The following is a 103,813-nucleotide window of genomic DNA, read 5'->3' on the forward strand; positions in this document are numbered from 1 at the left end:
AAATTGTAATTAGTTTAAGCTGTGTTGGTGCCTTTATCAGCTGATCCATACACTGACTTCAAGTACAGAACCTGACTACAGTGGGACCTACCCTCTGCTTTTGAAGCTAGTTATTCTATATAAAAATACATATGTGTATTTCTATATATATTAAAAAATGGTACTTAGATAAGTGAAGCAGCCTTTAACTTTTACCCTGCATAGGGAAGTAGAGTGCAGATGCTTTATACTGGTGAAACTGAGCAATTAAAGTTCTGACCTTTATATTACCGTGGATAACAAGAGGAGAAAATCTTTACTCCCCATCCTCTCTCTTCCCCCCAGCACCTCAGTTTCGTTGAGGGCTGAGGAAGAAGGAAGAGGCTCTTGGCCTAATGCTGGAGAGCCCAGCTTTGCTGCTCAGCTTCCCAGGAGCACTGTAGATCCCATCCTGTTTTGGGGGAAGTAAAACCCTGTGCCTACCAAAGCCCAGAAGCAGCTTGTGTTCTGCTTCACCTGCTCAGGTTTCCCTGATGACTGTGAAGATCAGATAAAGGAGAACTTTTTGCACTTCTCTTCCCTCACCTCCTTCTCCACCCAGAGACTGAGGAAGGCACAGCAGCCTGGTAAGACACTATCAATTTATTAATGGATTCTTTAAAATGGGCTTGACTGGAATATAAATAGTACCACCTGAGCTCTTGGAGATTTTGGGTTCTGTGCAGTTAACAAAGGTAATGTTTATTTGTCAGTGTTTGGAGATGCCAGTTGCCTCTCCTAAATACTCAGCTTGTGTCTTCACCCAAACCATCAGTGGTGCATTGGCTGTGTTGGATTGTGAGCTCCTACATGCTTTCTGATACTTTGTGATGGCAAAGATGGTATTTCAGTAATTCCTCCAATGTTTCAGCCTGGAGGGAATGTAAATATAAGCATAAATGATTTTAAAAATGTGCCTCTTTTTTCTGTGTTTCAATGGCTTGTTCATTAGAGTTGGTATGGCTGACAAATCAGCACTGATTGCTAATTAAAAAGCAGAATATATTAAGGAGTTTCACACTTCCACTTCTCCCTCGGATTGAAACCCTGGCTGTATGAGTGTGTGCTAGTGAAGCTCTAATGGATACAGTCTAATTACTTGCCATTTTTGCTTTGACTTAACAGTTCATGAATTACAGTAACTCTGACTGACAGATCATTGTTGATTACTAATTAAATGGCTTTTATGCACCTCCAGCTTTTACCCCCACAAAAAAGCATACTCCTCATCTTAACAGAAAAAGCTTTATCTCAGCTTGTTTGTTGATGCGTAAAAAATGATTTTCTTATCCCTTTGGAAAACAAAAATTCTTAGGGCACATTTTACAATAGCGGTGGATAAATATATTTCAAAAGTGAAGTTACTGATGTGTTGCTATAAAGGTGGCTTTGGGGAGAGACTGTTCAAGGCAGCTGTGCTGGTTTTGGCTGGGATTTGACTTAATTCTCTTCGCAGTAGCTGGTATGGGGCTGTGCTTTGGATTTGTGCTGGGAACAGCATGGATAGCTCAGGGATGTGTTTGTTATTGCTGAGCAGTGTTTACACAGAGCCAAGGGCTTTTCTGCTCCTCACCCCACCCCACCAGTGAGGGTGCCAGGGGTGCACAAGGAGTTGGGAAGGGACATAGCCAGAACAGCTGACCCCAAGGGATATTCCAGACCATGTGGTGTCATGCTCAGCACGTAAAGCTGGGGGAGAAGAAGAAAGTGGGAAGACAAATGCCATCGCTGAGCATTCCCAAGTCACTGTTACGCGTGATGAAAAGTCACTGTCACGGTTTTCCTGGGTATGACTGAACACCTGCCTGCCCATGGGAAGTGGGGAATCAATTCCTTGTTTGGCTTTGCTTGTGTGCAGGGCTTTTCCTTTCCCTGTTAAACTGTCTTTATCTCATCCCACAAGTTTTCTCACTTTCACTCTCCTGATTCTCTCCCTCCCACCCAGGAGAGCGAGCAAGTGTCTGCGTGGGGCTGAGTTGCTGGCTGGGGTTAAACCATGACAGCAGCACAACAACTCCACATGGTTCCTGGCACCCTCATTCTCTTAGGGGTCACCTCAGCCATCATTTAATGAGCATAAAGAACGAAGATTTTAATCCCTTAGCTGTGGGAGGGGACAATTTCTCTGCTGCCACAGGGACTCCCCAGGTCACCCACACACTCGAACAAATGCAGGAATGGTTTAGCTTCCTTTCTCTTCATTATCCTTTTTTATTCAACATACCCAGAATTTAATCTGATTCTTGACAAGATCAGTACTCTCCTTATTTGTGAAATGTTTTAATTTGTGATAGTGATCTGAAGAAATGAGCTGTTGGGGTTGGGAGTTCTTCTCATGATGGTGTCAGTCTAGTCCTAAACAGCAGTGGGTAGAGTTATGGAGAGCCTTTAAATGCTATAACTTCTATAACTTTTCTTGCTAAATGCCCAGACATATTCAGTTCTATTCCAACCTTTAAATCCAGAATTAGCATTAAAATTGCTACCAATCTTTTCAAATCAACACATTAAAGGTATTGCAGCCTGATAAACTTTATGCTGATTTCACTGAAATTGTTACAAAAACTCAGCAAAACTTTTATCCTAAAAAAAAAGACTGCTCTTCTGAAAGGAAATTGTGCTTTCCTAATCTCTTTCAGTTTGTGAGCAGGCCCCTAAGCAAGTGAATATTTCAATATGCAGTTTATAAAAATCCATCAGAGATAGCACTCAAGAACAAGGGTCAAAAGAAATGGTATGTTACTTGAGATCCCATATATCAAAAAGTACAGTGTAAAAATCCTTGGCATATAGGTGAACTTAATGGTCCCTTCTGGACTTAAAATGTATTACAGAGAGAAACTATCAAGTCATTTTTATAATTTAAAGCTTTATCTTTTCTTCGTTAGTAATTCTTCCTGTCTGAATATCATTGTTCACCTTAAGCAAAATAGAGAATATATTATTACTGTGAGCTAATAAAAAAGACTCCACGTTCTTGCAGTCAATACCCGTAATAAATATAAAATTTGGTGTTCTAGTGGATGGTGAAAAGGTCCCTTTCTCTTTGCTCCCTCTTCTTCCGTCCAAAGTATTTCATATCATTGCTAGTAATAGCAACTCAGAGTAACACATTTCTACAAAGACATTAGTGTGATAGTGTTTGAAAAACAAACTATCCCAGGTCATCACAACTGAACCATCAGAGTGATAGTTTGGAAATCTTTACGAGCAAAAGAAGCTCACGTGAAATTAGGCCTCTTAACTAGAAGGCTTCAGAAAACCTTTTTGGATACTTACCTATAACACTCTGTCATTCAAGATGGTGTGATCTTTCATAAAAAAACCCAGACAAACTGGGAGATTTTAAAGATGTGTGGAAACCCCGGAAAATGGGGCAGCTGCTTTCAGAAGGGCACTTCTGGAACTTCACCGAGACCTCCTGTGCCTCATGTTCTACATGTGCCTGAACATATGAGATGAACCTGCCCTATGAGTCTTGGTGAGTACTGAGATGAAGTTTTCTGCAGCTGACAGCCCACAGGATGTAAATATCCCACCATTTCCTCTGAGTAGGAAATGACTGGAATGGCTCAGCTCACGTAGTCAGCGTAGCAAGAGTGACCTTTGAAAGCACGTTGCCATATGGAGATGCTTCGCCTCTCCTTTCTCCAATTTTCCTTTACTCAAGAATGTCCAGCTTCAAAGAGAAAGTTCACCACTCTAATTGAATATTCTCCATATTGAGAGGAGTAAAAATAAACATTCTTCTCTTTTTATTCACCATACTCTAGAATCATCCAAGTGTGACATCTGAAAGGAACTACATGATTATAATCTGAAATGAGAACAAAGTTCATCTTGTGCTATTTCTTATTTTTTCCCTGAACATTTTGAAAGAGGGAAGAGATTGCAGAATCTTAATACTGATTGAAGCTCAAGAAAGCCGAGGCTGCGAGCTCCTGCGTTAACCTTTTTAGCATTCTGCTGGCTAATTGTCTGTCCGTTCCACCTTCTCATCCCAGGTTAATGGGGTGGTTAACAGGAGAGGACAGGAATGGCTGGCCAATCACACTACAAAGCAAACTGAAAAGGTCAAAGTAATGCACTGTATTATTCATGGACTATGCCTTGCTGAGGTATCTTAGATCTCACGTCTTCTCATGATGAATTGCAACAAGAACAAGAAATGGCCCAACGTGAAATTGGCTCTTGTGACAATAATTGTAGTTCAAATGGAAAAATGTAAAAGTCTGGCCTGCTGTTCTGGTTTTTGAAATTGAAGATGTGGGATCACATCTAGCAACTGAGTAAGCAACAGGTTACATTTATACTTCTCAGCTGGGTTATAAGTTTAATACACTGTATTTGTATGTAGATTCTACTCAGTTTAGTCATGGACTTTGTTTTAGAATTACTGTGTGGTGCCTAATATCCTTCCTGTGTCTTCTGTGTCAATAAACTCATGATTAGCTTATCGATTGGCTAATATGAGATTTTTCTGTGTGTGTGCTTAGACACTGGAACGGGTTGCCCAGGGAGTTTGTGGATGCCCCAAACCTGGCAGTGTTCAAAGCCAGGTTGAATAAGGCCTCGAGGAACCTGGTCTAGTGGGAGGTGTCCCTGCACACGGCAGGGGGGTTGGGACTAGGTGATCTTTAAGGTCCATTCCAACCTCTTAAAATTCTATGATTCTGTGGTTCTATGGCATTTTGTTTAAAAGTATTAATACACTAGTTCCCAAGAGGCCACCATGGTTGGAGTGTTAGACAGTCCTTGTTCTCAGGAGTTTGCAATTCGTAGAGTCAAATTTGAAGAAAAACTTGATGTAACTGTTCTTTTTGCCTTCACCTTGGATATGAAACAGAAGTAGAGGGATACATTTTCAGAGCAGGAGTATGACTGAGTTGCTCCCAATTATTTGAGTACTGTCCCTCTCATTGATTACACAGGGATATCAACCACAAACAGACCACTGCTCTAATCCCTGCCAGTGGATCACACTGATACCTGTCCTCATTAGTCCCTACCACTGGATGTCATGAGTTCATCTCATCTTCTTCCTCTGGGGGCATGTTTAATTCAATACTTCAGGTGTAGACCCATTCTCCATCACTTTGAACCACAACCTTATATTTTCAAATGTTTTTGAAAAAAGAGACTTCACAAATAGTGAAAAATATTTTAAGACCAACCACTGTCTGATCTACCTTATCCAAGTCATAATTAGTGTTGTAACCCAAGAATAAACATATACCTAACACCTGGAAGAGTTGATTCTGCATGTGTCTCTTCCAGGGAGGAGTTATAAGGCAGTCTTAGAGAAGAGGAGTATTTATACTTTTTTTTTTCCTTCCTCTTCTTTGAGTTGGTAATAGTGTTCTGTGCTTTCCATTGAGTGGTTTCAACTGCCATCAGTTGCCTGGGGGCAGTGAACCTGGCTGTCAACAGATAAATCATTTTTGTGACAAAAAAAAATTTCTGTGATGGAGGGAAACAACCCCCCATTATTCATTTGGGAGTTAGTCTTTGAAAGAAAAGCAACCTGAAAGTGGAACTCCTGGGGAGTGGTCTCAGAAGTGTCCTTGTGTATGGAACTAAAATAGCCACCGCAACCATGGCTCAGACTGTTTTTAATGTGCCCTTAACAGAAAGCAGGATGAGGAATGAGGTCTAACTTGTAATAATATTTCCTGAATGAGAGAAATTGTAGTATATGTCTTCACCCCATAGAAATTGCCAGCTAAGAGGCCAGAGGATCATTATAACACAGTCTGCAGTTTCTTTTAAAAAGCAAGTTTATCTGTTCCCCCCAACTTCTTCCTCATTGTCCAGCCAAAATGTAGTATATGCATGGAGTAAATAATTTCCAATTTTTTTTTCCTACAATTTGAAGAGTTCTGAGTAAAATACTATGCACATTTGGGCCTGGGAATCTATGCATTACAGATGTGTATTTTTGGAAAACAGCAATGCCCTGCTCCATGGCAGAGGCTCTTTTCATGTTTGCTTTGTGTTGTTTCCTCGCTGACTTCATCTCCTGACAACTGCTTTAGTCTGTGACTCTCAGGGGGCTAAAGGGCACTGTAGCCAGGCATTGGCCTAGATGTTTCTGACACCTTACAGATTGATTTGGGCTATGGCCTCCCTCTCTCTCTCTCTAAGTGATGTATTGATCTGCAGTGTAAGACAGGTTTTCTACCCTACTTGATATCTGAGAAGTGAAATGTCACATCTTGCCTCGGATCTGGGTTTCTTACAAAGCTCCACGATGAGACTGGTGCATCTCTCTCAGTGCGCTCGGATCAACTTGTTCATGTTGCAAAGACAACTGTTTTTCCCTGGCATTGCTCCTTTGCTGTTCCCAAAGATCACCTGTTTTCAGAGCACTTTATTCTTTTTCATCATTCTAGGTAAAAATACCTGATTTTCATTAAATATTGCAGAATTGCAGGCCAGCTTGCAACAAATTAGGAGTATTTATTTAAGAGTCTCATGATTTACCAAGCTGTGTGCTGTGACTCGATGATCCGTGGAGAGCAGTCTTTCTGATTTAGTGCATGTCTGCTCATCAAAGATGGATGATTGCCACTATGTGTCATAAAACTTCATCTGACAAAACTAACTCCATGGCAAAATAATGCTGTCTCCAAAGGGCAATAACTCTTCGTTTCTCTGTCCTACATCTTTAAGGAGCTCAGATTTTCTCAAAAAGATTTCTTTATTCTGTTAACAATGAACAAAGGACCATCAAAGCTTTTGCCAGCTCTTCCTTATTTTTCAGAACTCTTTCATGAGAGCCTAGGAAGATGGTGTATAGTAGCTAAAAATCTGTAGGATTTAGACTGCTCTCTGTGATAAACAGGTAATGGGAATTAAGTGGCTAAATACCTTTGAGGTCTTGGATTTTTAGTTAAATCTTAGGGCTGGGGGCTGGATTTTTCCTTTCTTTCTATCCTTTTGTTTTAAAATCACCCTTGAATAAGAAAAAGCAATGCTGGTTTTTTAGGGGTGAGGTTATTCTCTTACAAAGTAAACACGGTGCACCAAAAGGCACTGCCAGCCTTAGCAGAGCCTGTGCACATCAGCTGGGGGTGCTGGGCAAGCATCACCTGCTCAGGGGATCTCTGGAGAAATCTAAGTGTGCTGTTTGATCCCTGCTGACAGTTCTGAGGGCTCTGGGAACCTCCCCACCCTTGCAGACCAGAGTGATGTAAGATGTACCTGTGGGACAGACGCTGCTGTGGGAGGGAGAGATGTGGGTCTGATCCCTGAGCCGGAGATCGACACTGGAGGAGGCAGGTGCAGCTCTTCTCTTCCCTGGAGTGTTTGTGCTTTGGGAAAAAAAAAAAAAAACAATTACCCTCTAATGGGGAAAAATCATCCTTAAGGCACAGAGGAGATTGAAGAACTTTGCATTCTTAACCACAGGTCAACAGCTGGGCTCCTTTTTTCTTTCTCTTTTCAGTGTTGTGTTTCTTGCACTTGCACTTGCTGCAGCCATAGGGTGCAGGATGCCAGTTTTCACCTACAGATGGTACCAACATCAGTAGTGTAAGGCACTAACCTGGAGAGAAGGTAATGGGACTCTAAATCCTTCTTAGCTGAGGATAGAGGAATCCCTGTTTTCAGTGCTGCTTGGGTGATAATCAAGCCAGCAGGAACTTATAGTTTGGGTGCAGAATATTCTCAGAGCTGAAAATTTTTGGCTGGGTATTACTTACAGTTTAACATGTAATACAAGTTAATACAATTTAAATTTAATACGAATCAATACAAATTAAATTTAAATTAATACAATTTTAATACAATTTAAATTCAAACTAATACAACTCAAAGTTAATTCAATTTAAAATAAGCCTTTCACAGAAATCTTCTCCAGACAGTTCAGACTAATGAAGTACAGGATGAAGTCTTGCTAAATGAAGTCTTGCTAAAGATAACCTATAGAGAGGGGAAGGAGCATTAAGTAGAAAGGTGACTTTTGTTGACCTATCTATCAAATACCTATAAAATCTATAAATCTTTTTGGCTCTATGGTCAAACTCTCAGGGTCACAAATGTACAGGTTGGAGTCAAATTCATGTTTTCCATCCCAGATATTCTCATCCTTTTGTTTCTTAAGAAATTATCTTCTACTGTATGTAAGTAGTCTTCAATTAGTCCAATATACAATTATAAAGCAGTGATGTCAGAAGCATGCCCCTTCTCTATAAAAATTTTAAAAGCTTTAGCAATTAGTTTATTTCAAAACTAATTGTCATTAGAAAGAAAAACACATGAGGGCACCTCTCATACAGTTGGCTGAAGTAGCAGTACCCGACTTAATAATTTTTTTTTTTCTCCCTTTCTATTTGGATTCAATGACTTTACTGCTGTGGAATAGACTCTTTCATTGAAATCTGTACATTGAAACCAGGAATTTATCAGAACTGTGCCTTTAAATGGCATTGAAAAACAGCCACTTTACAAGGAAGGGATGATGAGGAAATTAATCTCAGGCAAGTTTTTCTTGATAAGGAAAGAGAACAGAGGCTTCTGGCATTTATATGCCAAAAATCAACACACGGAGAAAAATGAGTATTCCACATTGCTGGGGCAAGAACCATTTTTCTATTAAATCAAAATGAAGTTTTGAATAAATATATTTTCCCATGAATATAATACACTAGAGAATACAGTAAAGGAATGGATGACCTCAGTGTCCCCCCAAAATAAAAACATAATTATCCTAATAAAGAGCATATTCAGATAGACACGTCTTCCTTGCAGGGGTGATTTAAGAACAACCAAAAATATAGATTAATAGTACCGTGTACAGGTATTCTGTAAATACCAGGCATTCATAATTTCATGGCTCTCTCTCCTCGTTCCTTACCTTTATTCATACTCTTGTCAGATTTCACAAAACACAGCGTCTCTCTGAGGTGAAGATGAGAATCATCTCCCTTCACACTGAGTTATACTGTAGACCCAGACCCTATATAATGTGAGGATCTAAAGAATCAATCTTCCAGTTGCATTTTAAGCTGAAATAATCTTAAAAAAAAAAAAAAAGAAAAAAAAGTCTAAATCTATCATTCTGACACACATTCAGTGGAGCATTGCTTCCTTAGGCACAACACAGAGCAGCTGACTGGGAATTAATCTGAGCGTGGGTTCCTATTGTAGTTATTCATGTACTGAGCTGCTACCAAAGTGCCCCTCAGCCCTGAACCTGGACCTGTGCCATGTGCTCTGGCCATGGTTTGTGTTGGTGAGGGGGGTGTGTGTGTGAGAGAGATGGAGAAATCAAGGCGAGAAGAAACATTAATGGACAATTCCATCCATCCCTCTGGGCTGCTGAGGGCACGAGGAACAGGTCTGGGAGAGGAGCTGTCAGAGAGGAGCTCTGCCTCCTCCAAGGATCTTGCAGAGGGGTCATTTTCAGGGGATCAGCTGTGCTTAGCACCAGGCACGATGCTACAGAAAAGAGCTTCTACTGTGCTGGTGAACCTTGATGGGCACTTGCACGTGGACTTTTGCTCCTTTGTTGCCAACAGATCCATTGCAAGAGGAGCACAGGAAGGTTGGGGCTCTCTGAGGAGCTTCTCAGGCTGGCTCTGCTGTGATGTGCTCACCACATAAACATGGGGAGGATTAGGGAAAGGAATCATTATGCCAGCCTCATTTTTAAGAAGCTGAAAATAAAAGCTTAGGAAATCATTGATCTGGCCAAAAGCACACGGGAAGCTTCAGAAAGACTAATCACTTAGTGCCAAGCTCCAGTCCAGGGGCTTAGCCATATTAAAAACAAACACTAAGCCCCCAAGACTTTTCTGCAACAGACCAAAATAAAACGTCTACCAAACTTTCTTATGCAGTTAAAAGTAAATGTTCCTATTTTGGGGGTAGTGCTTCTGTTTGGGTGAACATGAAGGGTGGTAAGAGGAAGGAAAATGGGTCCTGGATGATGAGTAGGGTGTGAAGTGAGAGCTAAGGGGACTCCCAGCATTAGGTTTTACAGCAGCTCCTTTAGGAGCATCCAGAAAGTCCCAGTGGAATGATATTCCTACCTGGAACCACAGCTCAGCTGCTGTTGTATGCATTTCATACAGTATAACACCTGTCAGCTCCAGCCCCCAAAATAAGTTCTAATATGGCATATCAGGGGTGGAAATAATAGTCACTTACATAATTGCAATGTTACTGACACAGCTGATGAGCTGATGATGTTATTTGCACAGCAGTGATGGCATTCAAACCCTTGCCGACTCACGATTACACGGTACACGCTGAGCCCGAGCATGATTTAAATTACCGTGCGAGCACAATGAAAATACAGTCTCTTGACAAGATAAAGGAGGGAGGGGGGGTGGGGAATGGCTTAAAAATCTCTTTTCTGTGGCTGCAGCGTTCAGTAGTGCTAATTCATGGCTTTTTAGCTTGCACATTTCATTTTAAGAAAGTAAATTGGAAGCATTATGTTCTGCCTTTTCGCCTTGATTTAAAACCTGCCTGTGCCCGCTCCTCTGCTACCTGGCTGCGGCGAGGCACCTTCGGGGCTCTCGTTGGGAAATGCAAATTTCTTGAATCAATAGCTTCACTTCTTCACCTTTTTCTTTTCTTTTTCTTTCCTTTTTTCTTTTTCCTCCCAGTAACTGTTTAAGTAAGAATCCATGTGGACGGGAGTAGGTAGAAGGACACATTTTGTAGCCAGCCCAAACATGATTAATGTTAGAACAACAGCTACTGTAGGAAAATGGATTTTGGAAAAGATTTGTGACTTATTCCCAAGCAGAGCAATAACTGGCTACAGACTGGTGCTGAGACTGAATCCCAGGGATATATAGCTGAATCCTGCAGCTACCATATGGGCTAAAGCAACACCTGAAGTCCAGGTGAAGAGCTCTGCAGGGCTTGGTTCACAGCAGAGCATTCACTCCTGGTGTTGCTGGTGATTCACCTGAGGCTCATTTTCGGCCCAATCCCAGCCCCCACAGAGATCAACAATGTCAGGTCAGTCCTTTGCACTATTTGTATTTGGATTATTTCCTCACCTATAATCCCCTGATCCACACAGTATCCCTGTGTGCCACAGTCTGTGCTTGAGAGCTGGGCAGCAGCATCACATCCCATCTGCAGGGACTCTGCTCAGCTCTCTGTAGCTGAACTTGCTGACTGACACCCTTGGAGTCAAGGCTCTTAAATAGTGCCCTGAATGTACAAAACCTCACTGCTCCCATCTGTACACCTCTTCATGGTCTTCTTTCTCAAGTGCCTGGTGCCTGGGAAGACAAACTGGTCTTTAAACTATTTTTAAACCTCTGCTGCTGTGACATCTTACTTTCAAGATATTCTGGATATTCCCCTCTCCCGGCAGTTACTCACAGCATTTCTACTTTGGATCAATGTCTGCAGCCCTGGTCTATCTAGAGGCTCCTTGGTGCACGACTGCTCAATCTAGTCAAGTTCCTCCTATTTCTTTCTCATTAGTTCCTGATTTCAGACTGCTGCTGACTCTATTTCTCTCACTGGATTTTTCTCTCTGTCTTTAGTCTGGCCCCTCTGATCAGATCAGCTGGAGGGAGCAGGAAAAGGGAATGAACAGAATGAAGATCAAATGGAAAGAGGGAAGAAACAGAAAAAAAAGATGCCTTTAATGCTACTTATAGGTTCAGTCCACAGCACAGCTTTGTGCTACTTATAGGTGCTTTGGGATCAAGCTATGCAGAGAAATGTAGGGTTCTGGGGACAGAAATCTGAAAATGAACCAGGTACTCAGTGGAGTTTATTTTGTGCTCTTTATGTTAACATTGTATTTATTTAACATTGCCTCAAAATTCTTTGTGCTTCAAATTCTTGCATTGATAATGTCGTGGAAGACATCAGTGGTGGGGATTGTTGTTTTGGGGAGGGGCAGAACAAAGAGCAAGGGAATTAACACTGAGAAAATACGTGGGTTCCTGCAAAAGCACACATGTAGTGCTGATGTTTTCAACAGTCTGCCTTCAGCTTTATGCCCATGAGTTATCTGGGGAGTCAAGCCAGTGGGTTACTCTGGGTCTGTGTACCTAAGGCTTAGGGGAATTAAGTTAGGATAGAGAGAGATCTCTAGGCTGGTGGCTGAATGAAAACATGAAACAGGACAATAAAAGCAAACTTGTTTGGCCCACACAAAGGAAATTACACTATTTTTCAAGCCAGAGAAATGCATGGGAAGGACAAGGCCTCTGTGTGCCCTTGGACCAAGAAGCTCCTGGTCATGATGGCACAGCCTTTGCTGTGTTGCTGAGACACCAGAACAGACCTGCAGCACTGACAAGTCATGTCTCAAAAGTGTTGCTGCTCTTTTATTCTTGGGGAAAATCAGCTGAATGAGTGAGGTTGTGCCTGCCTTTCCTCAGTGCCACAAATCAAAGCATTTCCATTCTGACATGGGAGTGAGAAGGTGAAAAGCATAATTAGTGCACCTGAAGTAGCTGGATGGACTGTAAGTCAATTAGTCTGCTCTGAATTTCACTTCTGAATTTGTTGGGAGAAGGAAATTATCTGTGGTCTATGTGAATACTGAGGTGATCAGCTCTTTCTTAACTGAAATGGTTTTATATTGTTCTCTAAGGTTGGGTGGAATCTGTAAATACTTTCAGTTTTGTTACATGTCTAATGCAGTTATGCCTGCAATGAAAACACTGAGCTCTTTGAGTAACAGACACTGAACAGGATTAGCTAGAGGGATGAACTGCAGAGGGTCTTATCAGGTGAGATCATATGATAACCCTTTGGCTTAGGGTTTGATTCAAACCTACAGGAGTTCTTGAAAACGACATTCTATAGATCCACACAGAGATCCACGGCCTTGTTTGGAGCATATAAAAATATTTCTAATCCTGCCCTTTTGTACATGCTGTCCAGTGATGGATAAAGGGGAGCCACTGGCTGCTGTGAGTGCTGAGCCCTGCTCTCTGGATGCCATCCTGATTGATTCGCTCATGGCATGGAGGGATGTGTAAGCAGCACTTGCTGGCTGCAGCTGAATTACAATCACTGCAAGATTTCAGTGTAAGGGACTCTGGAGGTCATCTGGACCAACCTTCTCTTCAAAACAGGGCTTTGTGGGGAGTTCAATTCTCCTTTTCTTAAAAACTTACTGCATTTCTGGTAACGCCCTGTCAGTCACTTCTGAACTTGCCTGGGTGCATCTGGTTGTGCCCTGAAATACCACAGTTCAAGTATATTTTTGCTCTCATTGGGATAAGACATCCTACATATGGTTCCTAATTCAGTGATATGTACTGACTGTGATGAGGGAGCACTGTGAGACTATCCATCATTCAGCAAGGTTTTGTCCAAGTCCTGATGGGCCACAGATGTCATGGAACTTGTCAACCTTTGCTGCAAGGGGCTGTTCCAAGGAACAGATGTCTGTGTTCACTCACTTACTGACTGTCCAAAGGAAGCTTCACTGCTTATCCAAAAGTGGGGTAGCTGTCCTCATTACAAGCTAAGTTGAAAGCACAAATATCTTTTGAAAGATCGACATGACTTTGAATGCAAATGCAAAATATCACTTGCAGTACCTGCTAAAGAGTTTAGAATAAAATGAGAAAAAGCCAGAATGCCACAAGGACAAACTCCTCTAGGAAAATAATGTTTAGAAAAAATTTAGTTGGATGAGCAGCGAGCAGACTCTGTAAAATCATAAAAGTATGTCTTGCATGGGTGCATGTGTGCATTCTCTGTAATGCCTAAACACCCAAACTTCCTAAATCGCAATACAAATCAGGGGAGTCACGCTCAAAGAAGAAACAGGTGCTTTTGAAAATGTATGCAGGAGCTATAAATAACAGGTAATGGCGAGAAGGATCTTCTGGCATACAGACTCTATTTTTATTGCTTGAGAGCTACAAGTAATAGAAGGCAAATAAGCTGCTTTTAAACAGGAAGTGCCTCTCAATGTTTTCCTTTGTCTCCCAGAGCTACTTGCTAAAGTGCTCCTTGGAGTGAATATAACCAAAGGAAAAGCACTTGAAGGATCTATGAGTGAGTAGGGGTGGCTATATAGAGAATGGAGGAAAAGCTTGAGAAAAGCTAATCTTATTTTAATAAAAATTAAATCCCGATCTGTACCGTCCATTGAAGTCAGAGGAAAGGTTGCTCAGTATTGGGGAGAAAAAATCATATTTTTACTGCTTGTGTATTAAGTGAAGCACATTTGGACTACTATGGTTGCTTTTGGAAGGAAGGAGCTTTGCACAATAGCACATGATCTGAGCTGCCATGGACAGGGCAAAGCCACTTCCCTCCATTTGTTTGGCAATGTATCCCAACTGACCACGCAACTCTTGCCTTGAACCTGCCAGTGTTCATGGTTCAGATGCCAGTGCAGAGATAAATCTGTCCCTCACGCTCTGATTCTGTATTTTCATGTGCCTCATTTGTATGCACTGCCTTTCTTTAAAGAGAGAATTCTGACAGACAGCTCCGGTGCACATTTCCACTGCTAAGGGATGAGTTCAGTGAAACACGAAAAACCAGAATTTGCCTGTAGGTCCTTAGCAGAGTAACAAAACCCCAGTGCTTAAAGCAGATGGTGGAAAGAGTCTTTGTTGACGAGGAACAGAACAAAAATAACATTGATGCTGGTAATAAATTATGCTTATTAACTACCTTTACAACTCAGACGGTCCTTTTGGTACTTACTAAGCTCTCCTGAAATCCCTGTCCAGCACAGCATTTACTATGAGCAACCTTGTTGACTCACACTATTTTTTACAGCAGTAACAATTCCTGGTAGCAACTGTTTATAGGGCTGGAGACCTTCTGTGGCAGAAGGCACCAGGTGAGCAGACTGCCTGTTTATAACTGACTGCACGTTTAGCAAGGGCTGGGGAAATGTTTACCTAAATCCTTACATGGGGACTGATAATGCCCAGAATTGCCTGTGATTTAACTGCCAGGCAGCTACAACCACCTACATTATTCCAATTTTAGGACATTTACTGCTCAGTTGCCAGATTTGCTGCTATTTAAAATTATTCCAGTAACTTATCACACCCTATAGCTTGGTGGAATAGACCAAAGCCTTTCTCAGCCCAAAACTCCTTCCTGATAGCATTACCTGTGTTTTGTTGGAGCTGTCATGGCCTAAGCATCATGGATATAGATGATATGTGTTATTAGACCGACTGATTTAACTGGAATAAAACCATGCTTTTATGTACAGAAATTTCCTTCTGGTGTGAAGTAGCAAACTTAAAATTTCCTATCTCCTTCAGACTTGAATAAAACCTTGTATTGTTGAAAGTTCACTGCTTCTTAGTAGCCACAGCCTCTGTTTTTATGTTGCAATGCCAATCTATACCCAGTCAGAGCTGTTTAGTGTGTGATCACTAAATAGCTCAGCTTTATATGAGATACTGATGACTGGAGAGTGAGAAATGGGCAGGATGCAATTGCTTCTTCCAGTGTAGCCAAGGGCCATGTAGGCATCTTGCTGGGGCCTCTTTTCTTCTCTTGTATGGAAAGCACAAAGAACCAGAGGCTCACAGGGGCAGAAATTGATTTTAGAGACCAGAAGTATTGATAACTGCTGAAATCCCACTGTCACCTCTCTCTTACACAAAGAACTCTGTGAATGCTGTTGTGCTTTTATTGTCCCTACAGTGGGGCTGAATGTTTTAATGGGACTCTTTGATTGCCTATGATTCTTTTGTATCACCTGAGATTCAATGGGGCAGATCTCATTTTCTGTTCACACACCCTCCCTGTTCCCTCTGCCTGATCTAAAAACTTCTCTCAGCACCAGGTTAGAACCTAAGCCACAGCTACTTCTTATTCCTCTTGAGGCTGTTGCTTATTTGGAGTTAATCCTCCAGAATGTCTCAATATGAAGCCAATCTTTGGTTAACTCTAATAACAATTTTTGCATTTCTACCTGGTTGCTCTGCTCTTTGGTTTCCTTTGCTCTGTCTACATGAATCAGTGCCACTAACATTATTTTCCTTTCGCATTTGCACTTTTCTGACTTCATTGCACATTAGACATTACATATTAGACTTCCACTCCTGTTTCAGAAAAGGCTTTTCCTACCCTTTCCCATGCTTTGCTTTCCCTTTTCACAACAAGTCCATGCATTCATGAAACACCTGGCTGCATCACAGACCCAAGAAGAGAACAAACCAGGAACCAGTTTCCTTGTATAGTTTAAGAATAGCCAAGTTTGAGCCAAGAAAGTGCAATAAAACATGACCTTTGAAGCCTGCATGTTCTGAGAACAAGCACAGTTCTCAGTGGCTGTGGCGTGGGCTTGGATGACTTTATAAGATGTTACAAAGTCATATCCATCAAATAACTGTCCTGGTAGCCAGCACAAACTATTCAGCAACACGTCCACTTTCAATCAACATACCATGAATCTCCCTCCTTGCTCCTCGGACTGACCGAAAGCCCAGCAAGTCCGTAGCCCTTTTCCATGGTTTGACTTTCAATTAAGAGATAATGTGAGTGGAACAGCACAGTTTATCAGATAGTGTTCCCCTGCTGCTGCAGAAGGCAGAAGTATAGTAAGCAGAGGTCAACTGCTGAAAATCTACGTGCCTGGTTATAACATTATATAATATGTTAGGCTAATTTAACCTCATTTCATATTCACATATATTAGTGCAGCTTTTGTTATATACTTATCCTTATGTAAGTTACATCTGTTCTTTTATTCACTCATCCATGTTTGCTCTGCTTTCAGATTTATGAAACAGGCATTCCACTGAGCTCAGCAAACGATGGGCATAATAACTTATCTAAATTGCAAAGTATGTGATGCCCTTGAGGTAAACTCAGTTGTGAAGGTTTTATGAAGTGTCTCACATGTGGAAGTGGAGGAAAGTGTTTATTTGCCAACTCCTGTCTCTCCTTTGGCTGTTCAAATGATGTTAAGAGGATCCTGTGAAACTGCTACAAAAGCCTAGGGGCTAAATGGAGAAGTAGAGCTGCATTATTATCTTCGTAGGGGAAGCAGAGCTGTTGTGGCACTTGCACTTACACAGCTCTTCTCTCTTTGGATGTCAAAAGTTTCTGGTTGATAGGCTCTAAAGTATCTATTTATTTAATGAAATGCCTCTCACTGTAACAATATTGTGAGGATTTATTAATGAATTTATTGTTATGAGTTAGAAAAGTAATCTCTTTTATTTCTTTATTTTTTTGTCTTACAAGGCTGCAGAGAAGCAAAGGCTCTGCAGAGGAAAGGGGGGGCCTTCCTGCTGTATCTGAGATACTCTTATCCCCTCTGCCCTTCTGTAGCTGCTCTAAAGTCCTGCAATGGATTCCTTGAGTTACTCAAGGCTGAGCTTTTCCACTAGTCCCAGCACTGATGTGCATGACAGATGTCACCTACATCATGTGTAACTTTGTCAGCAAAGAAGCTCATCAATAACATCCAGATCTGGCTATTAGGAGAGTGTCCCCACCTGCTTAAGACTCAGTGCCTGGACTGATATTTATGGGATTGATCTGAATTATCATCCCAGTTCCCCCCAATATCTCTTGGAAGTCTCCTGTTCATTGATGCTGAACCTTGTGCATCAGAGATTGCTTAAACCACTGGGCTAAATCAGACTTGTTAAAGTAATTCAAATTACATTTGAGTTTATTAAGAAGAGAATTTACACTTTAAAATCCAGTAAGAAAAACCACATTTCTACCTCTGTGACTGGTGAAGACTTAAAGTCCCTTTGGAAGAGTGGATTTGGTTCTCTTTCCTTTAAAGTCTCCTGTTGGCTACTTTAGATGCTATGCATAAGGGGAGCTTTAGAGAAGTCCATTCTCATGCAATGCTGATGGTGTGATATTTATGTACCTTCAAGACTCGACCTCTAACACAATTTGGACAGAGGCAGTAATGAAAAAAAAAATTCCCAAGCCCCAGTAAGGCACCTCAAACCTTCTATAAGCCCACTGGTGTGGCCACCAGCAAGTTCAGTTTGGGAATTTCTGACACCCATAAAAAGAAGGATGGTGGTAAAATATTTTTAGGAATACCCATAGCCCTAAAGTAGCCTGGGTATCAGTCCCTCTGTTAAATGCTGGAAAGTTCTGAGGGTGCTTGTTTCCCCAAATTTCTAATAGGAAGCTCAAATTTTATCCAGTGGACTGCAAGCACAACTGTTGGTAAAATCCTGAAGAACAGGGATTTTGGGAGACTGACCCAACCTATTTTTCCTGCCTCAGGCATTCTTCAGAGATATCTAGTACGTGGTAAAAGCTTTGTAGGAAGATGTATCTTAATCTCCCAAGGTAATCTAGGCTTTCCTGGGTCAGCTCTCCTCGTGGCTGCAGTCATAGCCCAGTAATACCAAGAAAGGCATCTTCTGCGCAGTGATGTTCTCTTGTCTCCAGCTAATTATGAGATCATTTTTCATTTCTTTGTGTTTAAGCTTCCAAAAATAATTAGCCCAATTAGTTGGCTTAAAAACGTAAATCTATCAGTGATTTGGATGAGAGGCACAGCACCCAAAACACTTGAAGATAAACACATATGAAGCTACACACTTTGTCAGTCCTGCAAATTCAAAATTGTCCAAATTAATTTTAAACTGATTTGATAAACCCTCCAATGTGACAACAGGAAAAGCATTTGGGTCTCAGGCTTTGTGCCCTTTGATGTCAGATTTCAGCCTGAATGAATTTTTTATGGCTGACTCTGGAATATAAAACTCTGAAAACAGTGGTTTGTAATGGCAGTTCTGACAGACCCTTTAACCATTTGGAAAATAGGTACTGCTATAACTCTGCTGCATTAGAGAAAAATGTTGAGTGCTTTCATTAGGTGCAACAGCTGTTTCTGTCGGAAAAGCCAAACTTCACTAGTGGGAGCATAGCTGTCAGCTTTCCAGAGTTCTGCATTTATAGCTGTTTGTATAAATTCCTTTGTGTTCTTTTTTGCTTTCCAATATATTTGAGTTAATTCAATAGCAAAAATACAAATAACTGCCTTGTAACTAGATGTGTGTGAAGGTTCTTTGTCCTACAATCAGTGTCATGCGATGAGCCAACTGAGGAATACTCAGCTTTTGGGAATGGTTCCAGCACAAGTGATGTGTTAATCACATCAATTTTTAATAATCAGATTTAATCCTCCTTCTTAGTAACGTGTTAGAGATCTTTAACCTAGTGTAATATTCTGATTAGAGCTGATTCAGAAAACAACCACAAACCACCAAAGAATCCAATAAACCCCTCTCCCCCAAGCTCCCTGAGTGTTCTCCTGTCTCCTCTACTTAAACTGAAATTTTTCCTAAGAACATGCAGAATATGCTGAAATGCATTTTTTTAAAAAGTAAAGTTGATGATGCTTTTAATTTCTTTGTTTTGATGCAATACAGAAAAATATGTTTGTATTATGAAGACATACAGTGAGTTCTTCTTGGAACAAGGCGCCTCAAATCAAATAGTTATCTGAGTTGTCAAAAATTAAATGCAAACATATGTTCAGAATGCAAACAAATTTTGAAGCACAAAATTTTACAATGGAAGAGAGCAGATTTTAGTGGATTCAGTAAACTTTTCTCCCAAATACTGACTTATGCACAGATTCACGTGGCATAATATGGGATACCAGTCTGTTCTTAAGTGCTAATTTGGTTTCTGTTAGAATTATACTGAAACTAAAAGTATCCAGAGAAATATAAAGGACGTAGGTACCTATAGACAAATACACCAAAGAAAATACCTTTTTTTACTGAATTTACAATGAAATATTGGCCACTTCCTATTGAAATATAAGGATTTATTAATAAATATGTAAATATCTGTGTCCTTGGACACAACCACAACCCATTCTCAACAGCTTCTGACCTGTGATCATTCACAGCTGTGAAAATTGGGCTGGTTATTCAAACACCTGGCAGTGGATTAAAATCCTGAGTTTTGGAAAAACTTCGAAATACCATCTTTGATATTTAAGTCTACTGTATGAAAATGGGAAGGCTAAGAACTAGAGAAGTACAGGGAACAGCCTATTTGTAGATCTATCATTTGCATTCATCTAGTTATTAGTGTTTATTATATATGGGAGGAAAAATGTCTGTAATTGTATAAATATATATAATTAATATCATATATAGAATTTGTGTTGCAAAAGATTATCCTCTGATCTGTAGGCAGGTGTGAGAGATTTAGAGACTATCCCAGTGCAATGTCAGAAAGGTAGGAATATTTATCCTTTGTTTTACTTCATGAGCATTTGAAAGAGATGAGAGCCAGTCTGTCTATAATTTGAGGCATTTAGGATTTGATTACTTTCTGAAAACATTCTGTTCTTGGAAAACTTTATTAAAAGCCACTGATCCGACAGCTAAGTGAGGCAATACACACCTACTCAGACTTTCTCTCAGAAGAGATAGATACTTTCTGAAATTTTAATTCAAATAACTTAGAAATATACCAAATATAATCACCTTGAAATACCTCAACCCTCCACCCCTGTGGATTTCTTTCAGGCATCAGTACCTTATTTGCTTACTCTGGGTGCACTGACTCAGTGCAGGCACGGTTTGGGGTTTTCAGTATCTTACCTGAAATCTGTCTGTGAACTCCAAATCCCAAAGAAGGACAATTTCAAGTTCTGCCAGTGCAGAAATTCAAACCCTCCTCCCATTGTATCCACAATCCAGAGTGAGTGTGCATCCCTCTGGGATCTGATGGAGCTGTAAGAACCATTAATAACATTTTCCCTTCCTGGTGACGTGCTGCTCACGTCTTTTTCCTCACGAGTAGCTGAAAGTCAATGGTGGTGAATGCCCAGAGCTGTGATTTGCTCTGCTTTGAAAGACTTTGTAAAAACGTAAGATGCTCCTATTACATCCCAGCCTGACCTATTATTCATTCTGTCGGGTCAGATTCATTTGTATAGAGAACCAGTGCAAGACTCCTGCATTTCACAAATCCTTTCAGAATTAAATTGATCTGTTGCTGTGCAGAGACTCCAGAAAGGCATTTACATGTCTTTTACCTCTCACATCACCAAAGCCTCATTTGAGCTCCACTAAGAGACCTAATTTGTAGGGCTGAATTTTATTCCCTAACAATTTCCCCCCCCCCATCCAATTAGCACAGTACTGCAAATGACAAAGATGGAAGAGAATTCTAATTATCAGCAAAAAAGAAGCTACTCAGATTGGTTTTTTTCTTTCTTTTTTTTTTTTTTTTTTATGTGTTAAACAACCCCATGAGACTGTTAAATGGACAAAGTTCAACCATAAGGGCTAAATCAAATAATAAATATGTATTTGTGGTTAGTGCCTGAGCACTAACAAGGTTCAAGGCCTTTGGTCAAGTTTCAAATGGCATCTACTTTCTTTCTACCTTTCAAACAGATATGACTCAGGTGGAAGTTACTCCCCAGGGAACAATATACCCTCGTGCCCTTTGCTGCAGGTTTTTACCTTCTGAATTTTAGTCCACACACAATCTTCACTTCTTCCTTCAAGGATGTCCATGGCATCAGCCATTAGTGACTGCAGCTGTGGCACCGAGATAAAAATTATCAGTGTGGAATTCACACAGAAATAACTTCTCTAAATACACAGATTAAAACCTAATTAAAAAATCATTTGTACGCTGATGATTTTATTACTCATCTTTCACACAATGAGCACTGCCACCTCATCTTCGCTTCAGCCATTACACTGTTATTATTGTGGGTATAAAACACTTCACAATGGGAAAAAATCCTCTGGAAAATTTGTACTTCAGTCTATACATTTTAATGCAGTCAATGTTTATATTTAGTAAAGGAGGGCTCAGGTTGTAAAGAATAAAGGCTCCATATTTTATTCTTCAGCTGTCTGAGCTATTCTGTGTTGTACATGAATGCTTTTTAGTATTTTCTCCCAAGGCTAATGTATCATCATTTAAAGCAGCATGTAAAACCTCACAAGAGGACGACACTAAAGCTGAGATGCTTTTACTGTAGCTGGAAGTATCTAGCTCATTTTCCTTGCTTTTACTACCCTTTTCCTTTGGCAAACCCTTCCTTCTCCCCATCATTCAGCATAACAGAGCATAAACCCAAGGCTGACAATTTCTAGTGTAAACTATAAAAAGAAGCTGAGGGAAAATACTTGCTAATCAGTCCTTAGTGTGAGAGGGGAAGCTAAAATTCTGGAGAGCTGTAGCGTTGTCTCACTCCAGTACCCTTCCAGGTTAGTCTTAGCATTGCCTCGCCCTGCACCCTTTCTAAAAGCTTGGAAACGTTTCAGTTGCTCTTAGTTCACTAAGAGAGACACAAGGGTCAGATTCTTGAGCAGCCATTAACATTGGTGTTTAGGGACAAGCTGGGAGAGACTGGTATTTAGTACCTGTGATATTGCTGTGCTCTGGTAGGTCTATTCCAAAATGTTTAGTTGGTTAAAGTGAACCCAAAAAATAGGTTTTGGGGTCTCTTCCCAAATGTGTTGCTCATTACAAGGAATTGGGCAATATAAGCATTAGAATTCATGGAGAAATTGTCTCTTCCCTTGAGAATTTGTCTCTTCCATCTGTACCTAGATGGGCAGCAGTGTAATATGAGTGCATAGGTGATGAAACTTAAAACATCAGCATTTAGGCTCAGTGCACAAGGTACAAAATTCTGCCTTGAGATTGAACAAGCAGATCTGCATTTCCTCAAATTATGCTATGCACTCAGATATTTGAAGTTAAATTTATTTGTTTGTATCCCAACACTGGATAAAGGATGCAGGAATCTTCTTTTGACTCGTTAAAGAAATTTGCTGTGCTCAGTCACAGCCTGCTTTCTCTGTGCTTGTGCAGCCATTAAGTTGGATCTTGTTGGTTCAAACACTTGATAAAAATTTTTGGTGTTTTTAAGTCATGTATCAGCATTCATGAAAAACAAAACTGCAAATTCCTGCCTCTGGCTTCAATGACAAAAGAGTTAACACGTCAGAAATTTTCCATCACAATACTTTTAAGACATATAATCTCCTTCTATAAATCCAGAATAGACACAGCCCAGATGTTAAGGATATTAAGGGTAGAATGGGCAAAACACAAGTTCTGCATCAAAGCAGGCAGTGGAGGAGCTGGTCAGGGGAAGGGGAGGATGTTTCCATTGCTTTGTAGAGTATTCTCTCTGAAGACCTGGTTAAAGAGTACCTACTGGGGCAGGGACCAGGCTGCAGATTTCACTGCTTTGGGTAAGAAGATAAAACAAGAAATCTTTACGATTAAGGTTTCATTGATATTGATACATGCCAGTGAAAAGTGGCCAGCGTGTGCTCTGGTTTTAATTTTTATCATCCAAAGTTTTTCACCAGCTCTATTGGAAGATAAACCATGCCCCTACAAGAGCTGGCAGTTGGCAAACCACAATAATTCTCCCAAAACTGATATTTTTTGGAAGATCCCCTCCAAAGAGAAATGTTGCTTTAAAAAACCAAACAAACTTGTCCTTTTCTGATTTTAAATGAAAATAGATTTTTTTTCTTTTTTTAACAACCTTTCATCTTGATTTACGATGTACAAATGTGGTGACATTGAAGTCATAAACCTTGGAAAGATTTTCTTCAGGGTTTTTTCTCCAGTTGCATTCAACTGTTCAAGCTAACTGAAGCCACAGAATCTTCATTTTCCCAGGGTCTGTGAATAAATACTGACCTAAAAAGGCCTCAGTTGAGGTTCTTTGTGCCATGTATTAGGACTCTATTTAGTTACAGGAAGACATTTACACAGAAGAGTTTATAACTGAAATGCCTTTGGGATCCCGGAGAATTGCACTATTATAAATTGAGCGTGTTTTAAAATTTATACAACTTATTCTGTATGTGATGGCAAACATTTGGCATCTTTACCCTTTTCTAACTCCCACAATTTAACTGCCTTGCTTGGTCATAAATTCTTATCTCAGTTTTACCAGTGTAAAGTCAGAATGACCTCAGAGGAATTAGTTTAAATTTTTATTAGTCCAAGAGAGGTTAGAATTTGGCCAGCTCAGTTTTCTTTGAGAAAAAAATTTAGATCTCTAAAATGTTGGTGAAGAGTAAAAAGCACATGGGGTCAGCGTGGGTGCTGTGATTCTGACCCCATGGACATGGGGTTGCCTCTGTAGCAGTCATTGAGAGGTGACTGAATCACACCAGTACAGCCCAGTCCTCCAAACATTTAATCCTGCCTGGACCCCCGTGAAATGAGCAGAGCTGAGCAAGTGAGACTCTCTCACTCCCTGGGTGATTCAGGTGTGCAGACCCAGCCATGGGCAATGATGTTCTGTGCCTGATGACGTTGGGGATGTGGTAGGAAACCGAACCCTACTGGCATAGGAAAAGCCTGTGCCATGTGGGCTGGTGTCACCAGGAAAGATAAAGCCCATTAATCACTCCCTGGTGAAGTTACTCTGCAAGTTCTTGCTTGCAGTCTTGTGCCTCAACACTGTGGTGGTGCTTTAAGTTTACTAAAATATTCCAGTTAAAAAGCAACTGAACCTCCATTTGCACAGAGAGAATAAAGATATATTTTACAGCAGGATGACAGAACAAAGAAAAATAAATGAATTCTGAATTAATGCGGTGTAGCTGGTAGAGATTTTCTGTCTTTATTCTTTTAAAAAACATTTTTACCTTGGGCTCAGTAAACAAACAATGCGTGTTTCGTTGAAAGATTTAAAGTCTGTCACTTAAATCTCCCAGCACAGACTCTTGTTCTGCCCAGTCCTACCCTTAAGAGACTGAAGACCTATGTCTTGGGTGGTCTAAGGCCTCCCCAGAAAGCTTTCCAGGAGGTCAGGCTTATGATTACTACATGACAGGATACAGACAAGAGAGTAAGAGCCTCTGCTGAACGTGTGATGTACTGAAAATATTGTGCCCTGGAGAAAAATCTATCACTGAAATATGTACCAATAACTCAAGACCCTTTAGTCAGCCTTGAAATGTGGGCCTGCTGAAGTTTAATACTAGACAACTTGCATCAAAAGGAGAATGCCTTTTAATAACACAGTTTCTTTGCAATGTCGTTTCCCCTTATCTCGAGCCCAGACTTCAAAGTCTGGCAACCACCTCCTGCAGTTGCAGGCTGCTGCTCCTCTTCCCTAAAGCAAGCTGCTGTGAAGCTTTAATTCTGCAGAGCTTAGGAGCTTTGCAGGACTGCAAACAAATGGCAAGGGACTGGCTTTGGGAAAACCAAGAGTTTTTAGTTGGATCATCAAAATTGGACCGCATTTAAATGCAGGGACTTTGGAGGGACTTTTATTTTTTATTTTTTATTTTTTTTCTAGAATGAAATGCTTAAAATTTGCGTCTACCTGAGCTCCCTCCTTCCCCCATCATAAAGCCTGACAGCCTGGAGGAAGAATAATCATACAGTGCTTTCTGATTGCAGCTTATTGATGTACTATCAGGTTATTAATGACTGGCATCACTACCCTCCTTTCACAAAGGGAAAAACAAAGCATAGCAGGCACACAGGGTTATTCAGAGACAGGGAGCAAGTTGTGGATGGAAGCAGGAAAGAAAACCTTTTCTCTCCTTTCCCTCAGCTGTAACTAGATTCGGCCTGTTTTGCCGCAGGTGGCTTCTGATGTTAGATAACTTAAAGTAGCATGATCTGAATAATTGCAACCATTTTCCCAGACTGATTTGGGGAGGTTTGGGGGAAAAGAAGAGGTTTTAAAAATATGCTCACAGATGAGTCATGCTGGTTCTATAAAAGTCATCCTTGCAGGTGATCAGCACCTCCTCTGACAAAGCACTGAAGGAGGATTTAAAAACTACTTCAGGTCCACACATTGGAAAAATGACTTCCAGAGCAAATTGCAGTGCAAAGCCCTGCCCTTCCCTCCCTGGCTCCCTTCTTCTAAAGGCCAAAAAAAGTGCTAGAAATAAAATTGACCAGTTTGGCACCCTCCCAGGAGACTTCCTGTAGGTAGGGAAGGGTGGCCAGCTCAGCCATCACTTGATTCATCACTTGGGACTGTTCCTCCACTCTCTGCAAGCAGCCAAGGAGGCTCATGTAATAGAACCTCTCCATCACACTTGGACATGGTCTGTGCTTGTCCTGTTTCCCCAGCAAAAGCAAGTGGATCAGAGGAGAGTCACAGAAAAAACCCCTTATCCTATAATCCCTATACCTTGTCAACCTATAGGTTTGTGCTGGTAATGCTTTGAGCAATATGGCATCCAGCAACTTTAAGATGATGTTGCTGACAATCTTTAGAGAGGGTTAAAAAAAAAAAGACTTTCTTGCCACACTCTCACTAGCACTACTAGAAAAAATAAATATGCAGTCATAACATATGTGAAGGGGGACAGCAGATAACAAAACTTGAATACAATTTTCTCATTTGGAAATGGCTTTCCCATAATCCCCTCTATTAGATATTACCTGACTTTTATGGATTGCTTCTAAAGTTTCGGTGAAGAGCTTGAGGAAAGCACACAGTGTGTCAGCTTATGGTTTGTTTGCAGACTAGGCAAATCTAGAGTTTTCAAATATATAACCTTGAGGGACTAAAACCTGCAGAGGTGGTCTCTGATCCTCCAGGCAGCCAGGCACATGGCAAATTTTAAGTGTGTGAATACAGAAACTCAGCCAAGTGCTTGCATAAAATCTCAGCACCTGCTGAAGTGTTTGATGGATGGCAGCCTTGCCACCATATTTTCAGAAGTGTTCTGATGCCAAAAATGCAAATAAGCACCCTACTGAGATTTTCAAAAGCAATTTGGCCTAGATTCCCGACGAGATGGAGCCATTGCATATCTGAATGCTCAGCCCTTCAGAGTGAGATTTCCATTCATCTAATCAGGGTTTTGAATGCACTTAAGTGCCTGAAATTCCAAGAACTGGCATCAATTTTCAAAACCACTTCCAGTATTTTTAGAAGACCTTTGTTCTGGCAGTTCCATATGGTGGCACCCTGATGCTGCCATTTCCATGCACTTCAGGTAGGTGATTCTAGGTCCAAGCGTATATTGAAGAGAGTGAAAGGAAAGTTTGGAATGAGAGTGAAAGGGAAGTTTGAAATGACATTTATTGTTCTGTAAATGGTGTCCTGTTTTTAAATTGAACTCCTCTTCACAAAGAATCTTGATCATTTGGTTTGATCTTGATCTTGGTTTTGCAGAAGTTTTCACTAGGCAAGCATCAAGTGTTACCAAAATGACTATGACAGTGGTTCTTTTATCAAGTCTAGGAATTTAGTAACAGCTCTGATCTTGCTTTCTAAACCTCTTACAGGAATAATGGTGGAAAAAATCTCAGTTTTCTTTAACTCTAGAAACATACAAATAATCCTGATACAGTTAATTTTACCCCCTTTAATATAATACCTAAGACAACGGTAAAATAGTATGAAATAAAAGACTGTGTGCTGGAGACCAATGGCAGGAATGGAGCTGTAGTCTGGGAGTTCCAGAAATGAGAGCAACTAGAAAAGAAAGAGCTGAGCCAATGAACTGGTATTTCCATTAGCTGAAGGAGAGAATCAGGCACTGCACAGGGAAAAGGAGCTCTGGTCAGCAGTTCTCTGAGTATTGCAGATAGCTCCAATCAGCTGTGTTTGGAGAGGTTAATTTAAACCCAAGCATCATGGAGCAGAGAATCCAGCACGGTAGGAGACACCTCTTTTGAGAGAAGTGTGCTTTGATTAGTCTATTAATGAAAATGCCAAGAGCTTATTATTCTTCTCAATAAACATAATGCAGGGCTAAATTCCAAAGAGAGCAAACAACTGAAAAGGGAAGGAGAGATAAAAGACAATGATAGCAGAAGGACCATTGTGTATAAATAGGTACAAATAAGACTGAGGTGGCAATTAAGCTTCTGATAATTGAGGTTGAAGGTCTGCAGTGTGTTTCACCCAGACCAGAAAAGACAGAAAGCCTAACTAGTTCTAAGATGAATTTTACTCAATTTATGAATAAGATATTTGGTGACACAAAGGTGTATAATAGCAGGTGATTTGACTTGAGGAGCCAGGAGAGTCCTTCCAGACTCGTCTTCTGATGAACTTCTGTTGACCCATCTCTAAGAGCAGACCAGGACAACTTTCTTACAAACTATTTTTATCATTTGAGGAGTCAGTTTCTGAGGACCTGACCTAGTATTAGTAGGAGATATCAGCAAGAAAGAAGATTTCTGTGCTCTCTGATATGTGAAATTGTAGGTCTGACCCAATCTAGTCAGAGTGGTGCGAAAGCAAGGAACAAAACAGAGCTCAGTCTCCACCTGATCTTCTGTGTCTGAAAGCTGAGTCCCCAGGTAGAGCTGTGTGCATTAAAATAGGGAGAAGCAATCAGTTAATGAGAAAGACAGCTCTTATCAACATGAAATAGTCTCACAACATTTGAGATGCAGCAAATGGTTTTTTCCCTGCTATTCTTGAAATCCGCCCAAACCTTTTTTGTGTGAGCACTAAGAAATGAGTACGTCAGCTGAGGAAGCAGGTAACAATCCTCTCTCATCATGCTGTGTCTGTTGGGGGCTTCTCCAGTGATTAAGAAAGCAAAGGCTAAAAAGAAAACAATTCTTTCTCTGCTTGACTCTTCTGAAAAATATGAGAGCAGACCATGTAGCTATGGGAAACAAATTGGACATCTGAGACAACACACACTCTATGGACACAGCAATGTTGTTTGAGTTTAGAGTAGGTTGGAAGTAAATAAATAACCAAACCCAGTTTTTTTATGAAGGGATTAGAGGGGGTTCAACATTGTCAGAGGTGGTGTTTCATTGACAATGAGAAATGCAGAAAGAGGAAGTAAATAACTGCTGCTGGCAGGAGAAAAAAATTCCACAGGGAGCTGATCCACATGATGAGAATTACATGAACTATAGCAGAATTCAAGGGGCTACTAAACTGCAGTAAAAAACATAATAAAGTGACTGGGCAATCAGATGAGGATGAAATCAGCTCAGGTAGGCACAGTGAAGGTTAAGCAAATAGAAAACTTAAACGGAGACTCCAGTGGAAAAGAATTAGTTGCAAAGGAATCAACAAATGCAGTTTTATGGAGTCACAGTTGTATCCTGGTTAGAAATGCAGTAACATATTCAGATAATAAAAGACTAAATTATGATGCTGTTACTTTCTGGGTGGGTCTCACCCCTATTATCTGGTATGCCAAGAAGAATTTAAAGGAAAAAGTAAAAATGAGCAATTGATGGACTATCTCTTGAGGAATTAATTCATAGTGGGCAGTCTTGTCTGAGGCAGGGGTCCTCCCAAGTGGGAGCATTCCCTAGAAAGCTTTTTGCTGTACAAATTCCCTTCAAACTAAAAGCAAAAAGGGTGTTTATTCCCAGTGGAATCTTTGAAGACCTTCCTGCTGGGAGAGAAATAAGGTCCTGACGCCCAAGGATCAGCCCTGTGACATTCTCCTTCCTCTGACCTTGGGATGAAAGAGCACCCACACAAAGCAGATCAGTCAGTTCTGGAGGGACCTTACCTGCTATTTCTAAATACCCAGCACTAACAACCAGAGTGAAGCTGGGACAGGCTTTCACTGCAAAAAGGAGCTGGAGAGCATGTGAGAGGAGTGAATCATTTGTCCTTTCATGTATTGAGAATTTCGGCACGATACCCCCACCTTTTGCTTTTCTCTATACGCAAGAAAGGAGTCATCCCTTCTGCCACTTCTATTTATAAATAAAACTAAATTGCTGAGTGCTTAAGAAAAAGAAAATCAAAGAGGTTGGTCAGCCTGGATTTTAAGGAGAATGTATCATATCCAATATGCATGGTATGTTTAGCTCTCAACTTAAAGAGCACCACTTTGCAAAAGCCTGGAATGCCCCCAGTAGTTCTTCTTTTCTATTGTGGAGTCTTTGCCACTATTTTTCAGCTCAAAAATGTGAATGAAGTTATGCCTTGCAAGCAGCTCTGTAGTGTATTGCAGTAACAAGCGGAAAAAATCCATCATAATGTTTCTTTAATGCCCTTGGTATCCTTCAGAAAGTCTGTGTGCTGAAATCCATGTGAAATAAACACTTTCCCTCCACTTAAAAAATAGACAACAAAACAGTGAGATCTGTAAATATAAGTATCATGCTGTGAATCATATGGTAGGGTTTGTTCACCTTTATGATATGAGCAGTATAATAAGCTCCTCTGGCCACTGTTTCTCCTCTTAAGTAGCATCATATGCCATCAGCATGGGATTATAGCAGGAGAAAAGCAAACTTGGTGTGTACAAAGCAGCAGAAATTACCCCAGTGAATAACTTGGACAGAATAACCACTTGTCAGTGCTGGCAATCTTGGCTGGGATATGAGTAGTTGAAGGTCTGGACAATAGCTACTTTTTTAGGGCAAATAAAATAACCCTTGTGCCATGGTATGTATTTCTGGGTAGAAGAGGTTTATGGCATTTCCCACCAGCCACAGATGATGCTGTACAGGGACCAGACTGTGACATTCTTTCTCAAATGCTTCTTGCTTTACGATACACAAATGTCCTCTTGATTTAAATGGGACTGACTGTTCTTTATGAAGAAGGGGGGGGCAAGAGAAAATTCTCTGATTTTTTAACACGAAACTTCACGTCTTGCTGACAGTGATGTGCGTATAAAGCACATAACTAACTCTTGTTGTGTGGCTGCAAAACTGAGGTGACAGAATTGACTTAAGTATTGAGTGCTGATGTGGCTTAATAAGCTCTACTTTAGCAGTGTGATGTTTGTGTCAAAAAAATCTGATCAGGACAAGAATTTGGACTGTACATTTGCATCTTCAAATGAAAAAGAGGACAGAAAGGAATGTTGGTTCTATTAAAAAACAAAGATTTTTTTTATCTTTCTAAAGTCTGTTGTATAGCTCAAGTCTGTAGCTGAAGTTTTTAATTTAATTTGTGTGTGATGGAAATAAGATGGGTCGTATTTCTAGCTTATAGAAAACTTCAGAATACTTTCAAGGAAGCAAAATTTGCCAAATCTGTCAGGCCCATAAAGAGATGTTCATCCCCAGTAGCAGAGCAGCTCTGGCTCTGTGCCTGCCTGTATTATCAGGTGTAATTGGCATTGTCATTTGCTCTTTGGGTCAGAGGTTCTGTCTTGCTTGCATCTTGTAATCCTATGAAAACTAAAGGGAAAGTGAATGATAATGAATACGGAATTAGTACGTATTCTAACTCAGTGGTAACTCTTTCCACCTGGGGGCTTCCCTCCTCTCCATTAAAGCTCCCACACTGACCCCCAGGGCTGGTTATGAATCTGTAGGACCGTGGTTCAGCCATGTTATCCCATTCTTGGTGTTGCTGGAAGTGGCACTGGGGTGGCCCTGGCCTGAGCCACAGGGATGCTGTGCCGACCTCCTTGAAAAAATGGCAAGTTTGCTGCTGCCTATATAACTGTGATAGAGGAATCTCACCTCTAAAGTTCTATGTTATACCCAAAGAGAGAACTGTGGACTCAATTTTTTTTTATTTGCAGTTTTACTGGGGCTTTTGTGAAAACTAGGGGTTTATTCTGTATCCAGTACCCAACCCACTGCCTGTTTGCACCTGTGGCTTCTTATAGTGCATTGAAGTGCAATGCCCACAGCAGGAACAGATAATTCATTGAAGTGCAATGCCCACAGCAGGAACAGATAATTCACTTTCTCAAAGATGCCCCTTCTATTAGCCTGCTCATCAATAACTTGGGCTTTTGGTCATCCAAAGCCAACAGCACAAGGCCTCAGGAAAGAACTGGAGAGAAGCAGCTGTGTTTCCTTGGGGATGTCTGAACTCAGCCTGCTTCTGCTGCCTCCCAGCAATGCAGACACTTTGAGAGCACCCATTTTGGTAAAGTACTAAGCACCTTTACCTCCCACTAAACATGTGAGTGCAGGCACTTACTGTTGTTCCAGCAGCTGCTCTCTGAGACTAAAGGAGATAGAGCTTCCCCAAATATCTAGCTAATGTTTCTTCCTTGCTAGGGGTTGCTAAGTAGCAGTTTTTGTCAACCTCCTATCTAAGAATATAAATCCTGTGATTTGCTAGGACACCCCTGACGAGAAAATGGCTCTGATTCCTTCAACGTGCAGAAAACTCAAACCCAGTTATTGCTGGGGAAAAAGCATTAACATTAGCATTCACAATCTGGGGAAGAGAGGCTTCTTCCTCCTATTTTCAGAGGAATAATTTAAGAATTGCATTAAAACAGTCTAGTCTACATGCAAATTTGATTTTTGACCTTTTGTGCTAATCAACAGCCATGGTGCTAAGAAGCTGTGTACATTATTGAGGAAAGTATGGAGTAGAATTAACTACTATACCTTTAATATGGTTGTAGCAGATTTGAAGGTTATTTCACATACTTCAATACATAGGGTTCAGGATCTGAACCCTAGAAACGCTCCAGGTAGCAATTATTAACCCTTAAAGGAGACCCTGGTGGTAGGTGTAGTATACTATGGGTATTAAACATATTAACAGTAGTTTTGGTGGTTATGTGAAGAAGGGATATAACATAATAGGCCACAAAGATTTGAGAAAATTGCATGTAAAGTCATTTTAAATAAACTGGGCACACTGTTAAATAATTAGGACTACTTAAAGGTATCTAAACCCCATTTGAGCTCAGCTCCTAATGGAACTCATGGAACAAAATTTCTGGACACAGGAGGAGCATGTGCAGCATGAAGTACCCACCAAAAAGCACAGGTCACACACAGACACACAGACACACACAGACACACACACACACACACAGAGGCTTCTGCCACCACACACACTACACACCAGAAAGGAACCTTATACTCATTCTGGTGTTTCTTATAAAATCCATTACTGGCATGATCTTTTTCTCACTGCTTTCTCCCAGTCTTTTTGCTTCTTCATCCATGGTAGGACTGAAAGGTGCTTTCTGGTCTAGGAAATGAAATCACAAAACCATAGACTGTGTTTATTCCATAGAGAATCTATCAGGCTGAGGGTAAACTGGAGGAGGAGTGAAGGGGATAGGGAGAGCTGTCTGGGCAGTCAGGGCTGCCAGCACAGAGAAAGAGTCCCCAAGAAACCCCTCAACTCTCCTCATCCATCAAGGATCATGGAGAACACCACTGAGCTATTCAAGCCATTAAGCAAGTTGGTGTACCTGAAAAGGTTGGCTGTTTTCTAGTTAAAGACCTTTCCAAGTTTTTTCCAATATATTTGTTTCTGAAATCTAGAGTAAGTAAGTACTGCTGGAGTTGCAGCCATGTCTGGCCACATGTAAATTCTGTGATGACCTGGAAGGGAAATGAAAATAATTTCCACTAGCTCATTTTTTTCAGTTGTATGAGAGGTTACTTTTTTTCGAGGAAAAAAAAAAGGAAGTCTAAAAAGGAGTGAAATGGATTCTAGAAAGTTTGACAGAAAAAAGGTGACGAAACCAACCCATCCAGCTCTAACAGGGTTTTGAAATTTCAGACTTTGCAACCTTCTGCATCTACAGCTTCAATTTTGCTGATGCAAAAGATAAAGCATGTTCTTCCCATCTATGCACTTTTCAGTGCTGATCATCCAAAGCATTAATAACTCAACCCTTTAGAACATAACATCTGGATCTTTAACTGCAAAAGAAGCTGTTTCGTTGTTCCCTGAATTTGTGAGGTTTAATTTCCTACAGATCTGTGCTTTTGCCATCATCACCACCATAATCCCAGGTTTCCTGCACGTCCTTTCTGATCCCCCCAGCTGGCATGTGACAGCCTGTGCTGTGCCATGTCCAGAGTTTGTGACTGCTGCTGTCAAAACCCCTTGTGTGTCAGCTGAGTGGGCCTTGCCCTGACCTCGGGAAGGACAGATGTTCAGAGCATTTGTACAAGCCACCTTTGTGTAGGGAACTGGACCGGTTCTATCCTCCCTCCCCTTCCTCTGCAGAAAATAAACCTAGATTGAATGTCAGTGTCACTTTTCACAAAGGAGTGCTCTGTTTGCAGGGAGCTCTGCTTTTAAGATGCCAGGCTGTGCGGTCACAGTGACAAATGGACAACCCCACTCGGCGCTCTCTGGACTTACCCCGATATAAATCAAAGCAAGTGGACCTGATATTTCCCTTGCAGCATATTCTGCTTCTGATGGATTCCCAATTTTGTGACAAACTGCATTGTACACTTGGATCTCGATGTGTATCTGCTCCTTTTCCCTGGCAATAAGAAAACTTTGAAATCATTTCAGTCCTTACACTCCAGCAGAACTCGGACTAAAATTGGACAGATATTTGTTACAGGATAGGAAGATTATTTAAAATAACATGTTCTTGAGATGCCTGGTATTTCACACCCACTGTTAAAATGGGACTTAGCTCCTATTTTTAATTTCACCTCTGTGAGATACAGACCTGCAGTTTGGATACTCAGTGCCACACTGAGCTTGGAGCTAAACCTGTTCTTTTGTTGTCTTCTTTGGGTGGGCACTGCGATTTTAGGTCAGATCTGAATAGTTAAGTTGAGGAACCTCTATTATCTCAGCTGACTTCACCTAACACTGTTTTATCTCAGCACCAAGTGTAGGAAAAGGAGCCATGTCTGCTCTGTCTGAGAGGGTTTCCAGGAGAGCCCTGATACAGATATTTTTTTCCTTTTCTTCTATACCATTTTATTCCTAGAAACTTCAGGGGTCCTAAAACCTGTTATCAGAAAAACTTGTATAAAATTGAAGCAAATATTTTAGCTGATAGATTAAAACATATTTTAAGGCAGAACTGTTCAATCTGTTTTATAATTGACTATATATTTATAAAATTCTATAGGATTTGAATCTTTTACCCTTCCTTTTTTTCCTTATTGGGAGGCATAAGAAAACGACTGATGACATTTTCGGACTCATTCGGTGATTTACGAACAAAAAATCACTGAGTTTGTTTGTGTGCTTCTGAAAGTCTCACCCTTGCTGTAAATTGAGGGAGTTTTATTTTATGCTTCTTTTAATGCCAGTGCTTTTGTCCCAGAATATTCTTCTAAGTCACATCAGCAAGTAAAAGGAAGACAGGGATTTTACAATTTTCATAATAAATAAGTCCTCATTTTCTCTCTTTGAACAACCGCAAAGGTCTTACCAGAAATCCAATACATGGGTGCTCTGCAACTTGCAAAACACCATCTAGTTTTATACTGGTTTTCTAAAGCAAAACCAACACGAACAAAGCAAGTTTACTTGTGCTACCTCTTTGCACAGTTTTGTGGCAAACACTTGGTTTCCTAATTCCTATTTGTGTTTTAGAAGTAGATTTTATTTTCGTCTCCAAAGACGCAGTGTGTCTCCTTTTGGAAACCTGATTTATCCATTGAGTGCTGCGCTCAGCGGCGTCAGAGCTGTCCGACCTGGGGGCAACTCTTGCAGGGAGCAGGCAGCTTCTCAGCCTTTTGGATGGCTGTGTTGGCAGTGACAGTGGGAGGTGAGCTACACAGCCAGTTTGTGTGACAAAAATAGAGGCTTTCCAGAATTTGACGTGGGAAATGTACTTTTCCCTTTATGTTTCTCAATCACCAACTCAAAGGCAAGTGTTATCAGGGTCAACTATGTTCCATATCACCAGGTTAATGACAGGAAGAAATGCCTTTTATCCTCCTGGCTCTCTTTTGCCAAAATGTCATGTCCACTCTGCTTGAAACGAGCCCATGGTCACAAGAATTTAGGCATGTGTTTGCGCCAGGAGATGGTATTTGAGTTCACTGTGCTGGGAGATGATAACAGACCCTGATAAAGCCCTTTTTAACTCTGGATCCTACTTGTTGTCAACAGGCTAAAGGAAACCTGGCTGTCTATTCCCATCCATGCAGGTGAGGTACTCTCAAAGGTGGTGGTCAGCCCAGTAGAGCTCATAAAAGGCAAAGGCAATTTTGGAAAGGGAGGGCCCTGCTGCAGGTGTGACCATCAGTGGTCACGCAAATCCATGGAGGTGGGAATGAGCTTGAGTGTCCCTGTCACCACAATACGCTTGCAAACCTACCTTTGAACAAAAGATTAATTGCAATAATGAAATCCAACAACGGAAATATGGCGCTTCATGGATAAAAATAATATTTATGGGGATTTGCAGTACAAAGTCTGTACTTTGCCTGAGTGCTCGTTCCATTACCTAAATCACAGACAATCACAGAGCAGATCTCAGAAGACAGTTTTCCCCCCCGGAAGTGTAGAAATGTCTGAACCTCAAGCTTCAGAGTCTCTCAGCCTCTTTTTTAGGTCAGAAACGCACACAAACAACACACAGTGCTTAAGAGCATGTGACATCTGCTGTTACCTGTAAATATGTGCTGCATGTAATCAGGGTGCTTTTTAGCAAAGGTTTTGTCTGCCTCCTTTATTTTGGCACTCTCATCTCCTTTCACAAATGGTTTGTACGTAGCCAAAAAAGATATTTCTCTCTTGAAAGCTTCTTGAATTATAGCCTAAAAAAAGGGAAAGAAATTATACATTTCATATTAGGGAATGGCTAGTTAAGAAAAATAAAATACCCCCCACACTTTCTCTGATGATATTTTCCCTTTAATAATTGCACAGTCATGCAAAGATAACATATTTTGATCTTGAATATTAATTAGAGGGGAATTTAAATTAGTTCCAGAAAACACTGCCTTTCTATACTCAGAAAATCAATTTAATGGAGAAAGAACATTTGTAAACAGTTTTCAGTGCAGTGAGCCTATGTCCTCAATGAGGAGAAAAGTATTAGCTAAATTATCTTTTAGATGAAAAGAAAAAGTGACTCCATGCTCTCTGAAGGTCACAGCTTTCATCTGAGGGTTTTATTCAGTCCTTGGGAGTTGGTTAAACAATGCTAAGCATTCACATCACCCCTTGGGTTGGCATGAATCAGACACTGTGCCTGTACGGAATATTAGTCTTAAAATATTGCATTTAAGCACCGTTTGCATTAAGAGTAAAATTCACTCCTGTACAGAGGGCAACATGAAGCTTATGAACCTTTTCATCCCTTAAAAATGACTTAAATGATGCATTGTGCTGGTGTGATGTGAAGAGGTGTATTTCACACTCAGTGGACCCCAATGAACTGGTGCTGGAGCTGCCAGGAGGAGCTGCCAGACTGGGAATAGCCTTGCTCAGCCCTATTATCCATCAGGGCCAGGGAGGTTGAGCTGCAGCTCCTCCTGGGCTGGGCTTTGGCTTAAGACTGTTCAGTGCTGCTGTGGCTGCATCTATTGATAACTGCAATTTTGTCTTCTTGAGGTGGGCATTGCTTTCTGAAAACTGGGGGAACTGCAAGGCTTCGCTAATGTATCTTGGCAGAAGCATAAACTTGGTTAATAGTGGCAGGGCTAACACGAAGTTAATAGAGATGGTCAGAAAAGCATGACGTGAAAAGATATATGCATTTTTACAGGGTATATGAATCTCCCAGATCCCCTCATCCACTGAAGTGATTCACAGAAGGCATCACTAGGGGTCCAGCTTGGTGTTTTATTAACAAGCCCTCATATTTGTTCTCCAGTCTATCCTCCACCTATGTAAAATTATCCAAGACACACTGTGCCTCCATGAATCACTGATTTAGCTGATGACTGTTCCCACTAAGCCAGAATGGAAGGCTGAGAGTGCCAATTAGTTAAGTATCTGTGTCTTTCTCTCAAATGGATTTAGACAACAGAACTTCTGATATGGTCTTATGCCAGTTTATTTCCATCCTGTTTATTGGTATGGGTTGTGCAGAAATACCATAGAAATGCTGTAATTGTTTTGAGTAGATTTTGGGATAGGCACGTGTACCCTGAGTGCTCTTACACTGAATACTCTGCCTGGATCTTGAGGGTATTACTGGGGATCTGTTTATATTTTAGAAGTCTATATTTAGTCAGCCCGTTATCCTGTATTTATTGGAATGGAAGCAGTCTGGAGTGGCCAGTTTAGCCCTGGAGAGTTAACAAGCCTCAAATGTGTGTAATAGTATCATGACCACCTGGGGCAATAATAACATTCCGCCCAGGTGAGGAGAAGTTCCAGCTTTCCCTGGGCACAACCATGTTATCCATGGGCACAATGGTGTTATCCATGGTTAGTGCCATGGATCTGGAGGTATCAGACCAGAAAATAGCAAGTGTGTCCTCCTGCAAAGAGCTTTGGGGACACACAAACGGATCCGTGCCCATTCCTTCCTGTGGGAATATTTACCAGTCTGCACTGATTCACAGGAAAGTGATATTAGGTTTTCTTATTTCTATGGACTTTAATTATCTTGTTGTTCAGGGCCCTTAGAGGATCAGCAGTAAAACAATGCCACCCATCTGACTTTCCAAGGTACAATTTTTAAAAGGCAGAGGCTTACTTGTGCAAGTTTTGCTGAATTTCACATGTAAGTATAGGCACAGAATTAGGCCAGCCTTATTTTGTATGAGATGTTGGGTATTCTGCTTGTTTTCTATATCCTGGCAGCCCTTTCCTAATCTGGATTGATAGGGGCATGTGAATGTGTTTTTGGGGTGTATCCATACACTTCAGACTTAAAATAAGTGTATTGAGGAAGATGAAAACGTGAGTGGCTGGACCAGACAAGCTCTGTATTCTGTTTGCAAAGTTCACTTTTGGGTTTATCATCCTCAAGAACAGCTCAAAATCACACCTATGGTATCTTTGCATTGCCATGTGCCCATGGCTACTCTGCACAGAAAATAGTGACCAGCTCCGAGGGCTATAATGATAAAATGTCAGCCAGTGGGGAAAAGAACAGATTCAATTTCTGGTCCATACTGTTCCTGAAGGTATTCTTATTATTATCCAAGAGCATTTATTTTCCCCAGGCTAGTGACCCTGGACATAGCCACTATTTGTTTTACTATCCTCTTGGATTTTTATGGGGTAAAGTCTTTAAAGATATGAAACTTCAGCCCGTAAAAACTTTTGAGGAGAAAACTTTTTATGATGAAATCCCGAAGGGTTTTTCTCCTTAAGCCTTTATGCAGTGAAGTCCATCACTGTGGATGAATATCTGGCAACATATCCAGGAAACAGGGATGCCTACAGAACATTTCCTGTGCTGTACACTGTGCAGTTACTCAAGATACAGTCACAGTGTGGAGAGGATTGGAAGGGCTAAATGGACTTTCAGGAAAGTCCTTGCAAAAGTGGGTAGTACAACTGTTTTTTCCCATTTTCATGTGTTTTGATGTCCTTGCATTGGAAGGCTCCTTTCTACAAGGTCCTGTCAGATACACCAGGGAGGATATTGCTGTTCTGCCCTTGGAGTGGAAGAAGTGTCAGGCTCTCTCATGAGTGTGGGGGCAGCTGTTAAACTGATAAAATGATAAAGAAAGAAGATTTGAGGTTTTATTTTTTTGTGGATCCTGCAAGTGGTCTCTGCAGTGATATCTGGTCTCATGGTGCTACACTCCAGCCCTTTGTTCAAACAGAGTTAGAAAATGTGAAGTCCTTGGGGTGACCTTAAAATGGAAGAAAGAGCTCCTCTAGCACTGTATTATAATGTAAGGACTATGACACGAGGCTACTGATTTTGGTGATTTACCTGGGTAGTGGACAGAATCCAGCTTCAGAAAATATGCAAAAATTTGTTTAAGAAGAGGCTGCAGAGTAATCTGGTGATAGGAAAGATTTCTTTTTGTAGTTATGGGACTGACTCATGCTCTGCAATGTCAGGAGGTTTATATCCCTGTTTTGGAAGTGTGGGGAATCAGAGAAAGTCTGCAGAGAAACCATCTGGAGACAAAGTGTCTCAATGAGTATTTATATTGTCAGCACTTCTATTAAAATACAAATTAATTCCTTCACAAAGCACAAGCTTGAGGAATGCCTCAAATATGGGTTTGAGGGATGTACATTGCTATCATGACAAATAAAAAGCCAAAACCCCTTCATCAACAACAAACTTTGCTTTGAAAAAGGTTTTAAATATATATTTGACTCAATCCCACCTCATACTCTTCTCTGAGCATCTTGACTATTCAATATCCAAGATTTTATTCCCTATGAGGGTGTGAGGCCCTGGCACAGGTTGCCCAGAGAAACTGTGGCTGCCCCATCCCTGGAAGTCTTCAAGGTCAGGTTGAACAGGGTTTGGAGCAACCTTGGATAGTGGAAGGTGTCCCTGCCCATGGCAGGGGGGTTGGAACAAGACGATCTTTAACGTCCATTTTAACCCAAACCAGTCTGTAATTCTGTGAGTCAACACTCAATAAAATTCTGTTAAGAACTCATAAAATGAATAGGTACATGCACAAGAAACAAACCTTTCCCATGCCAGCTTTTGATGGTAAATGATGTAACTACTTCAATATTTTTAAGAAGCTCTTGAAATTTGCCTGCTTAGAGAGACATAGGCGAAGAAATATGGCACTGTAGTGAAAAAGTCATCATAACAGTGACAGTAGCTTTCCCTGCCACAGTCCCTAACCTTAATCCTCTTTAACTACAGAAAGGTTTAATTTGGAAAATCCAATTATCTTGACATCTAGAATTAGCCAAAAATTTAGATATCTTCCTAGTGCCTTATCTCACAGCTGCAGTGCACACTCAGCCCCTGTCTCATTTACAGTACAGCAGGAACTGATGCTTTTATTGATGATTTTTATTAATGCAATGGTATCAGTCAGGGTAAAGCCATTAGCCTCTTCTATGAACTGCTTCCACTCCTAGGCTGGTAGTTAGAATTACGGGTGCACTGCAGCGCAACCTATGTGCTTTTCTCTATATCTTTCCAACCATAAAGAAGTCTCTGGCAGCCCTGCCACTAAGTCTGTGGCTGTTGTGATATGAATATCTTCTCACCAGCATGATCTTCTTACATAATTTTTTTTTTTTTTGTTCTGTGGGAAAAATAAGTAGACAGAATGCTAGAGCACATCCTTTTCTCAATATATTTATGGTATGAATAAATCATGCATTATACAATAAATGAGAACTTTCTGCTTATCTGCCATATAGTGCCTTCCCATTAATGTAGGTCACATCAAATATCAGCTTATTTAGGGTCTTAAGTTATTAACATATTTAAGTCTCTGTGAGTTATTTTGTATGCAGTGTGTTTTGAAAGCGGATTTTCGGAGCTCCACAGCGATAGAACCATGTCTTCCCAAAAGCAGAGGCACTGCAGATGTGTTACCTTAGGCTTCAAGACCTGTTTGATACTCTATTAAGTCTCTTTTTATGTTTTGGAAGAAAAGAAATCCATGTTTTATATCCTTTCAAAGAGATCACTATTCATTAAAGAAAAATCCCGGAATACATAGCATATGGAAAGGCTGGAGGCTGCTCTGGAAACTCCCTGTCTGTGATGCCTCTGTGAACATGCCAATTATCCTCTACATTAATCCAGTGTCCAAACCCATAGTTTTTAACCAGTTTTGTTAACGTTGACACTTTTTTAAAGATGAGAGAGTTTTTGCGGTGAGGAATACCCTGATTCCAGGGAGGCAATTCACTGTGGCTGCTCTGAGCAGCAGCTGCCTTTGCAGTGCTTGGAGAAGCCTTTTGCCATTCCAGGTCCTCAGCATGTGTTGGGACAGCTCTGCAGGGCTCCTGCTGGGTCAGGAATGGGTCACAGTCTAGCAGGTTTTTTTGTGAAAGGGGATTATAAACCGTGCTCAGTTGAACAGCTTTGGCAGCCTGGGCTCGGAGAGATGTCTGAACTCAGACAGGCAGAGCTAAAGCTTGAGGATCAGTGGGTGCTTTATGTGGATGTAGCTACATCCCACTGACCAACATCTGGATGCTGCATCCATCAGGTGGTTCAGGCAAGTGCTTGAGAGACAGGGCATGAGCCTGGCAAGGAAATACTCCCGGGAGAAAGGTGGGATACTTGCTGTAAGGAGTTTTAAGGGTTTTTAACCTGAAGAAACAAAAAAGAAAAAGAAAAAAAAAAGCAGAAACTAACTGAAAGAGGTGTCAGTCCTCCTAGCACTGAGCTAAACATCTTTTGGGAACTTGACTTGAATGTGAGGAGATGAATCAGACAGCCTGAGATGGTGACTGATGTGGTTAGCCTGTCAAATGGACAGCACTGCTCAGAGGGTCAGCGAGAAATCATGCCTGAGTCATTGCAACAGCAAACCACTTTATGTGGCTGAATGGCTGCTAATTTAGTAGAAGACAAGTTGACTGTATATAGAGATGTTTCTGAAAAGTGACTCCATCTATTTTTGCGTGGGGTGCTCTGTGGTTCTACAAGAGCAATGTGGGGATGAAAAGCCACATCACCAGTAATGATCCTGGGAACAGCACACACTCCTGCCTGTAGCCTCATTTCCCCGAAGAAAGGAGAAGGTATGCAAGAGAAAAGGGAAGAGGACAATGGATGTGAAAGTTCTTAAGGACCTTAGCAACTCAAGGGAACAATAAGGGCCTGAAAACAGCACCAAATGGCTGCGTTTCTGCACTGGTTTCTCAGGTTTCTTTTATAAATCTTAAAACTCTGCTTTGCAAAGAGTAAAACCCAGAATGAATTGAAAATTCTGCTTGTGAAATATGCACATTACTTTTGAGCTGCCCTGTAGGATTTTCAAATGGTCTGGAGCTTTGCTGACCAGGTTGTTCCTGTTGAGCATCTTTAAGACATGATTTATGGGCCCCTGTTACCAGTTACAACCCTAATTGGGTTGGTGTTTTGTTTCATATTGGGATTTCAACAGCCACCAGCTACAGCAAGGTATGTTTTGCCTATTACATTCATCTAGTACTAAATAAATCCATCTTTCCTCAAATTAGGGACAATTAGTACATCTCTTTTAATAATTGTGACATTTAAACTAATACCTTCTCTTAGCATTTTGATTCTATTAGTACTTATTCTACCTTGAATGATTTGGTACTGGAAGAATAGAAATAGGTAGAAAATATGTAGAGGTTGATGTTATTAAAGAAGAAAGAATGCAAGAAAAATGTTAAATTCCTTCGATTTGTACATGTAGAATTGTTTCTAGAATGGAAATATCAGCAATAACAACAGCAACGAAAAGCTCCCAAATCAGTATCAACATGATAGAAACTCTCTGCTGTGTTATTTTATTTGCTTTCTCAATCCAGTTTTCAATTACTCTATATTTTTACTACTGTACCTGGGAGCAGAATGATGCTGATTTTCTGCAGCTGAGAGTTATGTCTTACAAATAGTGTATTCCAAAGCCAGACTGCTCTGAGTCCCTGAAATGGCTTACACAGGAAGAGGCCCATTCTGCCTTGACAAAATGTTATTAATTCTAATTTTAGCAAGTTGCTTCAGTCATGATGCAATGAGAACATAGGAAACCCATGAACTGGTCAGAAGCTGCACTGAGATCAACTGGGTACCAGTGCACTGTCTTAAGAACAAACTGATCTTCCTACTTAGGGACCAAAATCATTTTGTTCTTTTGATATGCAGGATGAGGAGAATCGTTACTTCCCAATTTGCCACCAGAAAATTAAAAGCTCAGTGTTTCAAGGCAAGTGTTGTCCTTCAAAATGGCCATAGGTACAAAAGAAGGACAATTACCTATTGGTGTTTATGAAGAGGTATAAGAGAAATGTTATCTCTTTTCTGGCATGAGAAAATGCAAAACTAATGCTTAAAGCAGCAACAAGCTGCAGAGACCTCTGAGACAATATAGACTCAGGCATACTAGACACTTATTTCTGCCAGTACACCCACCAGTCATTGACCTCAAATGGATTTTCCCCCAGATTTGATTAAAGGCGGGACTTTATTGCAGTGAAGTGTGGCACAGCATGATCTGCTAAAATAGCTTCGAGAATTAATGAGAAATACGTTTTCTCAGTGATATGATGGCCAGGCTGCCCAGAGAGGCTGCCTGTCAGCTCCTATCAGTCATTGCATTAGGAGGATTGCAAAACATCCCTGTCGTTGCCAGCTTGGAAACCTCACTCTCCATAGCAGGGCACGGGTCAAGCGTGAGCACACAGGGCTGCTGACAGGCCTGGGCACCAGCTGGGACTGCACAGGAGGGTTTGGCTACCAAGAGCTTTTTCCCTTAACTTCCTTGCCTTGGATTTTCACCCCACAAGGTGTGAGATAAAGCTGAGCTCTAAAGGATCTGACAGCGCTCACCGCTGCGCTGTAGGTGTTCAGCCACCTCGCAGGGCTGGGTTATTGTTTGCTTTATTGTGTGATGTGCAGGTTGCTCTGTGCTTGGAATAGCCCAGATTTTTTTGAAATGGAAGCACCTGATGTTCATAACAGCAACCAGAGTGCAAAACAAAGGTCTGAATACACAGACCTGCATGTGCTACTGGATGCTTTCTCTGTGGCGTTGAGTTTAGCTGACAGAAATATCCTCAGAAACACAAGTTTCATTTTCAATCTGCTAAAAGCAGCTCTGTGATGGCTGCAGTCTTGGCCAAAACACTGGAGTTGAACTGGAACTAAAGCTAAAAGCCTGGTTTACTCCAATGCAAATTAAAGGTCTCCATTTGAGCTGGAGCAAATACATGTTGGCTGCGTTCATGAATTAAGGCTTTTAGTACAGATGGCAATGGAAGCATGCAGATAGGAACCTACAAGCTTTGAAATGCTTTCCTGGGGTTCTGTTAGTTTCTGCAACATATGCATAGCTGGTGCAATGGTATTTAGTGTGAGATTTTGGCTGGATAGGATTGACTTTGGATGTATAAGTGCATGGTGGATGCTGGAGCTCAACCTCTAGTATAAAATAGGGCACACAGTTTTCAAAATGAAATAATAAAAGGAATTGTATTTGCAGTGTGCTAGTGAGTTGAGACTGAGATATTTATAAATTAGGTAATAAAGGCACAACACTAAGATGGCAGTGCCAGATATTGGTGAATTCAGGCTGTGACTTTCAAGGTATTTGCAAAGTTCCTGTTTGACAGTGTTGGGAATTTTTGACATTGTCATATGGGTGTGATATATTTTTACTCACAGAATGAAACATCCAGCTTATATTGCACAGTTTTTAGCCAGTGGAAGTAGTTTGCAAAGGTGTGAGTAAAACTGGACAGTTTGGAGAGGGATTCTTTCTGTGGGATGAAATATCACAAGCTTACTGTTTGTTTTGCTATTACCAGCTGAGAAATGGCATTGCTGACAATAAATGCTAGGGAACTTACCCGATTATAGTAATAAGTAAGTTTAAACTTTGTCTTGCTGCTACCACTCTGAAGATATTTACCATACTACATTTAATTTTTCCATTATTATTTATTGTGATGAACTCTATTTAATTCACCTATTTTCAATCTAACAGCCAATACACAAATCATCCAGTGCATATCTGTAGTGGGCTATGAAAAAAAGCCCATTTATTTGATGATGTGTTAACTTGGAATGTATATTTTCAATCCACAGAATAAAATATTTGAACAGAGAAAAAGGCCCAACTTACTGAATAATATTATCCATTGCAAATTACTTTTCCACTGCTCATCTGCATTATACTTCTGTCTCAGAATGGAAGATGGGTATTAATATTCAAAACCAACACAGGGCATTAGATATTACATATCACTGTACAGAAGATCCAGAAATAGATGATTTACTTTAAAGGGGACAATCAGAGAAAGCTAATCAAAAAGCTAATCAAAAAGAATATTTAAAGTTGCCTTGATCATGATCCATAGATACATATACAGGGAGAAGATAACAAGTACTAAAGGTTCTTTAAGCTTTTAGAAATTAATGCATAATATAAATGGCTGAAAGTTTGGATTGGATGAGTAAGATCCCATTTTGTAAACTGGGGGGAAAACCAGGGAAAAACCATGCAACAAATCAACTATTAGACGGGCAATGGTAAATATTCTATCCTTAAACTGCTTAAAAAGGGGATTGGGTAACTTTCTCAAAACCAGTTTTTTCTTGTGGTACCAATGCAGGCAGTTAAGGGTGCAATTCTCTGGTGTTTTAATGCAGAAAGTCAGATAATTCACCAGTATGAGCCCATCTGGCTTAAAAATCTAGGAATACAAACCTTGCAGTGTGCCTTAGAGGAGATACACAGTCACGTGGAACAGGTTACTGCTGGAGAAGAGGAAAGATGTAAAAGTTGATTATGAAGAGAGGAGCAATTTGAAGATGTTTTAAGAAGGATTTTGAAGAAAAAAGACTCCTGGCAGTTGATGTCAGGGATAGGAGAAGTTCAAAGGAAAGTATAAGACCCCTATCAGGAGAAGAAAAATGGGGGAGATACAAGATAAAGACTGCTCTGAGCATGAGGAATAGATCAAGAGAGAAAAAACCCAGTGATTTAGAAGTAGGATAAATAAAGAGTTTTGCAGATGTAAATTAAGGGCCTGAATTTTTTGCAGTGAAGTTGTCAGCTCAAGGATTCAAGTGGTCTGTACAAAGATTTGAAGCCATGGCAGAAGGGGAAGACAGGCTGTGAGGAGGAAAAGCCTTTCCCAGTACTTAAAAGAATCATGAAAAGAAGAAACAAAAGTAGTTTATGACACACCAGAAGATTATATACATGACCCACTGATCAAAGCAAAGTTGTATCTAATCTAAAAGTCTTTCTTCACAGAAGGAAAAAACAAACCATCCTGTTTCCCTTCTATTCCCTTCCTCCTTGGAAAATGTTACTCATGGTTGTGAGCCAATCCTGGTGAGTTCTGGGGCAGAGGAGTAGTTAGCAAGAAAAGTGTGCATCAATAGCTGTTGCTTTGGTTACAAAAGCACATGAGCATGTATAGTTGTGACAAGTTATTTTCAGCTTTACACCATGAAATAGAGAGAATATTAATAAAAAAAGATTATGCTACCTCTGCTCAGTCTCTCTGTGGTGGAAAGTCCCAGAGCAGTGTCATATGCTGCATCATCCTGCATAACTGTTGCTGTGCGCTCTAATGACATAGAAGCCATCCCTGATGCCGAGTGCACAGAACTCGTCAGCTGCGGGGGGCAAAGGTTCTTACTGGTGCTGGGGATATATCTTCAGGAGCAGCTTCTCTTGAGTGCCAGCTATTAACTTGAGTGGGAGCAGCACTGGGCACCCAGCTGCCTCTCCTGTGTGCGTGTCAGCATCTCGATACCGCTGAATCCCTCGTGTATCCCACGCTCAGGCACGCACACAAAAAGCACAAAATTGCAGAGCAATCTCTGTCTCCCGGTGAAAATCAAGTTCAGTGGGGAATCAAACAAATGGTTAGATCTCTACTGGCATTTCAAAGCTCCTGCAGTCAAAGATGACACTGAACTTGGGAGAAGCGCAGAGAAGGAGTGGGAACGGGGCACAAACAGTGTGGTGGTGCCTCGTGGTACCACAGCGGTCCAGGGAGGCCCACACATGGACTTTCCATCAGGAAGAGGAATGAGCTGTGAGCTCTGGAGTGAAGCACTGATGAGCCAGAGTGCTACCAAAATAATTTGGCCCTTGCTATCTGGCACATGATGGTAATGGCTGGAAGTGATTCCATTCCCCCTTCAGTTCTGGTTCATTCCCACCTTAACCCAACCACAGCTTCTGGTTTAGACACTACAAGGAGGAAATGTGATGAATCTTGTCCTTCATGCTACTTTTTCGGCCCTGTTACATAGCAGGACAGTCTAAACCCCTGGGGGAGAGGACAGCTATGACAGCTCCCCCTTTAAAGGTTTATTCTTTGAAGCTTCATGTCCATGACATCAAGAAGGAAAGTCAGTGGATTCCAGTGTTAAGAGACAAAAAAAGACATTCCATTTGAAGAAATGACCCCTTCATAAAACCTGTTTGTGAACTCGGGATTTTAAACAAGTCTGACCCAGTGGGGAAAAAAAAAAATCAAACCGTTTTGTACAGAAGAAATTCTCTGCTGGAAAGCACACAGGAAAGTTCACAGGCACTGCAAACAGTAGCCCAGTGGGTAATTCTCTGAATGAGATGCACTTTGCACTCACAGCAGTACTGAAATTCAGCAGCTCCTGGGAATGAGATTTATTCAGTTTTACCAATAAGAATGCAACTAATAATAGTTTAAAAAAGGAAAAATTTACCACGCGAGGGAAGATAAAAGATCACATTCTGAACTTTATTACTCTGGCTTACGTCAGACATGTTTTGTACCAATACATATACAGTAGAGATGTCACAGATGATCTCATAGAATAAATCAAAATAAATGCCATCAGAATAAAACCCTGAAATTTTGCTGCATGGGACATATACTGTTCCTAGTATTCTTAACTTCTTTTGTGGAGAACCTGAGGACCAGGTACATTCTGGGAGTCTGCAGCAATGAGCATCTCCCAGCAAAGGATCCAGCATCTGTTCACCTCCAGGTTTGTGTGAGAGCTCTCCTCAGAGCAGGAGGGACACCCTTAAACTTAAATTTGTGCTGATTGGACTGAACAACCATTTCAAATAAGTATCACTCCGAGAAGTCTCATTAAAGTCAATGGTCTACTCCCCACATAAGTAATCTTTGTAGAGTGGGGTCTTGCCTAGTCATCCTTCACAGAGCACTGCAAGTTCCTCTGAGACCAGTTTTTACAGGCATTTTCTTGCTCCCCTTCCAGATGAAGAGTTTTGAAAGGCGTCAGAGGATTAGCACCATGCAAATTCCAAAAGGAAAGTGTCACTAAGGTAGGACAATGTCACAAAAAATAGCTTAGGGGACTATACAGTATCCAGAATTGAATTTTATAGCACTCCATAAAATTGAAGTATGAGTCAAGGGTTAACAACCTTGAATTTTGCCCTTAAAATTAGTCCAAGGAAGTCTACTTCATTATAAATACAGTAGTACCGTATAGTGTCCTGTTGATTGATATGCCCAAGAGCTACCTTTGTCGGCAGTCTTTTAAGCAGTAATCCTTCATTTTGATCTTAATAGTGAGATAGGCACCTCCTTCCTCATTGGGCTATCAATTTTTGCCTGCCAATACAGACGGATGATGTCTCTTGTTGCGTACGCGGTGCCTCCCATTGTGATGAACATACAGTCAGCAGTCATGGGGCTCCTGATCCCAAAAGCAGAAAAAATGAGTGAGAGCAGGATGCAAATAGCAATATTTAAAGGAGGTAATATTAGAAGAGTGCAACTTGAGGTTTGTACCAAAAGATTACACATTATTCTCAGTCTTTGTCCAGCTTTAAGATAAACATTTTTTGAGCTAGTTAAGCTATCTACCAACAAGCAACTCTACATTTTATTTTAATAACTTTCCAGTATTTTACTCTCAGCAAATATTTAATGGCTGCTATACAATATTTTAGCCTGGTTTTTCTTTTTCTCGCTTTAAATTATTTGTGGGTGAAATATATGTAAGTACATTTGTTCTAGGAACAGTATCAATGTATCTAATACCCTTTAGCTTGACAGTCTTGGAATATCACTTATCTATGGCAAACACAGATATAGCTCACCTTTGATTAAACTATATCTTAAAACCCACCCCAAACTAAAAGTAATTAACTGTCTTGTCACCGAGCTGAGTATGCTTTGGTACTCCCACTGTCTGTGACAATCATTGCATTACTCTTTCTAGGCTGAGGGATATTAAAAAACTATTGTGCAAAGGATATTAATGCAGAGTCTTAACAGACTTTAGAAAATCAGTTTGCTTTTATGGCTGCCTCTCTACATTGCTCTCTGTTTCTTTTCCTCTAGAGATTCCAAATCCAATTAAATGTGACTAGATGTAATTCCAAATTGTCACTTTAGTCAATTAAACATATAATAATCTTGTGTACCTAATTACTAGCACCAAAAGTTTATTTGTTGATGTAGTGTTATCAATGTGTACTTCTGCATGTTCCCCTTATCATTGCCTATATATTAATTGTGGTTTGACATTACTGTAAATTGAATTTGAAATTTCCCCCTAGTTAAAAGTGTCTCACAAACAGTAATCCCAATCCAGTTGTAATACCCTTTCAGAATGTACTTTCCAAGGCTGTATTATGTTCTTAATGAGATATAACCAAAAATTCATGGATTTAACAATAAACATTTCAAAGCAGGCCCAGTATCAGGGGGTAACATATTGTTACAAACAGGAACTAAATCTTCCCTTAGATGTTCTCATACAGCTCCCATTAATTTCTCTGGGAGAAAAGCAATTCAGTGGGATCCATGGATTTCTGCATAAGGATTGGATTTAGCCATAAGCTTTATCTAATGCTCATTCAAATCATTGGCAAGAATCCTCTTGACTGCACTAGAACAAAGAGCAGTTTCTAATTGAACATCGTTAGCCCAGTCGGCACAGGATGAACAAAGGATGAAATCCTCATTGCCTGGAAAATAATTGGCAAACTGCTCATTGACTCCAAGTGGTGCCAGGGTTTAATCTCAGGAATGACATATGGATCCTGTGGATGAAGCAGAGGAGGTAAGCAAAGCATCCAGCTTGGCCTGCTTGACCTGCTGATGGTTTTGAGGAAAGACCTTCTCTGTGTCCTGAGGTGCAAAAGGGAAACAACCATGTGGCACAATATTGAGGGAAGACTGAATGAATGTGTCCTGTTATTCTGCACCTTTGATCTCTTGCAAAACTTCCAGCTCCCAAGGCAATGGCATTAGCTGGTCCATAGCAGTGTACAGGAGTGGTGGTGGCTCCTGCAGCCACCTCAACAGACAGAAGGGACTTTCAATCTAAATATATAGCAAGTCTTAAGCACTGAAGCCTTTTTTTTTTTTTGGAGACAAAAGACATTTGCAAATGGTCATTTACAATTTGGGGTGCTATAGTTATATTGCCCGCTCAACTGTTGACATTTCAAAGATTAAAACTGTCAGGTCCTTAACCTTGAGTGTCACCCTGTTGTCGCCAGAGCCCGGACACTGGTTGAACACCATCAGTCAATACAGAGACTACCACAGGGTTCTCTGCCATCCCAACTGCAAGTTGTGGGCTGAGGAAGTCAGGATCCACCCCACTGGCAGCACAACACCCAGTTTGTGACCTCCCATTCCTCAGTGGTAGCCAACACTTGCTTCTCCCAGAGTGGCACTGCTTTCAAAGGTGCACAGCGCCCTGGGCAAACCGGGAATCAACTCTCATGCAAGTCACTTCATCTTTCTCCATTTTTCAGCACTAGCTGTAAAATGCAAACACTCATATTTGACTGATTTACTGATTTGGTGTGCAAGTCCCCCTGGCTCAACCTTTTGCTAATCTTTCACAGCCTGCACAGCACAATGTCGCTCTGATCGTGGCAGAAGTCTCCAGGCATTGCTGCACTCCAGACAAATGCCTTTTCTCTTTATTCTTCCTTCTTAATTTGTCCTTATTTAAATAATCAGAAGCACACTTACATTTCCAGCATTCGTGCTTAGTTTTTCAACAGCTGCTGCTATCCCTGCTAGTTTTCTCCTGTACTGCCATGCATTACATCAGGGATGGTGAGGCACACATAGAAAACCCCTCTGAGCTTTCTGAGTGCCTCCATCCCAATTTTACTTCTCAGTTCCTTGGTCATCAGGGAACACACACGGGTCGGGACCAATGCACTGTGACCTCAGGGCTTACAAGGGACTTTAAAAATTCCACTCTGAAAAGAAACACGAGGATTAAGGCTCTGTGTGTATGGTCTGTGTCCAACCCCAAATGTGCCCAAGTAAGAGACTTTTCGTTGCAGGTCTCCGGGTCTCAATGCACAGAACCAACATGATGTGCAATAGGGAACTGTGAATTTCCAGACACTGGAACAAAGGTGAAATTACAGTGCCTGAATACAATTACAGAGCTGGGCATTGAAAAATATTTAGGAATTTGAACGTTCGAAAAACAAGGGACCGCTTGAGGTATTTAGGCAGGTTAAAATCCTGGCTCCCACTGAAATATGTGAAGGCTTAAAGCACTGAGCTGGGTCCTGATTCCCAGTGAATACCTCTCTATATGGCCCATGGAAATCCAGGTAACAAAGATTTCCAGTACGAGATTGATGAGCCTGTAAGATACTCTGAAATAAGATTTAAGTAAAGTACTAAGGAAATACTATTTATGAAATTATTATTTAAGATTCTCAGCTGGTGACCCAACTCATTAACATCTTGAAAGAAGAAATCTTCTGATACATAATCTGATATTCCCAAAACCAGAATGAGGGACCACTCCCTGCCCTGTTCCAGTATCAATATCATATATTAAACATGATATGTAATGTCGTGCATTGGAATCAGCTGTTATATCATGGGGGGATTTTGAACAAGCAGTGTTGATCAGCAACAGACCTCACTCTTTGTACCTTGAGGGTGACTACATAGGAGTTCAACTGTGAATCCTCCTGAGCACAAGAAATATAAGGTACAAAAAAATGGGAAAATAGCTCTTATTTAGACCATGTAATGCATCTTTCTGTGTGAAATGCCATTTTTTTTTTTTTCAGTTTTTAAAGATAGTGGGATTAATCTCTAATGGTAAAGCACAAAGATATATGCATTCTTCCTACTTCTGGCACAACTATTCATTGGTACTCAGAAGTATTTGCCTTGTATTTACAGAACCATCCACCACTGAATTTGAAATACTTAAAATATGCCTGAGTTTCAGGTGTGCAGCCCACCAAAGAACTCTGTCTGATATGAGAACTGAAGCAGTTCTGACAACACACCTCTGAAAACGCCTTAGGGGATGTTCAAAATATGACTTTATATTCTAATGTTTTTATTTCCTAGATGCTAGTTTGGGCCAGTATGAACTTCCACAGCATAACCAAACCCATCTGGGTGATGTAGTAAGCCTGGATCCAAAGGTGTTCTGCAATCCCTGCTCAATCTGGCCACTTGGTGGTGCAGAATAATAAGATATATTTCTATAAGTGCCAGTGAAGAGCAGACCAGAGATCCTGAACCGTCTCCCTCAGCCCATCTCCAGACATGCACAGGACTGTGCATGAGACAAAGGCAGCTTTTGGTGCGTGACGGCTGCTGACACCAACAGCCAGTGCCCAGCCAAATACTTCACAGCAGCCACGCAGGTCTGTGACAAGGAAATGGATGGTGTAGGTATAGAAATAGGCAGAATTTTCTGGAATGCACCAAAGTGCTACATTTCCAAAGAAGAAAAGAAATTAATGTTGTTGCTAAAAACTTGTGTGTTCATTTACTGTTGTAAATACTGGAAATATGTGAGGGCGGGACTCAAGGTCAGCTCATTAATCCTTGGCTGCTCTCCTTGAGCTGCAGAGAAAGGAGAGAAGCCCAGAAGGGGAGAGGAGGATTTCCCTGCAGATGGCAGAGCCTCAGGAATAATCACAGTCCATGCACATTAGAGTAACTTTCACTCTCCTATGCTATTCAGCCTTAATTGCTGCTAAGATCAAGAGGCTGATAAATGGCTGAAAATTACCTTTGCTCCCTACTTCAAGTGAACTCACCTGGATCTGCAGTAAGTGGTACTAATAGAGGCCCTCAGCCACTGCACTGTGATGTCAATCCTGTGTAGACCTACTGTTTGGAAAGGGTAAGTATAGCTCTGTTTTCAGATTAACAGGAACTTTAATATTCCTATTTAGAACAACTCTGATGCACACACCTGGGTATTTGAGATCTCTAACACAATCATACTGAGCCCGAGATACAAAATGCAAAACAAGCTGCTGCTCTCTTCTGGCTGACATTCTTATTTTCTTCTGAGATTAGAAAATAAAAGCGATGTTTATAACTGAAGTAAGTAGAAGGTAGTAATTTTAATGCAATTATCCTATTTGAAAAGTGAACAAAATATGAACAGTTGATTTTTAAATATCTTCATATATCATAATTAAGTGTGCTCTCATTACTTTTATGTTATGGAGGCATTTGGAAACCATTACCTGGTCAATGATAAAGAGCACTTCAGAATACTGAACAGGTATGAAATTGTTTATGTCTGGTTTTACTTGTGCGTAGACTAGCTCCAAAACGGGCAAAAGATTGTTATATATGCATAACATCTTGATGTTGCTAATTCCTGCGGAGGACTGACTAGAACTTCCTTTTGAACACTTCACTAGGGAGCCTTAAATGCACTGGGAAGCTGTATAAAACACTTCTGTCCTGCCAAACCCTCCCAGGTTGGTGATGGGATACACTTGCCGCCTTTGCTGAAGTTTCTGGGTCATGAGCCCATTGCTAGAAAGCAGAAATAAGTTTCCTGCCAGGAAAATGGCCCTTGTATTTAGAATACATTTATTGTATTTATTATTATCTGTCCCATGGTTGCGTGCGAGTAACAACTTTCTTCGTGATATTGAAATTGCTCTGCTGTGATAACAAATGTTCCTCATTTAATGGCAAGTGCCACATAAGGACACAGAAATTGCCTTCCAAATGTGAGCTGAGCGATGCACAGGGAAACGACAAGGCTTTTAAAACGACAGGGGATGCTCAAGGAAACTGGTCACTAAGTCCAGCAAGACCTTGGGCTCTCCATGACCTGGTAGAAAACAGGCTGGGTGTGCTGTACAAATCCCAGGAGGAATGGGAGGACCCTGTGCCAATGTTGTCTTCACAGCAGAGCTGTTTGGAGAAGGGATGGGATGGGTGGGGTGAACTGCTGGTAACAAACGTGTAATGAAACATTCAGAGGTACATGGTCCGTGTTTGTTCTGGATTTGCTCTGCTCTCCTGTTTCCTGTTCTACCTCATGCTACCTGAGTTTGGGACAGACCTTGTGCTGCCAATGTTTGGATTTACTTCTGGCAGGGGGTGCGGAAAAACTAGCACTGAAGGCTGCCTCTTGCATCTGATGTGACAGTAAGCTGCTGTTTGACACTTGGACAGTCTCAGGTGATAAAGTGTGTGGCACTGAGATACTGGCAAATTTTAGACACGGACTAACATCGTATGTTGGTGTCAAAATTAATAATAGGCCATGTGGGCTTTCCTTTGGGCTTTGACTGATCCCAGCACTCTCCAGAGCTGCTCTCTTAGATCCAGTTTGTGAAGTGCTCCTGTGGGGAGGATGGAGATCACCAGCAGAAGCTCTTGCATCCCTTCCATGGGTGTGGGAAAAACAAATCCTGTTTCATTCCTGGTTCTGGGCCATGTGTCCACCGGGCACTGGGTGTAAGAATCACTGCTTTGCAGCCCTCACTCCTGGGGGGTCAGTGGGCTCTGACCCTGGCAGCTCCTGAAATAATAGTGTAAAATTAACCCTGCCCAGCTGTGGGAGTGCTCCCTCTCCCTGTTGGTGAGCCCTGAGGCCCCGAGGGACTGTCTGTTTTTGCAGGTGGGGTGGAGGGTTTCTGTTGCTATGACAACAGGGTTTTCTTTTTTCCTTTTGGTCAAATTGGATTTTTTTTTCAGTTTAGAAAAACTGAAACAATTAGGATAGAGACAGAAGATAAACTTTCCTGCTCTCCCACAAGGATACCCAGGCAGGATGCAGAGGAAGGTAGCACGGAGGCAGGTGTGGGCAAAGGCAGGCAGCTGGTATACCCAACCCCAGGATTTACACATCTTTCCTTAAGACAACTATACACTTCATAAAACAAACCCAGACATACAAACTAGCTCAAATAATTCACCTTGCTTTGTCACACTACCTTTTCAAGCCTGACTAAAAGGGGACACAGACCTGAACTCTTTGGAGGGCTGATGTTTACTCCTTGCAGACCTAGTTTGCTTTTCAGCTGACAAGCTTTCTAGATTATTATTATTTTTTTTTTTTAATAGGAATGTCAAAAAGCTGAGTCAGCCATCCCACAGCTATTAAGATCCTAAAACTTCTTCCTTCTTACGGATTGCTTACCCCTACTCTATGCAGTCAGATGAAGATGAGTTGTTTGTTCTGGCAGAAGGACAGTCTGTTTTTCCCTCCATGTATACAACTAATTTCAAGTCACTGGTGTTCTAGCTGGTGATAAAAGAGCTATCTTAAGCTTTTCACAGAACACAGTGACACTGTTAAATCAGCACGGCATTTTCATTAGCAGAAAGATGAGAGCTATACAGTTTAATGAGAAAAAGGGACAAAACACCTTCAGTGCAGCAGGTCTAAACCTCCAGTTTCAAAGGAAATAGGTGTTTTTCTGTAAGTTACACATTTTCACCTTACTACTGGTTCAAGGCTATTCAGTGTCAGCAATAGCCTGCACTGATGGAGTAAAGAAGAAAAATTGCTTTCATGCCTTATTGCTCATCTGGTTAGACCTTTTCCTGCTGCTGCATAACAGGCAGCTGTGGGACCAGGGCCCTTGGGCTTGGGGACCTGAATGTGTATGCTCTGGTAACTTTCTCCAGGAGCTTTAAGGCTCACCCTTGGGTGCATGTTCCTTTTCTAGAACTCTAGTCCTTTGGCAGGACGCTTCCAGTTGCTGCTGTTGCGGACTGATCCTAAGGCTAAATGCCTTCTAATGCCTAAAACTTCCTGGTAACTTCCAGACTAAATTTATATACCACACATTTGATGCCCATTTATTCAAAGGCCAAGACGGTCTTTCAACTCAAATAGATTTTCTCCCTGCTGAGGTTTAAATCTTTACTGTGCTTGTCAAGAGCAGTCTTCTAACATCAGAGATACCAAAAGAGGAGAAATATATTTACTAACTGACACTTCAGTGAAAGCGGTTGCAGCACTTCGGAATTCATCGTTTGCAGATGCTGTGACCCCACAGTGGTGTTTCTGGGATTGCTTTACAATGCCAAATGGCCTTAGGCTGCACTCTACATGGTGGCATCCTATCACAGTGCCATCCCAGAGGAACCGCTGTGCAGCTGACAAAATTCAGAAGAGATGCAGATATCAGACTCCTTACATTAATTCAGACGTCCTTGCATTTATACTCCTTCCTATGCTTATTCTCCTGATACTGGGCTGTGTGAGTGAAAATTGCACACAGAGGAACTTGAGAGATGCTTAAATTACAGCTGACCCTGCTCTAACCTACGACTTTCTCTGAACCGAGGAATTCGGTCTGGCATGTCTTCAGAGACAAAATCTCAGGGGATCTCAGCTTGATAGGTAGGCTGAGTTAAATGTGATTATCCATGCTGCTTGTGCCAAGCTGAGCTGCTCTCAACCAAAGCCACTTCTGTTCACATACCCAAACACTGCTCTAGGTGTTTCTCATGCACTATGCAATTACTTAAAAATCACATGAGGGGGCAGGAAGGCAAGAGATACTTAAAAACAGAAAAGGGAATAGATGACCACGCTCTTTTTAAAAAAACCCAAACATAAATAAATGATGGCTTATGCTAAAAAACCCCAAGTTTGTATTTCCAGAGAGTGCAACTGCATATCTGTATGCCATGGGCTGTCTGTAATGAGCAGAGTACATTCTGCATCATGAGTGGAGTTTAAGACCAGTGACTCCAGAGAGATGACAGAAGTAGTGCTAAGCTTAGTTTAACACAATCTGCAGAAGCAGTTCTGCACAGTTGCTATAACACTATGTTAAACTAGGCTAAACTCTGAACACTGCTATAGTCACTGCTTTTGGAACCACTCTGGAGTCAGTCTGTCAGAATGTTCCTCTCCTTTGCAAAATACATAATCTCATTTAAAATCATCTAGTTTCCTGAAAGCTACTCAGTGTGGGGAAAAAAGTCTGACAGCATTCCCTCTTGCCTGCCGATATAGTAAACTTACTGATTGCTTATCTGCAGCGACACCAATCACAATTTTGTATTTATTTTTGAAATCATATTTATAAACACCTTCTTGGTTTATACTATCTTCTCAAATATGGCCATTTATTTGTATTACTTCTTAAGAAAGCTCAGTTTTTTAATATGTATTTTTAAACAAACTTATTACCATTATTATTTTAAGAATCTTCAACCTGACTTGTAGGGGAAACCCTTCTTTCCTCCCCAACATCCCAAAAAATTCCCCTTCTATCATTTCACCTGATGGGATACTGGTGAATCTGGGGGTTTGAAAATATCCTGGAAAGGATTCCTCACCTGTCTGAAACATCTGGCTGAGCAGTGAACCTCACCTGATGATGACGATTTCTCTCTGAGGGTTTTACACCCAAGTGAAATATTCCAGGTGTATCTGAAATTGCATTTCTTATGAAATTTAGACAAACGGGTTTCCTTACTTGGGGAGCTGATTTCTTCTGCCTGTACTAAGGAGTGTAAGCCGGTGGAGATTGCTTTGACATAATCTCAATGTGTGTTCTGATGAAGGAAAAGTGCTTGTCTTGGTGTCTTTGGCAGAAGTCCTGCACAGAAAATTGAAGTTTATCTTTCCAGATCCTCTCTGCAACTCTGCTTGTCCGCTTGGATAATGTCTTCTTCTACCCCCTGTACTAACTGTTTCGCTGCTATTTTAACAGCTTCAGACCTGTACCATAAGCATCCATCTCAAAGGATGAGCAAAGTGACCCTTTCAGTCTCTTGCCTAATTCACACTGGCTGCTCTGCCATTAGTTACCTAATGATTTGTGAAATATTTTGTGATATAACTTGTGGTCTTCAGCTGAACAGTCCTTGTAAGTGTCCAATATTAGTAGTAATGGTGATACATAGCAAGTTACCATGGCACCATGGCATTTCCTCATGCATTTCTTTCAGTGGTTAAAAACTTCTGTTGTATAGTGAAAGTTTAAGTTTTTGGCAGCATCAGTGCAAGCACACAAGCGGAGCTTCCTCCTGCCGGCTTTCCTCCTGCCAGCAGTTCCCGTTCACACCAGCAATCTCATCAGCTGCACACAGGCTAAATTTTGCAGCATAACACAGTGTACCCTGAGATCCTGATTATTTTTTTCTTCTCTCTCTTTCCCCACCCCCCCTCCCCATCATGTATTTGGAGCACATCTGAGCTTCTGCCCAGGGTTACAGGGAAACCAGAGAGTGAAAGATGCCTTTGTGCACGTAGCTTTTACCCCAGCACAGCCCTGATTGCTGATCAGGGCTCACCCCTGTGCCCAAGAACCAGTGAGTGTTCCTACATGCATTTGCCTAACCACGACCAGGGATATAATTGGGATTATTCATGTTGTGACAACCAGGAGGATTGGAACTCTGCTGCACATGAGATCATGTACACAAAGCCAACACAAAACTCCCACTGATTTTGGAAAAGCCTGGATATAAGATGATATCCTTACTACTGAGAGCTGGAATGAAAGGGATGTAGAGAATCCATTAGAGAGCCACGAGCAGTGCCTTGCAGCTCCAGAATATCTCTGTAAGCACCAAAATCAAGCAGCTTGGTGCAGGTGATTCTGGAGAGAAGTTGGGTTTGGAATAATGTTCCTTTAAAAGATAAGAGAGATGGATGTGTTTAAATTTTTATTTCTTAAATCATTAGAAGATACTAAGAGTCACAGTTTTAAGACATATTGTATGCACTTATTCTATACAACTCAACATTATATCTCAAATGTTATATGGACTCTCTCTCAACAGCTGTGATATACAGACAAACATTAATAAAATTTTTATTTAGGTGTATCATAAATGCAATTTTATTAGGGTTTTGATGATCATAACATAAGCAAAACTGCTAGAGTACAATTTCAAGTTAAGCCCTTCCTCTGCTCACATGAGTGTCAGGTGTCTGATCCATCTACCTGGAGAAACTGTGCATCTAGAATGTATTTAACATTAACTTGGAAGATTCTGAAATACTTTCTGCACAAGGGATAGGTTCTATGTGGATGGACCTTAACATGTTTCTTGGACCTTAACTTTAACAGATGCAGTTACAGGTGTAACAAGTTACAGGTTTTAAGTCAATGTCAGAAAAAGATGGAAGGACAAAAATAGCAGAAGCTCAGCAGCTAGATGGGCAGGCAGGGTGGCCTTCTGAGGGGGGCAAGGGGAAGGCAGGAGTGACAGCTCCTACATCTAATTAGTTCCACCTGTGAGATCTCCAGCAAGTGACTGGTTTCCCTGGTCGGCAGCACTTCAGGGCATGGAAAAAAGCTACATAGGCCTTGTTCTAGGATGCAGAGTTTAGTATTTATCACTACATACATGTTTTATAAGGTATTTAACTTAGAACATCAACAAAGAGATTAACACTATATTCTATTACAATGAAAACTTGCAAACTGGCTTTTGTTTCCTCACTGAGAGTTTTGAATATCATGTTAGCATAACAAACTATTGCCTTTATGATTTCAGTATATTAATAACTACAGAACTAATCCTTTTTCTAGCCAGATCATTTATTAAAGTTTATTCATCATCTTGAAACTATGGCATGAATATATATGTAAACACATTCAGCTATAAATTCCCATTTATGGAAAAAACTGGTGCATTTTAGAGGTCCAAATACTGTCTTTTCTCAATGTGTTCAGCACTCATGGACTGTATGAAAGTGGACTTCAGAAGGGGCTTTTAAAATACATTAAAACCTAAAAGTATCTCCAAGATGCTGTAGCCTGGTGAATCAAATTAACTCTTTCTCCAAGGCACACGAAAGAAGGCCTGAAGCTCTGGATGGTAACATCTGCATTTGCAAGTAATTAGATAAATAAGGACATTTCTGTTCTGGCGCAGTAAAGCTTTACTCTGTATGAGCAGAGCTGCTTTGTGCTGTGGAGATGCAGTTGTGCTGAAGACCATCCTAAGGAACTAGGAAGCATCTTAGAACTGTGCTTTCACAGTCCAGCATCTGAAAGAAAAAACACTCAGAAAATTGTATTAAGAGAAAGCATCATTGCAGGAACTACCTCCCTGGGAAGAAGGGCTGTGTGTGTGTGTGTGTAAAACCAATGACAAATGATCTCGTAACCTAAGGCGTTACTGGAGGAAGGACAGGCCTTAGTGACTGGGAGAACATCTAAATACTGAACTAATACAATGTGAGAATGAGCACAGGATGTTAAAAATTAGTTGCTCTTAATGAGGGAATGAATCACTCTTAGCAGCAACGAAAAGATAATGCCAACAGCAAACACTGCAGCTCTCAGCCAAACATAATTTAGATCTGAAGTTTAGACAATACTGATGGTAACCAAAACTTAATTCAAAATCAAAATGACCAAATCATCAAATAATATCATTTAATGATTTGACCAAAACAGTAATACTTTATGTAGATGACAACTGGTGACTCTGTAAGCTGTTCTAAAGATTATTGCTGCTGTAAACTGTAGTCAACAGTTGATAATAGTAATATTGATTTTTTTTTTTCATTTTCACCCCCCTCTCCAAGTTATGGCTTCTACCACAGCTAAGCAATAACATTGTGAGGGGAACAAATTAAAAAAAATCAATGATTCCCTGGTAGTTAGCAACACATTTTCTGTAAGACTTTGAGCAGGATGTACTGGGATAGGCTTATAATAAATATAGAACTGTGGCAGATTTTCATAGAATTAGATATCAGCTCTTCATTTTTCCATCTTGATTTTTTTTTAAACGTGTCTCAAAGAGATCAACTGCTTCTCTTGGTCTATAAATTCTATACTGAAAAATAATATAGCATGCCCTAAATAGCATGAGCAAACAGCAGAAGGCTACCTTTGACTCCTGGAGTTTGGTTTGATTTTGCTACACTCTCTGTAGTCTATACTCTAGAAATAATTTCTGCTGTATTCCTGCTTTCCCCCAAAGTAGCCCTTTGCTGTGCTGATGCTCCAGTTCAGTGGCCTTTGTGCAGAGCAGTGCTCATTTAACACCAGGTGTGCACCAAAGCTGTGAGGAGCTGCCCCTGCTTTTAAATCTGACTCTGATGTGTTTCAGGTGATTTTGGTGAAGAGGCAATAAAAAAAAAAAGGAAAAGAGGAAACAAAGGACTTGTACAAAGGTTAAGTGGAAAACCCTAATTCCAGGAAGTTTTCCTTCAAATAGGAGCAGATGGTGGGCCCATCTGGCCAGGCAGAAATGTGCCAGGCTGGGCATACTGAGAACAAGTCCATGCTCCAAGATCCACCTCCAGCCGTGAGCATCTTGATACTAGGCTGGTTAATCCAGTAATTAATTAGGAGGGATGAGTTTCAAGAGTGAAGCTTGAAAGGAGAATTGGGAAGGGAAGAAGGTGGTGGACACACTGGTGGCAGCATGGTTGGGACCATTTCTGTATGTGCTTTGTGCCATGAGCAGAAGCATCTTTGGTCTTTTTACTCGTGTGCATTTCATGGGATCTTCACATTAAAAAGAAAAGGTACTTTCAACAGAAAACATCTGAAAATATTCTGAAAAGCTCTTACTTTGCACAGAGAAAACTTCTAATCGGCAAAACTGCAAATAAAGTCACTACAACTGAAGATTAAAACTTGTGTTCTTGCCAGGTTTTGCCCTCATCTGTCAAATGACTAGGCTAAAGTAAACTTGAAATAGATTTTCATTTATTTTTCATCTTCACTGTAATCCAAAGACTGCCCTGTTAAAAGCCTTTCGTAAATCATTTGGTCAGTTTTTCTCAACAAAACAGTCTTTAAGTAATGCCGTATATCAGCCCCTTTTTTGACGTTTTCATTTTTTCATCTTGACATCTTCTCTTAAAAATAATACAGTGTTTGTCCTGTTATCTTTTTTCAGACACTGGGGGTGTGGGGGGAGGAAGAAGGCATCAACTCTCTCCCCATTACAGCAATTGGAGTATGCAAATGAAAGATGTACTCGTCAGCCTATGGTTTTCCTTTCAATCTTATTGCCCAATGTTAAGACAGCAAGTGTGGCAAGAAACTCAGATTGCTGCATCAAAACTGGAAGCTGGAAATCACGCAGCCTTTTCCCTAAGGTGCACAGTCTCTATCAAATTCCTTCCTAAATGCAACAGGGATTTAACTCTAATCTGACTGACATGAAGAAGTGCCTCTGCTACAATCCACCACATCATTCGTGTTTGGCCTTTACAGGCCAAGAAAAAGTCAATGAGATAATTCTATAGATGAAACAAGTGAAAAAATACACTCCAATACTAAAGCAGATAAACTCATTTTTCTTGCTCGTCCTGTGAGTAAAAGCCAGCTGGTTTGTAGAGGTGCGTGGAGTTCTTTCTTTAATTAGAGTAGCAACTTTTTCTTTTTCCTAGTTATTCACACTTTCCTGAGATACAGTGTGGTTTAATAGTCAATTATAATTGACTGTTAAGAGAGGAATTAGGTGATTTATCAGAAGTAAAAATTCAGTGCTAAAACAGTATCTCTGCAGAGAGATGTAAAGCTGCAGGGGTGGGTGCTGAGTGACTGCACAGATGCAGTTGCTGAGCCATTCTTCACCACAGCACTAAAGACAATGTCAGTGCAAGTGATGTGTCAACCAGTGTTCAGCAGAGCCATGTATTCCAGTGCTGTAGACCAATATAGTGCTTTTATCTTCAGTGAACAGTGTCAATCAGTACAGCTGGTGATCCAACCCCAATATACTTGTGGATGAACCCGATAAATCCTGTATAATTACACTGAACCTCAACTTTCTCCTTTTTCTTTGTTTCATCTGTGTAGCAGGCAGCTTATTGTCTGTGGTATAGTTCTAGTCTTACATCTGTTTGAGTCTGCTGAGCTCTGTTTTTGTGATCCCAAGGGCTGGTTTAAGAGCTCAGCTCTAATAGAGACAGCCAGATTCCTGAACCTTATGGTAGCCAGGAATCGACCTCATGGTATTTTCCTGCAATTTGCATGTGCAGTGATATTAAGATTTTATTTAAGTTCTATCTGAGGACCTCATGGTGGCACATTTGCTTATAGCCATCTTTGTGTTCTAAACCACTTCTCTTTCTGGTGCTGTTGTAGGGAATTAAGAGGGATGTGTTTTGGATGAACAAAAGCTTGCAAACATTTTTCCTCAATTTGAGAGCTTACCAAAGATGACACCTTGAAGAGGGTAAAAAAACCTCCCTCTTGGAACAAGCTGGTGGAAATATTTGGTTGGGTCGTGAGAGCAGGCATGAGGAAGCTCTGTCTCCCAGAGGACAAGAGTGAGGTGGTTTGGGTGCTACTAGGTATTAAGAAGTAAAGGGAGAAGAAGGGTGTCTGTGGTGAGTAGACCCACCTGAAGAGACGTGAGGGAGACAGGGCCTTTTTCCTGAGCTTGGTTTCAGCCTCTTGATGGCTGGACAGGTTCAGAACCATTGGTCCATGAGGAATTTTCATTCTCTTTCCACGAAATGCCTGGCTGTGACCATGCCCACCCTACCCTGCACTTGGGGACTTTTTACCCCTGCATGAGTTCTCTGGTCTCTGAAGGAGGGAGCACCTTTACCTCCTTGCCGTGGCCACTCTTTTTAAAGAAGTGATATGCAAAATTAGATAACATCTCTATTACAGAGAAAAAAGATGGAGGACAAAAGGGTCAGGATTGCTTCATAGATGTAGCTACAAGAGTAGCTGCATGGAATACTGCTTATCAAGACAAATTTGGCAGAGTCCAGAGTGGGTCTCTCTGGTAAACTGATAAATCATTAGGCAACTCTTATATATAGCCATCACCACTGAACAAAACACTGACAATCTTCTACCAAACCTAGGTGGATGAAGGAAGAGGACCAAATCCTCTTACACTTGAAGGAGGACACTTGACTTCTCTTTGTGCAGTTGGATTTTTTTGCATGACCCATCAGAAATAAATGCAGTTATGGCATCTATGGGTAAGGACTGTCAGTTCACAGAATAAACCATCTCATGATGTTTTCATATTTAAACAGACAGGAAGGGAGGAAGTGTGGGTTCCCAAAAAAGGTTTCACACAACGCCTTTTCTCTGTCAGTGAAGTGAAATATAACTGCCATGCTAAAAGGTTTTGCAGCAGTAATTTGCTTTGAATTGCAAGCATAAGATAAATGTGCTATACAGGTCTCAATTCCTCAGCTGTGAAGGTGGTAAAAAGGAGAATATTCCCTGGTCCAGAACAAAAAGATATTTAAAACTATCTTGTTTCAAAGCTCCCAAAACATCTTAACACAAGTGAAGATACTCTGCACTCCCTGTCTTGTTTGCACAATGTACTGCCCACTTGCTTTCCAGCTGTAGTACCAAATTTTCTGCTGTCATTAGGACTGCTCTCAGGTATCTCAACTCCAAAACAGTTCAATGATGCCAGACTTTTCTTTCTACAAGGAATTGTATGTCATCATGGCTTTTATTTTTCAAGTGTCCCTTTGCTTAATAGGATCTCATCATATGTGTAGATAAATGTTTTTGCAATATAGCATCATCAAAGTCAAGGGGGATTTAGCCTTTGACCTCAATGGAGGAGATCTCAGCCCTTAAAATAGGAACCATGTCACTGATATGATGACCTGGAAATAACTTATGACTCAGAGCTGAGCATCAGAATCCAGAGAAAATGATGCTCATTTAAAAGGTAATAAAAAGTTGAAGCACACAGAAATATTTGAAATGCTGCACGAGAAGGAATTATTTTTAAGAAGACTTCTGGTTTATATTATTCAGAGCATCCCAATGGAATAGCTCTGTATTAATAATATCTCATCTATTATGTATATTGTAATATGCCTAACACAATTGCTGAAGTAATTTGGTGCTGCTAATTCTTCTCTTTCTTTTTATTCCCTTTTCTGAAGAGGTAAAGAGATTAGGAGAGTAGTTTAGAGTGAAGTATACATTGAATTACAGACTTCCCACAGATTAGAACAATCAGTTATTGTATTTCCTGTTTTTCTATTTCAGCCTAAAAATCTATGCACTTCTTGAGCTCTGCTTTTATTCTGCCTCCATTTTAATGCCCACTGACTGCAGTGTATCATCTCATCATTGTATTACTTATTTTTGATTATTTAATATTTCACTAGAATTCCATTCTCAAGTTACTTTAATATAGTCCTATTTTAAAGGTGCCAAATAAGGAACCTAGGAAATGAAGAATTAGCTGAATATTGAATTTTTAGCCTGAAAGTTCTGAATAATGAGGGTTAAAGAATCCTGTCTGGTCCTGTCTATAATACACTGACCAATACAAGATGTCTTTTGAGATGTCTTTTCTTCTGACAGATACTACATAAAGCTTCATCATTGTAAATTATTTTAAACCTTTTGTAAGTGTTTGAAAAGTCACTGGGAAAAATGCAGAGGATTTAGAAGTAAATCCGTGAGCCTTTAGCTGTTTCAGATTTTCCCCCCACTGTGCCTCCATAAGAGATTCCCTCTGTTAACTCATCACTAAAGCAATTGTGTACTACTTAACAGAGGTGCTATTTTCTACTTCATGTGTCTCCCTATGAATTGTGCAAGAGGCATTAGAGAACCCTGCCTTCCACTGAACACATAAAAAGGCATAGCAGAAAAAGCTTTACAGATTTATTGCATTCTCTATGCGTTGCCTTTCTGGGAGGGAGGGAGAGAATTGGCAGCGGGTCCTGCTGTGGAGCAGAGTCTGCAAGGACACAGGAAAATCTTTGCTAACCCCCAAAGACTTTGAATAGCTCTGTACAGCAGTCCTTATTAACATGTACATATTTTTCAGGTACTACTTAGAGATAACATTGAAGAAATGTGACACAAAGTCTGGTTCCTCTTTCTCTCCTCAACCCTTACATCCACGATTTCCAGATCAAGGGAAGGACGGCAGGGATTGAAGTTCAGGAATGCTTCGAGAGGAGGTAGGACACAAATATCTTTCCAGATGGCACTTCCCAATGCACCTCTCACCACCAGTCATAGGTTTCCTATGCCATGGAAGCTATCCCCTTGGGAAGAGGTGTGATTTTCCACCTGTGGTGGGCAAACTCGTGTCCTCACTGGGGAGCCAATTTCCAGAGGAGTCCTGTGGCACCAGCAGCCATACTGCAGCTGGGCAGGGAATGGTCACAAAGAGGCAGATATGAACCCAAATCCTTTTTGTCACTTGCTGCTGGGTAGGTGACATTAACCTCTTCCGCATTTTCTAGTGCTTGATCCACATACAGAATCTGTATGAACAACTGGGTGAAGCCACATGTCTGTCATTCCCCAAACCCTGTGTGCCATGAGGACCACAGAAGCAGGATTAGTACAGCAGCAAAATGCATCTTTCCAATAGAAAGGTTCTCTGTTATTTTCTCATGTGCTGACAGAAAGTCCCATGCTCTCAATGCAGATTTATTTTATCCTGCTTGGGGGGAAAAACAAAATAAACAAAGCAACTTTAAGGGTATATAGAGTCTCATCAAGAAAGTTACTCATAAAATGTTTTGGACGATCTCCATCTTCAATTGTCCTGGAGTCCAGCATGACTCTCTCCAATTTCAAATAAAATTGAGTCTTAACTGTTGCTGAGCTGTGTATGTGATACACCAAGGGTTGTTTTTCCATGTGCAGTTGTGGCTTTCTGGATATCTCAGTTGGACCTGGCCCTCTGAAGAGCGGGTGTAATTGGGGGACTGCTCTGCTCAAATGCCATGCTCTGCTTCAAGATTGTTTTCATTTGGGGCAAATATTCAACCACTGGCATTATTAGGCTGAGCAACATAAGGCCTAAGTACTAATCTGAGGTTTCTTAGTCAGTTCTTGACTTCTCAGACCTTCACTGTTTTGCCATCTGCTATAATTGAAAATTGCCTTCTGCAACCGAAGGGAAAATCTAATTTCTCAGCAAGCCATATGGGGTTATTAAGATCATTAAACCCTGGTATGCCATAATGCCTGGGCCAAAAGGACCACAGGGCACGCAAATATTGTGTGATTCATTTTGTAGCTTCAGACTGCAAGTTAGGAATTATTTTGATGGCTATCTTATGATGAAAAGTGCTGGTCAAGTAGGTTACAGCAGATGTTGATTGGTGAGGTCAATCCATGGCATGTTTGCTCAGAGCTGTGACGGATGAGACGTGGTTTTAATGGTGTTTGATCACAAAGGGTAAATCTTTTGTATCAGCCTGACAAATGATCAGAAACCAGCCAGTGCCCTTAGTTGTGCCAGTGATGCCAAAGGCAGCCTTGAGTAATAAGAAACCAGAGAATACAATTTCCACTTTTCAGGAGGCCCCAGACTTGGCTTCTCATACAGGGTCTAAAGCTGATGATATATTGTACTCCCCTTCCTTTCTTAAGAATGGGAAAGCTATTCCCCTGCAGTTGCCTATTCTTGAACACTATAAAACTGAGCTGCTGGAATTTTTCCTCTATTTTCTCTGTTTCTCTAGTTGTGATATTTTGTGAGATTTCTCCCTTGCAAACCCACTTCTACATATTTGATACAACCGTGTGTGAGAATATTAAAGCTGATTTTTGGCTAACGAGGCTTCAGAAATGAATGCAGGAGCTGTGAAATTTACATGAAATTAAAGAAAAAATACTTCAGTAAATGCAAATAAATGCAGAAATGAATATTTTAATTTGGATTCATGATTAACGCCAAAGGATTACCAGCAAACCATTACAATGTGATGACATAAAAACTCAATGGGAATAAAAATTCTATATGCACTAGTTAACTGATGGAAGGAAGCTATTTTTAGTAGGACAGCTCAGACTAATTTATTTGTTCTTTAAAAAAAAGTAGCTATTGATTGTATTTCAAGTTTTGTCTATGATAATTATGTCTCAGAATATTTTTACTGGTGTAGTATTGTATCAGTTTCTGCATTTTACAATGGGCAAACCAACTATGATCAGTAGATTTATACCCATTCTTTCACTTTTTAAATGAATGGTATTGAAAATAGGCATTGCTGATTGTCACTTTTCTTTATGCTATGTAAATAAAGGAGTTAAGAACAAATTGTTATAATTATATACAAGAATAATATATAAGAAAAAAAAGTGAAAGTTTTTTCCCTCCTTCAGTTTTCCAGTGATCTCAATCTGACTGCATTTATTTCCTCTGTACGTCCGGGGTTTCTGTACGTCATGGTTTCTGTTTTAAGACAATAAGAACCAAAGCATGTTTGAATAGGCTTTAGTTTCTGTAGCACTGTGGTCAAGACATCTTACTCTTCTGAAATCAAGACAAATTAAATTAGTTAAAAAAAAGTATTTCCTGTTCTAGTCTGACTGTCCAAATAGCTTTCGTATTTTAGTGTCCTTGGAAATCACAGTTAGAATAAGAGAGTGATACAATTTTCCCAAAAGTTGGGAGTCCAGTCAATGTTTAAATATATTTTTTTCTTTCCTTTGAGAAGCCATGAAAAAGTGTGGTTGGTTTTTAATTTGCATGAGGCGTGTGCTTTTTTAAGTTTTTGTTGTTCTCTACCCACTCAGGCTGACAGCCCAGGATGGCACTTGGAACTAGTCTGAAGGATGCACACCCATAATGTGTGTAGGCTCCAGGTAGGCATAGCTTTCCAGATGCGAAATCCTTGGGAAAGGGGTGGGGATGAGTGGAGATGGGAGTTGAAGACCTTGTCATTAGGTCAGGATTCTCAGACATCCCATGACTGTGAACCTGCTGCCAGGATGGCATTGCATTTCCATACCGACACACCCTTCCCCCCTGCCTCCTGTGCATTAGACATGAGCCTGTGCCTCCTCTTTTGTTGTAACTACTCTTCTGTAGTTACATTCATTTGAGATGACTGTATGAAAAAATCCTCACCCTGCACGAATTGCAGTGTCCATCTTAATACATCTCAAACAAGGGGAAAAATGAACGGAGGCCTCAATAATGAAGTGTTGCTGGCATGACATGCATGCGCTTAACAGAAACTATCATTGTTTCTGAATGCTAATTAAAGGCAGCACAAACCCAGCAAAATCCTAACTCATCTGAAACTAATGGGAATTTTATCTCAACCATGTGCAAGTTTTGTTTCTGGCTTCTTTAAGCACTGCTGGTGGTGCTGTTCTTTGATGTGGATCACAAGTGAGCCCATGAGGAATTATGCAATGGAAACGATTTGAAGCCATCCCTGACCTAATCTGGCTCAAAAAAGATCAAGAGCTCATAATATGCTTACTGTCATATAAGGCTGAGCACGTTTATATTTGTCTAACTTCAGTCTTGAGGGTGCCATGAACTATGGATGTGACTTCCCCTTAATATCTTCACCTTCTGCATTATCAGAGCAGTAAATGCATACATGACTACCGTGGTGAAAGTCTCAAATTATGAGAATTAGTCCAATCTAAACATCAGTGCCACATGTAAGTTGTGTTTTATTGATTCCTCTTTTTCTCATTGTTAGACTGATTCCTTTTACAAAGGATATATTCATAGTCTTTGCTTAATTTTTTATTTCAGCCTTAGCAGTGTATAGAATCAAAATTTATTTTTACCTGTGTGAATGATTCAGAGCAATATCAGGTTTCCCCAGCTTTTAAGTAGCATATCAGAAGTTTTGCTTCAATATCACTGGCAACAGTGCAAACATCTTTTGGGGATGTCTTCAAGGGCTGGTCTAAGAAATGCCTTTAGTGCAAAGCTGTACAAAAAACAAACCCACTAATTACTAATGTTATAATGCACTGTTTGTTAGGTAGAAACACTTTTTGTCACTGATAAATGGAGAAAAATGAAGTAAAATATACCCTGGTTTTACCTAAATTCAGCCCTACAGAAATCAGTGCAAATATATGGGAATATAATACAAAATGTGGAGTCACATTCCCAGAAGGGAAAGAAAAAAAGGTGGAGAATGAGCTAAAAACTAAAAAACACTGTTTGGGAAAGGTACAGTTTCTTTCCTATTTTCAAAAATTAAGGCTCAAGTTCAGGCTCCCCAAATCCATGGCTGTCTTCGGGTCAAGGTTGAAGGAGAAGTCTGAGAGCTACTTGCTTCAGTAAGCCAGTGGTAAACTCTGCCTTAGGCTTTGCTTTGTCCCACAGGTAGGAAAGAAATGAGTGATACAAGCCAAGGAAAGCAGAAACTCTCCTCTTCATTTAATGGGAGGACTTGTTATTCCAGAAAATTGCTGTGGAAAGTAAAAGGGATGAGGTTAAGCATCTTTCCCATTTTCTTGAGCTGTACAGAACTTAGAAGAGAGAAATATCATATTTTCTGTTTTAAAATACTCTTTTTTTTTTCTGGTAGGTAAATCACCTGCTGTTCATGACAGCCAGTGACTTTCTCATTAAATAAGGTTCTAATTAATAATATGCATCATTAGAATTAGATAACCCACAACTTCTTAAAAATTCAGAGAGCTCTCAGCACTGGCAGAGCTGTGATACTGGGCAGGACCTACTTCAATCTTCAAATCTTTGTTTTATTGATCTACAGGCAAACTGATTTTGTAATGCCAGAAAGTAGTGAAAATTGACATTCAGTTCTTGAGAAAATTCAACTCTAAGCACATAGATTAAGTCTAAGAGCCCTGTCTTTCAGGACAATAACCATATAGTGCTACTAATGAAAATGCAATTGAATGCCCTTTGCTTGGATAAGCCTCCCTAACAGGATTGTTTAGTGTGCAATGATTTCGTCTGACTAAGTGACTTCACTGAGAATCAGCTTAAAAAGTAGATTTCTAATGAAGACTAACAAAGTAAAATTTTTCTAGGCTGTGTGCTTAAACTCTTGGATCACACTGAGACCAATGCTGAGGACCTGCTGATGTGGATGGAGTGGATGAAGGCAGTCTCTGCTTTAACTGGGGTGTTACCAAGGGACTCTTGCTTGAATCTGTTTTGCCAATCACCACAGCTTTAAAATAGAAGGAGGGGTATCTGGCTTGTTTGTCCAGCTCCTCATCCCTAATGAGATTAGTTGTAATAATTACTTTCTTGTGTCTATGTATTTACAATGCAGTGGTTGATCTTTAGGAGGTGCAATGTCAACTCAGCAGGTTGAGATCTCTTTAGATGATTAAATCTGTCAAGAAGAAAAGCTCTTCTATATATGCATTTTCCTCCCTCTGTCTGGTCCTTAAACCCAAGAAGGATTATTGATTCACATCCACACTTAGCACCCTCAGAGATAACCCTATCTTTCATCTTTTTGTCCACTGGTTAGAGAGATCAGCTCAATTCTTTACAGGCAACAAGGGTCATTCAAGGGAGTGTCCCCACAGTTCAGGTGTGACAAATATTTTTTCTTTCCCATTCCTTCTCTGCTGAGCAAAGTTAAACAGTGTATATAATAACACCCATACATTTAAGATTTTCTACCATCTTGTTATCAGTAGAAGTTATAAATCAGAGTATTCATCACTTTTAACTTTGCTCATGGTACCGTATATATCTGCTGAAGTGTCTCTGTGGATAAGATGGGCTATATGTAACTAAAAGACCCAGAGAATTATGTTCACATCAGTGAACATAAAAGTATCATCAAGTTTTTCTGTAATAACACTTTTCAGCTGAATTGGCCATGCTGTGACCTCTGTTAAATTTATGGGAATGAGAGATTTGAGGCTACTCCATGAACTTTCAAGTTCTTGAATGATTGTGAGAAGAAAAGAATCATATAGGGATCCCTTCAGTATAAAGTGCTGCAATTCAGAATTTCCTTGAGTCTTAATGCTGATATGAAGAGTTATGTTTAGACCTACATAACCCCTCAGTTATCTTTGACAAAAACCAAGACATGAGTCTCTCTAAACCATATCTGAACAGATAAGGATTCAGAAAATATGTTTAAATACAGTGAAGATTGGATTCTGTCAAGTCTTCTCTAAGACATCTCAGAGTAAGAGTTCAAAGAAACTAATAATAAGTCAATCTTTTTTCTCACAAAATCAGAGTCATATTTTAAAGGGATGTGCCTGCATTTGGGACCATCTAAGCTGTATACCTTTTCTGTCCCAGTCTCTCTCCTGGTTTTTGTGTAGCATTTCCACAGCACATCAGTGCAGACCAGTTTCATACAAACAACAGCAACGTGCACAAAAAGTAAGATTCAATTTAATTTTGCAGAAACTGTTCCTTCTGTACTAAGCAGAAAAGTTATGAATGTACAGACCAGCCTTAGTGTCTGGTATTAGTGAGATGCACAATTCAATCTGCTCACTGCTGTAAGGACTTTTTTGGTAGCAATATAGACTCCACTGGTAAAGGCTTCTGTTGGGTGAACTATCTCTATGCAGCCTGAAAACCACATCGTTTTCCAAGCTCTGATAGAGATGATACCTTCTCTGTGTGTGTGTTTCACCACCCTTTTCCTGATCTTTCTGATAAAAGAACTTGGCTATGCTGCAGGAGAAGGACTGTTCCCTGGCATTTTCCTATCTGACACTGAATATTGAGTCTGACTGAGTGTTCTTGGGGGGTAAGGCAAAGTCAGTGCCAGAAAGCACCTGAAAAAGCTCATTTGGGGAAGTTCCCAGGGGAGGAATTAGACAGGAAGGAGACAGTGAACTGGGACTGTCAGCACAGCTGGGGATGTGGAGAAGAATTGTAGAAACACTCAAATCTGAGTTTCAAAGGGGAAGAGAAGAAGGGAAATTTCCTGGTGATCCAAAGGAACTTCTGTAGCTGTAACTTTGGGAAAGCCTGCTGTACTGAGAGCAAGGGAACAATAAAGGCTGTGCCATGTACAGACATAATGAGCAGGGAGGAGATTTGTTTGCAATTTCCACATTCCATCTGGAAAAACCGACCCTTCTTTATCTTGCTGCAGTCTGCTGTCCAATAGCACGAACTCTGAACATAAAAGGGGCTGTTGGTGGTTTGGATTGCTTTAAGTAAAAGCTGAAAACATCTCCATCACACTCCTCTGAATACCTTTAGGTCTTGTCACAAGGACAGGCAAATTTAGGTGTGGGCTTGGAGAGGCAGCTTCACTGTGTACCATTGAGAGTTTCTTTTCCCAGAGTTATGTTACAGAATTTTATTTTCATTCCAATCTGGGAAATTTGTGTATACATCTTACTTAAGACTTTCAGTCTGCAGAAACTTGCCAAAATCTTAAGGGTTATAGAGGCTATGAAATTGAAGCAAGCAACTTAAACATTTGAAGCTTTACAGCCAATCTGGGGTTAAAAAGCTGAAATGTGCCATTTTATGTCCTTCTTTACCACAGCTAGAAAACCTAACAGCATCTTTTACTTTCAGACTTAGTGGACTTGAGAATACTCTGTGCAGTAGACAGGAATATTTTTCCAGAAATAATTTAATTTTAAAAAAGTGTCCTTGTTACAGGTGGAGGTCACTGTGCAAGTTTTGTGTGTACATGTGCCCTTTAGAAGACTGCTGCAGACCACTTGGAAAACCATTCAGAGTATATAAATGAAATTTAAGAAATGAAAGCACTACCTGAAATTTTTGTATTAGTGCTGAACTGACACTAATTATGTTAAACTTTTACTGATAAAGGAGGTTTCTCTTGCAATGTGTAGGACCCTAAAAATATATTGCTGAAACCACAGTTGTATAAAGGCTTGTGATTAAGTAGTTTGCCAAAGGTCACAGAACAAGTCTGTGACACTGTGACCTCAGCATAGATCCTATGGTATTAAGGCTTTAATTTTGGCAGTAAGCAGGGACATATTATGAGTAAAGATCTCACAGACATTTGTTAATAAGAAAGAGAGGAAAAGATTTCAAACCCATTGTGACTTTGGTAAAAAACCAGTGGAAATGCTGATCGTTAAGGTAGCTCCTAGTTATCATATGTGTAATTTGGAAGAACAAAATAAGATCTCTGGTGATTTGTACATTAACACGTTGGAATTGTTTTCACTGAAAACAAGATGAAAGGTTCAAATGTCAGAAACTGGCAATGGTAACAGTTTACTGATCACTGCTATAGTTTTGGTGTATGTTAAATTTGGGAATATGGTTTGTCTTAAAGAAGGTGCCAAGAGATATCTGTCTATGTGTATGGATATAGATACATTTTGATAGCAAATTTAGCTTGGGAAAGCAAGTAAATTTGGTCAAATGGTGTGTGGCGATGAGATTTTTTTTTTAAGCTGCCATAAGATCACTCAGGCTTTCCCCTGCCAGGCTGAAAGGGTTAAGAGCTAGTTTGAATACAGCAGTAACCTGTCAGCCTTGCTGGAGATGATTACTTTCCTTTTTTTTTAATTTTTTTTTTTTTTGTTAGCAGAGGAATGTTTAATCATCCCTCTCTGTTTTAAAGATAACTGTGTGGTTTTCCCTGGAGTGATTTTTAAAGTGGTTAATCAGAGGGACAAACCTGAAAAGGCAAAAAATACTTTAATTAGTGCCTTTTCTTCTGACCAGCCAACAGTCCTAACCAGATGCCTTTACTTCAGAGCCATCCAAGTAATCAGCCTCGTAACGTCACTGCATCGCACATCAGGCACCTGGCAAGTTGAACACTGACTGCATCCCAGAAAATGTCTGCTAAGGAAGGCTACTTCTGAAAATTACTTTCAAAACCTGATAGCAAGCTTCTCACAGGGCTGGAAACAAACTGCTTTTTGTATATTGAACTGTAATCCAGCCCTTACAACTATTAGGCACTATCAAAAATGCTGCAGGAAACCAGCATAACAAAGAACCAGTTAAAGGCGGTTTTGTTTCAGTGGAGAGAGGGAAGAAAAAAAGTCAGTATGGGGAATAGAAAGCGTGAGGGTTTTCTCTCAGTGATATGGTTTCATGCAGCATAGCTTTCCAGCTTCTATTCAAAGTCGTACTGACATCTTGGTATGCAATTTCAGTCAGCAGATCAGGAATTGTATATAAACCCCCTGTCTTTATTGTTAATGAGATTTGTGTAAATAACTTGCTAGAAAACATATTGAAAACATATAATTCACTACTAAATATGAATGCAGATGGCAGGTAAGGGGAACTAAATTTACTAGCCTTCCTGCAGCTTGCTCTGCAATGGATAATTCAAATAATATATACATATGATATTTTTGGCATATTAGCTGCTCTATGCAGAGTTAGCAATGGATTTTGTAATAATAATGTGTGTGCAGGACACATTTGCTATCTTGAGCATGTTATTGGTTACACAGTACTGGCTGTGAGCCAGCTATACCTCAGATATGCTAAGTTATGAGAAATGATCCCTATTTCTATTCAGAAAGCCATTGCTTTCCAGAAAAGCATGGATCTGGTGAGTATTGACTTTGGCAGGTGAGTTTAACAGGCTGCTTGCCCTCACTGTGGAGTCTGGTGGGGTGGGCTTCTGCCTGCTCTCCCCACATTGCCATTGGGTTTATCTTTAGTCCTGTCTGTGTCTGGGCTGAAGCTTCTTCTTCAGCTGCAACCAGCCTTTGTGCAGGAACCAGAGGCACATGGAAGGGATTTGGTGACTGGGTGGGGCAGAATGTTAGAGAGGTTGAAACCCAAATTTTATGCTCCCCAAAGGCTGACAAGTTCCGCGTACCTGTCACTGTTTTGGCCTTTTTTGGAATCAAGAGCTCTCTGCAAAAATGAGATTTCAAGTGCCCACCAAATTCAGAGGATATAACATTTTAGTTTGTGCTCATTTCTAGGTGGATGCTGCTTTATAAAAATAAACTTGACGTGAATCTTTCCCTCCCACAGGAGCTAACGATGTTCCCTGCAGCACTCCCAAGCCCAAGTCATTCCTGTTTATTGGCCCAACTTCAGATAAAGGTTTCACCTCTCCCCCATGCAAACTTAGGGGTCTTTCTCATAAAGTAAATATTTTGCTATACAAGCATTGAATCAGGAGCAAAGGTTTTTAGGAAAATATCTGTCTGACTTCAGCTTAATCTGTGTGCTATGCTATAAATCTTTGCCTCTCATTACCAGCCCCTATTTTATGGAGTGTTCCAGTTATATCAGCACTGCCAAGGTGAGAGGAATTGTCATAGAAGAAAAAAAAAACAAACCAAAACCCAACCCAAAGCTCTAATGAAACATATATAGTGGAATCATTACACTACAACAGTTTCTGAGGAACTTTGTATTCTGTACAACACACCAAAATCTCTTTTATAGATTGCCTTTGTAACACAAAATTTGTCTGTCCTCCTCTGTGAGTCCATCCAAAATCCAAACAAAGCGAGGATGGTGTAAATATTCCATGCTAGAACCAAGTAATCAGACAAAAGTCCAAACTGATAGCAGGACCTCCTCCTGATAGGGGTGTAGTTCAAAAAGCCTATTGGACTCTGAAGCAGGAGCATCAGTCTGTTGATAGTGTTCACAGGAGGAGCTGGCCAAAATGAATGGGTTTTTTTTGAAGGGAACTGTCAGCTGGTGTGATGTGACTATATTGTAGCAAGATTCTGAGAGCTGTCATGATTGCTTGGAAAAAGCAATATAATTTCAGGCCAACTAATTTAATCCCTTTGATGCCAAGAGATTTGCTACTGCTAAGTCCAAACACAGAGATATCTCACCAGCACTTTTATTAAGGCAAACTCTGTGAAAGGTTCACTCCATTTTGATGGACAGATTATTAGGGAAAAGCAATAATTTGCTGAAGCCTTATTTTCATGCCATTTCTGGGTATGATATTGAAGTTAGCTGCAAGGCCAGCTCTCACCACCTCAGGATGGTGTGGATCTGGTAAACTCCACCAAGAATCCTCTCAACAGTATTGTCAGCATTAGAAAAACAGTGCACATCCATGCCTCAGGAATAAACAGAAATAAAGCTCTTCCCTAAAGTAACCTAACCAGAATTCATTCCCCCCTACTTTTTATTGTTTGGTTCACCTCTGTAAAGCTTTTCAGCATTTATATTCATTTTACACTGTCAAAAGCTGAACAGAAGTAAGATAACAAATGGTTCTGGTAGCAGCTGTCACCACCTACTGTCTGTGTATGCCTGTGTGAGTCTCTAAATGGAAATAAAGTACTTTAATAACACATTTTCTCTAAACTGTCCTCATGGATAAAGTTACTCTCAAATCAGCCCATGAACACTTTCCAATTCGGTGCCCACTTCAGCTTGCATCTCTGCCTCTCCCCTGCAGCCTGTGTAGGTATGCAGCAGTACGATTTAAAGATATTTCAGATCAGAAATACTTTAACACCACACCTTCTCTGGCTGCTGCTTGCCTGTATTAGCTGCTTTTGGTCTGGGACCCTGTTCCCAGCTTGCCTAATTTTGGGCTGTATATTAAGCTGACTGTACATTGAGTTTTTGCTCAGTGTTGGCCCTAGCCAGGAAGAGTCCAGAGCCACAAATTAAGCATGAACTGCTCTGCCTTCCCTCTTCCTGTACAATCCCTTCCAGGAGCAGATGGCAGCTGGGAGGATAAACACCTTCCATTTCTTAGGGCCCTGAACAGAAAGGAAATTACATTTCAAGATGAGTTCGAAGGTTCTGCTTTACATTGAGAGAGGTGAGGCAGCATCACACCTTTGTGCTTATCTGTCCTTGGGTGTCACAATGCCTTCAACAAATGCAGGAGCTGTGGGTTCAGGTGTCTAAAGCTTTTTAGTTTGGAAAGAAGCCCTTTGTGGGTCCAGCCAGCAGTGACATGACATGTCCTGAGCTGTGCAGGATTGTGAATGTTGAGCAGAAGCCTGAGCCCACATCTTTCAAGATGAGTTAATACCTTCTCCAAGGCTGTCCTAAATATTTTTTCTCTTTTTTTCTCTCTTTATTTATTTTTTTTAATGTTACCTACTGAGGAATCTACTACATGGACCTTGGCTTCGTTTCTCAGTGACTGTAAAACATGTGGTTTGCATCTGTTTAGGTCAAGGAGGCTTTTGGTTGTAAGTGACAAGTGTTGGGTGATTATTTTTAATCAAATATACTGCTTAACATTTACAAAGTATGGAGAAAATATTTGGTGCTTTTGAGCACCTGTCACCTCCAGGTAAATAATTTAAAAGCATGTGAGGAAGCCAATTAGAGTTAATTAGAAATTGACTGATCTGCTTTGGCACCAAAATTATTGGAAAATATGTCCTGTCCTTTCTGGAATACAAATATTGCTCTTGTGCACACACATGAGTGAGGAAATATATTGTTTTATGGCCAACATGTAGTATTCCTGAGAAATAAAGCACTTCACAAGCCATATATGTAACAGCAGTTCAGGCAAGAAGAAGAGGGGCACAAATCCTTACAGACAAATAGCCGTGCAGTTCCTCAGCTTTATTTCATGTTGATGGGCATGCTGGAAATGTCTAGAAGATTAATAGATTCAAATTCAGTGATCAGAAAATGGGAGCATGTCCAAATGGATCATTACAACAGATTCTCACTTTATCTATTGCACAAGCCAGATATGAGCCATCTGTAAGCTTCATATTCCTGGTCTGAAATCTTCTGCAGCCATAAAAGACAATAAGTATCAGTGGGGAAAAAAAAAAATCAATTTCTTGGCTTTGCAGCCTAAAAATATAGTGATGGGACTACAGGGAAAGAAAAACTGCTGATTTTTTTTAACTTTTTTTTTTTTTTTAAAGCAAGTTAAATGAGTAGGCTGTATTTAAGAAACTACTTTGTTATTAGAGATTTAAAGAATATTTCTAGAGAGTAAAGTCAGCATTTCCCACTCAGGCTTTGGGGGGATCAGTGACTATCACCTTTGATGTTCTCTGTCTAAGACCTGGTGTACTCCCAGGAAGTTTCTAGCGGACCTGTGCTCATGATAAGATAATTTCTGAATCTGATTTTTAGCTCCAGAAAGTTGATTCTCAAAACAAATATATAGCCTTTAACATGCTCTCATTTGATGACTTTCTTGGTGTTAAATTGTGTCTAGTCCTTGCACAGCTCTTTTAGTGAGGGAGCATAGGGAAAACTCTATAATAAAGTCCCACTTTCTACCCTTTTCTTTCCAGTGGATAACCAGGAATTCCAGTCTGTGTGCTGCAAAAGGAAGGGATTACACATTGTTATATATTGATGGCTTCTTGGACCTCAGGACCAGCTGCAGAAAGTGTCAGCATTGGGGCAGGAGGGGTGGGCAGAAACATGGCTGTGCCCTGATCTTTCTGCCGCAGCTTGCGCTGATCCAATGGTCACAACAGGGAGCACATCCAAGGATCCCAATCCTATGGCACTCCCAGGACTGCCCTTGCAGCACTGATGCCAAGAAAGCTGCCTGTGCTTTTCTGTCGTGCCCTACCAGTGGATAGCCTACTTAAGATAAAATCCTGTTCATGTAGGTATTTATATAGGAAACACTCATTTTTTGCTTCTCATGCTGGGAAATGGATGGAAGGCTTGGCTGGACCACGTGGCCTCGCTCTATATGGGTGTGTAACGATGTCCACAAGGCACCGGTGCCACAGTCACTCTCAAAACATAAGCTTTTTGCAGATATTGTTGCCTGGAAGAGGGTGCGTTACCTTGACAAAGCCTTCCCTGCCAGCCGTGAATCACGAGGCAATGAGCCGCGGGAAAGGTTAATCTGAGAACTCAAGGCGCACGAAAGAGATGGCACTAATGTTTATCTCCCTGCCATAGGAACAGTGCCTGTAATAGCCATCTGTGGAAAATGGAGATATTCCAGCGTGTGGAGGGAGCCACAACAGCACTCTGGTGGATTAATCACGCGCTGCTCAAGGCCTTTGCCTCACACGTGGGACGCGCTTCGTGTCTCTCGGATACTCTGCTCCCAAAGCTGTGTGCCGAGATACCGCGGACTTCTCCCTGTGCACAGCAGCCAGGAACCTTCCTCATTTATTTTTAAATCACGGAGGAGGATTATTTTCGGAACAACAGGGCCTGAAATATAAATTTGGGCAGGTTTTAAACAGGCTGATGTTTCTGAAGTTTTTTTATGCTGTCTGATATTAGGAGATTAGTGTGAGACAAGATCTTTTGATCCTCATAAAGGTTTAATGTTGTTTTGTAGCTAAGCTGTTAATAACTGACTAGAGGTCTTATAGATATACGTATATGATACGGTTTCCACTGAGGTTTTCAGCTAAAGAGTGATTTCTCATACCCTTCATATCCCAGTCCAGCTGTTCAAGTTCTATTTCCCTCCGTTGCAACAGATGGATGCCAAAAATTTAGTGAAATTTGCAGTGTTTCTCAGTGTAGTGTATATATAATATTCTGTATTATAGAAGAGTGAAGACTATGGCCCAATTTCTGCAGCTATTTTCCGCACTAGCAGCAGAAAGTACTTATTTCTTAAGCCCTAATGGTGAGACTTCTCCAAGGGAGTATTATTTTTTCCTCTCCCAGGCCAACTATAATGAAGCTGACTAAGTCCCTCCTGATTAATTTAATGGTAGCTAAATAGTGCAGAAATAGTGAGAAGTCACCAATTCTTCTCCTGATAACTCTGCCTTCCTGATGTCAGCGATAATCAGCAGCATGCTGTCCAACATACAAAATCTCTAAATTAAGCAAGCATTTCTATTTTTCTTTCTAATAAATTTCCTTTGTTTTTTCCCCCTCCACTATCCAATAATTTCAGTGTTAAACATTCAGGGCTGGCTGTTACTTGCATGTCTGTAAAACAACATGATCTAAAGAGTATGACAAGAGTATATAGATGGATCTAGAAAAGACATTTTGGCTTAAAGAAGAGCAAAGAAATGTATGATATTTGCAATATGTAAGGTAGCACTAACTTTAGGGATATTATTCATATTTAATGCTATGCACACACTTTCCTTGATCAGGATCTCTACCTCAAAATGTTACAAGGTCAGACTAAAGCCTTAATTTCCTTAAATCTGAAAAATGTCTGGAAACATTTTGCACCAGAAACCATAACTTTGAATTTCCTGACCTTTGACTTATTACTTACCATGTGTCTTTTCATCCCTGCAAAATGCAGAGGAGTTTCTGCTTATTTCTTCAAAAAAAACCCAACAGGCAAAACAACCACAGTTCCAATCCAGCAGCTTTAAGTTTGCTGGTTTTCTCTGCACCATCTTCAATTCGTCTATATCCGGATAAAGCAGCAAATTGGAGACAAAGCAAGTAAAACAACAAAAATGGAGAGGTTTAGAAAACATGGCCTGGGAGGAAACACCAAGAGGACTGAATTTATTTATTTCGGAGAAGAGCAAAAAAAGGTCTGCTAAGAGGTTTCAGAGAGAATAAGGTGACTAGTTGCCCTTCATGTCAGGTGAGGATACAAAACCATTATGGGGCTATTTTGCAGCATAGAAGACGTGGAAGAACTTTCTATATCAGCTTGCTGATATAGATAAATCTGTCTCACTGGAGATTTTTAGAAACAGAGCACAGAAGTGTCTTTCAGGCATGTTCTGTGTTTTGATTCTGAGGACAGCTGGATTAAGAGACTGCTGAGAAGCACAGCCCTACAATTCTGTGATTTCTCAGTCACTCTGCCCACAATCCCAGGAAGGAATTTTATAATCTCCAGTTATTCTTTCACCTCCTTTTCATTTCCTCTTAGGAGTAGACAAGTCCTTCTTTCTTCTCAAGTGGCAAGTGTTTTTGTTCCCATCACAGCTCATTTCTGAAGGGGAAAAAAAGCATCTAAAAAGGGTGACACTCTCTGATCTTACTCACTCACTGCTATTATATTTATTGCCTTAAAATAAAGCAATTGTAGAAAAATATAGGAATCAGATATTTACTTGTCAACTGAAAACATCTAATGTTTTAGAAATTCTTTTGAATTAAGTTTGGCAGTTCATTGCTGAAACAAGTGTAGTTGGACCCTTCTTCAGGATGTCAAGTGCAGAGCTGAAGTGATTGGGGTCAGAGTGGAGATAAAACATCACAGTCCAGAGAGTCCATCTTGCAAGTTCTCTATTCTCTTCACCAACTGCGTTCCTGTAAAATAGAAAATGGCTTTTTTCTTTTTTTTTAAATTTTATTTGAGAAGCAGACGCTGGCCTTTAAAATCCTTACAGCTACTGAGGGTTTTTTTGCATCATGTATTGTGGAAAAAGTCAAGCCCTCATCTGCACAGTAAATGTTAGCAGCCAGGTTAATTGTGAGGATATAGGACATCTTTCAAGGTTTATAAGACAGCTGAGCTCTTGGAGATATCGTTTTCACAATGCTCTGATGCTGTCTCTTTGGGAGCAGCCTTTGGCTGCAGAAAACTACTATTTAACAGGTTTAACATTGCTAAAAATTGAGACACTGATGCCATTATTAAATTTCATTCTGCACACAAGCAAACAGTTTATCGTAGTCTGTTCCCAGCAATTGTAATCCAATTTTTGTTATCTTACATTGTTTAAAAGAGAGAGAGAGAGAGAGAGAGAGAGAAAGATACCGTACATCAATCTGATAAAAATGTTTAAATAACTGGTGCTTTTTTGTGATTATGTTGGTTTTATAGCAGCATTATGGAAACACGACAGGGTAACTAAAATCTGATTATGCCTAAGTCCTTGCCCATTATGTGATTATTATGAACCATGACTTCTACTGGCACATTATGAATTGCATGGTCATAATACAAGGGATTTCCAATATAATTAACTGAGATTAGCAGCACTGAAGAAATCTGGGAATAATGATACAACTTTGAACAATCAGTTTTACTGTAAGTGCTGCTGGCTCTGGCTTCCAGGAAACAGGAGGCTGGTGGATGGAGCAGTGACCCACCTGCTGGGCTTTCCTACACCTCCTTTCTCTTCCCTCCCCTCTGTGAAATTAATTGCAACCTTGCCAGACTGTTAGATACTCACTCTTTTACTCTTTTCTTGTTATATTACCCTGATAAAACTCAAGGTTGGCTAAGACTGTGAAGAAAGTCAAAGGTCTGTAGATCCCTCCTTTAGGGGGCTCAGCCTGAAACTGGAAAGGATTGTGGTTTTGAAAACTCAGAAATAACTACTTATTGAAGAGCAAGACCATTTAAGACAGCTCTAGTTTGAATATTTAAAGGCAGAATGTCATGAAAATCACAGATTAGTTTCAAAGATCATAGCCAAGGTCATATTATTTCTTTAGTATCTCAGGCAGCCAAGAAGTCTTTCTTTCCACAAAATCCCAGCTTTTGGACTCTTGGCTGCTGAAGAGAAGGCCATCTGAGTCCCAGGGGAGCTTCTCACTATGGGACCCTTCCTTTCTCATGCAGAATGAAAAGGATTTAGAGCCAGTGGCTTTAGAGGAAAAATGGAAATGGAGAGCACAATGGAAATGCTGTAGGGGGAAAAAAGATAATAAAATAGACTTTTTGTTTAACCAAAGGACGTTTGACCCACTAGTGCTTGTACAGCTGTGGCAGAATAGGAACTCCCTTGATTATTGAGATGTCATTTATCCATGATAGAGATGGGATTAAAAAGTGGAGCATTTTTTTTCACTCTGTGGCCTTTCAATTTCCTCCGTACACAAATACAGTTGAAACCTTAGAGAAAAATACAAAATCACCTGAGATTTTTTGGTTCAGTCCAGTGCCCTTCTATTATTTATATATAACTCTTAATTTTCAGGTTTCACATCAATTTACATCTCAGGATTTTTATTCAACCCTACACATCCCAGATTTGTGCTCCTGGTTCACTTTGATCTTATTGTACCCAGTTACCAAAACAACTTCCTTGCACTGACTCCTCTGTGGCAATTGTGCTTCTTTAACCCCGTAACTGTGGAGAACTTGGCTGCTGCTGCTGTGTACTCCTGCTGCCTGTGGCAAGTCTTGCCTTCCCAGAAGGTCATATGGAACTGTTTTCCAATGTAGTGCAAAGTGCTGTCCTTAGGTGGTTTTTCAGGATGTTGATGTGCTGTTTGTGTGATATGAACCATCCCAAACTCAAGGGAAATTTTGGCCTCATCAGTGTAGACCAACTCTGTTTCAATTTCCATTAGTTTTGACACAAAAATATGAAGCAGAGGTCTCGGGAATACCCACTTGCAAGTCTCTAATTGTGTTTCTTCTTTTGTCCTGCCTTGTTTTTCATTGCTTTCCCATTTCCATTTGTGGTTTCCTCTGTCTGCACCATTTCTTTGTTGTCTTTCTTTCTGTTTCTCTGCCTCCTTCCACGACTGAAAGAAAAGAAGCAAGAGGTGAGGGGATAATTGTGTGATTTAAGGTAATTTCAACAGACTTTTTTCAGCAATATGCTGAGCAATCACAACTCCTGCTGAGTTCAATGGGGATGGAAAACCACTGGCCCTTCCCAGATAGTGCTCCACACTTGTCAGAATGGAGCTCAAAGGAATCATATTTATAGCAAGCTATTTTGAATGGCAGCAGTAAAGCAGCTGGAGAAGGCTAATGTGCTTGCATCTGGCAGCAATTTTACCTGTTTGTAAGACATTCAATCCCTTTTTAAAACAAACCATAGCATAGCCTAAAGATTGGAAGCTGCATTTTTCAGTTCTGGCTTCAGCACTAGGTAATTTAGGAAATTATGATTTATCTTCACTGTGCAGTGGAGCAGAGAGACTCCAGCCAGTCCCAGCCCCAGCCCCAGCTGAGGGGATGAGCCTGATGATCTTGGTGTCATGTCATGCCAACAGAACTGTCACATATGGGACCTGTGCTGGAGCTCCTTGTGGCCCTGCAGCATGTGGCTATAGAAGGTTCTGGAGGGGAAACACAGGACTTTGACAGCCTCTTGAGTGGGTTGTTCCCTAGAGACCCTATAGAACTCTAACAAATCCTTAAGGATCTTCATCAGATTTTTGCAGGAACTTTTCCCTGAGCAGCCATATAGTACTTTGGAGCCTTCAAGAAGAATTAACAGACTCTTCTCCTTGCCAGAAAACTAACAAAAGGCAAAGCCTTGTATCTGATGGGGGTTTGATACCAGTGTGAATGGGAAATTGGCTGGACCAAACTGCTTGCATGAGGCTGTCTTAAGAATTTAAAAATAATTTACTCTGGAATAAAAAGAAGAGAGGAAACAGTAAAATGCAGACCAGTAATTCTTTGGTCAGTTATGGACATTTCTCTGGTGGACCAGAGAAGTGAACTTTGCTGTATCAAGTGGATTTACACTGTTCCTACTGTATTTTTAGGTATTCAAGCTGATTAACATGACTTTGGGTCGTGCAACGGAGGCACATTATGACTCAGGCAGGCTCACTTTAATCACTGCCTCAATAAAAAAACACTTCCAGGGAAAAGCTTTTAGAAAATCATTATCTTTGTCAGTTAACTATTTTCCTGAGACTTTGGTTAAAATGTCTGGTTTTTATTTTGGAAGCGTTTACTGTAAAATGCTTCTAATGAATCACTATGCAGGGGAATATATATAGACAACTTAGTGCTATAGTTAGAAGGAAACTACTCCAAATTTGTGAGTTCTCAGGAATGACCTTCCTGATCTTTTATAAGCAAATTCAGCTTTCTGCAAATTTGAGGGTTAATCTTTGCTAAGAGATATCTGACCCTGGCACTACCAGCTACTACAGCCAAGTATTTTCTTTGGTCTATCAGTAAGTAATTCACATGTCTTCAAATGGGGAAGCTCATGTGGGAAAAAAAAAACCCAAACATGCAAAATGAACATAAGATTATTTGTCTTTTAAAATCTGCTCTTATCTGTTGATTTCCCAATCTATCTAAGAAACCTTCCATGGGAGAGTGGCCTGCCTACTGGATAATGTAAACTTCCCTATGTGCATAATTTTATGAACCCTATTACTTATGCTTTTTGTTCTGTATCTAGTTTGATTCTGCTTTCAACACCTTCTCCTATTATCTCACATCAGATTAGAGAAGAACCTGCTGATAAATCACACTGGCATTTCAGCCAGCACCTAGTTGTTAAATTCTTTGCCAGTTCTTTGATGAGCCCTCTTTTCTTCAGAATTTAAACTTTGATTTCAAACAAAAAAAGCTTCTGACCATGCAGTTGTGAAGTGAAACCTTTCTACACAGCAAAGGCTACAGTGCTATCTTCCTGAATCTACATATAGCAAGGCAGAACCATTCAGCATTGATTGGAGTGGAGTGGCAGGAGAGAGGAATTTCCTTCAGTAGTTCCCAGAGGGGATTAAGCTGCCTTGAAACTGGAACCATTACATTGCTGTTACCTGCTCTTTGGGATGTGCATTCTGTGGGACTGCACTGCAGAGAAAGGTCTGTTTCCCAATTTCAGTAAAATCTATCAGTAGACAGCACAAGTCGCAGTTGCCTTTCATGGCAGTGTCTGTGGAGGAAGAAGCAAATTGAAGGTGGGATTTGTCAGTGTTGGCTTCTGGATCATACCCTGGCATGGTTTGGAGATCTGAGGGTGGGTGGGGGTGGATGATTCATCAGCTGGGAATCAGAAAGGGGACTTGAGTATGTTTCTTACTCTGATGGAGGTTCCTTACACTGACCATTTTACAGCAGTCCAAGGAGAGCCATGATCTGAGTTTGAATGCACCTTGTTAGGACTCAGAGACAAATTAACCATCAGATCTGGAGAGAGCAGTAATTCTCTCCCCACACACCCTCCCCCGTGGTCAGAACTGGCAGAGATTGCTGTTGTCACTGTTTTGGTTTGCTTTCACTTGCCCTGGAGCACAAGGTGGCCTAGGACCTCATCTGCTGTCCCAGAAGCTCCAGTCACTAGTATTCCATCTGTACTTTGGGCTCTCTGCTGTGAATGTTCAACGCTGCACTGTTTCTCAAGGATAACATCACATTTTTCATCCAGATCATGATTTTGTCTTCCAAAGACATGCATTTTGTGCAAAGATATCCCACTTATCTGTCAGTCAGCTCCCTTGTCTCCCAGCAGCCTTATAGCTGTGTTAGCCTGATCCCCCACCATGGCTAATTCACACTGCTACAAGATACATATAATGACAACTGCCATATTGCTGTGCTGCTTAGCCAAGGATGGGACTTTTCCAAGAAGTTATAGGAATTGAACTCTTTCATCCATAACAGTCCTTTTCTCCCAGAAGGCCATTTAAAATCACAGGGCAGTCATCTGCTACAGTTCATTTCAGTGCAACTGTTGGAACGGGCAAAACTGCATCCGAAACTGTGGAGCAAGTGTAAGAAAATTACACCACTGGTACTCGTGTTATCCCACTCCTTCAATGTCCTCTAGTACAGACAGGGAAATATAGTACTACAGCAAAACACAACCAAAGCTCCACAACAGGTAGGTCATTAGCTGCCCTCCTCTATAATAATTTCACTTCTATTGAATTCCAGATATCCTGATCCATCTCTAAAGGTGAGGATGCTCCAGTTTTATCGCTTAAAAATGAAGCAAGATTTATCTGTATTAGATTTACAGACAGACTTTCTGAATGAGCATGTGCACTGACAACAGCTGTGCTGAGATCTGAACTGGAGATTTTTCCAGTCCATCTTTCAGCAGGATGACTTTTTAAGCACTTCCTTTACTGCTGAATACCACAAAGGCTCAGGCAATCTATTGATGACGAAGGTCAGCACCTCCTTAGCAGCCCATAAAGTGAGTCTCTCACAATCACGTTTCAGACTTTTTAAGATTCTAGCCATTTCTTTAGGCAATGAAGCAACCTAGTTCTTTTATCTTGCTATTTTTATTGTTTGAAAGCCTGAGTCACATCTGATCTTTTTTATTTTTAGTTTTCTTTTGGGGAAAAAAAAATCCAACCCTTAATGTATCTTTTTTTGTTCAGTACTCTTGTTTCTTTGTGATAGACATAAGTAATGGCTCATTCAGTGCAAATTCAGGACTCCTTACATTTTTCTTGCAGTGATAAGGGCACACTTGCCATTATTACAGCTGCATTGTCCACATTGCTGCAGTAAAGGTTTTGCCAGCACTTCCACTCTAAACACTATTTTTACTCACTGTATTTAAACTGTTTATAAAAAAAATACCAATAATTTTGGGATTTATTTAAAGAAAGCTAATAAATTTGGCTCTGGGCTGAAATTTGGCTAAGTTAATCGTGGACTTTTCATAGCAGTTTGCAGGGATTTAACCATGTTATCCTAATTGCTATTGGAGACCGAAGCTCGTGTATCAATCCTTTATGTGGTGCTGAGTAGGACAAAGCACTAATCTCCTTAGGCTATGGACATAAGAGAAATATTGAATTGTATTAATAATTAGTGTTCCCAGCTATCAGATGGTTTACTATGCACCCATGCAAAGACAGTAGGCTTAGGGTTAGGGTTAAACTTAGGCTTACTGTTCAAAGTAACACAACCCCAAACTCCTTCTATTACTCACAATAGCTTGTGGTAGCTAACTAAAGTTTAGGGTAAATATGACTAACACAGAATGTAGGAAACAAATCCTGGTTAAAATACCTATTGTTTCTTTGAGGATAACACACAAAATTAAATGGGAAATACAATTCAAATAACCACGAGAAGTTTTCACTGGGTGTGTTAATAACGTAGTTGTCATTGCCTTCTTGAACAACGCTCAGATGCAGAAGGGAAAGGACAGCATGAAGATCACTGTAATGTGTCCAGGAATCCAGGAGACTTCTATGAAGTATTTGGGCATTGTTTAGGCAAAAAAAGGAAAATAGGTAAATCCCTCTTCCTGCCAACCTTGGATAGTCTTGAATAGTAATGAGATTTGCTTCCTCTCCCTCCTGAACCTTTCCTCTTTTTCCCTCTATGTTTTTTCTGTCTTATCATTCTTGCTTTCTTGAAGAAAGGATACAGCCAGCCATGGTCCTGCAGAGCTGGCTGGAGTGATTTAAGAGGCTGCTTCTTCCAGATGGTCAATACTTCCCTTCTCTCCTACTGCAGCAGCTCCCAGTGCATTTCTGTGCTAATTAAAACAGCTTAGGGTAAACAGATCCACTAAAATACCTGAGAACTGAGCTAATCCATTTCATTTGGTGAGGAAGCAGGCTGGAAATATATACCATGAACTAGGAGTACCCAGTATGTAAAACATGGGAGAGGGGATAAAGGGAGGGGGACGAACAGATCACGAAACTTCTGCTCTTTCTGTCTTCTCCAACGAAAGCCCATCACATACATTTATTGGGTTTGTTGGCTGAGACAAGGCTCCATGTTTGGGCACATGGCTGCCAATCTATAATAATCATTAAGACAAATTTTTTAAGTTTTAAGGAAGTTGAAACCAGGACAAGCAGTATCTCTAAAAGTTAGAGTATTTATTGAAACGAGTGAGCCAATCTCACAAGATGGCTAAATAAAGCTCTTAATATTTTCCATTTCTTTGGGGCCTCTTCCCCTCCATGTGTTCCTTAAAGTGTTATTTTAAAACTTAACTTTTGCTGTGATACTCAGTAATATAAACTGCCAGCAATTTAACACAAAATTAGGCACCTCAATTAACTATTTATTGCTGTAGAGATGCTCAAGGATCTTACTAACAAGTTGTTTGAATAAAATTAGAGCTGTAAAAGGACAGTAGGCTAACAACTACAATTATAATTCAAACCCAAGAGGAACCAGTCTCCCCAGTAGCATGTCTCAGGACAGTGAGGCAAAGTAAATACAGAGAAGCATCAGTGATCATAACCTGGAAGAAAGAAAAGAAAGATTCAGTACATAGTGAGGGCTCAGGATACATGGTTTGTAACTAGTGTGACTAGGGAAAAATAAAGAGGGAAAAATCAAAGATGTTTTCTGCATAGGTTTTGCAGGCACCGTGCAACTGTCTTCCTTAAACTCCTTCCTAGGGATGTACTTCCTCTAAAAGTGTGGGAGCAAAATACCGAGAGACAAAAGAGACAGCAGGGAGAGCATTCCAGCTCTGCGTGATGATGTCACCCCATTAGCACAAAGCCCCGCATTGTCAATTAGGGAAAAAAGGTCAGCGCTGCCTCTGACGGGATGTGAAGCCTGGCCAGTGTTCCATGCCTGGCCAGCCTTCCATGACTGGATTCAGCAGCTCTGCACGGCGGGAGCAGAGCAGTTCATTTTCACAGCTAAAGGGCCACTGAGAGGGAAGAGGGAGAGAAAACGGAAATTTTAAAATGGTGAAGGTTTTTACAGTAGGCTCCTGAAAAGCAGAGTTGTGAGAACAAATAATTTCTCTGTGTGAGGAACAAGGATGTATGTGTGTGCCTAAGGTATAAACAGAGCAGTGAGCTTAGGGTAATCCCTAAATGAAAAGGGATACAAAGATTGGTCCTACCACTGAGACGTGCAGAAAGAGCTTGAGATTTTTTTATATGATTTTTTTGGTACTGCAATATTTCCTAATTCTGTTGGGAGGACAAGAAAGCAATTTTTGAAGAGATTACAAAGCAAACGTCCAAGTGTCCCACTTGCTCTCATTCTGAAGGAGATGAAGAACTATTGATTTTCTGAAAAGATTGCTTTGAAATGGTGGGAGCTGAGTACTTGTAAAGAACAAGTGCAGAGGGGCAAAGTTTGGTTTAGAAGGGTTGCTGCAGACTGTGCTGTGGGCTTGATTAGGTCTGCCCACATGCTATTAAAAGGTCTGCATCTCAGAACTGCTCTGGGCAATCCTGCCTCCAGGATGAGGCAGGAATTCAATGAGATCTCAGAGTACAGAAAGCGCTCTCTTTCACTTCACAAAATAATCACATTCCTGTGGGACCAGGCCCTAGGAAAGCCCAAACCTAAAGGAGACATTTTCAGACCTGTAGTGACTTTCATTATCTATTGTGCAGTAACAAAACATATTGGCCTCAGATCCACGGCAAAGAAGGGGGCTGACTCCTGGCACAGCAGGCACTTGGATCAAACACAGCCGGAGAGGTGTGGCTGGGGACACAGATCCTGTCCTTGCTTTAGCTCTACCAGACAAACAGGTTACCCTGATCAAACCCAACTCAAGTTGCTGGTCACATCCCAGGCTGGGTGTCCCCTTACTGTCCCCTCACTGTCCCCTCAGTTCTGCTCATTAACTCTCATTAATTAAAAAGAGGTGTGTAAGATGAGAGCCACCATTTTAGCTGTTGGTGTTCACCAAATGCAACCATCTTGTGATGTTTTTTATGGTAAAAAGTTAACTGCAACTCCCAGGCTCCTAACTGGGACCACCCCACCTGAACAAAGACAACTTTGGTAGAGATCCTCCCTTTTGGTTACACTTTGGAACTAGAATGAAGCTGAGGCATACAGAAACTTGTCAAGTTAATAAAAATGAAATATGTACAAGGGCATGTAGTGATAGAACACGGGGGGATGGCTTCAAGCTGAAATTAGGTTTAGTTTAGATATTAAGAAAAAAGTTCTTTACTGTGAGTGTGGTGAGGTACAGGTTTCCCAGAAAAGTCACAGATGCCCCATCCCTGGAAGTGTTCAAGGGCAGGCTGGATGGAGTTCTGACCAATCTGATCTAGTGGAGGGTGTCCCTGGCAGAGGGGTTGGAATGAAATGGTCTTTAAGGTCCCTTCCAATCCAGGCCATTCTATGATTCTGTGACAAATCAGTGCTAGAGCTTAAGTCAATATTTTTATTGAACACTTAATAAGAAATCTACTATCTTTCTTTGTGTACATAATTTTTTTCTCTAGTAATAACAAAAACCACAACAACTCCCCAAAGAAAAATCCACCAAAAGAAACAACAGGGAGAAAAGCAAGGTATGAGAGTGGGAAGAAAAGGAAGTCTGCAAATAGGGCACTGAGAAACTAAAGAAAGGTTTAAAAAGGCCATCACATCAGGGTGGAAAGGGAATTTTAGTGGACTGAGGGGCTCTTTTCTTTGTGAATGTCCTTTGTGTTGCTCGACTTCCCTGTAGGAGGAATCTCCCTAGATAGAGGTCATTAACTAGGATTCCTTTTTCTTGTCTTACATTGTTGTGGCTTTTATTTCCTTGGTGCTGTTGTTCTTTATGACTGTTGTGTCTGATTTCCAATGTAAGAGTAATAAATGGAAGAAAAAGTGTAAAAACCAGCAGAGTACAATGCAGGGTGAAGGAACAAGGGAGCAGAGAGCAGGTGCTGGCGAGTCCCTACTGCTCTTCTCCTAAGAAGGATGCACATGCAGCAGGAGTCCATGGAGAGCAGAGCCTAAATGAGAAATGGGAAATTTTATATAGTCCAGATCTTCCAGTGGTATAAATTAACACTGATCTGTCCCAAAGATTTTAGTGAGTCCAGAAAAATGGAAGCTGATGAACCTTTTGTCTGCAGAGGAGTCCCTGTGATCAGAAATTCATCTTTGCAAAGAGGACCACGCAAATAATATGCACCCTCTATTGCTCAGCAAACAAAACTCTTTTGCCAAGTTAACTACTGATTTCTATGAACTTAGCAGCACAATTTATCTTGAAGCTTCTACTCAAGTGACCCTTAAAAGTAGTAGTGAAATTCTTCTGCTTGGGTTATGGAGGCTAATAAAGAGTCTGATAACTGGTGGGAGGGCACTGAAGCATTCATGCATATGAAATCCTCTGCACATCTATAGCCTGAGAATTCTCAGATGCCATGGAAAGAAATGCAGAACTACTGGTGCTTAATTCTCTGCAACTTTCAGAGCTGTTTCTAAACTCAGGTATCTCTGCAGTGAGCGATGGTTAAACAGCATGTTTATAAAAAACTTAAAACGAAACAAGGTGGAGGTGCTTGTTTCTAAACCAACAAGGCTTTTTAGTTACCTTCAACAAGCTGTCTTAACAGTTAATATTCACCAAAGGATGGGCTCACCTGAAACCTGAAGCTGGCTTTATTGAGTGTATTAGATATTCAGCAATGACAACTGTAGCGTGCACAGGACCAAAAGGAGGGAGAAACTTTTCTGGTGGCAATAAAACCTGTTGAAATACCCAAAGTATCATCATCAGGGACTAATCTGGCTTGGAGCCTGCTTGATTAAAAAGGAGAGACAATAATTTTCCTATGGCTCCGTAATTCAATTGAATAACTTGGTTTGTTATCTAATTCTACTTTGTCATACAGAATGATCTGTATGTTGAAAGCCCTGTTCAGGCATAAACTAATTAACTTTCATGGCAGGACCAGTCCTGTGAAGTGCCGTGCTTCTACAATGTAAGAGGAATTGAGGAAGTGCAATAACTCACAGGGTGAGGTTGAATTTCGCATTAGATATGTAATTAAATCTGATGAGTCCCCCTGAGATGCAGGGATGGTAAGCAGAGATATTAAACGAGTTAGCCATAGCTGTGCATCCATTCCTCTTTGGCTCCTGATTGAGAGCACAGTGGTGGCAGCTATTGCTGATCCATCCTCTAGACTCCTTCTTCATACCACCACATCTGCTTTCTGTTAATGGCACAGCTCCCAGGGCTTTGGGTTTATAGACAGCCTTTCTGCAGTCATGTTAGACAGAATGAAGCAAAAATTAGGGGTCAGCATATAGGATAAAGTATTTGGACAGTTTACCTCTTTATTTCACTAGTTGTTTTAGCAGTTACTCAAGTTATGCTTATTCTGTTTCTCTCAGCGTGAAATAATGAGCTTTAAACATTCCTAGGCAAAAAAAAAGCCTGTGAGGAAGAAAAAAGAGAAAGGTGGAAAGATAAAATACTTATGTGACACCAGGTGAAGCACATGTCAGTAATTTGGGGATTATACTAATTAAAGAGATATTTTAATATTTCCTAAGTCATCATTATAAACTCAGAAAATTTAGAGTTAGGGCTTCTGGCGTTTTTTTTTAACCTGTGTATTACAACTATGTATTTCACCCTAATTGCTTTGTAATTTGACATGCAATGGTTTAATATGGCAGCTGAAGCAAATCCACTAACAACTGGGAGCTAAAGCACACACAGAAAAGAGCTCCTGACAGGTAGAGCTTCATTTCAGCAACTCTGTACAGGCAATAGAGATGTAACATAAAAGTTAGCAGGAAAGAAAAGGTTCTGAAAAAGGACTGGCTAAAATAGCTCAGATTAACATTCCAGGCAGTTCTTTTGCTTTGACAGCTTTTAGTTTCTTAGCATGGCTTCTGCTTTTAATTTCTTCTTTTAGCTTGGTGTCTTCATTTTCCGGTGCAGAAATTGCCTTCTGTGCAATTATTTTAATCCCTATGAATGTTTATTACCTCTGCTGCATTATTTTTGTCAATATGAATTTTAACCTTGAAGTGCTACAAGAACAGTAGGGAAATATTTCTTCCCTTGATGAGCAGAAAGGTACATTGCACAGGTTCTATAGGCACAAATTTCTCCTTCAGGATTTGTGATCAAACCATGGTCTTTGCCATGACTGTGTGCAATGACACAAATCTGTAAGAGCAGTGACAGACAAGGGAAACCCGGTGGTGGCTGCGAGCCACTGACAAAAAACCCACCCAAAACTCAGATCCAGCCATTGATTCTAACATGTTTTTGTTCATTTTACTAAATGTGTGCTTGGTTCCTGCCTTTATTTCCTATAAACTACACTGGGACTGAAGCCAGTGCTGTCACAGACTGATGCTGATTCTGTAGCCCATGCTTTTGTAACCTTTAAGTTATACTACTCTAATGTTTCGTTTTATGACCTTCCTGAGAAAATTCTGCAAAGCTCCAGTGGATGCAAGATACTCCAACCTGAATACTAACTGGTACTAAGGTGACCAAACATCTTACATCAGTTGAAAGAGAACTATATCAGTACCTTTTATCCAGCTGATTTTGCCAGGAGAAGGGTTTGGTGTGGCTACACATGGAATGCAAGCACGGAGCTATGAACTTTGCCATGAGCAGAGGTCTTCCAAGGTGTTCTCTTACCTCTGAAATTTAGAATTAAAGAGGAGCAGGGGTTTACAGCTGCTTTTGTGTGCTGAGTACAGGTAACTTTTGGCCAGTAATTGAATATACTGAATTAACAGGCATTAGCAAATTCAGATTTGGGAGGTGAATGATGGTGCTTTGCTTCTTTGGATCACCTGTTATTGTAAATCTCCCTGGGAACTATTTTTCTGAAGGCCTTACAAGGTGACTATGAAAGACTGAGTGATGTGATTTATTCCTGTTGGTTTTAAGTTATGTGTAAATCTTAGTTTCAAAATTATTTAAAATTGTTTTTATCTAATATCAACCTGTCCATGAAAGAACCAAAAAGGTGTCAGTTGTCATCCCCAGACCTGAAGGTTAGGAAATGGGGTGAGGATGGTGTCAAATACCTTTGGGATTACCAAAATCCAGGTTTACCCAGGGGCTTGTGTTTTGAGGTGAGAGCCCAAGGGAATAAATGTCTTTTTAAAGATCAGAAACACAAAGATGCTCCTGTACACCTGCACACCTCACCATGAAGTATCTGCCCTCCTTTTTAATACTGTGTTTTCTTCTTGACTGTTACTGTATTAATGGTGACCAATCCTGAACTGTTCATTTTGAAAAAAACCCCAAACAAACCAACATTTGCTGCTGTCAGAGCAAGTCTGGTTTGCAGAAGACAGTAAATTCCAGGTTTTTCATTTGTGAGGCTAAGTAAAGCCATTAAAGCTTTAACCCTCAGTTATTCCCAGCAAGGCATCATTTCAGAGGATACTGGAATTAAGCAAATAAATAAGTAAGAGAAAAAACAAACCCACAACAGAAAGCTAAAGGCAAGGACTTTGAGCAAGGCTTGCTTTGCATCCTGGCTTCTGTGAATTCTTGCTGCAGCTGCAAGAGCAGCTGCATTATTTTCAACATGAATCTGAGCCATGCCATGTAATAGCCTCGTTACAGAGGGAAAAAAGAGCCAACAGAATCCTAAAATCTTCAGACTTTTTCTAAAATTTACATTCAGAAATACCATATTTAAGCCATTTTTCAATGTTTGAATTTAAATGGGCACAATTAGAGTTGATTTTTGTTTTGTTTTTCAACTGGTAGTTATTACATTGAGCAAGTGTTGCTCGCGGTCAGGGCCCTGCAGACGCACATGTGCAGCATCTGAATTCCATGGGAATGAGGAGCCTCACAGAGTTGCATAACATTAAACATGCAAACAAGGAGTCACAGAGTGAGAGCTTGCATTTATAAGGAAGAAATATGGAATTCAGCAAAACATTTTGCATTGAATTTTCCGCATGTTCTTTCAAAACAGCAGTGATACGCAGAATTTCCTCATTGCTGGCCTCACTTACCACTTGAATTGGTTGGTAAAAGCCCTAATGACTTTGTTAGAGCAAAGATGCAAAACACTTTAAAAGAATAATTTTTACATGTGTCTGGAGATTAGCCATAAAAGTTTGTCAGTGAACAGTATTACCACAGCATTTCCCTGTTTCCTAAATAATTTTGCAAGTTTAGGTATGGATATCCTGGCAATACTACCACTTTGCACAGATAAAACTGATGACCTTTTAAGGACTAGGCATCATAAAGGGAACATATCTATTCAAATATTCGATTTATTGATCCTAATGTAATGTGAAACAATTTTATAATTACTGAAAACAGTGCAAGTACCGAATGAGTGCTATGGCCACACTGAAGTACAGAAGGTCTCCTCTCATTTAGCAGGCTGCTTACAACTCAGCTTCTAGAAAGCATGCAATGAGAGGACAATCTCAATGATATTTTAAAATAATTTCTCTAGTCCTCATGTCTGCAGGAAAAAGCTTGGAAATATAACTCATGTATCATGTGGAGGCTCAGAAAATAAAAGGAAAGAAGTCAAAGAATGTTTTTGTGAAAAAGAAATACCCTTTTTATTTAGTTAGACGGTCCTGGTTGCCTCCCTGAGGATGTTTAATGTTTCAGGTTAGCAGTATTGGATGACAGAGGGAGGTTTTTACTGGTTAAGTACTGCAATAAGAGCAACTTCTTTTTCCATTCTAATTATACTTTTCATGCATCTTTCTGGTGAGTGTGGGCAGATCATGTGATTTCTGTGCCTCATGGAGGTAATAAGACTTCCCTTTTTTTCAGTGCTGCATGGATTAAGTTACTAATATTTGTGAAACACAAAGGATTTAGAATGATGAATGCCCTATAAATAAATAAATGTATCTCCATTCATTAGCCAGGAAAGCTCTGTTTTGTTTCAGGAATTGATTTCTGAAAATGCTTTACCATGTATTTTATCAGCAAACAAGATGACGTTAAGTGGCAATATGTTAAAATTAGTTGCCTTTCATTCTTTTAACTTTACTGGAAAAAAGTTACATTTTCTTTTCAGATTGTATTTCCCCAAGTATAAAACAGATGCATTTGGATAAATAGATTTGAAACATATTATTAAATTAAATGAAGAAAAGGAAACATAATGAAATAAAATCCAAGTATCTGAAAAAAAATATATCTTTTCACAGGCCTGGAGTGGAAATCTAATGTTCCTTCTCTACTTTATCCTGGTATCAGGATGACAGGTATTCTATCATCTCTCAAAGTACCATCTGAGATGCCTCTTGTGATCTGGACAAGAATGGGTGTCCATTCACGGAGAATCCAGTTAAACATATCTATTTCTTCATGGAACACAATGTTTGTGCTTAACACACTTATTACTATTATTACAATAAAACTAAATAGTGCCATCTGAGATCGAGTTCCTATTATAGTGCTACATATTCATTGTAGCAGACATTTTTAAGTAGACCAAGTAGAGGAAAGAAGTTTCCTTTGAGGTAAAATGGGGATATGGAAATGAGGCACAGAGGAATGAACCCTCCTCGGGGACAGGCAGGAGACCCACGGCAGAGCAGCTTCTTCCTTCCAGGGTTCCTGCAGTTGCCTTCCCTGAGTCCCGTTTAAAAATGGTCCTGAGCCAGCTCAGCACAACTGCACTCACCTCAGGGGGTCTCAGGGGATGTCTCCACCAGGGAAGCATTTGGGAAGTGAACCACTGGCTCAGTCGAAGCCCTTGAGCTTCCTGGAAGAACAGGAGAATGAGCACACTCAGATTGCACGTCTGTCCCTGAGGCAGTTGATCCTAAATGCTTTCCAGGCTGCCGCAGCTCGGTAATTCCAGCTCAGCTCTCACCTCCTTGGGAATACTTTCAGCCCAATATTTGGAAAATAGAAAAAAATGAACCTGCTGGAAGATGCCTTAGTTGTATATAATGCCAGAAGGGAATATCTATATCCCCACAACCCTTCTGGTACCACTTAGATTTCAAACCAGTGAGTGTAAGCAGAGGTTTCTTCCCAGACCAATGGAGAAAGTACATTCATGCTCATCAGGACTTGAGCTCCACTAATGTACATGATTAAAAAAAATAATCCTAAAATAGGTTTAGAAAAGAGTTTTAAGGTCCTTATTCATCTGTCAAGAGACTAAACGCACTTGAGTCAGAGCAACTCAATAAATTTACTTTCTACAGAAATTCTGCAAATGCATTTAAAAAATGCAGTAAAATATGAAGTCTCTTCTGCCTCTAACTCAGGCAAATAGACCTTGTAAGTGCAGGCCACAACACAGAGCTGATGAAGGAAAACATGCTGGAGTTATGTCCACAACTTGGAACACTGCAAGAGTTCAACAAACACTTCAGAATAGAGTAGAAAACGGTATAAACATCCCAGACAGCAGTCCCACCCCAGTGCCAAGCATTCCTCCTAGGCCCTGAGGACTAAAGAATCTCACAACCAGAAGGAAACAAATGAATAAGAAACACAAAGTGAAATCAGCACAATTAATCAAGTAACTAAGATACAAAATCTTAAAACAGAAAAGATGTGACATATTGTTAAAAAATGTTGCTTTGCAGATAAATGAATAAATTTACTTTCAAGACAGGTGATTGGTTTTTTTTTGTTTTCCCCCAGTAGCTTCAGCCCTATTGCTTCCTCTGCAAATTTGCTTCCCCAGGTGCAACTTAGGTATGACATCTAAATTTCCCTGCTGTAGCTGTACAGTTGAGGTGAAAGCTAGAGGGATGAATCACTGCATCCTCTCCATGCTTGCTGATCTGCCTGCTCCAAAGGCAGAGCAAAACACTGTGGGGAAAAGCACAGCAGGGCTAAAGCAACAAAAGGGGGAAAGAAGCATAATGGAAATGCCTCGGGATTCAGTAAGAGGGGAGAAGCATTGGAGATCTGAGGAGGGAATAGAGAAATAAGGGAAGATGATAGGAATGTGAAACGTGTAGTTGGATGATGAGTAGAGCTAATGAAAGTGAGTTTCCTGAGCCTGTATAACTGGGCTCTCTGGTGTCTAATAGTGTGTGAGCTCCGATTGAACCTTTCCCTGCAGCTGGAGCAGTCCCAGTGTCTCTCCCCTGTGTGATTTCCTAGCGTGGTTGTTGATGGTGCAGTAAGTTGGAGATAGGATCCAGGGAGATGCAGACAAACAGTAATTAAGGCTTTTTCCTCAAAAAAAGAAAGAAAGAAAAAAAAAGCTGTAGCCACAATGAAATGGGACTGAAAGAAAGATGCAAAAGAGAAACAAAATTGGAATAAAAAAGGAGAAGGCCCTTCTCCCCCTAAATCTTCAAAGCTGTTTTTTCATTCATTTTTCATTTATCAAACTTAGAAGACTAACAGGAGAGGAAAAAAGCCTCAGGATGGAGAGACTGGAGAGTAGCTGAGACAAGGGTCTAAACTGATCCCTGTTGCCGGATGAGACCCCTGAGTGGGGATGGCTGAGATGTAAAGAAATTGTTTTTACGTGATGGAAAGAAACAAGGGATTTTGGTCAGGTGGGAGAGAGATTACTGGAAGAATCATTACTGGAGACCATTGTAGTCTCTGGAAAATGCTGAGGCTGGACTGTAAATTGGGGTGAGGTGAAACAAATGAAAAGCTGCTCCCTCTAGTCCCCACCCTCTGAAGTGTGAAGGCAACAAGGGCGAGATGTAGGTTTCCTTTGGGGTGGCCAGAAGACCTTATTTCCCAGTGTCCCCATCATGCCTACATGCCCATGATCCCTCATCCCCAGCCACCACCCCTTCATCTGCATGGTGAGTCCTCAGGCTTGGCTGTGGCTCTGGCTAAAAATGAAGATGGCAAATCCGTGCTGTAAATGAGTCCTCGCAGGGTAAGTGGCAAATTCAGCCCTCCCAAGCTGCAATGTTTGTGCTGGGCACTGGCTCTATAAAGGGTAACAAATACGAAGCTCATTGTAAACTTGGTTGAGGTTGCTACTGTAAACTTCCTGGCTGGCAATTGAGATCTGATGAATTTTTAAAAACATTTTAACAGTCTGTATCTTAGTACAGGAGAAATGTGAAACAAAAAGGGAAGTAAGAATTACAAAAGGTGAAGTAATCAGTAGGTTTATTATAGACACTGTCATGTTTCTCATGTCCCCTGATTTATGCTAAAAAAAGAAAATAAAAAGTACAAGTACAGATGGATTGCTCACAACAGGTATTCGAAGTTGCTAGTCCAAACAGCATAATTTTTAAGGCTAAGCATTCCCTATACAGCAATGTTAGAGCTGAATGCTTTTTATGGATGCGCTTAGTTTGTAGAGTTGTGTGATTATGCACAGGGGATCTGATTCACAGGATTTCTTCTTTCTTCCTTGACAAAGCATAGATGTAAGAAATAGCCTAAAAAGGTTTGTACTGGTTAAAAATACTCATGAAAAGTAAAACTTCAGGTTTAGAAAAGTCACAGAAGGAGAAAAAATGGAGTTTCTGGACCTTTTGAAATTTCTACAGTGCAAAGAGTTGTAGTGTTTAAGGCTCATAAAATAGATTAAGAATCCGGTGACATACAAGAGTGGATTTTTTTCCTCTGCTCTCTATTTGGATATAAATCAATAGGTTTTCTGGCAGAAGAAGAGTCTTGTTGACTACATCAAAGATTCCTCACTAGGAATAGACCTTAAAAAATAAAAAGTAGGCCTACTTGAAAAATATTCGTCAGGTATATTTTAGTGGAGACTTTGCTTCTTCCCTAAAAATATGTATCCCTGCAAGAAATATCTTCTTCCTTTCTTTTTTTTTTTTTCCTGAAAAATAAACAAGAAAAGAAACTAGTTGTGTTTGATTAAAATTTGATTTGTCTGAGCAACAGGCTGCAGTTGTCTCTGTAAGACATAGCCCAAGCAGGAGGCACAAATTAAATACAAGGATGCAAGGTATTGAGACCACACCTTTCCAGACATTGAAACAAAATTCTCAATTCAAAATTTTTTTGGCTTTTCATCTCCAAAATCCTTTGTCTTGAATAACTCCATAGTAAAATTGCAGGTAGCCAAAGGCAGGCAGCAGAGGGCTTTGGAGAGAGGCTGGGACAAACAGTGAGGCAGTGACTTCCAGTGTGGGCAGCCTTTGGGCGGGAGCAGTCACTGTCCTTGGTGAGGTGACTCGGTCGTGTGGCTGCTACATCCCTCTGAGAGAAAAATAAGCGTTGGCATCACATGTTCATGCAGATCTTTTCTGGGCTGCTGCATTAGTTGCTGAGTGTATGTCTTTTGTAGCTCTAGGATGACTACTCAGCTCTTCCAACCCCCTTGGAAGAGATGCAGCACAACATCCATGTGTTCAGAGGCCAATATGCACATGGCCATTGTTCATTTTGGGAGGTTCTGGAAAGAAATTGTAAAGGACCACAGGAGAAGTCAGTGATTTGGGAACTGGAGAAAAGATGTACTGGACAGGGAAGGTCACAGATGTTTCCTACCAATCTGTTTGTTCACTTTGATTTTGCAGCCCAGAATTTCCCATTCCTAACTGGCTCCACTTTTGCCAGGTGATTTCTGTGCGGGCCCTTGTTAGCTGCAGATCATACAGTAACAGCAGCTTATGTTTGGACTGGGAACTATCTGAAAAGCTCCTGTTAAACCCTTAGGGAGGCAGTTACCTCTGGTAGCTGTGCCCTTCATAAAGCAAAAGCTCTTGCACTATTGGTAGATTTGCATGTTCCCATATCCAATAACTCTGAGTAAGTGGCGTATTTAGAGCATCTATCACAGCATTAAGAACAGGTTTCTGCCATGCTGTGGTGATGAAGAACACTTTGTGACACCCTGGAATTGAATTCCCCTGTTCTGAACACACCCTCTGGCTTTGGATACCCCCACGCTTACTTCCTGCAAAACACATTGATTTTGGAGGCCTATTTGTTTTAATGCCTTTAACTGCCTATGTCATTCCTGAGAAAGGATGAAGCCGTGATATGTTGGCACATTAGTCTAAAAATCAGGATAATACAGGACTGAGGTGAAAGCAAGGAGTATCGCTAACACTTCGGTCAATGCTGAGGAAAGAGAAGCCCAAGGAAAAACATCAACTTCTGTCTCTGCAACTATTTAAAAAAATAATAATTAAAAAAGAACAATACGAAGTTGAAGGAATTTAGTCCTCAATGCAACCGGGATCTCGCTCCTCCCCTCCCTGAAATTTTTAAACAAATTACTTTTAATATCACCTAGACATTAATGTTTTAGACTGGGTACTCTTCATGCTCCATAACTGCTTTTCATAAATGTTTTAATCCGTTCAGGCTCAGTTCCACTGAGGTCAATTAGAAGATTGCAAATAAATCCTTCCTTCCACTCCTTGCATTAGTATGTAGCTTGTAAGATGGCTGACACTGGTCTGTGTTTTTATCTTAAAATAATCCAAAAGACAATTTTCCTATGGGTAGATCTATCACTTTATAATTTGTGGGTGGTACTTACAGGGATGTTACCTAGGTAAAAACACTTATCTTTAATTTAGAGCCCAATTTTCAGACATGCTGAACAAAATCCTACCTGAAGTTAAATATAGGCTTGAAGTGGTCAATACTTCTGAAAACCAAAACAATAATTTCTAACATATGCCATTTTGTCTCAGGCATGTATTTCAGAATTAGGTTTAAAGTAGTTTGGAAGTGCATTTCAATGTGTTCTTTCTGTAAATATTGCAGCAAAATAAACTGGTATATTAGGATATAGTATGTTCTGTTTTATTTATGTCTTAACTTCATGCCTGTGAGTATCTGACTTTAATGAAATTCATTTTTAAATGGGCCTCAAACTTAAATAACTACAAGCATCTTTTTTCCCAGCAAGAATATAGTAGGTTTGGTTTGATATGTCATAAAAGGATGGAGGATGAGCTGTAAAATACTTTGGAGAATATTGATTTTTTTTTTTTGTTCATGTTATGGGTGGCAAACCGGATAAAGACTACTATAGTTTGGTGCAGAAACCCAAGTTCAAAATTTTGTTGTACCTCTGAACTTGCAGTATGGTCTGGGGCAAATAGTTTGCTGAATAAGACCCTAAGCCTTTGTGCAATACATACCTAATGCTCTGAGCCCCAGAGGTCTAGTGGTAATCATGACTACTTTGAGAATACTTCTTTAATGCTCTTTAAATGCAATTTTTATAAGTACTTTTTGGCATGCTCTAACTGCAGAGCTTCACATTTTTCCAGGATGTTTTAAGAAATCAGAAATGATTTCTGGTATTTGAAACCAAGCTTGAAATTGTGCTGAAAACTCAGTTCTTGCAGAGACTTCTCAGCTGAATTAATTACAATACAATCAAGCTGTGGCATGTGGGACAAGAAACATCTGGTGCTAACCTTGGCTGATCTCACTGTAGATTGCATTCACTAGTCTAAATAGTTTTCTGAACTTACTGATATAGTAATTTTGCCCTTTTTCAATTTATGTACTTGTGATGGCTTTGGCCATCGTGATAAAACAAATCCCACACTGAGGTCAAGGTTTCTGGAACCATTAACTTTCAGTGAGAAATTACTCGCGGACTCATTATATGTTTATTATCTAAGGCTCCTTGTAATAGGAAATCTGTTTTGTACATTAGCATTGTACATCATCAGCTTTGTATATTCCAACTGAAACTATTAGAAACACATCTTCCCCCACGAAGACAACTTGAAAC

At 40.4% G+C, this 103,813-nt stretch overlaps 1 protein-coding gene and 1 long non-coding RNA gene across 2 annotated transcripts; both read right to left on the reverse strand.

Annotated features, from left to right (window-relative positions):
• Positions 1-18,290: 18,290 nt before the first annotated feature.
• SPATA16 (spermatogenesis associated 16) lies at positions 18,291-86,461 on the reverse strand. Its single transcript, XM_064665589.1, is given in 12 exon segments — positions 18,291-18,410; positions 21,420-21,497; positions 25,864-26,005; positions 26,887-26,893; positions 32,690-32,813; positions 33,025-33,177; positions 33,950-34,076; positions 58,877-58,966; positions 69,820-69,860; positions 69,862-69,952; positions 83,823-84,280; positions 86,279-86,461. Coding segments are annotated over 12 exon segments (1,614 nt in total).
• On the reverse strand, positions 36,222-51,238 carry LOC135419471 (uncharacterized). The gene is made up of 3 exons (XR_010433005.1): positions 51,089-51,238; positions 48,613-48,788; positions 36,222-36,324 (listed from the first exon to the last, which is right to left on the reverse strand). It is a non-coding gene; the product is annotated as an uncharacterized LOC135419471 (long non-coding RNA).
• Positions 86,462-103,813: the final 17,352 nt, after the last annotated feature.

The sequence above is a fragment of the Pseudopipra pipra genome, chromosome 10, assembly GCF_036250125.1.
Source record: "Pseudopipra pipra isolate bDixPip1 chromosome 10, bDixPip1.hap1, whole genome shotgun sequence".
Taxonomy (NCBI): domain Eukaryota; kingdom Metazoa; phylum Chordata; class Aves; order Passeriformes; family Pipridae; genus Pseudopipra; species Pseudopipra pipra.